Source organism: Oreochromis aureus, linkage group 3 (genome assembly GCF_013358895.1).
Source record: "Oreochromis aureus strain Israel breed Guangdong linkage group 3, ZZ_aureus, whole genome shotgun sequence".
Taxonomy (NCBI): Eukaryota; Metazoa; Chordata; class Actinopteri; order Cichliformes; family Cichlidae; genus Oreochromis; species Oreochromis aureus.
In genome coordinates this window covers 108,296,420-108,411,823 of record NC_052944.1, presented here as the reverse complement: position 1 = coordinate 108,411,823, position 115,404 = coordinate 108,296,420, and the positions used below count along the sequence as shown (strand labels likewise).

General features: G+C 42.6%; 3 protein-coding genes across 4 annotated transcripts in view; 1 reads left to right on the top strand and 2 right to left on the bottom strand.

Annotated features, from left to right (window-relative positions):
• Nucleotides 1–1,857: 1,857 nt before the first annotated feature.
• Nucleotides 1,858–10,674, top strand: LOC116329878 (sodium/potassium-transporting ATPase subunit beta-2-like). Of its 2 annotated transcripts, XM_039609219.1 has the most exons (9): nucleotides 1,858–2,063; nucleotides 7,589–7,717; nucleotides 7,813–7,917; nucleotides 8,014–8,093; nucleotides 8,293–8,418; nucleotides 8,601–8,660; nucleotides 8,747–8,773; nucleotides 8,930–9,025; nucleotides 9,120–10,674. In XM_039609219.1, the coding sequence occupies exons 1-9, from the start codon at nucleotides 1,958–1,960 to the stop codon at nucleotides 9,282–9,284; spliced, it is 894 nt and encodes a 297-aa protein (XP_039465153.1). In that variant the 5' UTR covers nucleotides 1,858–1,957; the 3' UTR covers nucleotides 9,285–10,674. The 2 variants fall into 2 exon arrangements, with proteins under 2 accessions (XP_039465153.1, XP_031607856.1); XM_031751996.2 differs by lacking the exon at nucleotides 8,747–8,773.
• Nucleotides 10,675–33,937: 23,263 nt separating this feature from the next.
• On the bottom strand, nucleotides 33,938–82,011 carry LOC116328930 (alpha-2-macroglobulin-like). Its single transcript, XM_039609206.1, has 36 exons — nucleotides 81,864–82,011; nucleotides 81,604–81,784; nucleotides 81,351–81,504; nucleotides 79,551–79,603; nucleotides 79,427–79,447; nucleotides 78,585–78,750; nucleotides 78,425–78,509; nucleotides 78,175–78,325; nucleotides 69,891–70,008; nucleotides 69,696–69,805; nucleotides 69,432–69,599; nucleotides 68,966–69,193; nucleotides 66,288–66,351; nucleotides 66,048–66,193; nucleotides 64,750–64,899; nucleotides 63,741–63,884; nucleotides 63,538–63,634; nucleotides 63,294–63,441; nucleotides 62,749–62,974; nucleotides 62,183–62,309; nucleotides 58,118–58,239; nucleotides 57,969–58,020; nucleotides 57,627–57,710; nucleotides 46,391–46,567; nucleotides 46,075–46,150; nucleotides 45,177–45,333; nucleotides 44,522–44,596; nucleotides 36,592–36,754; nucleotides 36,334–36,521; nucleotides 35,615–35,827; nucleotides 34,995–35,119; nucleotides 34,796–34,886; nucleotides 34,641–34,709; nucleotides 34,455–34,560; nucleotides 34,264–34,308; nucleotides 33,938–34,004 (listed from the first exon to the last, which is right to left on the bottom strand). The coding sequence occupies exons 1-35, from the start codon at nucleotides 81,941–81,943 to the stop codon at nucleotides 34,271–34,273; spliced, it is 4,353 nt and encodes a 1,450-aa protein (XP_039465140.1). The 5' UTR covers nucleotides 81,944–82,011; the 3' UTR covers nucleotides 33,938–34,004; nucleotides 34,264–34,270.
• Nucleotides 82,012–111,604: 29,593 nt separating this feature from the next.
• LOC120434957 (murinoglobulin-1-like) overlaps nucleotides 111,605–115,404 on the bottom strand; it is a gene marked incomplete at its 5' end in the record, with an annotated part of 12,634 nt that continues 8,834 nt past the window's right edge. Inside the window, 10 exon segments of the mRNA XM_039603642.1 lie at nucleotides 111,605–111,671; nucleotides 111,784–111,828; nucleotides 111,976–112,081; nucleotides 112,162–112,230; nucleotides 112,316–112,406; nucleotides 113,775–113,899; nucleotides 114,393–114,604; nucleotides 115,117–115,206; nucleotides 115,209–115,304; nucleotides 115,375–115,404. The exon segment at nucleotides 115,375–115,404 is cut by the window's right edge and continues 133 nt beyond it. Of these exon segments, the coding sequence (XP_039459576.1) occupies nucleotides 111,791–111,828; nucleotides 111,976–112,081; nucleotides 112,162–112,230; nucleotides 112,316–112,406; nucleotides 113,775–113,899; nucleotides 114,393–114,604; nucleotides 115,117–115,206; nucleotides 115,209–115,304; nucleotides 115,375–115,404 (857 nt within the window).

Sequence of the window (115,404 nt, the reverse complement as noted above, 5' to 3'; positions counted from 1 at the left end):
GCACATGTTTCTGGTTTGTGATTGGCTGAGCGGTCGACAGCCGTCGTGTTTAAACAGACTCGGGCTGTCTGGACTCAGACTTCCATCATCCTCTCAGCTGTCACACTGTTTAAAGCTAGTGCACTACTTCTGTACACATTTTAATGATCACTCAATAACTGGGACTTTTAACTTTCCACAGTAACTAGTTAACACAACAAAACACACCTTTCAGCTTTTATTTTGAAAGGTTTTTTTGGAGTCCACGAATGTTCCTGTCTCTGAAAGGCTTTGGTTCAGCTTCTGTTGTTCAAATGTGCTGTAGGCTGTTAATATACACATTTAACACATTTCACTGGTCTTCGTGCTGAACTTTGAGGATAGAAACAAAGTATCAACTGTATTGCAGTGGTATTGATCCGACACTAATACCAGCGTGGTATCAATGCTATGGATATGTGGATCGATCTGCTTGCTCTATTAAAACCAGCATGTTTCATAAACACTCAGGCTGTGTCCTCAGACATACTCTGTTTCAGCTCTGTCATGTTTACTGAGCAGAGTGCATGATGGGATACAGCACTCAGGTGGCTGTGAGCTTTCAAACTGTACAGACTACTGTGATACTGGCGGAGGCTGAAGGCTCTGCAGTCATTGGGAGAAGGAGATCCAGCTGTTTTATCAGTCACATGATGACATGTTTGCTTTAAAGATAAAGCTTTCGTCCTGCAGCTACATGCCATCCCACATCTAGACTGGACTGCTGCAGTTCTCTCTGGTTGGGCCTTCAACACCCGTCTCTCCATCGCTTCCAGTCAGTCCAAAATGCTGCTGCACGTCTTTTAACGGGTACTAAAATACCGCTGCAGTTTGGCTATTTATGTTTAGGATTTGTTTTTACCTTTTTAAATGTTAAATATATTGTGTTTGCTTCAAATACATCAAAGTTACATTTTGGTCCCATAGCTGGCGTACTGCACTGGGTCACACTGTAAGAACTGTTACTCAGATACAACTTTAAAGAAATAAGACAACATTTTAAAAACACTATTTGTAAGTTTAGGGAACTAATTGGTATTGTGAGTGGGGAAAACTTAATAATTTTTTGACTGTAAGCTAAACACTGAATACAGTCTATGGCAAACATCTACAAAGTGAGTAAAGCCAGTGTCAAAATGTAACTACATTAAATACATCACACTTCAGTAAAGTCGTAGTATTTAAAAGAAAAACTACAATTTTCGTTTGGATGAATCTGGGTTTATTAATTCTGACGAAATCAGCTGCTCTATGATTTATAAGTACAAACAAAGATGTAGTCAGCATCATCATAACTAACACATACATGTATTTATGAACCTGTAGTATTTGTACACACAGTTTGTGTAAAATATCTGTGGGTAATATATCAGTATAATTATATATAATATATAATATATATATATATATATATATATATATGTATATACGTATATATATATATATATATATATATATATATATATATATATATATATATATATATATATATATATATATATATATATATATATATAGTATAACCTGTGGTATTTGTAGTATTTGTACTGTATCTGTTACTGTGACACGTCATTTCCTCAGGGATTACTAAAATATTCTGATTACAGTCCTCAGGTGTTTCTAATAAATTGGCCGTGCGTGATGACGTCTGCTCAGTCGATCAGCTGCTGGTTATGGTACACGTGAGTGACGTCACGGTCACGTTCCCCCTCACGGTCCGGTCTATGACGTCACGGTCTGTCCAGGCAGAGGGCGGGGTCTCCTTGCGCCGCGATTGGCGAGCCGGACGGTGACGTCAGCGAGCGCTGAAGGGGAGGAGTTTATCCCAGAGAGCGAGTGTCCGCGCGCTCCGTCAGCCGCATCCTCGTCACCAGGGACTTGGAGAGCCTCCATCATCACCTCGTCTTTCATCACCTCCATCACCTCCGTCAGCTCCATCATGTCCGGCTCTAAGGAGGACGACCGGAAGGGCTCGAGCGAGTGGCGGGAATTCTTCTGGAACCCGAGGACCCACGAGCTGCTGGGCCGGACCGCCGCCAGCTGGGGTCAGTATCACGGTGTCCGTGCGCGTGTCCGCGGATCGGTTTCGTGTGTTCGCGGTATCTGGGCAGGCGCACATCTGATTATTGATTACTGACTCGGTGATCACACGGATCGATCCTGCTAACAGTACGTTTATCAGCCACACTCTGATTATTGATTATCGGAGCAGAGGGCAGCCGGTTAATCGATAACTAAAGCGTGTGGTTTTCCAAACTGCGTGGGACCCTCGGGGCAGACATGATGATGTTTTAGCTCTGAACTGATGTGTTGTGTTGATTATAATCAATGAGTATTGGAGCTTTGTTAGCAGAGGGTTTACCTGTGAACACCTGCTGAGGACGGGACTAACACACCTGAGCTCCTGATGTCAGCAGGGTGCTCCCACCTGTCCAGGTGTACCTGCCTGTCAGAGGTGACGTGGGTTGTTAGATTTTTCCTATTGTCTGCTCCTGGTCTCACTCACAGCAGAGATCACACACAGAGTACACAGAGTACTTTATTTTTCTGATATGTGATATTGTTTAAGATGAGACCGTTTATGTTTATAGCACCACAGAAATCTGCACCTCGCCTCCCTTTGTCTTTCCACACGTGGGGAGGAGGTGCTGTGAATCTCATTGTTTACACTGCCTGAGCGTCTGCTTACCTGGATGCATCCAGGTGATCATCCCAGGCTGTTTCTGATTGGATGAAAGCTCTGTTGGTCTGCACCTCGGCTGTCTTACATGTTTAAATCTGGTTTGTCTCAGACTGAGTCAGCTGCACCTGAAGAGGTGTGTTTGAGGTCAGAAACAGCTGTTTCCAGGTGTGTCTGTGAGCTCAGAGCTCCATCCTCAGGTGATTTGTTCCACGGTCCAATCAGCTCGCTGTGTCACAGGTGGACTCAGAGATCAATACAGTCACAGACTTCAGTTACTGATAATCGATGTGATCAAACATCAGGAGGAACGTCTGTCTAATTCTGTTACAGTGAAGGCTGATAACTGACCACAGCTGATCAATAACCCTGATCAGCTCTGATCAGCAGACTCTCATGACAACCAATACTGAAGCAGTGATGTTGGCAGCACTGCCTCTCTCTCTCTGAGTGAGAGTGATGCTCGCTCGCCCTCTGACAGCCATGTCCTGTATGAAGGTCACTCTTTAGTGTGTGTGTGTCTGTGTGTGTGTGTGTGTGTGTTCAGATTACCATCCAATCAAACTCGTCTGTTTAATCCAGATTAAGACACACTCACACTCTCTCTCACACACACACACAAACATACTCACACACGGGCAGATATGTTGGCTTTAGTGTGCTCCTGAGGACTCTTAAAGGGACACTACAACATGTCACTGACTCAGATGGAGGTTGTAGTCACTCTACTGGTCACATGACCATAGTGGGTGGAGACAAAACATCCAGAATCAGGCAGTTAGACCACAGTGAGGTCGCGGTTCTTCAGGAGGGAGCTTGGGAGACTTCAGAAGGTCGCTGGAGACGTTCTTGTTAAAATGATCTTCAGGTGGTCCTTGAGGGGGTACCAGTGTTATAGAAGGTTCTAGATTGTTCTGAAGAGGAACAAGGTGTGTTTGGACAGAAAAGATGGAGTTTCTGTGGAAGGTCTGTAGGAAGGACAGAGGGGTGGTAGTGCTCTGGGTGGAACCCAGCGTGAGGACCAGTCACCTCAGCTTTATTCACACAGTACCGGTTCACAGCAGTGAGACAGTGTTTCTCTGAGCTCCTGTCAGAGGTCAGAGGTCATAGTGAAGAAACACGTCTGCAAGACGTACACACACAGCTCTGCTATCACTTCCAACATAAATGAAGACAGAAAACTAAACAGCAGTGATGTTTGTAGGGTTACTGAAGTTGGACTGGCTGGTATATAAAACTTCCCTTCATGTCTAAAATTTTAGACATGAAGGGAAGTTTAGAAATCAGCCTTTAATTTGAAAGAGCGTTGGGGTCAGAGTTGCTTTTCTTGATAACTGGTTGCACAACTGCGTGTTTGAAGGCAGTTGGAACGCAGCCTGATGACAAGGAAGAGTTCATTAAAAGTAAGATACAGGGTCCAATAGTAGTCAGAGCTTCCTTAATAATGCGGGAACGAAGAATGTCATGCAGCGTATCGCAGCTTCTCAAATGATCAATTATTTCTTTTAAAGTCGAAAAAGATACAGGCTCAAAGTGTTGAAAAACCATAGAGCATTCAGACACTGGGGTTTGGTTAACTGCCGGCAGATATGGCGCCCTTAGTACTGAGATCTTATCTATAAAGCAATTTCAGAAGTTTCCACAGAGAGCTGGGGAGGCATCCCTCTGAGTAGCAGAGCAGGGATTAGAAGATTTTAAACAGCACATGTGACTGTTATTAGTAATCATTTCTGACAGAAATGAAGCTTTTGCAGTTTTGACAGTCTTCTGATATTTTGATCGGCAGTCATGCAGGATGTCCAGGGACACCTGATGTTTGTCTTTTTTCCATCTCCTCTCAGCTCGGCGACATTCCCGCCAGAGAGCGCGAGTGGATTCATTCAGCCATGGTTGGACTTCAAGCGTTTAATCCTTAATGGAGCCACAATGTCTGAAATCGAGGAGCATGTCGAACTAAAGGAGTTAGCAAGTTCATCAACCGATACAGCTGTATTACAGTAGATATCATATAAAGTAGAGTTAGTAAAGGCCGCAGAGAAGCTGGTGATAGTCTCAGGATTAATCGTGCGCACTTGGCATAGGAGGCCCTCACAGTTCAATTCCACATTACAAAGTTCAATATCAAAAATCTGTAATGCACACGTGCAGACTGTATGACAATACCAGATCAAGCGTGTGGCCTTTAATTGACACTAGAAGGCATGAGCACATCACCCCTGTCCTCGCTAACTTACACTGGCTTCCCGTCAAATATCGCATTGATTTCAGAATCCTTCTGCTCACTTTTAAAATTCTAACTAACGTGGCCCCTAGCTACCTAACTGATCTCCTTGATGTGTACAACCCAAAGAGAGCACTAAGATCCTAATGCAACCAAGGTCTCGTTTAAAAACCAGAGGTGACCGTGTTTTTGCCATTGCCGCTCCTAGACTCTGGAATAATTTCCCAGTCGAAATCCATACATCAGAATCAATTCAATCATTCAAATCACGCTTAAAACCGCACTTGTTTAACGTAGCTTTTGAAACAAATCAATCTGAATTTCATTCGGTCTGCACTACACCAACTAAATGCAATTTTAAGTATCATTGTACTATTTGTTTCTTGTTCTGGCCGCATTGCAGTTTTATTGTGAAGCACTTTGATGTACACTAGTCTTTTAAATGTGCTGTAGAAATAAATTTTGACTTGACTATATAATGATGTGCTTTTGATCGCTAGCGACACAGCTATGTTAGCATAACACAGTGAAGCTGGAGGATTAACGCTAACCTTTTTCCACTCAATAAAAGTTAGCAAGAGGGTTCTCAATGATTAGGGACAAATGCAATCGCATGGCAGGATGCTATAAACGGACCAAACTCCAGTCAGGAGAACAACTGAGATAATCCATCCACAATAGAAAGTTAGTCATTAATATACTGCAACAACATGGGAATAGAGCAGCTGCGAGAGAATTCAACATTAATGAATCAATGGTACAGGAGTGGAGGAAGCGCCGTTTTTGGCTTTCCTCATGTTCCGAAACGTGCTTTGTCTCTTTGCTTTTACTGTCGCCCGGCATAATTTGCAGATGATGTTGCTTGCAGCCGCTGCAATGCTTTCAACCAAACAGGTGCAGTTAGATGACACCATCAACATGCTCTATCGCGGTAGAGCAGTATAGTCAAAATCTACTGTTGGAAAGTTAGAGGCGTTGAAAGGCTGTCCCAACTTAACTTTTCTGTTTTGGAGGCAGTGAACACAGCGTACAGTCGAGTTTTAATAGCTTACTTAGAAGTGGGCTTGTATGGTACTCTGCACTGGCTGCAGTGGTTTCTTATTATATTTCAGAATCGCATTTATTGGTGTATGTGTAAACACATACAAGGAATTTGGTTCCGGTCGATGGTGTCTCTGAAGCACAACAATGTAAAACACAACAACATGTAAACGGCACCAACAAAATAATAATTCTATATACATAAAATACAGGATTACAGAAATGAATACCATAGAGTGTATATAAAGTACAATTGCAGTCTAGCAATGTGAAGCAGTGTGACAGGTCAACTGTGCCACTCATTCTCCCTGCAGCACAGATTACACTACCCATGAGGCTACATTCTTTAGCGCTATGCCTGTAAAACTCTGCTCATATTGCATCCATATTAAATCATTTTTTGAATAATCATTTTTAAAAATGTTTCTTCACGTCAATATGTGGGCCGGAAGTGGGCATGACATGGACTGCAGGTGACCTGGAGGCTGCAAGTTTGAGACCCCTGGCCTAAGAGAAGCATGTATAATGTAAACAGAATTGGTCCTAGCACTGAACCCTGTGGAACACCATAGTTGACCTTGTGTCTACAAGTCACCAATTTATCTAGACAAATATAACATGGACAGCACTACCTTCAATCTAACAAGGTAGTACAGAGCTCTTAATGAAACATTAGAAAGCTTATCAGACCAAAATAACTGCACAACCTGGCTCAAAGGAAGAGAGAGACCACACAAAGGCTTACTATGCTATAAGATATTTTAATGGAACAAAGTAAAGAAACCTAAAAACAGATTAAGTAGTGCGACATCCATGGCTGAATGCTCCATGTCAGGATAAAACCAAGTTCTCGATCACCCAGGGAAGCATAAGGAGCCAAGAAGGAGGCCTGGATGTTCAGTCAGAGTTTCTTTATAACACACTGGGGACTGGCCTACTGAGGTGTGCTGCATCTGAAACTGGGTCAGCTCCACCAACTAGATACCTGAAAGAGACAGGCGACAGGAAAGCAAGGCTAGCCCACTGGCTGTCACAGTGAACAGGTAAAACCTCTGTTGGAGTAGCGTTCAGGTAGCTGTACAGGGCGTTGAAGATGACAACAGTGGGTAGATTATATCCTTAAACTCAGCTACTGCACTTTCAGAAAGACATCTACTGTGATGAAATCAGTGATGGGGGACATACAGGACAGTGAGGACCTGTTTGTTCTCCACCAGCTCTCTGCCACTATAGCATCAGGGTCACCTGCAAGTGTTCCCAGGTGTGGGACGTTTGGTCTGATGAGGAAATGAAGGCTCTCAGTGAGCGTTTGATTCTCTCACCTCTTTGTTATCTTAGTGTTGGATGATGGCGGCGAGCCTCTGAGTCTGCCATAGATATTGTCATGTGACCATCAGAGCCCCTCTGAGGTCAGCTGGAATCAGACGATGGATGAAGAGGAACAGAGGCTGAGCAGATTACAGTACCTCCCCCTCCCCCTTACACCGATGACCTACTTCAGTATGAATGGAGGGGTGGGGGAGGGGCTAAGCACAAGAGGATTATGAAGATGACATTAGAGGAGGGGAGGGAATGGGGGGAGGGGCATGCTGTGCTCTGAGTAACCATGGTATCACCTCCCTCCACAGGGCTGATCCTGCTCTTCTACCTGATCTTCTACCTGTGTCTGGCGGGCATGTTCGCCTTCACCATGTATATCATGCTGCTCACGCTCGACGACTACAAGCCCACCTGGCAGGACCGGCTGGCCACTCCAGGTGAGGACACCACACCTACAACAGAGAGGGTGGGGTTTATCAACAGACTGAGGCTCAGCTGTGATTGGTTAGCGCTGACCTGCTTCCTGTTTCAGGGATGATGATTCGCCCAAAGGGAAACCAGCTGGAGATCACGTTCTCCACCTCAGACACCGAGAGCTGGGACGGCTTCGTCCACAATCTCAACTCCTTCTTGTCCCGTAAGAGCCCCCCCTCTTTAATCATTTATCAATATAACTGAAAGGTTACCTGCCCACTTACCTGTCACACCTGTGTCTGTACCTGTGTGTCTGCAGCGTACAATGACAGCTATCAGGTTCAGACCAACGATGAATGCACACCTGACGAGTACTTCATCCAAGAGGACAGCGGAGAGGTATGCCTGTCTGACCTACACCTGTCTGTTTGACCTACACCTGTCTGCCTCACCTACACCTGTCTGCCTCACCTACACCTGCCTACCTCACCTACACCTGTCTGCCTCACCTACACCTGTCTGACCCACACGTTGACTATCTCACCTACACCTGTCTGACCTACACCTGTTTGACCTGCACCTGGCTGTCTCTCTGCAGGTGAGGAACAATCCCAAACGTTCCTGTCAGTTCAATCGGACGATATTGGAGGAGTGTTCGGGGGTTTGGGATCGTTTCTATGGTTACGACAAAGGACAACCCTGCATCCTCATCAAACTGAACCGGGTATGACCTCTGACCCCCATGTTAAGCCCAGTTACACTCTAGTGTTACTGCAATGAAAATGATTTTGCCAGAGGAGGAAGTGCTTCCTGTCTGTAGGTTTCAGGAAGCGGCCAATCAAAAGAGACTTTTAACCTCAAACCCTCCAATGACATTCTCACGAGCTGTTCTTCTACCTGCTGCAGGTGATCGGGATGTTACCGGGGAAGGACAGACAGTCTCCTTATGTCACCTGTGCAGCAAAGGTCTGTAAACCTGTCTGTCTCTCATTAAACCTGTCTGTCTGTCTGTGAACCTGTCTTCATCTCACCTGTGTCGTCTCCATCCTCAGAGGTACAGAGTGGGTGAAAATGAGTGGGTAAGACCAGCAGACCAGGAAGTAGATCATGATAGAGTCCCTTAGTGCCTCCATCACAGAATCACAGCAGAGTTACGTGTTAGTAACCTCCAGTTACAGGTTATTGAAGCTTATTGACGACCAATCAGAAGTATTGATCAGTGTGTTTGTGTGCAGAGGGAGGACAGCGACAAGATCGGACTTCTGGCTTATTATCCTCCTAATGGGACCTTCAACCTCATGTACTACCCGTACTATGGCAAGAAGGCCCAGGTACTCACTCAGTACTCAGTACACACTAAGGTACATGCTCAGTACACACAGAGTACTGTGCTAATACTGACATGCGATGCGTTTACTGTCTCAGGTGAACTACACTCAGCCTCTAGTGGCCGTGAAGTTCCTGAACGCCTCTCTGAACACGGACATCAACGTGGAGTGTAAAGTGACCTCCAACACGCTCGCCGCCGGCAGTGACAGGGACAAGTTCGCCGGACGCGTCTCCTTCAAACTCCGAATCAACGACAAATAGACACACACACTGACACAGACACACACACAGAAACACACACAAACACGCGAAAGCTGCACTCATCCAGATGTTTCCACTTCCTGTCACAGCCTCACACTGACCAGCTGTATTTTATATTTTCATGTTGTGTTCACTGACCAAAGTCTTGATGCGTTTACTGACCATGATGATGATGCATTCAGTGACCATGATGATGATGATGATCGTGATGATGATCACTGACCAGGGTCATGATGCATTTACTGACCATGATGACAATGCGTTCACTGACTGTTTAAAGTGTCTGTTTCTCAGTGGCTTCCCTGGTAGTTGTAAACACACAGTTTCTTTCTCTAATAGGACCCCTCGGTGCAGCTTTAACTCAGACACACCCACCCTCAAACCGACCAATCAGCACGCACACATAGTCTGATGTCACTGCCACTGGAGGCCGGTGACAGGCCAGTGTTCACCTCCATGGTGGATCAGTCTGCATGAATCAAAGAGAGAATTATTGATCCCTTAATGTACACTTTATTGATTGTTTATTTATTTGTTTGTTTACGACGTGTTTGTTTACACTGACATTCTTTAACTAAAGTCAGAGATGAGACATGTGAACACAGAAACAATCAGACATCGACTCTGATTCCCTGTCTGATGTCACCTTCTTGATTTCACAGCTGTGTCATCAGAAAAAACAATCATGACCAATCACAGTAATTAATGACCTCATAGTCAGGTGACTGATCAATCAGCCAGTCTGGAGTCAGTTCTCAATTCTCTGATAATGAACCACATATTCTACATCATTCCCAGTCCAGAAACCACAAACCAGTTCACTAACTGGTTTGTCTTATCGGCCATGATAAATGTCTCCTCGTTTGTTGCCACGGAAACAGCTGAACTCACAGCCAATCGGAAGCTAGCTTTAGTTTCCATTCCCGCAGCTTTAGTGTGATGATGTCACCTCGTTTCTTCTTTTCCTTTTTGTGTGGCTGCAGCTGATTGGCTCCTTATTTAGAAAATCAATTAGTGCTCACCTGGGTGAGTTAGGTTAGTTAACGAGGTAGGAAGTCGTTAATTTTTGCTTTTGTTTGTTATTTATTTGTTTGTATGTGTGTTTCTGTTTCCACCATGGGGCTGAGCATGACAAAACACACACACACACACACACACACACACACAGTCAGTGTCCTCAGCTCCGTCGGGGAAACACCCCCACTTACCTGTACTCCTGTCCACCAATTGTCTTCCTTTAAAGAAAGGGCCTGACCAATCAGAGGTTCCTGCTGTATGATGTCATCTACTGTTACCTGCTTGTAACTGGTTGATTTCTCCTGCCTGAAAATGTCCTTGTGTTCAAACAGCGAATTTAAAAAAAAGCAAGAAATTAAACAACAAAAAATTATTTATGTGTATTTCATTGGGGGGGGGCTCTCCCGGTTTCACCTGTGCAGTGATGTGTTCCTGAGGATGTTGTCATGGAGACAAGCATCTTCCCAGAGGATGGATGAGTTTTCTGTCAGTGCTGAGACTGTTTCACGTGTTTTACATAAGAGCCTCAGTTATATAAGAGCATGAGTTATAGACAGAGGTGAGCCGTGAGCCCTCTGCTGGTCACAGCCATGCATCACAACCAGATGGCCCATAATAACTACATGTCACTGTGACCATTCAACACTGCCACCTGCTGACAACCCTGCAGTACTGCGTCTTCACAAACACTTTGATATAATGTTTTTAAGACAGTAGTGTATCCATGGTTACCATGACTGTGTAGCCAGGTACGATGTGAGTTAAACCTGAAGTTGACAGGGTAACCACACATCCTGTAGTCAAACAGGTTACATGAACAGCTACCTGTAGTGAGTTATTAAAGGTGAGCCAGAATTTGCTCACAGAGTCAGATCACAAAACAAGTTTGGGAGTCGAGCGATGATGCAAAGATACTCAGTAAACAAAACTATTTTAACAATCTCCATGGAGACGGGGACAGTGACGACTGGAGGAGTGAGGGTCCATCTCCACGACATCAGGACAGCTACAGTATCTGAAGCTTGGATCAAACACAGAATAACTCATCGAGCCGTTATCAACAAAACAACCTGATCGTTTACGAACAGTTTATTAAGTTCAACTTCACAAATCCAATAATTTTGACTTCCTTCTTTTCTGTTCAAATTTCTAAAACTACACGTACCATCTCTCTAGCTCTTGAATAAACCTTAAATACCTGCAGGACTCTGTTAAGGACATTCTATGACACTGTGGTAGCATCTGCAATTTTCTATGCAATGGCCTGCTGGGGGAGTGGATGCACAGACAGGGACAGGAGCAGGACTGACAAACTCGTGTGGAGGTCTAGCTCCATGATGGGATGTCCTCTGGAGTCTGTGGAGGTGGTTGGTGAGAGGAGGATGTTAGTAAAGCTGACATCCATCATGAACAACCCACATCACCCACTGCATGAGTCTGTGAGTGTGCTGAGCAGCTCCTTTAGTCAGAGACTGAAACACCCTCGCTGCAGGAAGGAGCGCTTTCACAGATCATTCATCCCAACAGCAGTTAGACTCTATAACTCCTCAATCACGATGTCATAAGTCACTGGACACTGTGAACATCCATGATCACCACTTCATGCATAATGGACCTTCTATCTGTATGGACGTGTGCAGGTATGTATATTTAGTGTGTACATGTCTATACATATGAATAGTAGTGGTACAATAGTTATGTTAAGCTATATAGTTTATGTCCTGCATATTTCCACAACCATATCCATAATCACATACTGTGTATGCTACCATTGTATATAGTGTATTATCTTACTTAGTTTTTATTTCTTTGTATTTTCTTTGTATTTTTTTTGTATTTTTTGTATTTTTCCTTCTGATACCTGTGCCTGAGCTGAGGTAACACAAAAATTCTGATACCAATCACTCAAACTGTACCTGTAATACAAATACAAGTAAGGGTAGTGGAACTCCTGGTTTCTATTACAAAAGTAATATAGAGAGAAACATGTTGATTCTGCATGTGAGACTGAACATTATTCATGGTTCTGGTATTAAAGGTATTAATATTAATGGGATTAATGGGATTACACAGCTTTAACTCAAATGACAGATGACTGTTTAAGAAGTACAGGTGGTTGGAGTGGTACTGATGGATGTAACTGATGACAATTTATTGTTAAAAAACATGTTAGAATCTTAGTTTTATATTCTCAGGTGCAATCAGTAGTTAAATGGACATTACACATATTTTGAATGTGTCTCACCCTCATATAACATTTGGTTCCAATTACACTGTGAATCTAGTTTTAAAGGTTTCTATTGAACGTGTGTTTGTTGGTCCATGAGACCAGGCTCCTGGGTGTAATCTTACACAGTAAATTATCCAGGACAGAACATATGATTATGACTAATACTAGAATGTACAATGATGTTGATGTGCAAAAGTTTGGACCTGAATGATATTGTAAGGTAAAGATCCAAAGAAAACAGAGAAAACTAAACAATCATATGACCGCCTATGAGCAAGTGCTTTGGAGACAGTGGGAAGGAAAAACTCCCTTTTAACAGGAAGAAACCTGCAGCAGAACCAGGCTCAGGGAGGGGCGGCCATAGTGAGCAGATGGTGGTTCCCACTTTGTGTGTTACAACACACAGTGGTGTTTTTTTGTAGCTTACCTGCATTTCAATTTAATTAAAAACTTACAGAGAACTTCTTATTTCGTCGTGTAATCCTCACATGCTTCATCCGACGCAAACCTGCTGTTTACTCACTTTATAATTATATTTATCTTAGTTTATCTTTATCTTTAATTATATTTAGCTTAGCTTTTAGCTGACATGTAGACTATTTGTAGCTCTGGAGGCCAGGATCACTGAACCGGAGACTCGGTTTTGCAGGCCTAAAAACCTGATAGCCAGGCCTGTGTAGCCCGTGCAGCCGAAGGCATAGGCCCTATTAGCTGTCCCCCAACAGACTGTCCCGAACACGGCTGTTTGATGGTGAGGAGCAACCATAGTCTTAAACAGAAGCCCCTGGTATACCACCAATCATTAACAAGCCCAGCATAGTACTGAGTCGTGATCTGGACATGAAGACAGCAGCAGCAGTTTTTTTTAACTTGGGCACAGAGCTGAGCTGATCTTATCAGCAGTTTCTCTTCTGCTTTCAATAGATCTGAGCTACAGAAGAAGACACAAACTGTGCAGACCACAACGTCATCTTTTTCGGGTATTTTTGGCTTTTTGCGGATGTGTGAAACAGCCAGAGAGCATCAGCCTGTCAGTGATGAAGTGTTTGATCCACTGACAGATCAGTAACTCTGGAGCTCCATCGGCTAGATTGAAAGGGTTAGCCAGAGCTGGATGAGTGTGTGTGGATGGCTGCAGAGTTAGCGTGTTCTCTCTGAGCTTCATGGAGCTGTGATGGACTGAGAGGGACAGCTGGGACACTTTAGGAAGGACCTCTGTGAGCCGGACACACAGCTGACGTGACAACAGGAAGTGATGTACATTAATGCCACTGTTTTGCACATACCTACCTCTGTATATTTTATATTTTATATATCTTATTTTATTGTTTACTCTATTTCATTTGTAAAACATGTATATACACACTCACACACACACACACACACACACACACGAAAAAAACATATATTTAGTACACACATTCAGTAATGTATATACCTTTATATATGGTACATATATTTATTACTTTTTAGATTAACCATTTTTATATTTTGCTTGTTGCACGTTATTGTATTTTGCACAACTCTGTTGCTTGTGAAGCTTGCACACAAGAATTTCACTCGCATGTACTGTACCAGTGTACCTGCACATGTGATGTGACAATAAAGGTGATTTGATTTGATTTGATTTGATGAAACCAAAGCCCGAGGCGTCTCTCTGCTGCTAAGACCGCACACCCTCAGTCGACATCCAGACGCCATGAAGACGGCTGCTCTGCTCCTCCTCCTCGGTGAGTCCTTCGCTCAATTATTGGATCAGAGTGTGAGACGAAACACAGCTGACCTCTAAGCAGGTCCTGTTGGAGGGTTTCAGTGGTCACTTTGTGTTACAGCACAGCTCACAGTAAACAATCCTTCATGTACTCTGATTCCATGGATGGAAACAGATTCTGTGACATGTGAAGATCTTGTGAGTCGTTGGCTGAGGTCTCTGTGTGTGTTTCACACAGTGCCGAGGCTTTCATCCTCCTTAATGAGCACAGTCTCCTTCCAATCCAACAACCTATTCTGAAGTGTGTCCCACTGAGGTGATCAGCCTCCCCTCACCTCCGTTCCAGGACTACTCTAAAAATGGTCACGTACAAGGACTCACATAGAAATGAGAGAAAGATCCATGGAGCATGTCCAAAGTAAAACCTGGAAAGATGATCATAAACAGAACTGTTGTTCAAGAACACTTTTAAAATTATACAAAAGTCCTGCTTCATTATATAAAAAAAAAAACTATAAAAATACGAGGGGTGGCTTTTGCACAATGCTGAAAATAAATAAATTAGTAACTGACATGAATTAACATCAACTAATCATTGAATATCAACTGTGAGATTTGTGATAATCAGACATCTTTTCACAAAACTGCCAGAGGCCGAGTACCAAAACTGAACCCACATGCAGAGAACCCTGTCTCAATAGAAGATAGAAGAATCAGGAAACAGTATTTCAGTACATGTGAGCGAAACAAGCGCTCCTCCACTCTGCAGCCTCGGCAACAAACACTGCTGGTTTTATATAGTCAGGGCTGGACCAGGTGACCCTGAATCCTCCCTTAGTTATGCTGCAATAGACGTAGGCTGCTGGGGATTCCCATGATGCATTGAGTTTTTCTTTTCCAGTCACCTCTCACTCACTATGTGTTAATAGACCTCTCTGCATCGAATCATATCTGTTATTAATCTCTGTCTCTCTTCCACAGCATGTCTTTATCCTGTTTTCCTTCTTTCACCCCAACCGGTCGCAGCAGATGGCCGCCTCCCCTGAGCCTGGTTCTGCCGGAGGTTTCTTCCTGTTAAAAGGGAGTTTTTCCTTCCCACTGTCGCCAAAGTGCTTGCTCATAGGGGGTCATATGATTGTTGGGTTTTTCTCTGTATCTATTGTACGATCTGCTGTACAATATAAAGCGCCTTGACTGTGACTGTTGTTGTGATTTGGCGCTGTATAAATAAAACTGAACAGATTAATTAAAGAGACACCACACCACTGTGACTGTTACAAACTGCTTAACCAAACATTTGGTTGTTCAGGAAACAGTTTGCCAGTCACAGGTTTTAACTGGTTCCATGACGTAAATTGTATCTGGAAATGTGTTAAATGGCACAAAGTAAGAAAAACCAGACAATGTGTTTGCGTGGACCCCACCTTTTACTAAATACCTGGCAGGTCCCCAGACAGCTGTTGCTATTGTCTATTTTGTCTGATTGATCACTTAAAGTGAAAATGTGGTTTAGATCCTTTTCCAGGTAATGCCTGATTTGTTTCAGTGCTGTAGAACAACCAGAAATTATGGTTCCCACGATGCATGTTCTGGTCATGTGTCCCTACAATGTAACAAAGACAAGGATGTGTGTTATAACGATGTGTATGTGTTACAGGTGTGTGTGTGCTGCTGCTGTCTGCACCGACTGTTTCTGCAGGTGAGTTGATGAAGTGAAAACAATCAGTGAGACTCCAACAAGAACACAAATACATTTACTCTGTGTGTGTGTGTGTGTGTGTGTGTGTGTGTCTGTCTGTCTGTCTGTGTGTGTGTGTGTGTGTGTGTGTGTCTGTCTGTCTGTCTGTGTGTGTGTGTGTGTGTGTGTGTGTGTGTCTGTGTGTGTGTGTGTGTGTGTGTGTGTGTGTCTGTCTGTGTGTGTGTGTGTGTGTGTGTGTCTGTCTGTCTGTGTGTGTGTGTGTGTGTGTGTGTGTGTCTGTCTGTCTGTGTGTGTGTGTGTGTGTGTGTGTGTGTGTGTGTGTGTCTGTCTGTGTGTGTGTGTGTGTGTGTGTGTGTGTGTGTGTGTGTGTGTGTCTGTCTGTCTGTCTGTGTGTGTGTGTGTGTGTGTGTCTGTCTGTCTGTGTGTGTGTGTGTGTGTGTTTGTGTGTGTGTGTGTGTGTGTGTTTGTGTGTGTGTGTGTGTGTGTGTGTGTGTCCTCCAGTGTCTCTGTCTGTCAGTCCAAACCTTAAGCAGTTCTTCACTGGATCTTCTTCGGTGTCTCTGAGTTGTGTTGATGATGGATGGACAGTGAGGAGGACCAGAGGAGGACTCACTGAGGACTGTGGAAACGTTGGTACAGACTTTGAGAAGGTCAACAGTTCCTTCTGTCGTCTGTATCTCTCCATCTCCTCTGATGAAAGTTACTTCTGTGAGGACTCATCTGGACAGCAGAGTGATGAAGTCTCCATCAGTGTTATAGGTACAGACAGATGGTCCAGCTGTGTCTCTGTTGGTGGAACTCTTTCTCTGTGTCACTCTGTTTGTGTCTCTGTTGGACAGACAAAGGTGTGATCCTGGAGATCCCTGCACTTCCTGTCATGACAGGAAGTGATGTCACTCTGTCTTGTAAACCCAGAGATGGTTCAAAAAGAAAATCCTATTTCTCCCGAGATGATGTTAGACTTGGATCTAGACCTGAAGGAGAGCTGGTTCTGTCTAAAGTCAAGCAGGCTGATGAAGGTCTCTATTCATGTACTACCGATCTTCATCCACACTCTCCTCAGAGCAGATTGAGGGTCAGAGGTCAGGAGACTGACATCACTTCCTGTTTAAAGACGTGCACATGAATACAAACTGATCACTGTGTGAATCATCTTTATGATCTCTCCCGCAGATCCTCCTCTTCCTCCCACCACGACAGCCTCTCCTCCTATTTCTCTCTCTACTCTCTCCTCTTCTTCTACTTCCTGTTGTACTCTCCCTCCCTCCTCTTCCTCTCCAGACTCCTTGTCCTCCTCCTCCCTTCCTCTTTATCTCCTGGTCTTCCCTGTAGTCCTGGTCCTGGCCCTTGTTGGATCTGTGGTTCTGTGGAGGAAACAGAGAGGTATGACTTACCTGGACTAACCAGCAGTAGCGGTTTTTGATATTGGAGACATGGGCGGTTGCCCAGGGCAGCATCGTGGTGGGGGGCGGCATCACGGGCATCGGCAAAAAAAAAAAGTTGCTTGTACTCATGCTGCCCCGACGTCATTCCAGCGCATTTTGGGGACGGCATAGGCACCAATCGGTTTTCTAGCCCATTTGCTGGGAGTAAGGGCGCTCTCTGTTTGCGAGGTGCACGTGCTGCTTGCGGCACAGGGAGGAGAGGGCGGGGCGGCGGGGGAGTTAATAGTTAATAACTAACTCGCAAAATAAAACAACATAAAAACAAACCAACAAACACGAGACATTATGATACAGACTTATAATTTGCACCGATGTTTTGTCGAAATTCTATAAAGTAAACGCGAGCGCCCTCGGTGCGCCTGCTGCTGTGCTGAAGTCAAAGTAAACTTTATTGTCATATCCGCTACATACAGTCCAGTATATAGAGAGACGAGACGACGAGGCTCCAGTTACAGCAGTGCAAGTAAACAAACAATAAATATAAGAAGAGTAAGAAAATAAATATACACTGTAGGACTCGGGGTAAAGGGATCAATAACAATTTAAAATTTATAATTTACAGTTTGATGATTTAAAGTTTCACACACAACCTGTCGAAAGGGGAGGGAGACCTGCTGCTTCCAGTTTTTTAACTCTCAGTGATGCCACAGTGATCGTTTGTCTTGTGGTGATCCTTGGGTTGGGGGATGGGTGTTCATACTGGAGTGCAAAATTAAAATCAATGGGAGACGGAGAAGAAAAGTTCAAAGCCATCAGGTGCAAAAGCTGCAGGTAAGAAGATGTATCACTGGGTAATGGAGGTCATGTCTCCTGAAACAATCAGAATACTTTATTACAGTGGTTCCCAAACTTTGCTTGGCCCCCCTTTGTTTTACAAGAAAAATCTTCTAAAGAAATAAACTACTAACTCTTTTATGCTACGTTCACACCTACACGGGTATTTATGAACAGGCAGCTGTTTCGTCAACACGTAAACGGCGTTTCGAATCACCGAAAACTGAGATTTTTTTAAAACTCCTTTTTTGCGTTTACGTGTGGACGAGGAATACAGAGTTCGTCATGCAACGTCAAAGGTATGTGCCTTCTTTCACGTCACGCTGTGCGCCACGTTATTGTTTACATGAGATGAATTGCAGAATGGCAGATAGAGACAAAATACTGTTAATCTATCTTCAGGTTTTACACGCTTACATATACACAGGCAGTTACTGTCCCTCCATTTAGAAAGGCAGAGGTTTGGGATACCCAACGCTGCTCCCGACGCAGGGAAAACCAATTCTGCAGGGAGACCTACCTCGGCACTTGTGCAGGTGAAGCCAAAGGGAAGATATGCTTCACCTTATTTTCTAGTCTTTGGCTTAGAATGAAGTTGGTTTGGAAACATATTCAGCGAGGCTTCATCTCCTGCTTTGCGTTTCTGTGGGCGCCCCGTGCTAGCAGTGTCCAAGTGTTTGCCCCCAGGGGGGCGGCCCCACACTTTGGGAAGGTCTGCTTTATTAATCCCAAAGGAAATTATGTGGGTTACAGTTGCTCCAAGAACAAATGGTAAAAATAGTAACAGTAACAGACTAAACTCCAAACAATACATTATGTTACAGATTTTACACATTTAAGAAATAACACTGATATATGCAGATCACTCAACAGCTCCTTCTGTGCTCATGAGGTGCGCCTCCTGTGCTGATGTTTCTCTGTGTGATGTAGGAGGTCGGGGAGCAGACCTGTGGAGCTGTGGAGGTGACGGCTGTCTGAGACGGAGCGTCTGCCTCTGCTGTGAGTCTCCTTCATGTTTCATGTATTATCTGTGTTTCCACCACTGGAGGGCGCTGTGGGTTATTGATGTGTGGGAACAGTAACCAATCACTGCAGTCTGAATGCTTCTCTTTGGTCATGTGACCATTTGATCTCTGATCAGTGTGTTCTTCAGTTTCAGGCCTGTTTCTGCTGACTGCTGCAGGTGAGCTGATGTTCCTACACCTGTCTGTCCTCATCATGACCTCTGACCTTTGGTGACCTTTAGTGACCTCTGTCCTGTTGCAGGTGTGTGTGTGCTGCTGCTGTCTGCTCTGACCGTTTCTACAGGTGAGTTGAAGGTAACAGGAACTCTGAGGTGATGTAGGTGCTCTGTGGTCGCTGCTCCATCATCATGTCTAACAATCCTCGGAGTATAGTCATGAGACCAGTTTTTCCGTGCTTCACTCGGTCAGCCGCTTTTTCTTCTCTCCTTTATCTGACTCACCGTTTAAAGCTGATAGGCTGGTAAATAAAGCTTCTCTGTTCCGTGTACTTGGATCAGCTGATCAGAGGAAGACACAAAATAATGTTCACTGCTCCAGCTACATTTCTCCTTTAACGTATTGATCAGATTTATATATGAATTATATCTTTGATTAGGAGTAAAGATGATTTATGACTAGCACATATAGAAAAAGCTGTTTTAGCACTCTGATCATCTTTAACAGAAAAGGATGGATGTTGGGATCTTCTCTAGTCACAGGCTGGAAATTTGTCCTGCATGATGAGTTTCCAGCAGCAGGGTCTGAAACTGCAATTAAAGTTCTGAGACTCCGCCCATAATGACCTAAAACCATGTGTGATTTAGATGCGACACAGCTATCCTTCAGTATCATCTCCTCGTTCACCTCTGGAGTTCTTCTGTCCTGCAGCTTCATTTCATTGCACTTGATCACACCTGCTTCATGTTTCTGTCCTCAGACTCCCAGCATGCCCCAGGGGTGGAGGTGTTTGAGAGGGCGGAGTCTGTCCTGCTGCCCTGTCAGGTACCAGCTGATGTTTCCAGGAGTGCCACATCAGCAGTGTGGGACCGTGATGAGTTCAAGGTCCCAACAGTCCACGTACGTCTGCAGAGCGGAGTAGATCTTAAAGATCAGAACCATCGTTACTTCAGTCGAACATCGATGAGAGTCGACGCTCTGCAGACTGGAGACCTCAGCCTCACTCTGAGAAACCCCACAGTCTCTGACAGTGGTAACTACACCTGCACCACCCGCAGGGCTGGAGACGATCTGAAGAAGATCCATGTACAGCTGAAGGTCAAAGGTCAGTGGGGAAGATCCAAATCCAATTTATTTATACAGCACATTTAAAAACAGAAAGTTTGCCCAAAGTGCTGTACAGAAACAAATGAGTTAAACACAAAGTAAAACCACTGACACTCACACATAAATATAATAACACACATAATAAACATATCAACTCACACCAAGCTGAACACTATCGAAAAAAGGTGTGTTTTCAAAAGCAACAGGAAATGAAGATGCCTGTCTAATATTTAAAGGCAGTGTATTCCAAAGTTTGGGGGCCATAACTGAAAAGGCTCGTTCTTTTTGGTCTAGATTAATGGTCAAGGTCAAGGTAACTTTATTTATACCCAAAGGCAAGGTAAATTTACATGGACAACCAAAAGCAGCTGGTCAGCTGATTTAAGGGTCCGCGAAGGAATATAAGGAAAGGTATGGAGGAGCAAGACCAATAAGGCATTTATAAATCAGCTTTAGCACTTTGAAATTGATTCTGTCATGAACAGGAAGCTAATGAAGAGAGAACAGGATAGATGTTACATGTTATTGCCTGTGGGTACCAGCCAAGAGGCGGGCAGCAGCATTTTGAGCTGAAGACGTGCAATAGATCCTTGGCTCACTACAACATAATAAAGTGCATTACAGTAGTCAAGCCGAGTTGAAATAAAGGCATGTATTACCTTCTCCATGCCAAAACTGACTTCAGCTTTGCTATTTGCCTCAACTGGAAAAAGCTTTTTTGCAACACAGAACTAATATGTTGTTCAATTTAAAATCTGAGTCCATAATGACTCCCAAATTTGTCACATGCTGTTTAACATAACATCACGTCACTCACAATTCCCAAGCAGGTTGCATGAAATATTATTAGGTCTAAATACAGTCACCTCAGTTTTACTCTCATTGAAACTCAAAAAGTAGGGTATTTTGTGTTTTCTAAAAACAGACCCCAAAGGGAGCAGGTATAATGAAAAAAGAAGAGGGCCAAGGATTGAGCCCTGGGACACCCCACAAGAAAGGAGGGCTGAGGTGGACTCAGAATTTTCAACTTCAACGCTAAACATTCTGCAACTCAAATATGAACCAAGCCAATCCAGTGCTGCACCTTTGATGCCAACCAGGTGTTACAAACAAGAGATAAGAATATTGTGGTTAACAGTATCAAACACTGCAGTAAGATGTAAAAGCACAAGGATCACAGGACTTGCACAATCATTTTCTAAAAAGATATAATTAAAAACACGTAAAAGTGCTGTTTCAGTGGAGTGTAGATGTTAAAAAACCAGACTGAAAAACCTCTATGACACCATTAGTATCTAAAAACTTATTCAGTTGGGTAAAAACTATTTTTTCCAATAACTTTGAAAGGAATGGAAGCTTTGAAATGGATCTAAATTTTGAGCAAACTGTAGGATCAAGGCCAGTTTTTTGTTTTGTTTTTTTAAATAAAGGGTTTACTGGCATGTTTAAAACCATCAGGAACCACACTGGAAGTAATACTGCTATTACTCTGAGCAATGACTCAAACGTCAGATTAGAGTCGACAAACATGAGAAACAAGCACAAACAGACAAAACAGACTGACTGATTCCTCCTCTGTGTCCTCCCCCTGGCTCCTCCTATGTATCCTTCTCCTGACTCCTCCTCTGTATCCTCCTCTTTCAGCTCCTCCTCCCTGTGAGTCTGTGCTGAGGCTCTTCTGCCATCTAGTGGTCTTCTGTCCGTACTGCATCTCCACTGGTCTGCTGCTGTCCATCTCTTGGAGCAGAAAACAACCAAACAAACCGTCCGTCTCCATGGAGATGAGCCAGCGTGATGGAGGAGGTCAGGGACTGGTTGAAGATGATGATGATGTCACTGCTGATGTCACCACTGAGCATGCCTTCTGAGCTGCAGACTGACCAGCATCTGCAGTATTTCTGTATCTTGGTTCCTCTTTTGCTATATTGGAGAAAAGTTCTAATGTTTACTGTCAGTATGGATTAGTTAGGTTTGAGTTTATCTCTTCATCCCTGTTTCCTGTGTAAGTCTGTCCTCTGTGTCTGTCTCCTCTGTCTGTATTGTGCCTCCTGTACATTCTCTCCAGTCCTTCATGTACGTCTCCTCCCGTTGTCTTCCAAGTCCATCTAGTTCTTCCCTCCTGTCTCCTGTGTCATGTTGTGTGAATTAATGTTTCCTGTTTTACTTTGACAGTGTCACGTCCTGTGTTCAGTGTGTGTAGTTTTGCTTCCTTTGTGTCGTCAGGTCCACCCTCCCTAATTACCTTGTTTTCTGTCTGTGTCTGTTTTCCTCTGTCAGGTTGTCTGTATTTCCACTGTGTCTCTCATGTCATGGTCCAGTTCCCTGGTCCCGGTCTCATGTTCCAGATTTCCTTGTTTTTTGCTTTAGTTTTCCCAGTTTAGTCAGTGAGTCTAGTCTTGGTTTCACATTTTATGTATGTCAACATTCCAGCCTCAATAAATGACTCTTTCTGTTCAACCTCACTCTCGCCTCAGTTGTCTACATTTGGCTCCTCCTCCTCTCTCCACATGATCTGTCGTTGCAGATCGTGACACAGTGGAGCTCTGATGTGTTTTTATCAGTCAGTAAGTTTACCTCGGCGTACGAGGTAAAAAACTAACTTCATCATCTTTAAATTTGTTACTGAGGTCTGGACAATGAAGATAAACCTGTAAACTCTCCCACTGATACTTCAGGATATTCTCTTACCCAATAGCATGGTCACTGCTTAATAAACACAGCTGTGTGTTGAACCAAAATCATACATGTTTCCATGTAAAAATGTCCTGATGCACGCTCAGTGATCCAGGTAAGGAGATCCCTAAAGGTTGACTGTAGAGCTGACCTGTGTGACCTCTGAGGCTCCATCACTGAGTGTATTCAGCAGATACAGACACAAACATTGTCCCTGTTCATGTCAGTGTGCAGTGCTGTTTACACAGCATCCACCTGACCGCTGAGACTGGGAGGAGTCACAGCTCCTGGGTGGGCCGGGTCAGGAAAGCTACCAGATTAAACCTGTGGACCCAGCTGCTGTGCATCCAGCTGCTGTGGAGCTCTCAGTGGGATATCCTGAGCAATAACTTCAGATTTGATTGAGGTTAGCTGCATTTGTGCTTCCTTCTTCTTCATACAAGGGTCAGAGTTCACAGGTCAGATGAATCACTCAGATCCAGGTTTGTCCAGAGACAACGACGGCTCCAGGACCTGAGCCAGAGAGACCAACAGGACTGAATCCACCCAACTGTACAAAAACACTGGACGCTGAAATATGTAAATAACAACTGAACATATTTAACTCATAATAGAAGAGAGAAAACATGTCAAATGTTAAAACTGAGAAAATGAACCATGTTAATAAAATGAGCTCCTTTTTAATTGGCTGGCATAGAAAGAGCATGTTAGAGAGGCAGACAGAGGCTCAGCAGCTGTAGAGTCATGTTCCTCACTGTGAACATCTCATCATCTACAGAACATGACCTCATCAGGAGACTCGGGGTTCAGTTAACCTTTGACCTTCAGCAGCGCTGCTTCAAAACACTCTGTGATGACATCAGAGCACGAGGCTCAGGAACATGTAGGCTCAGCGTGGAGTCCACACCTGCAGGTCACAGCTCCATCACACAGAAAAGAAGCTCCAGATGTGGCCACGATGGTGCAGCAGTTGTGTCAAAGACACAGCAGCTATCTAGTAAGACACACTGATTATTAAGATACTAACCCCAAGTTTCTCTGTGATGCAGCCATCAGAGTGTGAATGTTATGAATGCATGAATGACAGTGTTGGGTGTAACGCGTTACTGTAATTAAATTACTTTTCCACTGAAAAAATAGAGTAACTGATTACTGTTCATTTTTAGGTATTTTAATTACAGTTACTTACAATGTACTTGCGTTACATTGTAAAATAATTAAACTCGCTGAATATCATTATTTAATTTCAATAATTTATCTTCTAAAGGTAAAAGTAAACTCTGCCGCTTTAACATCGCTGTAGTGCAGCTGCACGTCATTTCGCGCCAGTTTGCTGCATAGTCGTATTCTACAGCGGAAGATGTCGGACTCGGCTGAAGCGTGTTGCTGTTTTATGACATGGACATATTCCCGTCTCTTCACTTTTCTAAAACAAGCAGACAAGAACATTACAGTAATATGTAAAAACTATTGGCTGCTGTTAATAGCACGAGTAATCTACTGAAGCGCCTGACACGAGAGCATAGACGAACACTTCTGAGTGATCCTTGTTCATCATCCATGGATAACACCGCGGCAACTCCTGCTAAGCAGCAAAACCTGATTTTACTTCAGCAGCACAGAAAGCGTCTGAAGGTGCACAGCAAAATCTCCAGTGTTAAATTAACACTACAGAGTGTCTATATGTGTCCACTCCTTTGAGTGTTAAATAAACACTTTTGACAGTGTTGTATTTTTAAAGGTAACCTAGTCAGTTTTCAAGATTTACAATGACCAACACTGAGCAGTGCTGATTTTCTAACACTGGAAAATAACTCAAAATGTTGGAAATATTCCAGTGTTAGAAAATTAGCAGCAAAAGGTTGGGGACCGCTGCTGTAGAGTCTCCGTCTTTAAAAAAATGTATTTATTATTTAAAGAGTTTAATTTCTATTGTTTGTCCACTCAAGGTTTATAGGGATTTTAAGAAGTATTTAGTTAAATTAGTTATTGAGTAATTAAGTTACTTTTCAGACACAGTAATTAGATAAGTATTTTAAATACAATATTGACTAAGTAATTATTAATTACTAATTAATTACTTTTTTAAAGTAACTTACCCAACACTGGTGAATGAGGCCAGTTGTGTGAGTCGAGTGCTCAGAGTAGAAGAACACTGTATAACAACCATCCATCCTTTAGCTGCTGAGCTCTCCTACAGGTAAGCTCCTGCCTCAGACCTCCTACTGGACTCGGATTAACTCTTCTGCTCTCTCACAGAGCTGTGACCTGTGTCAAACTCAGGACCTTCTTGCTGTGAGGGTGCCACATCTCGGCAGAAGGACTGCCCGGTCTACCTCAGCCATCATAGTACAGTAGCTTCATCACAGGGCAGTGAACCGCAGTTTGCTCTCACAGAGTTGACGAGGCCCTTCCCCAAACATGGGTTTGAATTTTTAGATTTTTAATCCTCTTCTCCTGCCATGACAGAAAATGTAATATTTTCTTTTTCTGATAAATATCTGGATTGTTCTAAATATGTGTTAGTTTACATGGAATAAGTGAATATTTAGTTTTTAATTCCCACCAGGCTGTCAGTAATAATGCTTCAAACTGGAGGTAATGAAAGGCAGGTTAGAGATTTTCACACTTTGGATCTTTACTATAACTCTTGTTGTAGGTTTTGTTTGTTTCTAATGAGTATCAGGTGTGGGAGTTTGTGCAGCTAATGAGACACTTAAGCTGTGTCCCAATTTAGGAAAAGTCGTCCTTCATTTACCTGAATTTGAAGGATGGGTCAAGTGTAAAGCTATTAAAGAAATCATTCTTAATGAAACATTAACACAGACAATAATAGCTCTCTAATTCCCAAACCTGGTAAAGATAAAAGACTAATCTACGACCAATTACACTGCTGAATACAGATTATGAAATCCTTGCCCATGTAATTGCGAACAGTTTAAAGGATGGATTAGAGCAAATTATTCGTGAATCACAATCGGGGTTTCTTAAGAATCGTTCTGTCCACAATAACATTAGACTGGTTTTAGATTTACTGGATTGTAGTCACTCAATCGAAGATGATGGTGTGATTCTTTTTTTAGACTTTTATAAGGCGTTTGATACGGTCGAGCATCCTTTCATTTTAAAAGCTCTAAACAATTTTGTTTTCATAAAAAGTTCTTACACTTAATTTCTTTATTATGGTGTGAATGTGAGTGTGATTGGTTGCCTCCTGTCTGTGTGTTAGCCCTGAGCCACACTCTAAAAAGTAATTCAGAGGCTTAGTAAATATCACTATAAATATAAGTTAGATGAGCCTGATAAAATCTATGAATATCCTTTTGGTAATTATTTGAGTTTGATAAGTTGAAATAAATGTCTAAAATGTTAACGTATGTGTTTGTGTTAAATTAAAGTATTTATTTACATTTATCTCAGACAAAAAATTCAGTATGTGGTTCACAGAAAACCTTCTCTGCATGTACTTAATATTTTTGTTTAAAATTGAATCAAAATATTTGAGAAATAGGTATCTATACTCATCAGTATCTTGTACTAAAATCATTAATTATTCAAATCAATATTATTTATTGCCATGTTTATGAAAATGACATTTTCATTTGGAAAAATGTTTAACATGTGGTCATTTTTCATACATTATGAAACACACAACTACATATTAGTTTGTTTGGTTTTTTAGACTTAGACTACCAGTGAAATACAGTAACATTCATGTTTGAACGTTAGGCAGCGATCGTGGCTCAACAGTTGGCAGTTCTTCTTGTAATCGGAAGGTTGCACGTTCGAGCCCCGGCACTGACAGTCTCGGTCACCTACTGGCCTACTCTGTCAGTGCGCCCCAGGGCAGCTGTGGCTGCAATGTAGCTTGCCATCACCACTGTGTGAATGGGTGGATGACTGAATGTAGTGTAAAGTGCTTTGGGGTCCATAGGGACTAAGTAAAGTGCTATACAAATACAGGTCATTTATCATATTTAATATTAATTAAAATTTTGATTATGTTAAGTTTACAATATTAAGTAAATGGAACAAAATTTTGGATTAACTGACCATCTATATTTCAGTTACATTGACCAAGCATGTCAGTGTTATTTAGTCAATTTTTTCATGTTTGTGTAACAACTACAATTATTCATTTCAACTTAATATATTTAAGCTTTAGTTTAAAAGTGTTGCTTCAAAAATTTTAAGTAAATCTCAGTTTTAGTTTATAGAGTGTAAGTGTAGAAGAAAGTCTTTAACTTCCCTTAAGTACAGTGTCAGTGGATGTGGTTTGGAGATGCAATGACGTTTGACTTGCAGATGACCATCTTCACTGACCACACCTTCTGTGATGAACGACTCATCTCTCCTGGTGTCCTGGAAGCAAACAATCATATATTTTAGAACACCAACTTATTTGCATTCATAAAACATTTTTTTCTGAATTTCCTATAGAACAGACCCCACTTTAGACTCTCAGGCTCCCTCCCCACTGGAGAGGTGACATTCAATGCCCCACTTGTCAGTCTGGATAGCCCTGACCACCACCCCACACACAATAATGCCATGAATGTCATGAAAGCATATTTTAAAAAGGGCTCTGCAAACATGGCCAATAACTTATCATTCTGGTGATCTGTAGAATAATTTGGCCACAAAACTAATTTCACTTTTCCAAAAACTTGCAGACTTCACTATATACAGTTCAGACAGTCTGGACCGTCTAAACTAAGTCTGTGAGCTTTGAATAAATGCAGACCAAACTGTTGTTGTTTGTTACTTACACAGCATGTCTGTAGGATTAACTGGAGTCATCAGCAACAGCACAGAGCAGTCACATCTCAGGTCTAATAACAGAAGACAGGAAACCAAAGCATAAAGGAAACAGCAAGTAAAACAGTTTGATCTAAAGTATGATTAAAGTTCAGCCTGATTAATATAAATGTGACAGCTACTAATATATTGTGGGAAGTAAACTGTAACCAAAATACTTCCCACTCAGCTGATGTCTTTCTGTCCAACAGCTCCTTTTCAAGACTTGTAAGAGTTTGATGTCATGTGTGGAGTGCTGATTCAGAGCCTCAAAGAGATGTGTGTTTAAAAAAAGAGACCACCTAATTTAAATGTCATCATTACATAGGGTGAGACGTTTGGCCATATGGGAGGGGCTCAGAGTAGAGCCAGGGGCAGACCCAGCACACGCTGGAGAGATTACATCTCTCAGCTCGCAGGCTTGGGAATGCCTTGGTGTTCCCCCGGACAAGCTAGAGGAGGTGGCTGAGGAGAGGGAGGCCTGGGCTTCTCTGCCTGGGCTGCTTTCCCCGTGACCCAGCCCTGGATAACCGGAAGAAGATGGATGGATGGATAAAACAGAAATGTTCATTAAATGTAAAAACAGTTTGCTTATGTTGCTAAAGAAAGACTAGATTTAACATTAATAGATGCCACAGATGTTCAAAACAACTATAAAGAATTAAAATAAATACAGATCTTAAGAATTTACAGGTCATGTTATAAAAGTGTATTAAAACAAGCCCCACCCCTAACGGCTGCACCTTCAGAAAAAGTTTTGTCTCGGCTCTTATCTAGTAGCTGCCCACTTTTCTATTTCAAACAATCAACAGAAAATTTCACTGAGAGATTTTATATAGGAAAACCAAAATAACAACACTGGTCCGGCCGGGTCAAGTCAAACGATGATTTTAATGAACACACGTGTGGGAGATGAACACTGTATGCAGACAGCATAAGATCTCAAAGTGGTGGAGCATTGCTCAAACTCTTATAGCCTTTAGTGGCCCCCACCTAGTCATAAAAACTTAAACATTCACATTCTTTCTCTCACACGGCGCCTAAGCTATGACCTTGGCTCCCTGTTTATCTGCTCCTGCTGGGATGGGGCAGAAAACCTCTCTGGTATGTTCTGCTCTCTTGTAATCAGACAAATAAGGCGATGACTTTCTGAGAACAGTATTCTTATAACGCAGCAGTATCATAAAACATCATAAAACAATCTCATTCATTCACAATAAATCAGCAGTCTAATGTAATGCAAATCAGTTTAACACAGTGGTTCCCAAACTTTTTTTGCCAGGCCCCCCTTTGTTTTACAAGAAAAATGTTCGCCCCCCCCCCCCCTATTTTGCTCCATTTGCTCCACTTTATTTCACACCTCAAAAATGTAGTAAACGATTAAGCAAATACAAGTAAACGGCAATAAATTACAGGTAGTAATAAAATATACTACTAACTCTTTTACGCTACGTCCACACCTACACGGGTATTTTTGAAAACTCAGCTGTTTCTATGCGTTTGGGCTTTTCGTCAACACGTAAACGGCGTTGCGATTCACCGAAAACGGAGATTATTTAAAACTCCTTTTTTCCGTTTACGTGTGGACGAGGAATACAGAGTTCGTCACGCAACGACAAAGGTATGTGCCTCTTTTCACGTCACGTTATTGTTTACATGAGATGAATTGCGGAATGGCAGATAGAGACAAAATACTGTTAATCTGACTATCTGCAGGTTTTACACGCTTACATATACACACGCAGTTACTGTCCCTCCATGTAGAAAGGCAGAGGCGTCACGGTGTAATTATTTTACATATAGTTGGGTTTTTTCCTGTGTAACAATGTTCAACATTGCTATCAATACATTTTTCAAAAAATGCCTCTCTGTGCAAAATGGGTTTAAACACATAAACAGCTGTGGGATGCTGTTTGTCCGTGATTTGAACCGGGGGAACAAATTACGGCAGGATCAGCCTGATATTATTTGTATCCCGCTGTAACTTTACTGCATAAAGAGCTAACATGTCCAAAATGTCAGGAGTAGTTAGGTATTACAAGAAGTGTTTGTGAACTAAAAATCAAGAATGTTGGATACTGTTTGTCCGTGATTTGAAGAGCCCAGCGCTGCTCCCGATGCAGGGGAGACCTACCTTGGCACTTGTGCAGGTGAAGCCGAATGTGACAGGTGAGACCTGAGTCTGGGAACCGCCCCTGGTGGGCGGAGCCGGTCTTTGCCCCTTTTATAAGCTCAGGTGTGGGCAATTAGGTATTCCTCTCTGCAAACCTGAAGCTGCAAGTGCTCAGTCCAAGTTGGGCAAGTTGGTGTTTGTAACTTCTTTCTATGAAAGTCTGATATGGGTTCTCTCCTAAACTTCTGTTAGAACGGTAGGTTACACAAAAATGTATCATTTGAGCTCTGGCTGTTGGCAGAGGTTTATAGTTATGTGCACCCTTGTAGGTGGGAAACATTGCTCCCGTGAGAACGGTATAGTGGACTTCATCGCCACTGACCCACAGTTATTAGGGTGTGACACGAACTTGTGGACAGGTAACAAAACAATTAAGTTGAGGAATATTCCTGTGTTTTATTGTCCAGCATAAGTGATCTCCTGCCTTTTATTCACAGAGTACTGTTTTTGTTCAGTTCAGATGCAAGAAAAACTATGATTACAACAACAGTAGTTACAGATGATTCCCCTCAATCCCCAGTTCTCCCACAGCTTTATTTTGGTGCTACCTTATACCCTTCAAACGTACTCGGACTAGAACCTCTGTCCGAGGAGCTTTTAGCCTTTATTTTATTGCTACAGGTGCGCTGAGCGGAGCATTTGAAGTGTCGAAATGTGAAAAGATAACAATGTCCCTCTCACCGGTAGGTGGTTGATACATTTTTTTCGGGGTTGTTATCTAAGATACCGTCATAAAGAAGCGGCACAACTAATGGGTCTATGCAAGCTAATTTGCAATGTGCACCGCTGGCCCGGCCATTTATTTTTTGATGCACCTTCTCAAATTAATTCACTGCGTGTCGTGCCCAGGGCTGGACTGGGACAAAAAATCGGCCCAAGCATTTTGACTAGAGACCGGCCCACCAGGTATTAAAGCCATAAAGCCTTTGAATGAAAACAAACACTGTTGTGACAGTGATGTACAGTCTTGTTGGTATATGTATGGTCTCTATACATTTTACATCAGATAAAAACTTTGGTTGTAAGATTCAGATAATTATTTTTTTAAAAGCTAGACATTTTAAATGAGAATAAGAAAGAAAAGTATTTCTTTGTGCCCCCCTTGCCCTATTAATGCACTACCTGGCAACACCTTGCTAGACCCGCCCCTGCACAGTTACCAGCTGTCAGCTACATAGAAAAGGATCCTGGTGTTATTTGTCTCTCAGAAACAGTTCATAACTTCCCTTCAACTCATCCATGTCACCTAAAAGGTAAACCTGTTTCTCCATCACCTGTTCAGCTCTGATGATTCAGTAAGGACATCTCCTGGTTTCATCTTCATGTTTCCCTCTCACCACATATACAAACCGATATCATGACCAGCAGCTTTACAGCTGTGGCTCCAGCAAACATCAGCTGATACTAGAAAGTAATATTAAATAAATTCTAACAACAGCTGATCAAGATTAAACGTGCTGCTGTTGTTTAACACGACATCCGCTGGTTTCCTCTTTCTGGCGCAAAGTGGGCGATAAACAAACAAGAGAGAAAAACCGATCAGCTGATCATTGATCAGTTTCGTGATTGAAGTAACAACAGGAGAGGAGAGAATGAGAGAAGAACAGGCAGCTGTGCAGCAAAAACACAGAATAACTCCAGCTTTGTCTTTTTTTCATTCCAGCTGAAGTACAGGACGAATCGCGTTCCTTTTCCTCTCAATACAAATGCATTGCAATTGGTGTAGCCTAGAGCTGATCATGACCAATCCACCACCTTTTATTGTTTATACCATTACAGACACAAACAAACAAACATAAAAATGAAAAATCACCATCAGCCACTGGTCAAATGCCCAGTATGCCCAATGGCCAGTCCAGCTATGCGGTCAGCTGGTGGCAGTGTTGGGGAGTAACGGAATACATGTACCGCCGTTACGTATTTAAAATACAAAATATGAGTAACTGTATTCCGTTACAGTTACCGTTTAAAAAGGTGGTATTCAGAATACAGTTACTTTGTTGAAATAAATGGAATACACGGCGGTACTTGCCTGTTTCATATTGTCGCGGGTCAGGACTGTTTGGGTTTGTTTGACAGCTATGTTCTGTTGTTCCAGGCGGCAGCGTTACGGTTGCCATGGTTACAGGGTGACGCGCTCTCTCTCTGCGTGTTTCCTGGGTGAGAGAGCGCCTTTTTGTTGTTGTTGTTGTGCTAAGCTAAAAGGCAGAATGCTACAGGCATAGCTCTAAAGAATGTAGCCTCATGGGCAGTGTAGTCCGTGCTGCCGGGAGAATGGACTGCCATACACGTTATGTGTCTGTGAGCGAGGGAGGGAGAGAAAGGAAAAGTCCGAGCTGTCACGGAGCAAAAACGGGAGCTGGAAGCATGTAAATATAATAATAACCACCGCAGCCAAGAAGAGTGCCTGACGAGCCCATTTGTAAGTAAGCTATTAAGACTCGACTGTACACTGTGTTCGTGTTTTCCTCCGGAAAAAATAAGTTCCGTTGGAGCAGCCTTTCAACGCCTCTCTCTGTCTCTGGCAAGCAAAGTTGACCCAGACAACAAAGTAAAGCTAGTTTTCGGCTACCAGCCCGACACGGAACCCACCGTATTAGCCAGAGGTCCCTTTACTACGGTTCGGAGCCGCGGACCTTCAGTAACAGTAATAAATCACAGCAATAGTACATTCACGTAGTTGTAAAAAGCATGATAATATATTAAGTAATCCAAAGTACTCAGAATACGTTACTCTCATTGAGTAACGTAACGGAATACGTTACAGAATACATTTTGGGGCATGTATTCAGTATTCTGTAATGGAATACATTTTAAAAGTAACCTTCCCAACACTGGCTGGTGGGTAACAGGCATCTCCGAAAACGTTAGAGCAACTTTGCAAATATGTGATGTCTTAATAAATCGAGCAGATATTTGAAGTGTACACAGCACCATTCTCGCATGAAAATATTTTAAAAGTTTATTTTTTGACCAGGAAAGAGTAATATTTCAAACTCCACCACTCTGTGTTCCTCCACCACTGCTTCGTTTGAGTTTTGGACGAAATGGATTCTGGGATATTGCATTTCGTCATTTCGAGCTGATTGGAGACCAAAACAGCCAGCCAGATGTTTTTTGCATCCAAGTCTGTGATTGGCTGGTTTTGTGGCACAAATATAACGGTGTAGAGAAAGAATTGAACACACATGGGCAGAAATGTTGAGAGCGTAAGCAACACATTGCGAGCGAGCGCAAATGCAAAAACTGAGCGAGAGGGGCTGCTGTTGTGTGTGTGTGTGTGTCTCTGTGTGTGTGTGTGTGTGTGTGTGTGTGTGTGGATAATAGCAAACACTGAAATACATTTTCTGGCACGCAGCAATGAATTTTGTTCACTCAAATTGAGCTTTTCTTCGCTCAAAATAAATTTCTCCTCAAAATGCAACGCTTGCACCTGCAAACTTTTTTTTGAAAAAAAGCAAAAGAGCCGCTGCTTTGTTGGATTACACACACACACTCTGTATGTTAAAGGCTCACACACACACACACACACACACACACACACACACACACACACACACACACACACACACACATGTTTCTTTCTTTTTTATTTCCGTGGACGTCACTTGCCAGCTGTCACTGAACGTCTCCCAAGAGCACGTTTTGCTTTTTTAATGTTCTGCCCACTTGCACCATTTTGTTTTTGCCTAAACCTGCACAAAGACAGAAATGTGGCATAAGGCCAGTCTCAGGGGTGCATTCACAGCACTATATTTTCCATTCTGCCTATTATTAATAATGAAGCATGTTATTAAAGAAGCATTAATAATACTGGAGCTGTTAACACACACGCATACACACATGTGAGCAGAAAAAGTATCTTTATTCAAATGCAGGTTGAAACCTCAGGACCAGCCACACCTTCTTCAAACTGTGAGATGAAGAATAAAAGTTAGTAAAAGCTCAAAGTGCTTGCTCATAGGGGGTCATATGATTGTTGGGTTTTTCTCTGTATTTATTATTGTGCTATCTACTGTACAATATAAAGCGCCTTGAGGCGACTTTTGTTGTGATTTGGCGCTATATAAATAAAATTGAATTGAATTGAATTGAAAGTTGGTCCTTTTCATTGATGCTGTGAACATGAATGTGTGTGAAAGGTGTACTTGTGTGTTATTCCAGCTTCTTACCTGCAGCTCACGAGACAAACATGTATTGGGTCTCAGCCTGGTCACCTGACAGAAACATGGTAGAAAACATGAAAGTGTCATTTCTCTGTGTCCCACTGATGGAAACATCAGCTTGTATGAACTGTTCAGTCTGATGAATCCTCTGAAGTGTGTCAGTGTGCTGTTGGAGTAAAGCTTAGCTAGACTTGGACCTGGTTGGTAGTAGTCATAGATCTTGACCACGGCTGGCTTCAGGTTGTCCACTGGGAGCTCCTGGATGATGTCTAAGCTGTGGTTGATGGGCGTGTCCTTTGGTAACTGGACGAGACAGAAACAATCGCAGACACAGTTTGTACCAAAGATCATCATCTGGTGTCCCCACAGTGACTTTCACTTACCTCCTCTAAGTACACCAGAACATGATCCTCCTTTTGTTCAACACGACTCACCAGGAGGCCATGTTTGAGCTGTGAGGAGATGACATCATTTTATTATTATCATCACAATTATCACATGAGACACACTCGTTGGTAGAATCTGTCTAATTACTCACACTCTTCAAAGACTCGGGGTCTGGGGAAAATCCAGAGAGCATTTTGATGTCCAGGATCACCATGTTTGTAGTTTTCTCCTTTCCACTGTACCTGTGTTTGAACAGTGTGATTATACTGACCTGTGTGCACACTTGCTTTTCATCTACCAGCAGTTCCTCCACACGGGTAAAGAGCACCTCTAACCTGTCACATACTTACAGCGATTGTGTTTGCACAGTGAATTTGGGTCTAGCAGATTCACTTGTGGTGGTGACCTCTAGTTGGACTTTCACACTGAGAGTGGTGACATCAGCAGGTGTTGGGATGTTGTAGGTGGCAGAAATCTGGGAAACACACTTGGGTCACGTGTGGAACAGAACTAATCACACCTCAGTGCACCCTGCTGTCACTGCTCTACACCATGACACATATTTGCACACATACTTTTATATTCATACCTATATGTCTATATTCATCTTAATATGAGTATCTCTGTTATATCTACACTCATTTTATACAAGTGCTTGATGTTTGTTGTATATTTGCTGCCATGACAACTCATTTTCCCTCTGGTATAAATAGTTTCCCTGATTCTGATACAGACAGAAAGTTCATTTATTTTTGCTCAGTTCTCTAATTTAGTTTAAAATAGCATTGTCCTCTCTACAGTTATTACTGCCAGGTCTGATGTCTTTATTCTGTATAAAAATAATGTTCAAGATGAGCTTCATTACATGTGAAAATGCTAATGCTCTCTAAAGTTTTATGAGTAAAAAGAAAAAGAAGAAAGCCTTTCTCTGACATCAACCAGGAGCTTGTCACATGATGCTGTCACTGACCTGCACTGAAGCACATGCAGTGCCCTTCACCTCCAGGCTGTATTTTCCTGACATGCCCTGCAGCGCCTCCTCCTGGTAGAGCAGTTTGTTGCTCTGATTTACATCAAATGTCAGCTGACTGCTGGGAGCCTGAACTGTCACTGTGCTCCAACCTTCAGGACTGAACACCAGAGTGGAGTAGAGAGCCAGAGCCTGAAGAGCCACCACCGTGTCCTACAGGATGGATTGTGGTTAACACACACAGCATATGTCTCCATATTACATGGACTTAAGTGGAATAGACATAAAGTTAAAACTGCCCGTGTCACTTTGAAACCCTCTCACAAAAGAGATCCTTAATCTCAAGTTTTCTAAATTTCACTTCCTGGTTAAATAAATATTAAACAGGTTAAAATATCTTTAACTGAGAATCATCAAAGTATAGAAATTACAGGTATAAACTTGCAGGTGATCTGTTATTTACAGGCTGTTACGTGTGGTTGGTGTACAGAAGTCTGAGGTAACATTGCTATTCTGTTAAAACAATGAATTTTTAGACAAAACTTAAATGTCATATTCTAACTAAAGAATAAAAACATCCCTGCCTGGCTAAAACAAATCTGTTTTACATATCTGATAGAAAACTGAAAGCTTCAGTATTATTTCTTCTGTCTCTGATTTTGTCTAAGACTGTATATTAACTCAAAGATGAGCTTCATGCTGTTCGGGTGGTGTAGTACCTGAGTGGAGGAGAAGCCTCCGTAATAGTTCTGCTGCCCAGTCAGCCACCTGATAATACCAGAGACATATCCCAGATCCTCAGCAGTCGGGGAGGCGCTGAGTTTGGCCAACAGCACATAAGAACTGATCTCCACTGACAGGGAGGCTGATGTTTCTGCTGCTGTCTGAGACCAGTAGAGGAAACCTCCTACAAACACAATAACAGTCACAGTTATGCTAATAAAGCCTGAATGATGTCCTGCTAAAGGATGACTGACCTTCCCTCACTGCAACTGTGTCTAAGTGCTGCAGAAGGTGAGCTCGGGTCTCCACGTCTCCTGCCAGAGTGAACACATAGGCCAGCAGAGCTGTAGTGTAGGTGTTGCTCAGGTCACTGAGAGACTCCTTGAGACAAGCCAGGCTCTTGTTCATCACAGGATCCTTTAAAAGATCAAAACAAAGAACTTCAATGGAAAAACGGAAATCTTCTTTCATTAAACCCAGTATGAGAAGAATAGGAGGCAGTTTTCCTGATTTAGTCACTCAAAACATCAGCGTGATAATAGAAAGTGGCAGATGATTAGAGGAAAGTACAGATCAAGCATAGAGCGTATTTGTAGTAGTATTTACAATATAAAGAACATATTGAAAAAACACTGTACAGGTTGGGTGGTGATACAAGTTCTTGCTGGTGAGAGTTCAGATATGTGGATGACACCTGGGTGAAAATCAAATCTCAGGACATACCACAATTCACGGATCACATTAACTCGGTGGACCGACACATCAAATTCACCAGGGAGGATATGAAAAGTGTGTGTGAGAGAGTGAGAGTGAGTGAGTGAGTGAGTGAGTGTGTACAGGTATATATATATATATATATATATGTATATATATATAAAAAACACCCATCTCGCCCCTGCGGGCGGTTTATCCTTCAAGCTCGGGTCCTCTACCGGAGGCCTGGGAGCTTGAGGGTCCTGCGCAGTATCTTAGCTGTTCCCAGGACTGCGCTCTTCTGGACAGAGATCTCCGATGTTGTTCCCGGGATCTGCTGGAGCCACTCGCCTAGCTTGGGAGTCACCGCACCTAGTGCTCCAATTACCACGGGGACCACCGTTACCTTCACCCTCCACATCCTCTCGAGCTCTTCTCTGAGCCCTTGGTATTTCTCCAGCTTCTCGTGTTCCTTCTTCCTGATATTGCTGTCATTCGGAACCGCTACATCGATCACTACAGCCGTCTTCTTCTGTTTGTCTACCACCACTATGTCCGGTTGGTTAGCCACCACCATTTTGTCCGTCTGCATCTGGAAGTCCCACAGGATCTTAGCTCGGTCATTCTCCATCACCCTTGGGGGCATCTCCCATTTTGACCTCGGGACTTCCAGGTTATACTTGGCACATTATCCTGTACACTATGCCGGCCACTTGGTTATGGCGTTCCATGTATGCCTTGCCTGCTAGCATCTGTTATGTGCTGGATTGTCTCTGGGGCATCTTTACAGAGCCTGCACCTGGGGTCTTGCCTGGTGTGATAGACCCCAGCCTCGGTCCAGCTTTGTACAGCCACTGGTAGGATTTCTGGATATCAGCCACCTCCTCTATCTGCCGGTGGTACATACCGTGCAGGGGCCTGTCCTTCCATGATGGTTCCTCGCCTTCCTCCTCTTTCTTGGGTTTCTGCTGCCTGAGGTATTCATTGAGCACGCTATCAGTTGGGGCCATCTTCGTGATGTATTTGTGGATGTTTCTTGTCTAATCCTGGACTGTGGTGCTGACACTAACCAGTCTCCGGCCCCCTTCCTTCCGCTTAGCGTACAGCCTCAGGCTGCGTTCACACCGAACGCGATAGAGGCGAGCGAAAACGCCCTAAACGCCCCTAATTTGACGCGTGCACATTCGCACCTCAACGCGTGTCCAAGAAAAACCCATCGCGCCTCAAAATTGCATCTTTCCACGCGCGTGGACCGGAAATGTGGGAGGAAGTTGTGCCAGATGTATTGTGCTGCAGATGTCCTCTGAATAAACACATTATCTTGTTAGCGGAAAGGTATTTGTACATCAGTGGGAAAATAGCGGGACAGTAGGCGGGCTTGCTAGCTTTTTCGCGCGGCTTTATCGGGTCAGTCTGAAAATTAAAAAGGAGAATGAATGAACTTACCAGGTTGCCCGATCTCCTCACTTCTGTGCCTCCAAGCTCGGTCCTTTTTATTCCTGTCTCGGTAGAAGTAGCAGCTGGCATCATACAGCTCTGGGTGATTAGCCACGGCAGTGATGAGTTTTTCCTCCATACTGAATGAAGAATGAAGGGCTTTGGTTTGATCTGCCCCTGTGACCTGGTTACAGCCACGCCACCGCCTCCTGATTGGTTGTCGGGCGCCGATTTGGCGCCGGAGTTCATATTTTCCAACTCCAGCGGCTGGCGCGGTACGGGCGTGTGCACAAAATGCAACACACAATCTGACACGCGTGGTTTTTTTGGCGAGTCAAACGCGCCCCCACACGGGTACACTGACGCGCGCCACGGGTTTTGGCGTTTTCGCGACACAAATCTGCTTCCGCATTTTCGCCGGATGCGCAATCGCGTGTCATCGCGCTCTTTCCATTGACTTTACATGTGAACCTGACGCTCTGGCCGCCTCTATCGCGTTCGGTGTGTGCGCACCGTCAGGGTGCTGGACTTGGGGTGAAACCCTCCATGCATGGTAAGGAGCTTTCTTGTCTTTATGTCAGTGGCTTTTATCTCCTCCTTTGGCCAGCCTATTACTCCAGCAGGGTACCTGATCACGGGCAGGGCGTAGGTGTTGATGGCCCGGATCTTGTTCTTAGCGTTCAGCTGACTCCTCAGGACTTGCCTGACCCTCTGCAGGTACTTGGTGGTTGCAGCTTTCCTAGCGGCCTGTTCATGGTTCCCATTCGCTTGCAGGATCCCCAGGTACTTGTAACTGTCCTCTATGTCTGCAATGTTGCCTTCTGGTAGTTCAGTCCCCTCAGTTCTGACTACCTTCCCTCTCTTTGTTACCATCCAACTACACTTCTCCAGTCCGAATGACATTCCAATGTCATTGCTGTATATCCTGGTAGTGTGTATCAGTGAATCAATGTCTCGTTCACTCTTAGCATACAGCTTGATGTCATCCATGTACAGGAGGTGGCTGACAACCGCTCCATTCTGTAGTCGGTATCCGTAGCCAGTCTTGTTAATGATCTCACTGAGGGGGTTCAGGCCTATGCAGAACAGCAGTGGGGACAGAGCATCTCCTTGGTAGATCCCACACTTGATGGTGACTTGTGCTATGGCCTCAGAGTTAGCCTCTAGTGTTGTATGCCACATCCCCATTGAGTTCCTGATGAAGGCTCTTAGGGTCCTGTTGATCTTGTACAATTCTAGGCATTCCAGTATCCAGCTGTGGGGCATTGAGTCATAGGCCTTCTTGTAATCAATCCAGGCTGTGCACAATGTTAGGGTTCAAAAATGTTGAGGAGGAATCTAAAAATAACCACAGATCCAGCCGGGTGCAAATTAGACGGCATTTTAATGAACACGTGTGAGTCCGACCGCTGTGCAGATTTCAGCGTCGAACTAAACTTACAATCGTCAAACAAAGGTCTTATAGGGTTGGCAGTCTTCCTGTTGCCAGGCAGACTCAAACAAAGCATACGTCACTCCAAAACCACAATGACTTTTAACATAGTTTAAAACAGAACATCATCTTCGCCTCGACGGCAGATGCTTCCTGTCTCCATCCTCGCTGTCGCTTATCTCTGGGACATCTGGTCCACGTTCTGCACAAAATGTCACTCATGCACAACTTTGCAGTCGCGAGCAAAACATGATTCACTCTTACCTACTAACTGAGTCTATCTAATTTGTGTGTGCGTGCACGTGCGGGGGCGCGTGCGTGCTGTGTACTGCGTACGTGTCATGACCTCTCCTGCACCCCAGCTCACCTCACACCTTTCGTCCTCGCCAGACATAAGGCCTGAGCTCATACACAGCTGAACTATGAGTGACTTCTAGACTAAATGTCACACTCAAATGATGCTACTCAAACCATGAAGGAAACTTACTTAAACTGAACATAAATGAACCTTAAAACTTACTTCAAAGGATCTAAGTGATAAATGATACAAACTTAAATCTTAGCTCTAAAGGATATAAGTAATAAAAGATAAAAATAACTCCAGGCATATGTCATGTAAGCAGGTGTGTTGCAATTCCTTTCAGAGCTCCTGTCCCCCTCACCTTGTATTGGCTGATCATAACGCCTGCCAAGAGTTTCTGACCTTCACTTGACCAGGAGCCACAGCTCTTTAATATGCTCAAATGCAATCATGTATAAAAGATTAAAATCATCTTCATAACACAGGTTTTTCCTTCTCAGATCTGCCAATATGTTTGCTCCTCCTAATATAGTCTAAAAGCAACCCCAAGCAAAACAATTTGAACTTTCCCCTATCAGTGATCCCTCTAACTAAGTGTGTGTGTGGTTACGTGTATGTCTATGTGCTAACCACAATCGCACCCCATTTCACCTGTCGAATATCTCCTGACCTCCCCCAGACAGAGAGACAGAAGCCGCTCTCGTATATGTAATAACCGAACCAAAACTATGTATGTGTACTCTACTGAATAAATGTTTTAATCAAAAGCCTCTACTAAAAGCTTAATACAGTTTCCTATCCTACTCACAGTACTTGCATTCAGAGTCTGCTTTCAGTTTCACTTCTGCAAAAGCATGCCTTGCAGACGTGTTTCCTGTCCCTGCTCTTTGAGTGCTTCACCCACTGAAGACTTCAGTATAAGAATATAAAAACATTCGAAAGCCTTTAAAATTATAGATTCAACTCAACAATTTGAAGTGGTTCTTACTGGACTTGTAATAAAGACTAATATAATACCAATATATTTGAACATCTGAATGCATCTGTGAAAGCAACATCACTATTAACAATGAAATGGTAATGATGATTATAGAGATAGCAGCAAATAATAGCAGTAAAATATTTCTCCTCCTGACAACAGGTTGGTCAGTCTGGTCTTGCAGTCTCGGCTGACTGTTCTGTCTACCAGTAGCTGGTGTTTTGCGCCTCTGGTATTCTTGCCAATCCCTTTCTGTGCCCCACTCATGTATTGACCCATTTGCCTGTTCATCTTAGCCGATATGATGCCTGACAGGAGCTTCCATGTAGTACTGAGGCAGGTTATTGGTCGGTAGTTGGATGGGACCGGTCCCTTCTTGGGGTCCTTGGGGATCAGGACCGTCCGACCTTCGGTTAGCAATTCCGTGTGTCTCTCGTTAACTAGCAGCTGGTTCATTTGTGCTGCCAGACGCTCGTGGAGTGCAGTCAGCTTCTTCAGCCAGTAGGTGTGAACCTTGTCGGGCCCTAGTGCTGTCTAACTCTTCATACTGGAGACCCTTTCTTGGATGTCTGCCACTGTGATGGTTACTGGACCCTGTTCAGGGAGGTCGCTATGGTCTGCCCTCAGATCCACTAGCCACTGAGCATTGCCGTTATGGGTTGCTTCCTTCTCCCATATGCTCTTCCAGTATTGCTCCGTCTCCAGCCTTGGTGGTGCTGTTCTGTTATTGTTCCCTTGCCACTGAGATACACCTTTGCTGGTTCTGTGGAGAACAGCTGGTTTATTCTCCTGCCTTCTATCTCTCTGGTGTACCTCCTCAAGCGGCTGGCCAAGGCTATGATCTTTGCTTTGCAGTTTCCAAGGCCTCAGGTATGGACAGCTTGCTGTATTTCTTATGCACCTTCTTTGTCGCGCCTTTCTGCAACTCCGTTAGTTGGCTAACCTCCCTCCGTGCTACTTTGATCTTGCCCTCTAACCTCCTTCTCCATGAAGGGTACTGCCCCTTGTGGCTGTTCAACTTGTAGCCAAGCATCTCACTGATCACTGCTGCCGTAGTGTAGATCAGCTTGTTAGTGTCGGTAATCGTGGTTGTAGGTATCATCCGTAGTGCTCCATTAACATCATCTAGCAGACCTTCTGAGGGTACTTCACGTAATCTTGGTAACCGACTAGGGGGGATCCAGGTTTCAAGCTTGGCCATGATCCTATCTTTCAGGTCAGTTCCTCTCGCACTCAACGATCCTTCTCCTATCACACTTGGGGCTATGTATCCAATCTCGTGTGGGGGTGATGATATCTCCCCCCTGACCTGGCGTCCTGACTTCTCCTTGCCATAGTATTTATGTTGTACCTCGTCAATCTCTAGCTGTGAGAGCAGTCCCTTCTTTCGAATGTTGGAACACTGAGCTACTAGTTGTTTTGCCGTCATTGTGGATGTTGGGTATCAAAGAATCCATAGGTCCCTCATCCTATTCATGTAACCCCTTCCGCCAGGGTTACTTGCGTAGTAGCATTCCAACATCGCCCTATTTCACAGAGAATCTTCGTAGCGCACTCGGTGCTTGCTTGGAAGTTTAGGGGTTTTTTTCGCTGTAAAAAGAAGTTTTCCTCCCATGCAGTGAACAGCGGACACTAATATTTTCATCACCTTTTACGGAATCAAACTCAAAGTAAGGTCAGTACTTCCACGCTTTAAACGCTGCACGCTCATACTCTCTCCCGCACTCGATATATTATCCATTGTTGATCTGCACATAGCTGTTGCCACGAACGCCGCACAGTTTTAGTAACGCAGTAACGCAGCGTTCTTACGGGAAAGTAATGGTAATCTAATTACCATTTTGGGAATAGTAATCCCTTAATTTACTCGTTACTTGAAAAAAGTAATCGGATTACTTACAAGTAACGCGTTACTGCCCATCTCTGGTAGTGAGACCTGCTTATGTGTAGGGACTGCTGGTTCAACCTAACTCCATGGATAAGCAGGACTAACTCTGATCTTAACTTCCACCATTAAAATGGGCATGGTTATCATTGTTGGAGATTTCAACATTCATGTGGATGACTCAACAAACAGTACCACTAAGGAGTTCCTGAGCATTATGGAATCTTTCAACTTTGTTCAGCATGTAGCAGGGCCTACTCATATGGTTGGGCACACTCTGGACTTGGTCTTCACCTATGGTGTTTCCTTTGACCACTTGAATTTAAATGAATTGTTTTTAGCGACCATAAGTCAGTCTCTTTTACTGTATCTGTTAATTCAGAGTACCATCCTCAAGGTTCTATCAGGCGCAGGCGCTTTATTGACGACTCTATAATTTCTGAGTTTTCCTCTCTTTTTAATTTTAAAAGTTCTTCTAATGAGGTTGAGCTTTTAACTAATTATTTTAATGAACACTGTCTTGCCATTCTAAATCACATTGCTCCTTTCAAAAGCAGTTATCGCTCTGTTAGTTCCCGCACACCATGGTTAAATAATCAGACTCGTGGTCTTTGATGCTCCTATCGAAAAGCAGAGTGTCTGTGGAAGTCCATTGGTCTGATTGTCCATCGTGAGCACTTTAAAGAACAGTACTGTTATCTATATAATGAGTCAGTCAAAGAGGCTAGATCCTCTTACTTCAATAATCTTATAAATCGTCACAAAAATAATTCAAGAATTCTATTTGATACCATCAACAGTACTGTTTCTCCTCCTACTGTAATTCCCTGTTTACTAGCTTGGATAAATCATCTCTCTCTCGCCTCCGGGCAATACAAAACGCAGCAGCCAGACTACTAACTCGTTCTACCAAGCGTGTTCACATCACTCCCATCTTATATTCTTTACATTGGCTCCCAATAAAGTTTAGAATTCGCTTTAAAATTCTTGTTTTAACATACAGAGCACCAAATGGCCAGGCTCCAGATTATTTATCCAAGCTTCTCATAAAATACACTGCTGCTCATCATCTCCGCTCACAGACTCAGAGTGTGTTAGTTGTTCCCCGTACACGACTGAAGACAAAAGGGGACAGAGCCATTGAGTCTGTTGCACCAAGGCTGTGGAACAGTTTACCACTACAGTTAAGTTTGCTTGACTCTGTGGATTGTTTTAAAAAACTTTTCTGTTCAAACAAGCCTTTTGTTGATGTACATATTTTATTTTTTTTTATACATTATTTACATTTGATCTTTTACATTGTGTATAATGTCTATTGATTTTGTTGTTTATTTTAATATTTGTGTACAGCGCTTTGTGACTGTCTGTGAAAAGCGCTTTATAAATAAATTTTACTTACTTACTTACTCTGTACTCATTTTTTGTTAAATACCTTGATATTCTTTGAGTCTACTCACATGTTGGGATGTATTCATTTCCAAGAAGGCAGCAGTAACGTACGCACTGAGAGTCACTTCATCAGATACACCACCCTGTCAACAGAAGACATCATAGACACTTATCATCAGTGCACCAACATTCAGGGATATGAAGTCATGAAAATGATTTTTAGCTGCATGTGGTTTTAGTATCATGAATGTCTTGATGCATGTTCAAACATCCAGCTAAAGAGATGAACAGGAAGTTGATTTTGTTCATCTGGATATTGTATTTCCAGTGAGATGGATGGATTCACCTCGGGTTTCCCCAACTATATAAACAGTTTGTGTAGTCATCTACTAATCGGAAGGCTGATGGTTTGATTCCCCGCTGCTCCAGCCTGCATGCGAAATATTTATGGGCAAGATACTAATCCCAAGTTGGTCTCTAGTGCATACTTTGTATTTTGTATAAATATGTGTGAATGCTACATAGAAGGCAGTGCTGGTGTGAATGGAGCAAGATGTATGGAAATTATTTCTTAAATAAAATAATAGAATGTACTGGTGTGAGCTATTACAGTATTTAATACAGTGTTTTCCATGTATGCATGACATTATTAATAAAATTTGTTAAAGTTCGTCCACACTGGAGGCTGTTTCCACAGTCTAACAGCGAAGAACTGCAGGTTACCTTCATTCTGTTGTTGAAGAGTTTCCCAGACTTTTCAAAACAGCCATTTTCTTGTTGTTTATGTTGCAGCCAGGACTTAGACTCTTCGATCTTTCTGGGATCAATATAGACGAAAGACTGAGCTTTGGCAAAACTTCTTACCACAAACGCAGTCAGCCTGACAAAAAGAAAACAACACTTACACGTCTTACAACGATGGAAATGTTTGGCTGTGAGGTCACATTAAGAGAAAGAAATACTGATCATTTTGAAAATAAAGTTGAAATTTCAAGATTTTTGAAAATTTGAAAATGTATTTTGAGAAAAAAGCCAAAATGTGGGCAAGTTGTTTCAGGACAAACTGCCACGGTTGCTTTACCCTCTGAATTAGTGAAATCGTACTTCAGACTCAGTTTTAGTAACAAGGAAGGAACTGATGTCACTTGTAGCAAATGAAAACCGTGTGGCAGTAAGTATAAGTACACTGAAAAGCAGAAAGTGGTGCAGAAATCTGCATGTGGTTAGATTTGTATAAAAGGAAATGGCTGCTAATGTACAGACGCAAGGGTTAGGGTTTTTCACAAAACAGTATTAAGACTTTATTATTGAAATAGTATTTAGACTTTTTTAAGTAGAATTACAACTTTAATCTTAAAAATCTGACTTTATTCCAATAATGATCAATAACATTTTTTATGTGACTAATGCTCCTTCCTACTTACTAAATTACACAGTATTAACCAAAAGTTTTTAGCTTATTCAAATGATTAAATGTAGAATTATTTTAAGTATTAGAGGTAGACATGTTTATGTTATTAATGGTAGTCAAACTTCAAGAAACTTCTTCTGTTTGGTGGGATATTTAAAAACTAGTGTAACCTCTCTGGTTTATGACATGTTTGATCAGTGATGTTCTTACCAAGTGTTTCCTGGTCCTGTTCCAAATGTGGTGTAAGCACCATCAGCACTTTTGTAGTTGAGCTGTCTTTGGTATCCTGTAACAACAGGGACACAATGATCGAGACATTGTTGCTATGGTGATGATTGGACTCCATTTGTTTATGGATCTGCATGTGTACATCAAGATTTGGGAAATTCTATGACAGATGAGGAAAATGACACATTTGAGCAAAAACTGTGGCTAATGTTCTGCCTCATGTCGGCTTGTTTCTTGAACCGTGTGTGTTGAAGTGATTCAAATGATTTCCTTCTTAGAGGAAACAATAAAAACTTGCCACTGGTGAGGAAGTTAGTAGCTTTTTCCATGATGGCTGTGGTGAGCTGCTGTGTGCCTTTCAGGTAGTGGAGGATGTAGATGTTGGGGGCCAGGAGAGCCATGTTCTGCTCCCCACATCCATACGGCATCTGCAGCAATCCATCCAGGTTCTTCAGAGCCCGGCCGAGGATGTCACCTGATCAAAAACACTGATTCAATAAAACTAACAAAACTAGCGTGAAACAACTTTGTATTATTGGGCAAAGATAACCTGAATAATTTCAATATGCAATTTTAAATGATGATTTCATTTGCTGAGCGAAAAAACATCCTGAAACTGAAAATCGTAGATTGACTGTGATTAACCAAATATTTCTGAGAAGACTGAGTTTCATTTCACCAACCAGACCCAGACCTGATTAAGGCCAGACCTGCTGGATCAAGAAATCACTCAAGTAAATTTTGTTTGACAAAGGGAAGCAGGCTAAAAGAAACACGTCATTGCCATAATTTAAAGAAATTCAAAAATAGGCGAGAAGTCTTGACATCTCTCAGTTTGGACAGGGTTAAAAAAAGTTTCTACAGGTTTGGAGCGCCAGTGCACCATGTTGGAACCCATTATCCACAAACTGAGAAAACTAGAAAAGATGTGGCCGAAATTACTCCATCGCACATCGACGACTCACCGAAAAAGTCAAATAAATCCCAACAACACCCAGAACTGAAGGTCTTGCCTTCCTCTGTAAAGGTCATAGTTTACGATTCAACAATACAAAGGAGACGGGGCAAAAACAGCATTCATGGACAAAACCACTGCTGACCAAAAAGAACACAAAAGCTTATCTTGTGGCGGACAACCAGGTGGCTCCACTCACACCCAAGTTGAAAGGAAGTGCTGAGGTGGAGATTTTGGCGCTTACTGTATGGAAGTTGGAGAGAGTCAGTTAATAAAGTTGGAGTGAGACACTGAGACCTCTCCTGTCGTTATTACATACCTCCACATTGTTGACCCCTGTGGCGAACATGCTAAGGCTCGAAGACGAAGCCAGCTCCGGCCTGGAAGCATCGGCTGCCACCGGACTTCCACCTCCGCCGATGGGTGCGTTTGCTGTGGCGCTTAAATTGCCGGATTTTTGGCTTCACGACCCTCCTTCATGGTTCGTGCACGTAGAAGCACAGTTTGCTCTTCGTGGAGTTTCAGCCGACGGCACTAAATACCACCATGTGGTGGCCTCACTTGACCCGCTGTCAACCCGCCGCGTGATGACTCTCCTCCGGGACCCCCCAGCCCAAGGCAAGTACACCGCCCTCAAGGCTCTGCTGCTGCGGCGTTACTCCCTCTCTGATGCTGAGCGGGCCAAGAAACTCCTTTCCCTCGCGGGCTTGGGTGACAGCACAGCTCTCGAGCTCATGGAGAGCTCTTCACCCACCTCTTTCTCCGACAGCTGCCGGCTCCAGTGCACGCTGGCCTTGCCAACTCCCCCCTATTGGCCACGAAACATTACTGCTCCCTTGCGGAAGAAGCGGACCGCATCCTCCTGGCTACCAGATGTTTCGGCGTCCAGGCGATTGTCCCGGATTCACCAGCGGTTTCCCCCGCCCCCTCACCGATGCTCCAGGGGCCCTCCGACTCGTCCACGGTGGCTGGAATCGCTGCACGGCGGCACCATGGAAAAGGGCTCTGTTTTTATCACCAGCGTTTTGGGGCGAAGGCACGGCGCTGTCTCCCGCCTTGCAGTTTCCAGACCCAGTGAAACGGGCACGCCAGCGCTCTGTAGCAGCCGCAACCGCTGGCAACAAGGAAAGGCTGCTTTTCATAGAGGACTCACGCTCGGGGAGGCGTTTCCTGGTGGACTCTGGCTCACAGAGAGCCTTCTTCCCCCGGCTGGCTCGGAAAGGCTAGCTGAGGGCTGCGGGCCATTGCTAATTGCGGCTAATGGCTCCCCCATCAAAACCTTCGGTGAAAGGTTGGTGACTGTTTGCTTTCATGACCGTGACTTTCAGTGGAACTTTGTCGTTGCTGCTAGCACTGTGCCTATAATAGGCGCTGATTTTCTTTGTGCTCACGGACTGCTGGTTGATGTTGCTAACAGACGTTTAATTGATGCTGTGTCATTTTCCTCATTACCCTGTTTGACTCGGGGTGCCCAGCCCGTGGTGCATGCTAACTCAGTAGATTCGGGTGACGCTTTTCAGTGTTTGCTTTCTGAGTTTCCCTCACTCACTGTTCCCACTTTCTCGAGCACTGTGACGAAGCACGGGGTGGAGCATTACATAACTACAGTAGGGCTCCCGGTGTTTGCGCGCGCGCCGCTTCGACCCTGCCAAACTGGCTGTCGCTCGGGAAGAGTTTGCCACCATGGAGCGCCTGGGCATCGTGCAGCGTTCGAATAGTGCCTGGGCTTCCCCGTTACACATGGTGCCCAAATCTGACGGTCGGTGGCGACCTTGTGGGGATTTCCGCTGTCTCAATAACGTCACAGAGAACGGTCGTTATCCCATTCCCCACATCCAAGATTTATCCGCCCAGTTTGCGGGGACCTCGGTTTTTTCGAAGATCGATTTGGTACGGGGATATCACCAGGTTCCCGTGCGCACGGAGGATGTCCACGAAACCGCCGTCATTACACCTTTCGGCCTTTTCGAGTTTCTGCGCATGCCTTTTGGCCTGAAAGGTGCCGCCCAAACCTTCCAGCGGTTGATGGACTCGGTCTTGTGCGGGCTGCCCTTTGTTTTTGTATATCTTGATGATATACTGGTGGCCAGCGGCTCGGAGGAGCAACACATGTTCCATCTGCGTCAGGTTTTTCGGCGTTTGGCGGAGCATGGACTGATCATTAATCCGTCTAAATGCCAGTTTGGGTTGCCGGTTCTCGACTTCCTCGGGTACCGTATTTCCGCCCAGGGCGCGGTTCCGGTGCCTGACAAAGTCCGAGCTGTTTCAGATTTTCCGCGTCCCACGAATGTTAAGGCACTGCAGGAATTTTTGGGGATGGTGAATTTTTACAACCGTTTTCTCCCCAGAGCGGCGTATCTGCTGAAGCCCCTTTATGGGGCGTTAAAAGGTAAGAAGGCTAATGACTCCGGTGACTGGTTTCCGGAAAGCATCCAAGCGTTTTCTGATGCTAAGTCGGCGTTAGCTAATGCTGCCCTTCTGGCCCACCCATCCCCGTCGGCACCGATTGCGTTGACTACCGATGCGTCGGACATAGCGGTGGGTGCGGTGCTGGAACGGCGAATCTCGGGTGTCTGGCAACCGCTCGCCTTTTTCAGCCATACGCTACGTGACAGCGAGCGCAATTACAGCATTTTTGACAGGGAGCTACTGGCTCTCCACCTGGCGACTCGTCATTTCCTTTTTTATCTTGAGGGTCGTCACTTTACCGCATACGTGGACCACAAACCCTTGACGTTTGCCATGTCCAAGGTTTCTGATCCATGGAGTGCACGCCAGCAGCGCCAGTTGGCAGCCATTTCTGAGTTTACCACGGACATTCGGCACGTGGCTGGTAAATCCAATAATGTGGCTGACTGTTTGTCCCGTGCGCTGGTTTCTAACGTCTTTCTCGGCATAGACTACTCCGCCATGGCTGCCGATCAGAGCAGTGACCCAGACATCCTGGCGCTTAAGTCCACGCAGACGGGCCTCATACTGGAGGACAGACCCGTGCAGAACGGCGGTTCTCTCCTGGTCTGTGACGTTTCCACCGGCCGCCCTCGCCCGGTGGTTCCCGTTTCCTGGCGTCGTCAAGTTTTTGACTCGGTACATGCTCTCTCTCATAATTGGCAAACCTTCTGGAGGAAACCTGGTCCTGTTAGGAGAGACGGCATCCATCCCACTTTGAATGGAGCAGCTCTCATTTCTAGAAATATGGACCAATTTATTAAACCCCCCAAAATATGACTATCCAGAGTTGGGACCAGGAAGCAGAGTTGCAGTCTTACACGCCTCTCTGCAGCTTCTCTCCTCCTGCTACCCCCCCAAAAACCCATCTCCATTGAGACTGTGTCAGCTCCCAAACAGACAAAAAACAAACCAAAAACCAGCAATAAAAAACTTAAACATAAAAAATCAAAAAGAAAGAACAATACAGAATCCACATCTGAACCAAAGAGTAAAACAGTGAAATGTGAATTATTAAATATTAGGTCTCTCTCCTCCAAGTCTCTGTTAGTACATGACTTAATAATTGACCAACAAATCGATTTACTCTGCCTTACAGAAACCTGGTTGCAGCCAGATGATTATGTTAGTTTAAATGAATCAACACCCCCGAGTCATTCTAACTACCAGAAACCTCAAAGCACAGGCCGAGGGGGCGGTGTGGCAGCAATTTTCCACACCAGTCTATTAATTAACGAAAGACCAAGACAGACTTTTAATTCATTTGAAAGCCTGATGCTTAGCCTTGTCCAACCCAGCTGTAAAACTCAGAAACCAGTCTTACTTGTTATCATCTATCGTCCACCTGGGCCTTACACAGAGTTTCTCTCTGATTTCTCAGACTTTTTATCTGATTTAGTGCTCAGCTCTGATAAAATAATTATTGTGGGTGATTTTAACATCCATGTAGATGCTAAAAATGACAGCCTCAACATCGCATTTAATCTGTTATTAGACTCAATTGGCTTCTCTCAAAATGTAAAAGAACCCACCCACCACTTTAATCACACTCTAGATCTTGTTTTAACATATGGCATAGAAACTGAACATTTAACAGTGTTTCCTGAAAACCCTCTGCTGTCTGATCATTTCCTGATAACATTCACATTTACAATAATTGATTACACAGCAGTGGAGAGTAGACGTTATCAAAGTAGATGTCTTTCTGAAAGTGCTGTAACTAAGTTTAAGAATATAATCCACCCACTGTTATCATCTTCAATGCCCTGTACCAACATAGAGCAGGGCAGCTATCTGAACGCTACTCCAACAGAGGTCGATTATCTTGTTAATAATTTTACCTCCTCACTACGTGCGACTCTGGATACTGTAGCTCCTGTGAAAACTAAGGCCTCAAATCAGAAGTACCTGACTCCGTGGTATAATTCTCAAACACGTAGCCTAAAGCAGATAACTCGTAAGCTGGAGAGGAAATGGCGTGTCACAAATCTAGAGGATCATCATTTAGCCTGGAGAAATAGTTTGCTGCTTTATAAGAAAGCCCTCCACAAAGCCAGAACATCTTACTATTCGTCACTGATTGAAGAAAATAAGAACAACCCCAGGTTTCTCTTCAGCACTGTAGCCAGGCTGACAAAAAGTCAGAGCTCTACTGAGCCAACCATCCCTTTAACGTTAACTAGTAATGACTTCATGAACTTCTTCAGAAATAAAATTTTTATCATTAGAGAAAAATTACCAATAATCATCCCACAGATGTAATATTATCTACAGCTACTTTTAGTACCATTGATGTTAAGTTAGACTCTTTTCTCCAATTGATCATTCTGAGTTAACTTCAATAATTACTTCCTCCAAACCATCAACGTGTCTTTTAGACCCCATTCCTACAAAACTGCTCAAAGAAGTCCTGCCATTAATTAATTCTTCAATCTTAAATATGATCAACCTATCTCTAATAATCGGCTATGTACCACAGGCCTTCAAGGTGGCTGTAGTTAAACCTTTACTTAAAAAGCCATCTCTAGACCCAGCTGTCTTAGCTAATTATAGGCCAATCTCCAACCTTCCTTTCATATCAAAAATCCTTGAAAGAGTAGCTGTCAAACAGCTAACAGATCATCTGCAGAGGAATGGCTTATTTGAAGAGTTTCAGTCAGGTTTCAGAGCTCATCACAGCACAGAAACAGCTTCAGTGAAGGTTACAAATGATCTTCTTATGGCCTCTGACAGTGGACTCATCTCTGTGCTTGTCCTGCTAGACCTCAGTGCAGCGTTCGATACTGTTGATCATAATATCCTATTAGAGCGATTGGAACATGCTGTAGGTATTACAGGTACTGCGCTGCAGTGGTTTGTATCATATCTATCTAATAGACTCCAATTTGTTCAAGTAAATGAAGAGTCCTCTTCACACACTAAGGTCTATTATGGTGTTCCTCAGGGTTCAGTGCTAGGACCAATTCTGTTTACATTATACATGCTTCCCCTAGGCAGCATCATTAGAAGACATAGCATAAATTTTCACTGCTATGCAGATGATACGCAGCTCTATCTGTCCATGAAGCCAGGTAACACACACCAATTAGTTAAACTGCAGGAATGTCTTAAAGACATAAAGACCTGGATCGCCGCTAACTTTCTGCTTCTTAATTCAGATAAAACTGAGGTTATTGTACTCGGCCCTGAAAATCTTAGAAATATGGTATCTAAGCAGATCCTTACTCTGGATGGATTTACCTTGGCCTCCAGTAGTGCTGTGAGGAACCTTGGAGTCATTTTTGACCAGGACATGTCCTTCAACGCACATATTAAACAAATATGTAAGACTGCTTTCTTCCATTTGCGCAACATCTCTAAAATTAGAAATATCCTGTCTCAGAGTGATGCTGAAAAACTAGTTCATGCCTTCATTACTTCCAGGCTGGACTACTGTAATTCGTTATTATCAGGATGTCCTAAAAACTCGCTGAAAAGTCTTCAGCTAATCCAAGAGTACTGACAGGGACTAGGAAGAGAGAGCATATTTCTCCTGTTTTGGCTTCCCTTCATTGGCTTCCTGTTAAATCCAGAATTGAATTCAAAATCCTGCTCCTCACTTACAAGGTCTTAAATAATCAGGCCCCATCTTATCTTAATGACCTTGTAGTACCATATCACCCTATTAGAGCACTTCGCTCTCGCTCTGCAGGCCTACTTGTTGTCCCTAGGGTATTTAAAAGTAGAATGGGAGGGAGAGCCTTCAGTTTTCAGGCCCCTCTTCTGTGGAACCAGCTTCCAGTTTGGATTCGGGAGACAGAAACTATCTCTACTTTTAAGATTAGGCTTAAAACTTTCCTTTTTGCTAAAGCATATGGTTAGGGCTGGACCAGGTGACCCTGAATCCTCCCTTAGTTATGCTGCAATAGACGTAGGCTGCCGGGGATTCCCATGATGCATTGAGTTTTTCCTTTCCAGTCACCTTTCTCACTCACTATGTGTTAATAGACCTCTCTGCATCGAATCATATATGTTATTAATCTCTGTCTCTCTTCCACAGCATGTCTTTCATCCTGTTTTCCTTCTTTCACCCCAACCGGTCGCAGCAGATGGCCGCCCCTCCCTGAGCCTGGTTCTGCCGGAGGTTTCTTCCTGTTAAAAGGGAGTTTTTCCTTCCCACTGTTGCCAAAGTGCTTGCTCATAGGGGGTCATATGATATGATTGTTGGGTTTTTCTCTGTATTTATTATTGTGCGATCTACTGTACAATATAAAGCGCCTTGAGGCGACTTTTGTTGTGATTTGGCGCTATATAAATAAAATTGAATTGAATTGAATTGAATCCGGGGGTCCGGGCCTCTGTTAAACTGGTAAGCTCTAAATTTGTTTGGCCGGGCCTTCGCAAATCGGTTAAGGAATGGGCGGCGTGCATTTCCTTGCCAGCGTCATGAAGGTTCATAAACACACCAAGGCGCCCCTGGAGCAGTTCTTCATACTCGGCAAACGTTTCGATCATGTGCATGTCGATCTGGTGGGTCCTCTGCCGCAGTCACAAGGTTTTACGCACCTTTTGACTGTTGTCGACTGCACCACCCGCTGGCCGGAAGCGGTCCCCCTGGCGTCTACTACCGCAGCAGTGGTGGCCAAGGCGTTTTTGTCAACCTGGGTCTCGCGTTTCGGCCCCCCTGCGGACATTACCTCAGACAGAGGCCCCCAGTTCGTTTCCGAGCAATGGTCGGCCATGGCTGATGGACTGGGAGCCAAGGTCCACCGCACAACCGCATACAACCCGCAAGCTAATGGGATGTGTGAACGGTTCCACCGGTCGCTTAAGGCTGCTTTTCGCGCCTCCTTAAAGGATGGCAATTGGGTTGACCGCCTCCCGTGAGTTTCGCTTTGGGCTGCGCTCTGCGGTTAAGGAGGATCTCGGCGCTTCCCCAGCTGAGCTAGTGTTTGGTCAGCCCCTCCGCGTGCCTGGAGAATTCTTGCCCGAGAACCCTCCCCCCTGCTTCGATCCATCGGTGCTATCTCTCAACCCCCTTTTGCACTCGCTTCGGGTTCCTGGTCCGGTGCACCATTGCCTGCCTGACGCTTTTGTTCCAAAGACTTTAGATACTGCTAAGTTTGTTTTTGTCAGGCACGATGCCCACCGGACACCGCTGCGGCCGCTGTATGACGGCCCATTCAGGGTTATCGAACCGGGCCAGAAACATTTTGTTTTGGATTTTGGGGGTCGTAGGGAAACTGTGTGTGTTGACAGACTTAAGTCTGCACATGTTCTCCCGGACAGTCATGTAGTGCCGGCCCAGGCCCCTCGCCGTGGCCGCCCTCCTTCGATGGGGTTAACAGACTCTGGTTTTCCCCCCAGGACTACCCACCGCCCACCGGCGTTTGAGCCTCCTCCTGCCTTTCCTGCTCGCCTTCGCCAGCCTCGTTCACAGGATGGACCTTCCTCTGCCTGTTCTCTCCCTCCCAGGTTCAGTCGTTCGGGCCGTTTGCTTAGGCCAGGGGTCTGCAACCTTTTACACCCAAAGAGCCATTTGGACCCGGTTTCCACGCAAAAGAAAACACTGGGAGCCGCAAATACTTTTTGACATCTAAAATGAAGATAACACTGTATATATTGTTTTTTATCTTTGTGCTTTGTGTGAACAACTAAGGTGTGCTGCTTATGAAATCCATGAAGTGCTACAGAGAAAATTAAATTATATTTACGTAATCAACACATTTTGAACTCTTAAAGAAATATAACAAAAGGAAAGACACCAACCTGAACTAAAATGATCCATGTAGCAAACAAAAACTGTTGTCAGCCGCCACCCTTATATCGCCTTTGGGCTTTTGGAGCCTTGACCTGACTCTTAAAAATAATTGGAAAAAAGCACTATGCTGCTGAATAATGAAAAAAATAGATATTTGCAAAATTCTGCCTAAATATGTATTTTGCCTGGTTAATGCGCGTCTGCGGGGCGTGGTTTGCAGCGCCGCTGCAGGGGAGGCGGACGCACCTGAGCGACACCCGCAATCACGCCCGCTGCCTTTACGCCTGCGCTATCTGTGCTGTTGTGTTGTTGGTGGTGTATGTCGGGCTGTGAGCTGAAAAGCTACAGCCGGCTGTATGCGTACAGCAACCGTGTGTGAAAAGTGCTCAATAAAGAGATGCTCAAAAGCATGTTCATGGAAACATCGTTGGGTCTGCCGTGATTTGTTTACAATGGGACTTCTGCTCCTGAACCTCTGCACAGAGTCCGCAAATCGGGGCTATACGAAGTCAGTTTACTCACGGTGTTCGTCTTTAACATAGTTCACGGTGGAGAACAGCTGCTGACATAATGTGGATCCGAAGATCCATAATTGGCCTATCTGGGGTTGAAAGTCTCGATAAATGCACGGGGTTTCGGCGGGTATACCGGCTTCCGCGAGTGTGACTCTTATTTTGAGCGATGAAAAAATAATAGAATATAATTTTATTTTTATATTTCAATATCACAATAATCTTCCAATTTAGAACTACGAGTTAAAAAGAACTAACATAAATAAAATACACTTCAGCTAAATACTTCTAATTTATTTGCCCAAACCATGCGGAGCTGCAGTATAAGGACTAAAGAGCCGCATGCGGCTCCGGAGCCGCGGGTTGCCGACCCCTGGCTTAGGCCCAGGGTCCTGGACTGAATAGGGACCTAACTGTGTGTTCGGGGGGGGTATGTGTGGCGGACCACCAGGTGGCTCCACTCACACCCAAGTTGAAAGGAAGTGCTGGGGTGGAGATTTTGGTGCTTACTGTATGGAAGTTGGAGAGAGTCAGTTAATAAAGTTGGAGTGAGACACTGAGACCTCTCCTGTCGTTATTACATACCTCCACAATCTCACATTTGCCAAAAAAAAAACATCTCCATGCTCCACAAGATATTTGGGAGAATATTATATGTACTGAAGAGAAAAAGGTTTGAGTTTTGTTGCATTTGTTGCGTCATTTCATAGAAAGAACATCATACTAACTGTGGTGGTAGCAGTGTGATGCTCTGGGGCTATGAGGCGTAGGTTTGTCTGCAGCTCAGCTGCAGGGGAGGGGTGGGGCATTGGGTTCAGGTGGTTAGAGACGGAGGAGTCTGGTTAAGGCAGCTGGTGCCCAGTGTTTAATCATACCTTTGCTGTTTCAGTAGCACGCCACGTCCTGGAGGGAAGAACTCTCTACCAGGAGAATGTCCAGCTATCAGTTTGTGCCTTGAATCTCAAACTTGGGCAATTAACCCTCTGGGGTCAGGGTATAATTGGCGGTTTTTGACTACTCTTGATTTTACCTCTATATTTCACTCTTAAAAACTCTTTATCTTGCCTTGTTTGGTATCGTTACTTACAGCACAACTTCAAATATTTGAAATTTGAGTTATTTTTTTTACTATACCATACTATACTATACTATATTGGCACAATTGATTTAAGTTCAGACAAAAGTGTCAAAATCAGAGTAGAAAAAAGTTATATTTTTTACTGTAAAACCCACAAACATGTTTAACAAATTATTTTCATAACTTGAAATGCAAATAGAAATTGTACATTTCTAAAAATTATGCACAAGTTTTGCAAAGTTATATGATACTATTTGCCTAAAAATGCAGCCAAGGCCTCAGGTGTTTTTTATATAACCATTTGAATCTATTTACAGAACAATCAGGTGTTCTGCATCAAATAAGAAGGCACACAAATTATTTGTGCCAGTCCAAAAAATTGTTTGTGTTCAGTATAAGACAGAGGAGAACACCACAGGCCTAAACCCTGCAGGTCTGACAGCACAGCCCGTTCTCAGTCCCGAGGCGTAACATGACGTTTTGTCACATCCCGCGGCGTTCCTGAGGAACGCGAAAGGAGACCTTCAGCGTTCTTATGGTACGCGGCAGGTTATGGCTGAAATTCAGTGCAATGACGCTCCCGCGGTAATAGACGTTCCAGCCCTAAACTAATAAACTAATAAATGAAATCATCTTTTAAAAGTTTTAAAAGCTGAATACGGTTTTTACTTTTACTTGAACATGATGTCTCTTTTATTTTCTGTTGTTTTAGTAATTTGCTATTTGTCTTTTTAACAAAGCTTTAACTTGCCATATTTTTATTTGGCTGAATCAAAATGGAGATGAAATCATGAGGTTTACCCAGGACTGATACAGAAGTGCGGGCAGATCCTTCTATCACATTCTCAGGCAGATGTATCTCTGCTTCCTCTGTCAGCGGGCTTCCTGTGTACAGACACAACAAAAGTCCAATCAGGAAGTCAGGACTACAACAGAGTTACTGTTCAAAGTCACCAGGTGGCCTGATCTTCAGCACATATCGTTACATTCTGTGAAAGTAACAGGTGAAAATTTGGCACATTTATATTAACATTATTACTTTAAAAAATAACATTTTATTTACACAATGCACTCCACTGCTTATTTAGGTCATTTGTTTATTTACATTATTTAACTGGTGTTGCTGATGGACACCACACTGACCTTTTGGACAAAGAAGCCAGTTGTACGTCTTTGTCATCTCAGTTCCCTCAGCCTGAGGAAGAGGACGTGCAAAATTATCTTTAAAATGAGTAACAATTTAAATTTTATGAGTAAAAATGTTTTTCTGGTCTTGTATTTATGGTACTGACCTTCACTATGAGAGATTTGGTGACCACGTCGATGCGACCTCTGTCTGGTACGCTCACAATCTCATTATCACATGACACATGGGACGCTACGGCCTCAGCAGACACAGTCACATTCACAGCCCCTAAAAACAGCAGCACAGGTCACCTTCTTTATCCTTTAATATTTCTCCATTAAAATAAAAGTTTCTGAGGTTATTTTACAGATTTTCTAGAAACTAGAAGGAAATGTGTTGGGACAAAAGAAATCAGTTAACTGTGATTTAACTAGATCTGTAGATTTAATGTTGGTTGTAAATCAAAGATAACGTCTAACTGAAAATTTTACTGCATCAGGTGTGAGAAACATGAGCTAGAAAAAAAATAGTCCAAAATAATTTCAGGGTCCTGCTAGAGGCTGAAGTAATGTAAATCATAAAAAGTATCTCGTCAGAGACGATGCTTCTGACACTTTTAGGGCCACATACAATAACGTCAATTTGGCTGAATTTAGAAATAGAAAACTGCAGGCCATCCTTAACATGCCTGTAACCAAATTCAGTATTATTCATACTGCGCTATATCACAACAACATTCACCTCAAGGTGCTTTATATTGTAAGGTAGACCCTACAATAATACATAATATGTTGCGTCTGACTTCACTAACTGATTGAGATATAAATCACTTGGATGGCAATGAAACTGCAAGCAGTCTTTTGTATTATATATCATTATATATACTGTCCAAGGGAAGCATGATGAGAATTGAAAGGCAGGTTACAAAATTATTTATAATTAGTTAAGACAGCTGCATTGAGTAAACCATGAGGATGGAGGCAGCTTCTACCCTCAGACTGGAAGGATAGAAGTGGGAAAGACCCAATAGCTGTGTCCCAATTCAGGGGCCACATCCTCCTGAGGCCACATTTGAAGGCCGATTATGTCACAGCTACACGCTGAAGGCTGTCCAAATTCAAAGGCTGCTCCAAATGCGGCGAAAAATGTATCCTTCATTTCCCCAGATTTGAAGGATGGGTCGGGTGTGTCCTTCGTGGCCCACCGTATCCCAGAATTCATAGCACCACCCAACCAATTCCAGTTTCCAACAATGGCGGCTGCTACTACGTTTTTTTAAAATATTATTCTTATTACTCTTTCACAAAATAAACTTTTAACATATTTTCAGGCGAGAATGTAGCTGTGTAAACTTTAAATATCTGCTCTGTTTATCAAGATATCACATATTTGCAAAAGTGCTTCGACGTTTTTGGAGACGTCTGTTACCCACCCGCTCGATAGCTGACCGGGAGGTCGAGGCTCACTAGAGCCTGGTAAGAGATCACCGCGGTCTTTGGCTACTCAGGTTAAACATGATATACAAGTCACTTAGATAACTTAAAAATGTTATTGTTTGGCTTTTTTTAGTGTTTTATTTGTTCCTGAGTAAATCGGTTTGGCTCAGATTAAAGTTACAGTTTTCACACAGCTGAATAAGCGTCAGACAGAAAACTGATTAAACAGAAAAGTGAGATGGTCGAGAGTTTATTCCGGTGTCCTGTTATATTTTAAATAGCAAGGAGCACACGGCAGAGTATACAGTGGCTTGCAAAAGTATTTGGCCCCCTTGAACTTTTCCACATTTTGTCACATTACAGCCACAAACATGAATCAATTTTATTGGAATTCCACATGAAAGACCAATACAAAGTGGTGTACACGTGAGAAGTGGAACGAAAATCATACATGATTCCAAACATTTTTTACAAATAAATAACTGAAAAGTGGGGTGTGCGTAATTATTCAGCCCCCTGAGTCAATACTTTGTAGAACCACCTTTTGGTGCAATTCCAGCTGCCAGTCTTTTAGGGTATGTCTCTACCAGCTTTGCACATCTACAGACTGAAATCCTTGCTCATTCTTCTTTGCAAAACAGCTCCAGCTCAGTCAGATTAGATGGACAGCGTTTGTGAACAGCAGTTTTCAGATCTTGCCACAGATTCTCGATTGGATTTAGATCTGGACTTTGACTGGGCCATTCTAACACATGGATATGTTTTGTTTTAAACCATTCCATTGTTGCCCTGGCTTTATGTTTAGGGTCGTTGTCCTGCTGGAAGGTGAACCTCCGCCCCAGTCTCAAGTCTTTTGCAGACTCCAAGAGGTTTTTTTCCAAGATTGCCCTGTATTTGGCTCCATCCATCTTCCCATCAACTCTGACCAGCTTCCCTGTCCCTGATGAAGAGAAGCACCCCCAGAGCATGATGCTGCCACCATCATATTTGACAGTGGGGATGGTGTGTTCAGAGTGATGTGCAGTGTTAGTTTTCCACCACACATAGCGTTTTGCATTTTGGCCAAAAAGTTCCATTTTGGTCTCATCTGACCAGAGCACCTTCTTCCACATGTTTGCTGTGTCCCCCACATGGCTTGTGGCAAACTGCAAACAGGATTTCTTATGGTTTTCTGTTAACAATGGCTTTCTTCTTGCCACTCTTCCATAAAGGCCAACTTTGTGCAGTGCACGACTAATAGTGTCACGGCTGGGGCAGCAGCCGTGTGGAGAGTGGAGAAGGAGGACTCGAATGCAGCACTTACTTGAGATGCAGGGTGATTTATTTACAACAGACAGAACACAAGGTGTGGATGGCACAACAGAACTAAGGATAAACTAAACTGGGAGAACTAAGCTATAGAACGGCAAACCTGAAACACGAGAGGAGGACAGCAGGGAGAGCACATAGTGGAGACACAGAGAGGGAAACGGAGCAATGTAGGGTACGCAGGGTAACACGGAGGATGAACACAGACGACGCGACGCGGAACTGAGGGAAACACACACTATAAATACACAGAGGGACACTGGGCAATCACATACAGGTGGGAGACACAGCTGGACCTGATTAACCTGACGAGACAGGGGAACACTAACACCAGGGACCAACAGAGGGAGCACAAACCCAGAAACCCAGTATCTAAAATCCCAAAACACAAACCATCCCAAAACAGCCCACAAATAATAACAATAAACACACCAAACACAAAATCCCTGAGTCATGGACTCAGGATCATGACAAATAGTTGTCCTATGGACAGATTCCCCCACCTGAGCTGTAGATCTCTGCAGCTCGTCCAGAGTCACCATGGGCCTCTTGGCTGCATTTCTGATCAGCGCTCTCCTTGTTCGGCCTGTGAGTTTAGGTGGACGGCCTTGTCTTGGTAGGTTTACAGTTGTGCCATACTCCTTCCATTTCTGAATGATGGCTTGAACAGTGCTCCGTGGGATGTTCAAGGCTTGGGAAATCTTTTTGTAGCCTAAGCCTGCTTTAAATTTCTCAATAACTTTATCCCTGACCTGTCTGGTGTGTTCTTTGGACTTCATGGTGTTGTTGCTCCCAATATTCTCTTAGACAACCTCTGAGGCCGTCACAGGGCAGTTGTGGAGCTGTTTTGCAAAGAAGAATGGGCAAGAATTTCAGTCTCTAGATGTGCAAAGCTGGTAGAGACATACCCTAAAAGACTGGCAGCTGTAATTGCAGCAAAAGGTGGTTCTACAAAGTATTGACTCAGGGGGCTGAATAATTACGCACACCCCACTTTGCAGTTATTTATTTGTGAAAAATGTTTGGAATCATGTATGATTTTCGTTCCACTTCTCACGTGTACACCACTTTGTATTGATCTTTCACGTGGAATTCCAATAAAATTAATTCATGTTTGTGGCTGTAATGTGACAAAATGTGGAAAAGTTCAAGGGGGCCGAATACTTTTGCAAGCCACTGCACTCCACCGAGACGGCAGTGATGCGAATCTGAAGGCTAGACCGTCCAATTTCACAACCTCACACTTCCAGTCTACCCGACCTTTAAAAACATGGCCCACGTAGACCGCGAAGGTCGGGTCCTCCGAAGAATGCAGCCTAAGAATTGAGACAGCTAATAATTCTTTCTGCCCCACTCCCAACACAGGGGTTTATAGTCTTGCTTTACCTCGATTTTCAACTGTGCTCGCTGGCACACAAACAGGATGTGTACTCAGCCTGCCACACACGGTTTCCTGGCAGTGTGGAGGACCAAAGCCTGATTCTCACCTAAGGCTGTTGGGATCATGGTCCACCTGAGGGTCTTGCGCTCGTTGGCACACAAACAGGATGTGTACAGATCACCAGAGAGAGGAGTGAGGGTGTAATCTGAGGACGGCCCAGGAGTGACAGTAACCTGTACGAGGAACACAGACATTATATTTTTAAACTAGCTCAACAATCTCATGGCTACATTTAAAACTGAGTTCAAATGTGAAGACATTTTTTAAGCATCTAAATGAATGCACAAGTTTGCTTTTATGAACTCATGATCAAAGTAGACCTTCATTTTACTTGGATACTTTAATCACTCCCTTCCTAATCATTTCCCTCCATCTGTTTTCTTACAGCTTCCACACTAAACTCTGTTCTACAAGGTGCATGAGCGCACAAAGAAAAATAGAGGAGGGTTGGTTCAAGAACGGCCTGCATCCTGCATCGTTATATTGCCAAAGAAAAAAATATTTTCTATTATATTTTAATAACTATGACATAAATTTTGCTTAGACAGTAATGTTTAGGTATGGTTTTCCTTGGCTATGAACAGAAATTTAAACACTTTAATCATTCATTACCATGATGCAGCTGGTCAGGTAGTTAAAGACAGTCGCCTTCAGTTCAAAGTGCTCCCCCCGGATGATGGAGTAGGGCATGGTGAGTTCAAGGAAGAAAGGTTGGAAGACTTTCATTTCTTTACGAGGAGCCAAACCAAAACCCTGAGAGGACAAACAGAAAGCCTCCGTCTCCCAGGTGGTGATGGTGTCTGGGACAGTCAGGGACACGCCCCTTTTTCCATCGTCTCTGAAGTAGCAGATACACACAAACATATTCTATAACTGCAGTGTGAATTACTTGTATATGTTGCATTGACAAAGTAAAAGAGCTCCGCGTTGCTGAAGAAAGTGAAATTATATTTTTCAGAAAAACAAAGCACAACTTTAAATATGACAAAACATCAGCCTGAAGCATCAAAACATGCTTAAGAAAAAACTGACAATTATTCTATTTTCACGTTTTTTTATGTGTGCAAAGACATAGCAGGAAGTTCACATGGGTTTCTAAATGTGATTGTATAAACTTTTTGTAACATGCATCAGATCTCTTCACAAGAGATACTTACCCAACTTCCACCAGATCCCAGATCCAAGTCTCAGGGAAGAAAGAGCGAACTGTCTCTATTGGTGGAGCTTCAGGAGGAAGCTGCCCAGCAGATCCCAGACGAGGACTACTTAGTTGAACAGAATAATCTCCATCCCAGGGAACCATAGCTAAATAAAAAAAGAAAAATAATTACCTGTTTTCTTTTTGGTAAATACAAAGCAAAATGTATAGCCAGACAAAACACAAACAAGTGAATGATTCACCGGCGACACGAGGGCCTTCATGGTAGACTTTTCCTTTGAACTTGACGCATGAAGGCAATCGAAAAAGCAAGTTTGTTGCCATCTTCAGTCCGACTTTCTAGATATTTCAGCAACACACAAAGATCAGCAAAACCTGGTGCAACAACAAAATCTATTGCATTTACATTATGTTTGACTGACTCACAGGTATACATGTATTTTACCTGGAAAACTGCATAAGCGTCATTTTGCTCTTGACTGGGGTACGGCAAAACATATCTTTTTGGTCTCACATTAAGGCATTTTGCAGCATCTTGAACCTCATATGGGATACCTGAGGATTTCTTGAGTGGGAGCAAGTCAAATATCTGAAAAGAAAAGTACAGTTCAACAAAACATCCAAACATTTATTGCCTGCCTGGTAACATTTGATCCATTAACTCTTACGTGTAGTACTAGTGTAAATATGAGTACAAATTAGGCTCAAATGAATTGCTACATTATCTAAGAAGAATTCTTAAAAATAAATAAATAAAAAAGACCAAGTTAGCAGTAAGTGTCCGCAGATGTGAGGCATTATAGTTGAAGTATCTGTTTACCAAATCTTAAAGAAGGTCTACAATTTTACTATAAACACCACATCGTTCTTTGTGACTTTATATGGCTACAGTAAGTGTTCTCCATTTGAAGCTGTCTCTGTAGCTTCTTTACCTCCTTTAAGTCTCACTTTTTCCAGGCTTTGCTGTATGTTTAACATCAACAAATACTCATGTATGTGAGCAGTTTTGATGCAAAGTTAAATTCTTCTCAAGTAAAGTAGACACTGACTGGCAGGTGATACACTTACAAATTGTTGCATGGTTGAATTATTTGCTCAAGTCAATATCCTGGATTTATCTCCATGCTGAAATATTAATTTGCCCAAAAGGAATTAATTTTTATAAGATTAAAATATTGTTGTCTGCAACGACATGAGCAACAAGCATGGTACTTACTTACTCGCTAGAAAGACTGCCATCACAGACACATGCATATGTAACCTTGTATTTTTTGATACCAGTTTGCTTTAAGACAAACTCAGCATTTGACTGTTTAAAACAGTTGAATGTACGCCTGCCCAAAGAATACTTATCAGTACCAGAGCGAAGGCGTGAGCTGTTGGTAACTTGTGACACTACGGGCTCTGGAAATAAGGGATGTGTCCATCTCACTGGTGTTAATATCAGCAGTTACCTTATCTGCATCCAGAGTCTTCCCAGGCTCCTTGATGAGAACGCTCTTGTCGATGGCGCTGACACCACACAGAGAACGTGGCAGGGCCGTCACCTGCATGTTGGTCTCTTCACCTGGGACGGCTGAAGACGGTGAAAACTCCACTGACACCTGACACACACAAAACACCCGTAGATGTTTAGTGACTGTGATAACTCCCCACTCACTGCTGGCTAAATGTGCTGCTTCACTGTGGTGAGTGACAAATCATGAGTCCCAGTGGGATGGCTGTAGCCCACGTTGGACACTCTATGAACACTGTGTCAGCGTTAGATAGGTAGGACTTGCATCATCATTGAAAAAGGTGCTTGTATAAATGGGAGTGAGCAGGTCATGAGGTCGTATAAAGAAGCACTTTGAGTCCTCAGGTAGAGTAGAAACAGCTGTGGAACAACCAGTCCATTTACCGATGCTATAAATCCTCAGGTGATTTAGCCAACTGAATTTGACTTTGATTTGAACACCAGGGCCGTTTCTCAATATGCGTACTTGTGCGTACTTGCGTTCTCGTGTACTCGTGATACGTCATCAGTCGGAGACCAAGTACTGTTCCAATTCGAAGTACGCATCAAGCCGAGAACGCAAAAAAGTCCCGGATGTGTTCTCGCTCCGCCTGTTTTATCGAGCATGCATCGGTGTGGACTTGGTACAGCTAAATATGCCAGAATGCATTTCGTCCAAAACTCAACAGCTGACTACGGGCACATCGTTTCCAACCCCCCCCCCCCGCGGTCTTGTCACTACTCAGGTTAAAGAAACTCCAGCAGCTGTCTATAGTATTGAGTGTCCACTAAAATATAAAATAAAAGCGTTCTAACATCTCACCTGCTTGTTTTTATTAAGGTATGTACACGTATGTACATGTACACTATTTTTATTAATAGAGGTTTCACTACTGAGGTTAACAATGATATATAAGTTACTTAGATCACTTCTAAATGTTAATGTTTGGTTTATTTCAGTGTTTTATTTGTTCCTGAGTAAACCGGTTTGGCTGTGATTAAAGTTAAGTTTCATAACATGTTGCTCACAGTTAAATTAGGAGGGGACGGCAGTGAAAACTCCGGACCTGTGACATCATCACGTACGCTGGTGTTCCAATTGTACATATCGCGATTCCGTGCTCGCGTTCTCGGCGGGTACGTACTCACCGAGAACGCGAGTCCGTACTCGCGTACTTGAGAATTGAGAAACGGCCCAGAGCATGACTGCAGAGAAATGACACCAAGCACACAGCACACCTCTAGAATTACACTCACCTTGTTGCTGAAGCATTTGTCAGTAGAGAAGTCAGCACTGTGGGCAATTACATCCTCACTTGGCAGGACGGCATAAGCCACAACCTGGAACTCTGGAGCCATCTCAGGAGACACTCTGACTTTAAAGGACACCTGGCCCTCATTCACTGAAACACAGGTCCAAACATACATCCACAGATCAACAAAACAGACCAACGTCAATGCTTGGCTGTGGCATATGTGGAAATATGGGAATTTTACCCGATCTGTCTTGCACTTCAACCTGTTTTTGTCCTTGCATGGTGACAGCTCCTCTGGACAACACCTGGAAGACAGACATCATTTAAAAACAAGAATGAACTAGCACTGATATCTGTGGACATCACTACCAGTGAAAAGTTTTGACACACCTTCTCATTCAGTGTTTTTTAAAATTTTTATTTTAATACTTTCTACAATGTAGACGCACACTGAAGCAAAGAAAAATATATAAATAACTCTAAATATGTTTTATGTTTTAGAGTCCTCAGAGTAGCAGCCCTTTGCTTTGTTGACAGCGCTGCAAACCCTCGGCCTTCTCTCAGTGAGCTTCATGATGTAGTCACCTGACATGGTTTCACCTCACAGGTGAACCTTATCAGTGTCAATTGGTGGAACCTCCTGCCTTCCTAATGGTGTTGGGACCATCAGTTGTGTTGTGCAGCAGTCAGGTTGGTACACAGCTGACAGCCCTGTTTGACAACTGTTAGAACTCATATTTGAATGTGTCCCCAGGCGCAGTCACGAAAACCATCAAGCACTGCGATGAAACTGGATCACATGAGGACCACGGAGGAAAGGAAGGCCAAGAGTCACCTCTGCTGAGGATAAATTCATACAAGTCACCAGCCTCAGAAATCACAAGTTAACAGCAGCTCAGATTAGAGTCCAGATAAATGCCACACAGAGGTCCAGTAGCAGACACATCTCTACAGGTTCAAAGGAGACTGTGTGAATCAGGCCTTTATGGTTAAATAGCTGCTAAGAAACCCTGACTAAGGAAAAGCAACAAGCAGAAGAGATTTGTTTGGGCCAAGAAACACAAAGAATGGACATTAGACCATCTGTGCTTTGGTCTGATGAGTCCAAATTTGAGATCTTTGGTTCCACCTATGCCAGTCACCTGACTTAAACTCAAAGGAGATGGTTTGGGATGAGATGGACCACAAAAAAGGCCAACAAGTGCTCAGCATTGTTCACCAAATGATTAAATATATATTCATTCATAGTTTTGATGCCTTCAGTGAGAATCGATCGAAATAATTCAATTCAATTTATTTATACAGCGCAAAATAAAATAAAAAACTGTCACCTCAAGGTGCTTTATATTGTAAGGTAGACCCTACAATAAGATTAATAACAGATATGATTCGATGCAGAGAGGTCGTTTAACACATAGTGAGTGAGAAAGGTGACTGGAAAGGAAAAACTCAATGCATCATGGGAATCCCCGGCAGCCTACGTCTATTGCAGCATAACTAAGGGAGGATTCAGGGTCACCTGGTCCAGCCCTAACTATATGCTTTAGCAAAAAATAAAAATAAAAAGTAGTCACGAAAATATGGAAAAACCATAAAATAAGTAGGTGTCCAAACTTTTGACTGTAAATTGGTACAGTTTTGTGGCTGAAATTCTGATATCTTATGAATTTTAAAAGTTGCTCGTAGAAAATTGTCTTCAGACCTTAAAAGCATCCTGGGGTCTAAAGGATAAAATCAGCCAATGAAAAGGAGTGAAATAACAGCTCTTAGTAATTAAACTGTTTAAAGACAAGTTACAAGCCCAATTTTTATAGCTGTTCCAAGGGTTTTGAAAAGTATTTTGGTATTTTGGGAAACTAACTTAACAATGTTAAGTTAGCTTACTCCACCCATCCCCTAATAATACAGTTAAATTACAATGCAAAATAACCAAAAGGTCTTTTCTTAACATGCAGTTTGTCTCATATGTTTTTAAAAGATCCTGCGGGTGCCCACAACTTACACCAACGTTATTATTTTTTTCTACTTTTTTCATTTTTAATTTCCTGTGATTATATGCTAAAAATCTGAAAAAAATTATGTTGAGTCCTGGAAAAATGTTATTATCAAATGCTACATATCATCGCTTCTTGCTGCATGGTTATTTATTGAACATGCCAATCTTGTTTGTTATCTTGACTAACTTGGGTGTGACCACTATCTGGTAATTGAACATTTGGAATTCTACCAACGACAGAACGATGTACTATAAATCTGTTTATCCATGTTGTATTATTGCCGCCTACTGGAGGAGCTGAGTATTGTGCTTTGGACGGATGTTCAATCAAGGCGCACATGTATGGGCTCAAATTTTGGTCATTATTTTGTACTTGTAAATCAGTTTTGTATGTGTAAAAAGAATTTGTATGTTTGTAAAAAAGATTTGTATATTTGTAAATTTCACACGTATTTATAACCAAAAAATACATGTGAAACTCTGCACTCAAGTTTCAAGGTCCAAGTATGAATTTTGACCCAATTTTTCTTCCTTTCAGCCGATTGGTCAATGTCATGTCAGTCACAAATTTAAATATCTATATCCAAATATACAATACACAGAACAGAGAGAAAACACCTGTGGAACAGAGGAACCAGACATGAAGTCGGTGAAACCAGCTTCCAGTTTGGATTCAGGAGACAGACGCCCTCCCTAGTTTCACGTTTAGGCTTTTTACCTTTTTGATAAAGCATATAGTTTGGGCTGGATCAGGTATTTATGCTGAAATAGATCCAGGCTCCTGGATTCTCATGATGGACTGAGAGTGTCTTCTTCAGTCTTGATGGGCGTTACAACAGTACTTTTTAGCAAACACACAAAAGGTCTGGCCATGGTGAACTTTGTAGTTATGCCATAAAGTGACAAGCTGAGCGATAACTCACCAGATAAATGACATCCACAGACCCTGGAGACTCTCCCACTATAGTGTAGTTGACTGATATGTCTTCTTCTGCGTCACAGGCCACTGATTTATCCTTCTTCTGTACCTCTAGAGAGCTGATTGTTTTAATATAAGGAGAAGACGGCTGGGACATGGATAAGGTGTGAAATCCCCTGTCATAGTATGCAGTTTTGTGTTGTTGGTTGCCCAGTGTTGGTGTCAGGCTTGCCTAGTTGGGGATAGGAAACAACAATTTGAAAACTTTATCTAAAAATAACATTGGTCAATAAGGCCGTCTTTATAAGCAAGGCAAAGGTGGAGGAAGATGAGTCATAAACTATTTCAGTATTGCCACTTTTTACTGTGGGAGGTATTTGAACATTTGCAGCCTATCAGAAACCAATTGTGGCTTCAGGCTGCTGTGATGGCTGCATTAAATTACACATTGTTTCAGTGTGTCAGCTCACATGGAGTTGGATATCCTGGTCAAAGTTATCAGTGCTGAAAGAAAATGAGGCCACACCGTTGCTGTCAGTTGTTAGATTTTGTAGTGAGCGTGTTTGTCTCATTTGTCCCATGAACAGGTAGACTGGTGCGTCACAAACTGGTGTATTATTGTGGTACACTGCTCTGACCTGTTGAAACACACAATGCTCTATCAATGGAAAATACAAATAACATAAATGTGCTTTGTACGACAAACTGAGCTGAAAACAACATGTTAGGCTCACTTTTCCTTCCACATTAGATCCCCGTTCCCAAACCTTGGGCATGTTAATGAAAGACACTTTTCCAAGGACATAAGAAATCCTGATTCTCTTCTCTTGAGGGTGTGAAATACCTGAATGTAAAAACTTTCATGTTACAATCCTGTGAATGCCTTTTTGGTTAAAACACATTGATTTTAAAGGAATAACACAACTTGCCTGTTCCCTCTTCTTCCACTTTGGCGCTGATATTCAGAACATCATGAAGCATCCATTGGTACATTTTAGTAAAAATTGACATGTTGAAGGAAAAAGTTGTACAGCCAGTCTTGTCTGCCTGTAAAGAACAATAAAGAAAGAAAATGACTGCTGTGTGCGATACAATCTTACCAGAATAAACCAAAATTATAATCAAATCTCATTCACAATCGAATCTATAAAATATATCAAATGTTCAAACTATGATATTTTATAGAGTGATGAAAAACTTGAGCTCATTTTGAATTTGATGAATTCTACATGCAGGAAAGCTGGTGCAACAACAGGACCATAGGAGAGAATGCTTTACAGCAGGGGTCCCCAATCCCAGTCCATGAGGGCCGGTGTCCCTGCAGGTTTTAGATGTGTCCTTGATCCATCACAGATGATCTAAATGGATAAATTACCTCAACATGTCTTGAAGTTCTCCAGAGGCCTGGTAATGGACTAATGTGTGAATGTGAGAGTGAATGAATAGTGGCATTGTAAAGCGCTTTGGGTGCCTTGAAAAGCGCTATATGAAATCCAATCCATTATTATTATAATCATGTGATTCAGGTGTGTTGACCCAGGGTGAGACCTAAAACCTGCAGGGACACTGGCCCTCGAGGACTGGGATTGGGGACCCCTGCTTTACAGGGTGGGCCGTTTATATGGATACACCGTAATAAAATGGGAATGGTTGGTGATATTAAAGTCCTGTTTGTGGCACATTAGTATATGTGAGGGGGCAAACTCCTCAAGATGGGTGGTGACCATGGTGGCCATTTAGAAGTCAGCCATCTTGGATACAACTTTTGTTTTTTCAATAGGAAGAGGGCCATGTGACACATCAAACTTATTGGTAATGTCACAAGAAAAACAATGGTGTGCTTGGTTTCAACGTAACTTTATTCATAAAAAAATTTATTTATAAAATAATAGAATATAATTTTTTTTTATATATTTCAATATCACAATAGTCTTCCAATATAGAACTACAAGTTAAAAAAGAACTAACATAAATAAAATACACTCCAGCTAAATACTTCTAATTTATTTTCCCAAACCAGGCGGAGCTGCACTATAAGGACTAGAGAGCCGCATGTGGCCCCAGAGCCACAGGTTGCCGACCCCTGCTCTAGATCATGTTTGTTCAAACATCAAGCATGCATATAGAGATATACCCCTCCCCAACCTCGGCCAGTCTGACCACACTTTCTGGTTCCTTGGTGTCCTCATCTCTGCTGACATCTCCTGGACAGAGCGAGACTTTAGAGTGTAGTCAAGGCAGCACAGCCCTCTCCCCTCCCTGATGGACATTTATTCCTCCCACTGCTTCAGCAGAGCAGCAAACATCATCAAGGACAGTTCCCACCCTGGTTTCAACATGTTCAGCCTGTTTCCCTCAGGGAAGTTCTACAGGTGCATCAGCACAAAAACCCACAGACTGAAAAACAGTTTTCTCTCAAAGGCCATAACCACCCTACTTCCACGGTGGTGGAAACCCAAACAAACACGCATTACAAGGCTCTAATGGCTGGGTCTCAATCTCACAACGCATGTCACCCCTATTTGTGGCCCACATAATGACGTGAAGAATTTTTTTAAAATAATTATTATTCAAAAGATAATTTAATATGAAGTTAACAGGCAGAGTGTTAAAGGCATCGCCCTAAAGAATGTAGCCTCATGTGTAGTGTAGTCCGTGCCGCAGGGAGAATGGACTGCCGTACCCGTTATGTGATTGTGGAAAAGTGGAAAAGTACGAGAAATGAGAGACGGAAGCATGTAAATATAATAATAACCACAGCAGCCAAGAAGAGTGCCTGACGAGCCCAGTTGTAAGTAAGCTATTAAGACTCGACTGTACATTGTGTTCGTGTTTTCCTCTGAAACAATGAGCTCCGTTGGAGCAGCCTTTCAACGCCTCTCTCTGTCTCTCGCTAGCAAAGTTGACCCAGACAGCAAAATAAAGCTAGTTTTCAGCTACCAGCCCGACACTAGCCCGACGTATTAGCCAGAGGTCCCTTTACTACTATTCGGAGCCGCTGACCTGTTTTATATACGCACAGAATAGTTTTCTATACGAGATCGCTGCAAAAAGTGCAGCCTTACCTAATGTCCACCTACTGTTACTCATTTTATATTAAGATTTAAAAATCTAGTTTGTATTGGTATGACGAGTAGCCTTCAGTAATCACACAGCAATAGTACATTCGTGTAGTTGTAAAAAGCAGGATAATATATTAAGTAATCCAAAGTATTCCGTTACGTTACTCTCATTGAGTAACGTAACGGAATACGTTACAAAATACATTTTGAGGCATGTATTGTGTAATCTGTAGTGGAATACATTTTAAAAGTAACCTTCCCAACACTGGGCACATTGTTAACCTGTAGCTAAAACACATCCCTTATTCCCATTTTCTTCTTTGAATCTAAAACAAACACCAACAACAACAACTCATGAAATGCAGCCTGAGAGAGTTCAAGCTGCATTTCCATTTGTGTTCGCATGTTTCATTAAACCACTGTAGCTATTTCCCATGCACATGCAACATATAAACAAATGAGGAGTGGCTCAATATTTTTTAACTGTACCGCATTATGATGCCATAATGTGGCTTGCCAACTACTAAAATACTGTATATATAGCTGTATGTACCAGTAACTTAGTAAATCAGTCAAAATTGTTAAAACTTTTAACAGAAGCTGAATCTTTGGATATGTGCAATGTTCCCTCTAAGTTGCCAGCAGTGCGCACGGTCTCTGCGCACAGAAAATCTGTGTTGCGCACAAAGAAAACATCTAACCTGAATTGAAATTGAAATTCAAACTTTAACAATTCTGTTTTGCAGTGTTAGTCAGTGAGTGACTGGCTGCTCCTGTATGGGTTTAGAACGATGCCACCTTATCCCATAGTCCAGCCAATGATGCGATTCACATTCGTATATACGCAGCCAATCAACGTCGTTGACAGGCTATGACAGCGTCCTTATGTGCCGACACCGGTGTTTTAGCTAGCAAAGCGGCGTGGCTGATGTGGAGTGAAGCCACATTAATGACAACGTGTACAACCATTGGAGATGTGAGCAGGACAGACGGAACAACTGACGGAAAAAGTGTGGACTTTATACCAGTTTTTAAATTGTGTTGATAGACCACGTAAAACCAGAGTTATGATAAAAAAATATATTCAATGTTTGGTTTTCTTCCTGAATACTATCGTTGTTTATATTTACTGCGGGAAGAAACTGTAAAAATGGCGTTTTATAAGGAAAACGATCGAAAGCACTCTCCGCTTGTGAGCAAAGACAAAACCAAACCCCCCCGACCCTTTCCTATTGGTGGAAAAATGTACCATGTCGACCAATCAAAAAATGATATGGCAAGTTGTTAAGAGACGGGGGGAAGTTTTAGGAGTGACAGCGGTGTTTTGAGATGTGAGAGATTTGAGACGTTTAGCACAAATCTTGTAGTTAGTGTGTAGTTAGTGTGTAGTAATAATAATAATAATAATAATAATAATACATTTTATTTGAGGGCGCCTTTCAGAAACCCAAGGTCACCTTACAAAAAAACACAATTAATAAGGAACAGTAGTCATAAAATACATAAAATAAGTTAAAATTACAAAACAGAGCGTGACAACAGATAAAATCAACATTAAAGCGAATAAGCCAGTTTAAACAGATGTGTTTTGAGCTGTGTCTTAAATACGGAGAGGGAGTCAATATTTCTTAGTGCAGGGGGAAGAGAGTTCCAGAGCCGGGAGCAGAGCGACTGAAAGCTCTGTTTCCCATAGTAATAAGGTGTGAGGACGGAACAGTAAGATGAATAGCAGATGATGATCTGAGAGGGCGGGAAACAGTGGTGATATGGAGCAGGTCACACAAATATGAAGGAGCAGATTTATGGATACACTTGTATGTAAGAAGTAAGATTTTAAAGTTTATCCTGGCTTCTATGGGCAACCAGTGAAGCTGCTGAAGAACTGGGGTAATATGAGCACTTAACGGAGTATGAGTTATGATCCGAGCTGCAGAATTTTGAAGAAGTTGGAGTTTATGAAGGGACCTTTTAGGGAGACCAAATAGGAGGGAATTACAGTAATCAATACGGGATGTAATAAGACTATGGACAAGGATGGCAGCAGCATGAGGGGTAAGGAAGGGACGGAGTTGGTTAATATTACGTAAATGGAAGTAAGCAGACCGGGTTTTGTAATTAATGTGAGACTGGAATGAAAGAGTATTATCAAGTATGACACCCAAACTCTTAACCTGAGGGGAGGGAAGGGTAGGAGAATTTTCAATGTTAATGGAAAAACTGTGGGATTTGGTTAAGATAGATGGTGTACCAACAAGTAAAACTTCAGTTTTATTACTGTTAAGTTTGAGGAAATTGGAGGAGAACCAGGATCTAATCTCAATAAGACAGTTTGAGAGGGAGGTAGGTGGGAGGGATGAATTGGGTTTAGAAGAAAGGTAGAGCTGGGTGTCATCGGCATAGCAGTGGAAATTTATATTATATTTTCGGAATATATAACCAAGAGGAAGCATATAAATAATGAATAAAAGAGGCCCCAGTACTGAACCCTGGGGCACACCAGCAGAAACAGGAAAGAGAGTTGAAGAATGGGATTTACGTAAGTTGGATAAACTGAGTACGGTCTGAGAGATAGGAGGTAAACCAGGCAAGGGGGGTATGACTAATACCAATGGAAGCTAACCGGTTCAGGAGAATATTGTGAGAAATGGTATCAAACGCCGCACTAAGATCAAGAAGGATGAGAATGGATAGGAGACCAGAATCAGCTGCCATCAGAAGGTCATTGGTAATTCTTAACAAAGCAGTTTCTGTGCTATGATTGGGGCGGAAACCAGATTGAAATTGTTCATAGAGATTATGGTCATTAAGATGTAAATGAAGCTGGGCGGCGACAACTTTTTCAAGAATTTTTGAAATAAAGGGGAGATTTGATATAGGGCGAAGATTATCAAAGTTATTGGGGTCTGCACCAGGCTTTTTGAGAATTGGAATAACAGAAGCCTTTTTCAGTGCTTCAGGAACAATTCCAGTGTTCAGGGAGGAATGAATAATGCTGGTTATGAGAGGTGCTAACGAGGGAAGACAGGCTTTAACTAACAAAGTAGGGAGAGGGTCAAGTTGACAGGTGGATGACTTAGATTTTTTAATGAGAATAGATACGTCAGTTATGGAGGGAAGAGTAAAGCTTGAAAATAACTGACAGGAAGACAGTGGGGGAACCAGGAAGTCTACTTCAGAGTCAGGAGCTCCTAAAGAGTTAAGTTGACGGTGAATGTCTGAGATTTTACAAGTGAAAAAAGAGATGAGGGAGTTGCAAAAATCAACAGAATACATCTGGGAGGGGAATGTGTCTGGAGGTTTTGTAATTTTACTGAACAATGAATAGAGGGACCTGGAGTTACCTTCATTAGAACTAATTAAACCAGAGTAGTAAGCAGATTTGGCTGAGGCAATGCAGTCCTTATAGAACAAAACATGATCATTGTGTGCTCTTTATGTACAGTAAGTCCGGTTTTCTTGAATAGACGTTCGAGTTGGCGTCCTTTAGCTTTAAGGTGACGCAGGTCAGAGGTAATCCATGGAGCTGAACGGGAAAATGAGACAGTTCGATGTTTAAGGGGAGCAAATATGTTAAGAAGGTTATGAAGGTTGACATTATAATGACAAACGAGTTCATGAGGGGTTGAGGAGCTGTGGATAGATGGAAGATCATGGACAGCAGATGAAAAAACAGCTGGGTTGATATTGCTAATTTTCCTAAAAGTGATATTACGAGAGATACAGGTTTTGGAAGCGGTTATGTTTGCATCAAAAGAAATAAACATATGATCAGACTGGGGAAACAATGTGGCTTTACAATGGGTGGGGGTAATGCCAGAACAACAGACCAAATCCAGGATATGACCTTTAGAATGGGTAGGAAATTTTATGTACTGTAGAAGCCCAAAACTTTCCAGGCAGGAGGTAAAATCTCTGGAAAGAGGGGTTTTATTATTGTCCATATGAATACTGAAGTCACCAGCAATGACCAGATTTGGAGAAAGTACAGAGAAATGAGTGAGAAGAGCAGAAAATTCATTTAGAAACTCCTTGTTTGGCTTAGGTGGCCGATAAACAGTACATATGATGGTGGGGGTAGATCCAGGGAGTTTTAGTGCAGCATATTCAAATGAATGGGAGGGAGGGGCAGCGACAGGGAGTACTTTCCAGTGCTTCCGGTGAATTATCGCGAGACCTCCGCCCCTCCCCGAGATGCGAGGTTGACAGGTGTAAACAAACTCAGATGGAGTAGAGTCGTTGAGAGAAACAAAGTCATTAGGCTGTTGCCATGTTTCAGTCAAACAAAGAAAGTCCAACTTACGATCACAGAGGAGATCATGTACAAGATGTCCCTTACCAGTGAGAGAGCGGATGTTTAATAGACCAAACTTGATGCTGGAGTTACCGTGCCTCACAGTAGGCTTAGTTGATCTAGCCAGGTGGGCCAGCACACTGTGGTCAACAGCCCGGTCAGTCTTGCAGGGAGGACGACGAGTTTTTGACCAGATGGAAGATATTGAGTTAGTGTCACTGGTGTTGAACTTCCGCCGAAGCCCTCGGTGGATATACCTGTGGCGGGGCTGGAAGGCGATGTCCGGGTAGAAGTATAGAGCCACAGGTGGAGAGACAGCCAGGCAAAAACGAAGCCTCAAAAGATCCGTAGCAGAGTAGTGGAGAAGAGCTGTCGCCGGGTGATGAATGATGGATAAAAAAACCCAGGTGAGCACGAGCCACACCAACACCCTGTGGATACGCATCTTAATCAGGGCCGAGCACTGAACACAAACGGAGGGACCGAACAACCAGCTGACAGCTGCAGCGCAAGCAATAGAAGCCCGCAAATATTGCGAAAGCAAGTCAAAACAGGGTCACGCCTTAGATATTTGATTTAAATTGTCATCAGCAACTGAAAAAATATAATAAAAATATAATAAAAATAGGAACCGGTGAGCAGCGGCAGCCAAGCGCGCCAGCGTTCACTCGACCGGAAGTCAGCCATAGTGTAGTCAATAGTTTCGTTGTGTGTGTCAGAACAATGAGGCGACTGCTGAATGTTACAGGTGTTACAGGAGTGATACATCTCCTGTTGTCAGGCCTGCAGGTATCAGGCTGTTGTTCTCCTTTACCTCATAGTGGGCAGAAATTATTTTTTGGAGTGGCACAAATAATTTGTGTGGCATCAGATTTGATGCAGAACAGCTGATTGTTCTGTAAATAGTTTGAGATGTTTATTTAAAAATGCCTTGGCTGCAAGTTACTGAGTGTTTGCAACACTCAGTAACTTTTTTGAAGAAGTAACTATATAATTAATTGCCCAGCATTGGTCATTATATACTATATTTTGCAGACAGACAGTTGCAGGACTCTCTCCCAGAACAAAGACTCATAATACAAGTCAGAGCTTTATAAAAAAAAAAAAAAAAAAAAAAAAAAAAAGTTATGTTTTCAAAATTGGATTTCAAGTTATTTTTACTTCCAATATTGTTAACATACTACACAGGTCAATGACTACATTTTTGTTTTAAATCTTCAGTGTAAGTGGGCTAAAGCAGTTAATTAAAATTAGTCTAACATGAATGTAAATGCAGTAACTTGATTATCTTAATAGGCCATGTAACTTGGATGGATTCAATGCTGGCGTGACCACAGTGATCCAAGGGATCGCTCAGGGAGTTTGTGTGTTCAGTTAGACACATGAAAAATTAGAGGGAACATTGGATATGTGTATATTCATTCAGCTTGTTTAGGTGTCGCAGTCTGATCAGAGTATTTTTGAAGTTCTTAGATTTCTCACAGAAGTTGTAATCTTTTGTGTGACAGACATAATGAGACACACCACTTGCCTTAGCCCTACCAGTAATGCTAATCATCTAGCAGATATTAGAAACACCAACACAACCTATGCAGCCTTTTAGGCACAACAATAAACACTTCACTCCTTTGGAGCTGATACGTCCATCCAAGAAAGATGAGATATCACTAAAAATTCAAATCCGTGGATGAGACAAGTACGAGATGATGAAATGTAGGGAAAAACAGTGAAGAGAACATACGGCGCCAGTTCATCTGGGTAGAGCAGGCAACCTGTATGCTGTAATGCTAATGCAGTGGCCTAAATGTACCCAAAGTATCAGGGAAAAAAGGTTAGAGAGAAATAAAGCCATAACTGTACCTGCTTTGTCTCTGTGTGGCAGGAGCCACCCATTTGATATAGAGCCAAAGAATCCTTATCGTGCTCCTTTATAGCTAAACCGCTATACTTATTAATAGGTCTGCACACATTGACTGTAACACGTCCTGGTACAGGCTGTCCGTACGTGTACCTGTTTAAAGAAAAATAAGTAAACATTATGAGTCATTGGCTCTCCAAACTCCAGATTTTTCAATAATACGTCATTTGTCCTGAAAGAACTTTTCCTTACTTTGCACACACTTTAGCTTCAATGTCTTCCTGCCCAATACTCACTTCTTCAGATATATTTACTGTCACATCAAATTTGGGTAAAACTGGGGGAAAATATGAATGTCAGCATTTTCACTCCATTACAACAAAGAATTTAGAAATAAATAAGACTGACTTACCATACTTCTCCACTTTGAAGTTGTGAGATATTTTCCTCTCACCCATTGACACAATGATCTGGTACGGTCCCTCACGGGCCTCAGTGTCCAAGGAGTAAGAAAGCTGCAGTATTCTGCTATTGGATGTTTCATTTAGCCACTGTCCAATCCTGTTACTGTGAGGATCCTGTTAAATCAAATGACAGTGACAGCTAATTCAAGATTCCAGATTCAAGAGCTTTATTGTAAATACAGTAGTATACACAGTATACAGTGGTGATGAGACCCATCACTGTTGTGTCATCTGCAAACTTGATGATGTGGTTTGAGCTGGTATGGCTCAGTACAGTCATGTGTTAGCAGGGTGAACAGCAGTGGGCTAAGCACACAGCCCTGCGGTGATCCTGTGCTCAGTCTGATGACTTTGGAGATTTTATTTCCTATGAACACAGACTGGGGCCTATCAGGAAGTCCAAGATCCAATTGCAGAGGGAGGTGTTTATTTCTTGTTTATTTCTAGTGAGTCCAACTTCTTTACCAGCTCCTGGGGAATGACTGTATTGAATGCTGAGTTGAAGTCAATAAACAGCATTCTCACTATGTGTCCTTTTTGTCGAATACACAGTGTGTAAATACTGTACCAAGTAGATTCTTTTCTTTTTCAACATTTTTGGATACTTGACCCACCTCTGTATATATGCAACCAAATTTGTTCAGTTTTTAAACTGTCAGTGACTTGGAGTAATACTGCAGAAGCAGTGTGTATGTAAGCAGGAAACAATCAAGTCTGACTCCATGTGTTCAGCATTGTGTTGATATATTTACAGCAGAAGTAAAAACCTTTTCTGGAGATATTCACTTACCTGAAGTTCAATGACATCATACTGAAAGAAAGAACCAAAGACAGGTGGAGTTAAGACGTTGTTTTGTAAATCACTGCATCCCAATTCGAAACAGCATCATTAATAACAATGTTCAAAAACTCACCAGCTGATTGGCCGGTCGCATGTTATTATCCATCGCAACGACTCTGAAATTCACTGTGAGAAAAAGTTTAAAGAGATCATCTCTCTGTTTCTTTCTTTATACTTTAAAATAAAGGTCTATTAGGGTTGGGCCATGATTGCTAAAATTAACTAAATAAACACATAATTACATAACTAATTAAAATTAAAATAATTAATTAAATATCTAAACAATTTTATTATTAATTATGTATGTTTTTCAATTTTTAATTAAATATTTCATGGTTGCTGTGCTGCAGTGCATCGTGATCTGTCACTGCAGCTTATCAACAAACACAACATCGGATTTTTATCCTACACAGCAAGTCAATGCAGATCTCAGATAATGGACTGATATGAATTGGTGGTTATGTGGACAGACCGACCAAATGCTTGAAGGTTGCACTACAGGCTGTGTGCATTAAGCAGGGCACACTAAATAAACAGACACCAGGCCAAAGCAATACTTTGGACTTTCCCTAAATTGTCTCCGTCCCTGAGCTTAATGGGTGACAGATAAAACTGATTAATGAACACTGAAGAAGAGGAATCACAAAATAATTAATTAAATTAATAACCAATAATTGGACAGTGAAATAACTAAATATCCTTGTAAATAATCAAAATGAGAAATAATGAATTGAATATATAACGAGGTCATTAAATATGTGTTGGAAACTGGAAATCAGAAATAAAAACCTAAATATGTGTTGGTGCACGGTCAATCATCCAGGTAATTAAATCTCCAAAAGTTGATTCTGTTCATCTGGACGTTTTCAGTGGATAAATGTTGCGTCACTGATCCAAGTGACTTCTTCAGTCTCAGCTTTCCCCAATCTTATAAACAGTACATTTGCATAATGACTGAAACCAGCACCACTGAAGGAACAATGTGCCGTTCACTACATGGAAGAAGTGCAAAGCAGAGCTCTGGTATTGTACCCTGGCTGGAACAAAACAAAGTCACTGGTTCAAGGTTTCCCCACTGAAAACAACCAGATGAACAGAAACTTTTTCAGATTATTCAAATAATTTATTAAATTTTTTAAATGAAATCACTGATATTTAATTAATGTGTATTGTATGTATATATCTATATATATATATATAGATATATATAACATTTATTTAAATTTAATTGATATCACTAATTTATATTTTAATTAACAAGACATTTAATAATGTGTTTCATATATTTTGGCACCCGTGGCCCTCCATATCCTTCCCTCATGATTTTTGATGCTTTGAATTCCATGTTTGAACATAATTTAATTGTGAACAATAAAACTATTATAAGATAAAACCATTAAACTTTCACATAAAATGAATTTGACTGTAATCAGGGACAGATGGTACAAAAAATAAATCATGTCTGAGTAATATAATATGGCCTTTGTCCTTTGGGGGGAGTTGTGCACTTTAAGAATTCTGCATGTTTTATTTTGCATTACTGTGAATTTTTAAATTAGTTATATTCAAAGATGGACTCAGATTTCAAAGTGCGAACAAACATCTCGGTTGATGGACCGTATGAAATATCTTGAAAAGTGTTTGCTAAATGAAGCACAACTTTCACATCAATCACTGTATGTGTGTCCAAATTTTGGACCATAAACCTTGTTACACAAATTGGAGATCAGAATCAGAATACTTTATTGATCCCTAGGGGAAATTATTATTAGTATTATTATTTTTAGGTGGTGGTGATGGTGGAGCAGCTGGCTCATGACGATAGAATTTGAATGAACTACATGTCATATATAACTTAACAACACATTGTTACCTTTTTGTCCAGGGAGGTAGATGGGTTTGTCTGTTTGGATGAATGTGAAGGGATCAGACGCTCGGATCATCACTTTTCTGACTTGTTTGGAGTAAAATGTGTCTCCTCGTACCTCCACCTTAAAATGTTGCACCTCCTTTTGTACCAAAGGAGCCTGGGACAGTGGGATATTGTAGATAGTCGTTAAAGCCAATAATGCTTACGTTAAAAAACTAACAAACACACTTTGTGGGTGAAAGTGCTGGTTGCGGACCTTAAACTGAACACAGGTTTGAAAGGCCTCATTTGACGTATGCGTGAATAAGGTCGTGTTCTTCTCTCGGGACTTCAAAGTGACAGTCATGACCAGAGTCCCACTGGGCTGTCGGAGAGTTGCACAGAATTTGGCCTCAGCTCCAGCTTCAATAACTGCAGGAATGGCCACCAGGTACTGGCTGCATACAGCATTGCACATACAGCAGTTACTGCAGTGAACAACTCACACAGACAAAAACACGCTGAAGACAAACTCACGGTTCAGCCACCGCTTGATCCACATGCATCCAGCTCAGAAGGACACACAGAGTGCAGCTCAGGATCCAGAGACGGTCCATGACTGGTTGTGATAATTCTCAGTGTCACCTCCTGCTAAATATCGGCTGATCGTCCCCACCCACATACACTGTTACAGCCACGTGTTTGAAACGCACTCATGTACTCTGATCTCCACAAAGTCAATAACTTACACATTTACAAAATCCCAATCCTGCTTTCAGCACTGAACACTAAACTATAGACAACAGTAAAGTTTGTCGTTCAGTGTAAAACATTACAGTAACATACAGTGCTCCGAGGTGATGTTTCTAAATCAGCTCCAAGTTTAATGCAGCTGTTACAAAAAGTTATTTCTGTTCTGAATGTTCCCATGTTTGACTTAACATCAGTGCTGGGATACACCGCTGTAGTCTGTAACTACTGATATTTTCTAAAATCACTGAGAGCTACAGTAGGTGTAACTCCCTTTACCCAGTGAGGGATGTCTGACTGTGCCATGTTTTTGACCTTATTTTTCAGGAAAGACTAAACAAACGTTTGTGTAGTGATAACAGGCTCAAAAAGAACTGGTGGATTCATCAGTGATGTCACAGACTGCTGTACACACTTTAAAGACAAAAATCACAATGTTTTTGTCCGAATTAAAAATGAATCATGTTAAACAGCTTTTGTTGCTCTTTGGTAAACAACACAGATCAAACCTCAGCCACTGAAATAACTGCAGTGACAGTCACACTGCTGAGTGTGGATGGAGATCTAGTCTGGTTTTTAAACCCCAACATTGCTGAGAATGAGTCATTATCTCTGACCCTCTGGACCCAGCAGTATTACCCCATGTGATTCTATTTGCCTTGTTTGATTTGCCTTTATGGGAAAAGGATTTTTGTTTGTTCTGTCTCACTAAGGGGCTGTTGTTGGGGGGGGGCATGTTTAAACACATACAGATGTGTTAATCCATGAAGGTTAATACAGTTTGTTAATACTTGTTAACAAATGCAGAAAATAAAGTTTGTTCAAAAACAGTTAACAGCACTGAACCCATGAAAGACTGAAGTCTGTACTAATATAATGAATATTTGCTGCTGTTATGATATTATTAGATATTTATTATGATACATTTATTTATGACATGAGCTCACTCATGGTTAAAGCGCTGGAACGTGTGACCATGGACCCTAAACAGCTCATTTCAATCGTGACGATCTTCATCTTCATACATCTGGGTGAAGCATTCAGTTGGATTGTCTCCAATTCTAACAGCTCAACAATGTTCTCTTATAAATTTTACTACACTAAAGAATTCTGTAATGAAGTCATTTGTGCCAAATTAAGTCAAATACTTTTATGAAATCAATTTTAAAACAATAAATACCACGTTTTATTTTGTGCATGTTAGTTAATGAAAACACGAAGGGTGTTGCTAGGTAGAAGAGCAGCTCCAGCACCCACATTACTGACATCCACCTGTATTACCTCACTTATATGAGGAGCTGGAGCATCTCTTAGGAACAAATGCATAACCTTATATGAGTAACTCTGGATTAAAACAATGACATACTTAGGTGCAGAGATAGGCAGTAACGTGTTACAAGTAATCCGATTACTTTTTTCAAGTAACGAGTAATGTAAGGGATCGCTGTTACAAAAAAGTAATTAGATTACTGTTACTTTCCCATAAGCACGCTGCGTTACTGCGTTACTAAACCGTGTTTGTTTTTGAGAGTGTCTCATGACAATGACGTACAAGTGTGACGTCCATGGTAACAGACGTGCAGATCAACAACGGATAATATATCAAGTGGGAGAGAGTACGACCATGCAGCATTTAGAGATTGTAAGTACTCACATTACTTTGAGTTTGATTCTATAAAAAGTGACAAAACATTGGAGTCCACTGTACACTCAAGAAAACTTCTTTCTACAGCGAAAAAGTAAATTTCAATTTGAGCGAGCACGGAGCACGCTGCCAGAGGAATGTGACATTCACAGAGAAACCCCTGGATCCTCCCACTGACATGACTGCAACACTGGGCAAACCTCCACCGGCCCCACTCCTGCTAAACAGGTGAAAATACATTTAAGCACATTAATTAATGCATCCATTTAAAAGAGTGAGTGTAGTAGTCAAAGACAGCTGCATATACTTTAATTTTTGCTTGATGCAATGTGCATAAAGTCAAAAGATTAAAACTAATACAACAAGTTTTTTTGTGTTTGAATCTTTTGAATTCTTAAACTTAGACCATTCAAGATGGCGCCTGTGTGTTCGGCACGCCGTCTATCGCTCTCCTTTATTTGTTTTGTTTTATTGTTTTTAGTTAACTTTGCGTTACATTTGTGTTGCACTTTTTCCTATGATCGCCAGACATTATTGGAGATAGGTTTATCCATCCGGATGTCTGACCGGCCTGAATATGACAACCAAGGCTTTTTTCCTCCCTATCTGGAACCAATACCACCTTACTGGCGTTCCCTACCACCGTCACCGGATCTGCGGAAGCGACACAGGAGACGGGGTAACCGTGGAGGTCGTCTTGTGAAGCTGAAATCCTGGATTTCTAATTTTCCCCATGAGCTCCGCTGCATCCGCCGTTTTTGTCCACGACTCATGGTGCCATTGCGTGCCTTGGATCCGGTGGACACCTGGCTGGTTTCTGTTGTTGGGTCTTTCGAAAATGGTCCTGCAAAACTCTCTCCTCTACGACATATGCGCTGGCGCGGAGTTGACAAGAAAAATCTTCGACCTGTGGATCTGGTTGCTAATGCCTCTGAAGTTTTGGACCCAGTTTCTCTCAGGCTGGGTCTAATAAATACCAGGTCGGTGGCAAACAAGACCTTAATATTAAAGGATTTTTTTCTTTCTCGTGTTCTGGATTTGCTCTTCCTGACTGAAACCTGGATTTCTCCCGGTGAGTTAAGCGCTTTCATTGAACTAGTACCCGCTGACTGTACCTTTTTTAATGTTCAGAGAGCTTCGGGTCGCGGAGGAGGGCTTGCTGCTGTTTTTAAGGCTCACTTGGACTTGAAGCAGCTTTTCCCTTCGTCTCACTACACCAGTTTTGAACTCTGTTTATGTAAACTGGGCCACTCGCCTTCGTTGTTATGTGCGATTGTTTATCGCCCACCGAAATATAACAAGGTGTTCTTATCAGAGTTCTCAGAGTTTCTTGCTGATTGTGCATCACGGTATGACCAGATACTCCTGCTTGGTGATTTTAACATACACGTTTGCTGTCCGGGGAAGCCCCTGGCCAAGGACTTCCTTGCTTTAGGGAACTCTGTTAATTTTGTCCAATCTGTTAGTGGTGCCACTCAAGAATGTGGTCACACACTGGACTTAGTTTTATCTCATGGTTTATCTGTTTGCAATGTTTGTGTTGAAGATGCAGTATTCTCTGATCATATGCCTATCTGATTTGATATTGCTCCTTCTAACGCTTTTGCAAATCAGGCTGCACCTGTTCGATGTTATCGTGCCTTTGGCTCTGATTCTGCCGAACGGTTTTCTATACTGTTTGACAAATTAATGTCTTATGCCCCTGAGTTGCCCACTGCAGATGACCTACTTTTATATTTTGACTTTGCTTGGAAATCTGTGCTTGATGTTGTTGCCCCTTTGAGACTGAGAAAATTAAATCTAAGACTAGTCCATGGTTAACAGATCGTACCCGAGCTATTTGAAGACAATGTAGGAATTGTGAAAGACAGTGGAAAAAACATAGATTGCATGTCTCCCTGGAAGCCCTAAAGATTAGTTGGAAAACTTATCAGTGGGCAGTTAAGGCCGATAAACACTTCTACTTTTCTCAACTTATTTCGGCCAACTCTCATAACCCTCGTGTTTTATACAATACGATAAATTCTGTACTTAACTTGGAGGGTTACGACCTTTTGCCGTCCTCTGAGGCTATGTGCAATAAGTTTATTACCTTTTTTGTGGACAAGATTGCTAGCCTGAGGCCTCTAATCCCACCTATTGTTGATCCGGCCATGCATGCTCCTTGCTCAAGCCTATTCTCTGCTTTTGCACCGATTTCACTGCATGATGTAGAGGAGTTGGTGCTACATGCTAAGCCCTGTGGCTCCCAGAATGATGTTGTTACTCCCCGCTTTCTCCAAAAAGTATTTCCGATCATTGGACCTTATATCTTGAAAATTATCAATGGTAAATGGTCTGTATTTATATAGCGCTTTTCTAGTCCCTAAGGACCCCAAAGCGCTTTACATATCCAGTCATTCACCCATTCACACACACATTCACACACTGGTGATGGCAAGCTACATTGTAGCCACAGCCACCCTGGAGCACACTGACAGAGGCGAGGCTGCCGGACACTGGCGCCACCAGGCCCTCTGACCACCACCAGTAGTGTCTTGCCCAAGGACACAACATTGGACATGACAGCTGCATTTGACACAGTGGACCACGACCTGCTGATCTCCCGCTTACACCACTGTGTGGGAATTTCTAATTTGGCATTGTCATGGATAAAATCATATCTTTCCGAAAGGAGTTTTTGTGTCAAGGTGGGACTGGCTGCTTCCTCTGTGGCCCCTCTGCTTTGGGGTGTGCCCCAGGGATCTATCCTTGGGCCATTATTTTTCTCACTGTACTTACTCCCCCTTGGTGCGATTTTTCGTAAACACAGAGTGTCATTTCATTTGTATGCCGATGACTGTCAGCTTTATTTACCTTTTAGTCATTTGGATACCTACCCATGTCAATCACTGCTTGACTGTCTTAGCGATATTAAATTATGGATGGCAAGTAATTTTTTGAATTTTAATGGTCGCAAAACGGAAGCAATTTCATATGGCTGCATTGTTCTACTGATACCCCAGATGTTGATTTTGGTGATTTGACCTCTCATCTAAAAAGTTCAATCACTAATCTTGGTGTTAAACTTGATTCCGCGCTTACTTTTGAAGGTCATGTAAATGCGCTGGTAAAACCAGCTTTTTATCACCTCAGACGCCTGTCGAAGGTTAAGCCTTTCCTTTCCAAACCCAATTTGGAAACTCTTATTCATGCTTTTATCACCTCACGTCTGGACTATTGTAATTCCCTTTTAATAGGGGTCGGGTCGGGCACCTTGTCACGCCTGCAGTTAGTGCAAAATGCGGCGGCACGATTTTTAACCGGTAGTAGGAAATTCGATCACATCACTCCGGTTCTGGCTTCCTTGCATTGGCTTCCCATTGAATTTAGGGTTCGTTTTAAAGTCCTTTTATTGGTTTTTAAATCTTTAAATGGTCTAGCTCCTGTCTACTTATCTGATTTGCTGAAGCCACATGTTCCTCCTCGGTCGCTCCGTTCAGCTGAGCAGCTGTTGCTGTCGGTCCCTAAGTCGCGGCTGAAATGCAGAGGAGACCGAGCTTTTTCAATTGTGGCTCCGATGCTCTGGAATAACCTTCCCCTCCAAATTAGACAAGCGTCATCAGTGCAGGTCTTTAAGTCCAGATTGAAAACCTATTTTTATTCCCTGGCTTTTAACTCTGTAGGAAACTGACACCTTCTTATTTATTTTATTGTTTGTAATGATTTTATCGTATTTTTAATTTGGTAGTTGTTTTGATCTGTGTTGTTCAGCACTTTGGTCTGCCTGGTGTGTTCTTAAAGTGCTATACAAATAAACAATGATGATGATGATGATGATGATGAAGTTTTAAAAAGAGACTTTTTCATTTGATTACATTTTATATGATGGATTATGCAGAAAAAACAGAATTGGGCTGAAAGGTCTATTGCTTTATTACGTATTCAGGTTGTGTATCATGTTTTTAAAAAGTAACTAACTAATTAATTTGAAAAATAAGTAATCAGTAAAGTAATTGGATTACTTCTTGGACAAGTAATCAGTACTTAGTAGCTAATTACCATTAGTAACTTGACCAACACTGCTTATGTGTATCTGACAGTTGTGGAGCTTAATAAGTACAAGTCCACTGTCCAATCTAGCTGTAATTTTGCAATAAAATTTAAATTCAGTGGCAGCACGGTGGCACGGTGGTTAGCACTGTTGCCGCACAGCAAGAAGGTCCTGAGTTCAATTCCACCATCAAGCCGGGGGTTCCCTCCAGGTACTCCGGTTTCCTCCCACCGTCCAAAGACATGCAGTTTGTGGGGATAGGTTAATTGGATAATCCAAATTGCCACTAGGTGTAAATGTGCGAGTATCCAGTCTTTAAGTAATGACGTACGAACTCTGCTTCCGGTTCCGAATGACTCAACGTTTATTAATGCCGTTGTGTTTTTAACATGTTTTAATTAGAGATGGCACAATACCACTTTTTTATGTCCGATACCGATATCATAAATTTGGATATCTGCTGATACCGATATTGTTATGATTTAATGTTGTCAGTGTGTTGTTTTATGTTATGTTTAAGGATTTGTTCTCGTTTCCTGTTTTATTGTGAAGGTCTGCGTCTCATGTGAGTGTGTTCAGTTTTACCTCTGTCTCGTCTTGTTGATTATTCCCAGCTGTGTTCCCCACCTGTGTGTAATCTCCCTGTGTTTCCCTGTGTGTATTTAAGTCGCGTCCTTTGTCTTTGTGTTTTTTTTTTTTTTTTTGGGCTGGTCCGTCTGTGTATCCACCATGTCTCATCTGTGTGTTTCCCTGCTGCCCAACCGTCATCTGTTTTCTGCTCGCTGTTATTCGTGTTCAGGTTTGTGTTTCTGTTCAGGGTCAGTAGTTTAGTTTTCCCAGTATAGTTTAGTTCTCCGTTCACCATTTTGTCCATCTCTTTTGTTGTGTTTGCCTTAGCGGCACCAGCCATTTTTAGCCAACCTGGTTGTCCATTTTTAAGATAAAGCCTCTTCTCATCCCACAATCTGGTATTCATCTTCTTTTATGTTGCGGCTATGAGCCGGGTCGTAACGAATCCGATATAGTGTGTTTTTTAATGAATAAAACAGTTTTTTTAATATCTTGCTGCATTTTGTATAAGTTCATACTCAAGTTTAAATAAACAACAACACTAAAGCTATTCTGTTATACCTGTATGTAAAAAATACAGTGCACCCAAAATATTTCATAGTTCAGCAACACTGATCAATCTAATAAACTTAAATCTACTCCATCCTCCCTATTCTGGTATTTTAAAGAGTACTTAGCAGAAATATTAAGCAACCTAACTAATAGGGTTGCAAACTCCCAGCAAAAAAAAAATAGGGAACCACCCCCCACCCTCCACCTCATGATGCTTAATCGACGTAATCAACTTTAATTTGATGCAGTGTGAAAAGAAAATGCACAGAAATAAATTATTTTTCAAGAATAATTAAATAGATTCAACATCTTTCTTCAACAGAATTGCAGAATTCACAGATGGTACCTTCCCAAAGGAAAAAGTACTATAGCTTACTAGGGTATATTAGACTTAACAGTTACTATATACAGTAATGGACTTCTATACATTTTACATCAGATTAAAACTTTGGGTGTAAGATTCAGATTCAATTATTTATTAAAAGCTAGACATTTTAAATGAGAATAAGAAAGGAAAGTATGTCTTTGTGCCCCCTTTTCCCTGTTAATGCCCTATCGGCCCCCCTGGCTAAACTTTGCTAGATCCGCCCCTGCACAGTTAGCTACGTCAGCTGCGTAGAAAAGGATCCTGGTCTAGAAAGTAATATTAAATAAATTCTAACAACAGCTTATCAAGCTTAAAGGTGCTGCTGTTGTTCAGCCGCTGGTTTCCTCTTTCTGGTGCAAAGTGGACCAAAAACAAAGAAGAGAGACGGACTCACGACAGAAAAGCCAATCAGCTGATCATTAAGCAGTTTCACAATTGAAGTAGCAGTGGGAAGGGAGGGAGAGAGAGAGAAGAGGCAGTCACTCCATATATCGGTTGTTAAGCTTAACGCTGGAACGCTTTACAAACATTCAGAGATGAACTTACACACTTGCTTTACTTCTCTCTGGGATAACTTCCTCGGAGATGAAATGCTGGTTTGGTAGCGAGGCTACAAATACACACAGCCGCTCTATCACGTGACGCATACTGCTCCAACGTGCTACGGTTATGAGCCGAGTTACGCCGTGTTGCAAGTTTTGAGGTGCTTTTTTGATATTTAATGGATCGGATTACATTTTTTATTTCACTCCGATATCCGATCCAGTAATTTATGTCAGTATCGGACAGATACCGATACGTAATATCGGATCGGTCGATCTTTAGTTTTAATGCTTTGTGTCTTGTTCTATTTAAACTCAACAATCCCCTAAAAACAGTCAGTGATCACTGTCAGCCTCTCTTGGTTTTTATTACCATTGTTCATTTTAAACCTCAGTTTTTAAACCTTACGATGTAACTACAGCCCAGCCCATGCAGCAGTATATTCACTAGCTGCTCCCACGTCCTGATTTTGGGTTTGGCAGCGTTTAAGTACATAAAGGTGAATGTCTTGGATGTGAACTGAGCTGTGGTTTGGGGAAGGCCTTGAAGGGGACTGGCAGATCCTCAATGAAGGCATCCCCTAGAAGCAGTAATAACTGTGTGTTACAAAGATCGAAAACCTCTGCGGTAATAATTCGATTTTTAATTCAACTTATTTGTACAGCGCCAAATCACAGCGACAGTCGCATCAAGACCCGGCAATAATACCTATAGGAAAAACCCAACAATTGTTTGACCACCTATGAGCAACCTCTTTGGCAACAGTGGGAAGGAAAAAATTCTTTATAACAGGAAGAAACCTCCGGCAGAACCAGGCTCAAGGGGGGCGGGGCCATCTGCCGCGACCGTTTGGGGTGAGAGGAGGAAAACAGGACAAAGACAAGTGCAAAAAGAGAAAACGCCAAGTGACATTGCCACCTAAAGGAGAGGAAAATAACTGGTGGCTAGCAAAGGTGAACAGCCCTCCGTAAGGTAGTCAAGGATTCCATAATGTGGAGTGCATGGGCTCGGACAATTAGGAAGTAATGGCGGGAGAAGAGATCACAGGAAATTGCGAACACCTGAAATCGATCAGGTAGCGAGTCGTGGCTCAACTTTGAACTGAAGCACTCACAGAGATGTACGCCGATTTTAAGATTTGAGCAAATGGCTTGACGGCTTGTAAAAGTTTGAGCTTGTCTTTGAGTAGAAGATGGAAAGACATCCTTTTTGTTTTCAGAATAGCATTGAGGAAAATAACTGGGAATTGGCCTGACACCCCTCTATTTCCGACCCCACTGTAACTACAGGGGTCCAACAAAGAATGGCCACGCATCATACTGATGTCTTCGGAAATTTATTTTTCTCTCTCACACACTCTTATTACTCTTCAGACACCATGAAAACTGAAGAAACACAAAGTTTACAACATAAATGTTTTGAGCTTGTCAGTCTCTCATATCAGTGTCCATAAACAGTCTTGTGCAAGCAGAACAGAAAAAATGCAAAATAATGGATATGTCACGGCTGCTGAGGTGAGCCGTGTGGTGTTGGAGGAAGGAGGACCCAAGATGCAAGCAGTGGATGAAAATGCTGGTGAAGTTTATTTACAGGGTGGAGTAGTGGCCAACAAGCAGTGGAGTATGACAAATAACTGATGACACCTAAACTGGGAGAACTAACATAACAGACCTGGGAACATACGAAAAAGGGATGAGAGGCAGAGAGACGCAGACGACGAACAGGAACCATGGAACACAGAGCAACGCAGACTGACGCAGAGTAACACAGACAAACCGGCAACAGGCAGGAGAACACACAGGGCTTAAATACACACACCAGTAATCAGGGAATGGGCAACAAGAGGGAGACACAGCTGGGAGAAATGAGGCTAACGAGACAGGGGGAACAAAGCTGCACACACTAACATGAAGCACACGCCTTCAAAACAAAACAGGAAACCATAAACCACTAAACAAGGACGCAGACTGAGAGGCAGAATATGACACATAAGACTACTATTCCTAAAACACGAATAAACAGAAACATGAAACTCAAATAATCATCATCATTATCATCACCACCATCAACACAAGCACTACAAGAGAATAAGAAAACAATCCATAATGCAAAATTAAACCAAAATATAAGAAACTCAAAATGCTGGGTCAACACTGACCCAGAACCGTGACAGTACCCCCCCTCCAAGGGCTGGCTCCCGACAGCCCCAAACGGAAAAAAACAGAACAAAACCAGAGCACCAAGCCAGGGCGGGCGGAGGGGGCCCAGGACGGAGGGACAGAAACCAAACAAAAAACAAGGAGCAAGATAGTCCGAACAGTCCAAAAAAAACACAAGAAGACCGTTCAAAAACACAGGAAAACACATCAAAAAACAAAACCAAAGCTCAACAAGAGTCCATGAAAAGTTCAGGGGGTCGACCCGGAGGTCGACAGCGCAGGAGGCCGAAACAGTTCAGTTCCGGAGGCCGACCATGCGAAAGGCAGCGGCAGTGGGGCAGGTCCGGAGACCGGCCACGCAGTAGGCAATGGCGTGGAAACAGTTCTGGGGGCCGACCGTGTGGACGGCAACGGTGTAGAAACAGTTCTGGGGGCCGACCGTGCTGGCGGCAACGGCGGAGAGGTAAACGAAGGCAGTCTGGAGGCCGGCCACGCGGGAGGCAGTGGCGGCGATGCCCAATCATCGGCCCGGAAGGGGGCCGTCCACGACGGCAAGGACGTCCAGTCATTGGCCTGGAAAGCGGCCGGACCGGACGAGCAGGACGGACAGGACGAGCAGGACGAGCAGGAGACGTTGAAGCTGAAGCGGAGGCTGGACCAGGCGAGGACGAAGCCGTAGCTGAAGCTGGTGCTGGTGCTGGCGACGCTGGAGCTGGCGACGAGGAGGCTGCTGCTGCAGGCGACGCTGGAGCTGATGCTGAATCTGGGCCAGGCGAAGCTGGAGGCTCGGAGGCTGGACCAGACGAGAATGGCGCTGCAGGCGACGGCGTGGAAGCCGGAGATGGTGGCGCTGCAGGCGACGGCGTGGAAGCCGGAGATGGTGGCGCTGCAGGCGACGGCGTGGAAGCCGGAGATGGTGGCGCTGCAGGCGACGGCGTGGAAGCCGGAGATGGTGGCGCTGCAGGCGACGGCGTGGAAGCTGGAGATGGTGGCGCTGCAGATGAGGACGAGGCTGCAGCTGGATCAGGTGATGGCGAAGCAAACGATGAGGCTGGACCAGGCGAGGCGGAAGACTCGGAGGCTGGACCAGGCGAGGCGGAAGACTCGGAGGCTGGACCAGGCGAGGCGGAAGACTCGGAGGCTGGACCAGGCGAGGCGGAAGACTCGGAGGCTGGACCAGGCGAGGCGGAAGACTCGGAGGCTGGACCAGGCGAGGCGGAAGACTCGGAGGCTGGACCAGGCGAGGCGGAAGACTCGGAGGCTGGACCAGGCGAGGCGGAAGCTGAAGCTGAAGCAGAGGCTGGACCAGACGAGGCAGAGGCTTCTGAAGCAGAGGCTGACCCAGACGAGGCAGAGGCTTCTGAAGCAGAGGCTGGACCAGACGAGGCAGAGGCTTCTGAAGCAGAGGCTGGACCAGACGAAGGCGAAGCGGATGCAGAGGCTGCGGCTGCTGCAGGCGTGGATGAAGCTGCGGCTGCTGCAGGCGACACGGGCGAAGCTGAAGCTGGACCAGGCGACGCGGATGAAGCTGAAACTGGACCAGGCGACGGCGTGGGTGATGCAGCTGATGAGGAGGCTGCAGCTGGCGAGGATGAAGACTCTGAGGCTGCAGCTGGTGGCGGCGTGGAAGCCGGAGACGGAGGCGCTGCAGCAGGTGACGCCGATGTGGCTGCTGCTGCTGGCGGCGCTGAAGCAGATGAGGAGGCTTCTGCAGGCGGTGCGGATGAGGCTGCTGCCGCTGGCGGCGCTGTAGCAGATGAGGATGAGGCTGCAGCTGGCGCCGCAGGCGACGCTGATGAAGCTGGCGCTGCAGCTGGCGAGGGTGATGAGGCTGCAGCTGGCGAGGGTGTTGAGGCTGCAGCTGGCGAGGGTGTTGAGGCTGCAGCTGGCGAGGGTGATGAGGCTGCAGCTGGCGAGGGTGATGAGGCTGCAGCTGGCGGCTGGGCGGGCTCTCGGACCCTCCAGCTGACGAGGCAGGAGGCTGGCTGGGCCTCGGGCCCTCCAGCTGACGAAGCAGAAGGCTGGGCGGGCTCTCGGGCCCTCCAGCTGACGAGGCCGGAAGCTGGACGGGCTCCTCGGGCCCCCCAGCTAAAACAGTCTCAGAACCAGTGGGCACCGGGGCCCCTGGCAAACACAGAGCTGAACCAGCAGGCGCACGGGCCTCTGGCAGGGACGGGACAGGACCAGCAGGCACACGGGCCTCTGGCAGGGACGGAACAGGACCAGCAGGCACACGGGCCTCTGGCAGGGACGGAACAGGACCAGCAGGCACACGGGCCTCTGGCAGGGACAAAACAGAACCAGCAGGCACACGGGCCTCTGGCAAACACACAGCAGACTGCAGCTGCACAGAGCATTGACTCTGCTCAGGCAGCGGCGGCCGGGTGCAGTCCTCTGCTGGCTTCTTAACCTCCAGGGGTCCAGAGTCTGCTGGGGGCTGAAACCCAGCCTCTGGGGAGGCCCTGGAGTGTATCTCAGTCTCAGAACTGGCCAGCTCTTGAGGAATGTCTACAGGATTGTTTGGTTTTTCTCTCTGCCTGGAACGAATGGGTGAACAACGGTTTCTCTCGGGTTGAATCAACCTAGCTTGCTGTACAGGAGGAGTCAGTGAAGATGATGGCTGAACAGGTGGCTGAGCTGAGGGCGACTGAAGTAAAGGTTGAGACAATAATGGTGGAGAAGTTGGGGACTGAACGGATGACAAGGCTAATGATTCTTCTGCCAACCGGGCTACTGACTGGGCTAGGGATTGTAACATGGTTTGTAATACGTCTGGCTGTGGCTGTAATTGAGCCATGGATTGTGAGGCTGAATGTGGTGGAGGTGGCGACTGGACTTTTGGCCGGGCGACTAACTGAGCCTCTGGCTGGGCGGCTAACTGAGTCTCTGGCCGGGCGGCTAACTGAGCTTGAGGTGATAAACAGTCATTGTCCTTTGCCGTACAGCACATTACCCCGGAGTAAACAGGCCCGCAGTTCAGACCAATAATATTGTCCTGTCCACTCACCACAGCCGGCCGCTCAGAAATCCCTAGGTACGACTGTGGCGAGGAGCGTCGGCAGGGTGAGCGCCGTTTCCCTCTTGAAGGCTGGGTTGACGGGCCGGGCAGAACATCCTCCGTCGGACCAGACAGGGAAGCGTGAGTTGCAGGGTGGGTGGTAGCAGTCGGGGGGTGAAGACAGAGCTCGTTCAGAATGAAACCCTGTGCGAGCGGGTGAAGTGAGCTGAGCAGCCAGGGGAGACCGGAAACCAAGCGCTGTAGCCGATTAGCTATGGCTTGGCGAACTTCCCTCCCCTCGTGCTCCAGCCAAACGTTAATTAATCTGTCCACAGAGTAAACTATATCCTCCCGGAGTTCCTTGGGCGGGTTGAATGCTGCTGGGTCCATTGTGGCCGGTTCGTACTGTCACGGCTGCTGAGGCGAGCCGTGTGGTGTTGGAGGAAGGAGGACCCAAGATGCAAGCAGTGGATGAAAATGCTGGTGAAGTTTATTTACAGGGTGGAGTAGTGGCCAACAAGCAGTGGAGTATGACAAATAACTGATGACACCTAAACTGGGAGAACTAACATAACAGACCTGGGAACATACGAAAAAGGGATGAGAGGCAGAGAGACGCAGACGACGAACAGGAACCATGGAACACAGAGCAACGCAGACTGACGCAGAGTAACACAGACAAACCGGCAACAGGCAGGAGAACACACAGGGCTTAAATACACACACCAGTAATCAGGGAATGGGCAACAAGAGGGAGACACAGCTGGGAGAAATGAGGCTAACGAGACAGGGGGAACAAAGCTGCACACACTAACATGAAGCACACGCCTTCAAAACAAAACAGGAAACCATAAACCACTAAACAAGGACGCAGACTGAGAGGCAGAATATGACACACAAGACTACTATTCCTAAAACACGAATAAACAGAAACATGAAACTCAAATAATCATCATCATTATCATCACCACCATCAACACAAGCACTACAAGAGAATAAGAAAACAATCCATAATGCAAAATTAAACCAAAATATAAGAAACTCAAAATGCTGGGTCAACACTGACCCAGAACCGTGACAGGATATCACTAAAATGTCCTTTCATTACCAGTGTAGAACACGTATGCAACATTATACAAACAATATAAATGAAACCATACCGTGTGCGCCTCTTGGACCACATGCAGAATGACATTAACGTTGAGGCTGTAGATGCATCTGTAGCCATGTATCCATGCTAGCTCCACCATGCCATGGTTGTGCTCTCAACCAAACTCTGGTCATGTGACAATTACAAACTCCACCTCATACGAACTTTACAGCACTTTACATATTCAACAAACCCATATTTTGTAATCACACATTTTAGACATGTTTCCTAATCAATGTTACACTTTTATCATCTTATCTTATAAATAAATGAACTAAATTAAGCATGAATCTATCACAGAAACATGAAATAAACAACTTTATTTTAACTGTCTCAGGGACAGTTACACCCACCATTGCATATACGAGTTTTGAAAATGTGCGACCAGGTCAGGGTCATCATCTGGAATGTAAAAGAGGGAGTGGCTAAACCACTCATTGCAGAGTACAATAAGCTGGCAGCCATCACTGATGGGGAGATGATAATAAAAATAACAATATTTGAGGAGTTCTCCTCAGAAGTCCATGAGGGGGTGTCAATTGTGATGAGGGGGCATGAAGTGAGCTCCACCTTATGTCATAAATGTGACTGCAAGGACCCAGTTTTTTAGGGCACCTGTCCTTCCAGTTGCAGAAAATCTTTTTGCAGAAGTGGAGGAAAAAATAATATTCTGTTGTTTTTTTTAAAATCTTACTATGCAATATTGCTCTCTTACCGAGAGCGAGGATCACAAACAGCCAGTGATAGGAATAACGGCGTTACAAGTAACGGTGTTACTAACGCCGTTACTTTTTTCAGTAACGAGTAATCTAACTAATTACTATTCCTATCGTTACAACGCTGTTACAGTTACTAACAAGAAAATGCGGTCCGTCACTATTTTTCAACAAACAGACGGTTGAATCTGTGTACCCCCGCGGACGGTAATCACAATCACTGTCTAAGGACACCGCAGCAAGACCTCTCTGCTTATGAGCAAAAAAAAACAAAACAAAAACAGCCCTTTTTGTTGGGTGGAAAAATGCACCATGTCGACCAATCAAAAAAATGATATGGCGACATGACATTTGGTTGTTTAGAAAGAGCGGGAATTTTAGGAGTGACGGCAAGAGAGAGAGAGAGAGAGAGAGAGTTTTGAGATGTGAGAGATTTGTGACGTTTAGCATGTTTGGAGTGTGTAGTTAATGTGCTGTCTTGTGTAGTTAATGTGTTGTCTTGTGTAGTTAGTGTGTAGTGTTGTGGATAGTTTTGTGTTGTGTGTCAGAACAATGAGGCGACTGCTGTCTCCAGGTAGAAACAGCAGTGATACACCTGCTGCTGTCAGACCTGCAGGTATCAGGCTGTGATGTTCTCCTTTATAGTGGACAGAAATGATTTTTTTGGAGTGGCACAAATAATTTGTGTGACATCTTATTGAATGCAGAACAGCTCATTCTCCAAAAGTTGATTCTGTTCATCTGGACGTAGCGTTTTGTGGAGAAATGTTTCATCAGTCATGCAAATGACTTCTTCAGTCTCAGACTGAAGAAGCGTTTCTCCCACAAAATGCTACGTCCAGATGAACATAGTTTGAAATGTTTATTGAAAAATCAATCAATCAATCAATCTTTATGTATAAAGCACTTTTCATACAAAAAAAACTGTAGCACAAAGTGCTTTACATGGTTAAAAGCAGCCCACCCCACCCTCCCACTCATTCCCCACACTCTCATTAACAGAAACGGTCATGGATACACACATTCTCTCCACCCCCCCCCACACACACACACACACACACACACACACACACACACACACACTTAAAGAGTAAAATTGGGCTGGGTACGCATTAGCCAAGTGAGGAAACACTATCACAGGGAGCCGTCTGCACTGAGAGCTGGTCACAGACCGCAGCCTCCGGGCTGGGCACACAGCAGGAAGGAGGCAAAGAAGCCCCCAGCCAGGCTGAGAGGACCCACAGAGCCCCAGCAGCCACGGTCGATCACAGCCCCGGTGCAGAGAGCCCCTCCGAGGAAACACTGGAGATATGACCTAATAAGAATATAAACAGGATAAAAGATAAAATAAATAAGAATGGGATACAATATAAATATAAGTATAAACAGAGTAAGAAGATAAAAAATGAATAAGAATACAATAGAGAGTGATATTATACCCCTTATGTCAAACTGAGTGATTTATGCCCCCCCAATACAATATTCATGAGCTCAGGAAGTAATAAAGTAATAAAGGAAGTAATAAAAATATGATATTCATAAAAATATGATATTCATAAAAAAATATGATTTTCATAAAATTATGATATTCATAAAAAATATGCTAGTTCATAGGTCATTGCTTTTCTTCCCCAAAACCTACTAACTGATTATTTAGAAAGATTTTTTTTTATATCAACTAGCATTCTTTTATTTTTAAGCTATTAAAAAGTAAAAACTTTTTATGCTTAAAAACGCCATCTGGTGGTGGGTCAGCACGTGAGCGCCACCACCGTGCGCGCCCCCCCGCCTCCTGTGTTCTAGGCGCCCCATGAGCGCGCCTGTGTCTGGGACCGTGTTTATGGGTGAAAATGTGTTAAACCAGTGTAAATGTGCTTAGTTAAACTTGTGCTTTTGTAACGTTCAGTATGGCTAGACATACAGGGTGCATGCCTTTGGGGAAAACTTTATTTCAATTTATATGCATTTGTTTAATCCGAACAAGGAGATTTAAAATCAAACTCAGAGTCGCAAAAAAAACACTCGCGATCCCCGCTCCCCACCCGATCCTTAGCTAAACTCCTTAAAACCCTCCGCGTTTTCTCCAAAACCCTAGAATAACTTGTTAGCTACCCTCTATTCCCAAAAGCTTATATTAACACGGAAATCCTGAAAAAAAAAAATCTCTTTTTTCTCAAACTAGCTCTTTCTCAAATTCAGCCCACACTCTAAGTTCTTACTCATGATCCCCGCTGCTCCCACCCGATCCTTAGGCAAATAACCAGGAAACCTCCTGAAAAAAACCCTCACGTTTTTCTCCAAAACCCTAGAATAACTTCTAGGAACCCCCGTATACCCAAAACCTTATATTCGAAAACAGGGAAATCCTGAAAAATCCTTAGTCTTTTTTCTTCAAACGATCCCCCTTACTAGCTCTTTCTCAAATTCAGCGCAAAACTCTAAGTTCTCCTTCGCCCGAGCCGCACCGCCCGCAATCGCAACCAGCGCACAATTTCTCCTTCTTGATTGCTCCCTTGCTCAGCAAGCGAATGCTCCATTGCCTAGTTTCAAAATTTGCGCCGGAGACCAACTCCGCCTCCCAGGTGTACCTAACTGCCCGCTGCCAATCACATAACAAACCGGCGGTTCCCTCGCACCCGGTTAGCCAATCGCACTCAGCTCGGATTTTTATGATCTCCCGCAGAGGTTAAGACTTGCTTTGGTCTCTCACAAGCCATCTGACTTTGGAAGCATGGACAGCTGGCTCTCACTCAGGTTAAATAATTTAACATTTAGGCCTAAATGTAACTCTTCTTTTCTACCGGAAAAAAAAAACCCCATGCAAGGGAGATTCCGATTTTGGGGCTATGCCTTCAGCCTAAGAGAGAGCAAAATCTTTTCTATCAGCTAAAAGCAGATGAAAGTTTTTGGTCCGCTCACACCGCTGGATCGCCTTTACTTTGTCTAATTGGGGTGTTTTGAGCCTCATCGCTACGCATGATTTTTTTTAAAAAAAAAACTTTTATTCTTATGCTTTTAAAACTATCTCAGATTATCATAAAACACTTATTTGTATCTTATAATGTTTTTCTTACACCATGTGTAATTGTTATAGACACCTTGTTCATTGTATCAATGTGTAATTATGTATCTTTGATAAATAAATAAAATATTTAATCTTGTATTTGTGTACTTTCTGGTGATTTAATAAAAAAATAGTCACATATCGCTCTGATAAACACAGATGGCTGAAAGAAATGTTTGATGGAACAAAGGAAACAAGTGTCTTGCTGCTAAACTTTTAAGTCACCATGGTTTAAATGAGAAAATGCCACTAGGAAACTAGCAGCCCTAAGTCTTTATGTAAAACATGAAAACTCCATATCAGTGATATCTACAAAGGTGTACTCATTTCTTTGTTATGGTACTTTACTGTTCCAATGAAACACAAAGAAAATCTTAAAATCTTAAAGTACATTTTTCAGCCATCCTGACCTATTTTCAGGGGCAACAATGTTGATGTTAGACTGTGTTTTAAATCAGGTGGTGATCTTAAACTAACTATCACAGCACTGATTTTACAGTAATGTGCAACAGTTGTAATGTCAATTAGAATCCCAAACTGGCTTTTCTCCGGTCAGCGTTATGGTGAAATTTAAACTTGTTCTTTTGTGTAATTGCACATGGCCCATCACAGGACCCCTTAGTCAGCTGTACAGCAATTCAATTCACGTTTTGTCAGAAACCTTCACAATAGCACAGCACAGTTTCTCCAAATGTGTGCTTCATTTTCATCACTCAGTGTGCTTTTAGAGCATCCACATTTGCTCATCAAATAAAACAACAATCAGTAAGTGTACTTTAACATTTCAGGTTCCAATAGAGTCTTAATTAGATAATCTCAACTATCTCACTGACCTCTTTTTTTTGTATTATTCATCAAACTTATGCAAATCTCTTGTAATTTATTTGAACGAATGTAGGGACAAGCAACTCCTTTTTAGCTTCTGTTATGCATTTACCTCTCGTTAAACTAAATGTTCGTGCTCTCAGAGTTAACATGTCTCATGTTACCATGTTGTATTTCTAATACCCAGCCTCAGTGTTCGCCCTGTAGACCCTCAAATCCAAACATCTATGATCTAGATATTCACAAAATTCGTCACGAGATTCTTAAGGTCTTAAGTTTTTGTTGTTTTAATGTTTTACACAAAAAACTTCACATTTTTATATTTTTAAATGAACGTGTCATGGAAATATATTTTTTCTTTAATGATTTTGCTGCCACATTCTCAAATAGTAACTATTCTGGGATTTTATGGTTAAACTATGTGATTTTCCAAGTGTGCGTGTGGAGTAAAATGACTCTTTTCTTATGTAAATGTTGTGACCAAGAATCATTCAGGATTAACAACACAGACTTTTTCGATAGGAGAAACAATCTGTTTTATAGTTCTCATATGTTACTGCTAGTTTTACAAACACATTGTTCTTTATGTGTCTTTTATGTCATTTTTAATAAACCGATTTTCAATAGTACAAGTAGCTTTGCTCTCCACCATATTGCAAGAGTTTGCAGGCTTTTTATTGAAACTCTCACAATGCAACACTCAATGCCTAAAACAGGGTTGATCCATGTTTCTATGAACACTGCTTCATATATCAACAGCTCTGAAAATATCTTCTTCTTTTTTTTTAAGCAATGCAGGACAGGATCTCTCACTCTGTGTGTCTCAAAAAAACCCAACCAAACTGGCAATCGCCACTAAACAAATGGAAGTAGTTTATGGCCTTTTTATCAGCTGCATTCACCATGTAACACTTGGATGGTAGATTCCTTTACCAGTCAGTGTTGTTAGCCCCCCAACCCCCCAGGCCCCAGGTGTCTGAGCTCTAACCCCGGCTGCCAAATGTGCCTCCAAGGCCCTTGTGCCTCTTACCACCAGACTAAGTTTGTAGACCTGTCTACTAATATTATTTTATTATAGCACAAGGTTCAGTTAGGTTACTATTTTGACTTTCTTACTTTGAGCACATTTTGTCAACCGATACTTCGTCAAACTTTTACTCAAGTGTTTTTGTGTCACGGACCCGGCTCGGGAGGTCTCGGTTGTCCGTGAGCAGTAGTGATTATTATTATTATTATTATTTGCAGATCGTGTGTGTGCGCGGGGTCAGTGTTTAACGGCTGCTTCTGTTATTGTCCTGCAGGTGGAACGAGGGACCACAAGGGCAGCACGCACAGGGTGTGCAGAAACACACCAGGCCAGGTCTCCCTTGAAAAAGAGGTTTTTAATCTCAATGGGATCTTCCTGGTTAAATAAAGGTTAATAAATAAATAATAAATAAAACACAACTGCCGGAGCACGAGCACGGACGTCGGAGGAGAACACACACACAGGAGTCTAGGGAGTGAGAAGGGATATTTTACTGTTATTTTATCATTACATCAGAATCATATAATAAGCATTGCATTAAAAGCATTTATTGAAGCTATTGACATTACATTAACGTTTGTATTACAGTGATTGTTATAACCTCATGTTAATCTTCTATTTACAGGTGTTGGTATAATCATATAATCTTTCATTACAGGTGTAACCATGATCATCTTTATACATATTGCCGCTTGGTGCTTATTATGGAGTTGTGCTCATGTCAGTAAGGGTTAAAAGCTACAGTCAGCGGGATGTCTGGCTGATCTATTGAGGGAAGTGACGTAGAGCGTAGAAGGCTGCACATGCTTACAAAACACATATATCATGTTATTCATCATTATCCTTTATTCATTTATATTCTTTTTATTAAGCTTTGAGTAGTGGCATTTGATTAGAACATTTATTACATGTATGGTTTCAGTTAGGTTATTGCACACATGCAGAGTTGGCCTCTGTCCTTATAGACAGAGTGAATGCTGAGGTCGAGTCACACACGCACACATACAAGCAGCAGTTAAACTCATGTAGAGGGGAGAGTTCAAACATTTAAATAACAATCTGCAAAGCCTTGTAGCTGTTTGATTATGCTTGCAGGAGAGACTGTTTGTTCCAGGGGATCAGCAGAGTTAGAAGATTACTGGGAAGGATCTGGCCTCGGGAAGAAGATGTTCTTTTAATGTGTTAAAAGTTGTCAACATTGATTGTATTGTACCTACTTTACGCATGAGGGGGCGTTCCAATACCCTGATGTTCATAAAAACTATTGTTGTGTGGTTTTCGGAGAGAGATCGATGCTGTCTGCGCACAGTGTCCCATCTCCCACACGTGTGCATTAAAATCATCGTTTGACTTGACCCGGCCGGACCAGTGTTGTTATTTTGGTTTTCCTCCTGTATCCATCCCCAATATTTTGAACTTGTGACAGGAGCAAAGGGGATTTATTGTGCATCTGTTACCTCACTGTAAATAAACGCACTGTCTACACAGAGCTCCGCGCCTGGGTCCTCCTTTTCCCCATACCCCCCACGGTCTGCCAGCCAGACCGTGACATTTTGACACTAGTAGCTGTACTTCTACTTAAGTAAAAAATTGCCTGCACTTTTGCCACATCAGTTGCCACATTTTCTGGAGTTTGTACAATTTTTACTTTCACATTTTCAAGGGTTTATGTGTTATCCTTGATCACAGTTCTAAACAAGTTAACTTTCTTGACATAAAAGTAGCCCAAAAAAGACAAATATATGTCCAGTTCTTTTTTACTCCAAACCTACTGATCAGAAAACTTTATGTGATGCTGGAAGTTTTCATCCTCTCCACCTCAAAAACCAGTTTACCTGTAAGCCAACACATTAGACTTAAACAAATCTGTGAAATTCCTGAACAATATGCGTTGTGCAGTAGCAGTAGTACAAGAACTAGTACTAGTAGTCCTAGTATTTTGCAGTAACCAGGCTTCAAGAGTGATCACTCTTCTGGCTTGCAAATGGTGAAAACATGTCACAGTCTTAGCTGCAAATCAGAAATGTTGGTAAATTTAAAAAAAGGAGTTTAAACATCAGCTTTTGACATAGACACAGACTTTCTTAATGCCACACTTGGGAAATTCACATTACACATGATTTAGCTCACCTGCTAAATCCCCAGAGCAATAACCCCATCAGCATCATTAGCCTGAGTGTTGATCCTCCAGGTGAGTGAGTGGAGTTGAGTGTGTGTGATCAGAGGTGAAGCTGCTTTCTACAACGTCTCATCAAGAACATCTTTAGAAACAAACATCAACAACCAGGAAGAGTCTAAACGCACTGAATATGAAACAGCCCATTTACCAAACCCAACACTGAGCTCCTGCACAGTCAGATGGAGGGAAACATAATGTCCCAGTAATGTTCTGTTGGGTTTAGAAGGTGAGCGTTGTTGCCAGTCAAAACCTTTTTGGAAAGTCTTTACAAGTATCAATGTAATTATTGGTTTTACAAACAAATGTATTGGTTTGTTTACTTGAAATAAAACATTTGGAAACCTGTTATATCAAATAAAACTTTCTTGGAAAAGGATTGCAAGAATCAATCTCATTATTTGTTTTACCCCGTCCAACCCAATTGAAACATTTTATGGTTTTGCTGTCTGCACCTTTCCTGGACTACAGATTTAAAAGCCTTGGATTCTGTGACTCCACAAACGCTGACCATGTAAAAGCTCAACTTAAAACTGAAATGCAGCCCTGGAGTCAGATGTCAGCACATTCATCATCTGCCACCAGCTCTGTCCCCACTCCTGAAACTACCTCATGCTCATCTGGAGGGGCTGCTTCATCCCCACCTGTAGGTGGAATATGGGAAGAATTTGACTCTAAATTGCGAGCATCTCAGCAGCATCAGACAACTGGCAACTCAACCCATCGAAAAGGTCTTAGCAGATTTGGCAGGCTATGCCTACCTGTTATTGTGGTGCATGGTAAGTGAAACATTTAAGATTTGTGTATGACATCATGTGACAAACCACTGGTTTGTATTTATGGGAGGGGGTGTTACAGCCCTAGCAGGGCTTCCTGAAACTACAATTGTGTGGGTGTGGTGTTCTCTCTCTGCCTTCTCCTCTCTTGCTCCATGCCTCTGTCTCTCTCTCTCTCTTCTCTCTCTCAGGACACAGCTGCTGTTCATTTGCTTCATTTACCACCTGGGGCCAGTCAGCAATCACCTCTCTGAGGTGATATAAGCTGGAGAGGAATTGGTTGTGAGAGGGTGGTTTTTCTCTGGTGTCTCCGTGTTGTGTTTTAGGTATGTGATTGTCCTGCCTAACGTGTGGAAGCAGTGTGTAGTGTAGCTAGTGATGGTGAGATGAAGCCTCATGATGAACTGAAGCTTTCCACCCAATTGGTCGACTCATGGTTCGAAGCATTGTGATGATTCATTTGCTCTACTGCGCCATCAAGTGGACAATTCAAGTGAAGCGGGCTCTTTGATTATAATGATGTGTAAACCTCTAAACTGAACAAATAAATTGTTTTCATGGTTATTTATCCCGAATATTGTCTGATACAAAAGAGAAAGTGGAAACTATCAGGACAGAGTTTTGGTATGATTGTGTAACTGTTAGCCTCAGTCAGTCAATAGTATAATTCAGATCATAGATCAGTACATTTGCATATTTTTATAACTACAAAAAGAAAGCTGCCACTTTCGAGACTTTATCTAATGTGTAAGCATCACAGCAGATGCCTTTGGGTCAACGTAGCTGAGGCTAAAACAGAAAAACGATTTTATAAAAATATTCAGCAGTAGATCAAAAACGAAAGAAAACCATTAATCAACACATGAACATTACCTGATGCTGCTGAATTGAAGCAGAGCAAATTGCAGAGGTTTTATTAGAGACACACCTTAGCGTTTTGCAATTTTGCATAATGTTAAAAAGTTTAAATTTGTTTAGTAGCCTATTGAACGGCAGAAATTAGGTTTTCTTTTCGGAAGTATTAAAAAGGGAAAAAACAGCGGCTGACAACGTTGTAAACAACAATAGTCGTATGCCTAACAAACAAGCGAATAATGCAGAAAACAGATTTTTAGACGGGAAACTGTTCTTGAAGTATAGTGCGTGTGTGTGTGTGTGAGAGCAAAAGAGAGAGAGAGAGAGAGAGAGAGAGAGTGAGTGTGTGTGTGAGAGAGAGCTGTGCATGAAGTGTAATTTTATCCTGTAGAAAGCAAAACAGCAAAAGTCAGAGGAAATTAATGACGATGAATTCATGACGATCTTTATGTGAAGCGTAGTTTGGATCTTCTTTTGCTGCTGGTTCGGTCAATATTGTTTGAAGATAAAACCTGCAGCTTCAGAATCAGCGCAAAAAAGGCGTAAACATGAAGCTCGGACCCGCCGACGGATCAGAATCAGCGAGCTGTCGGCTTTCAGCCCCGACCGTGTCCGTGCCGTCTGGTGAGAAAGCTGACATCTCACCGATTCTGATGCGTCAGCGGGTCCGCGCTTTGTAATTACGTCTTTGTGCAGAATCGGTGTACCTGCTCTCATTTACTGTTTTAGCTGGTAGGTGATTGTTGAAATGTAGTAGTATTTATATTAAAAATCGATTCAGGATTTTAATGAATCCATATCACGTTATCCAAGCTAGAATCGATTTTAATCGATAATCAAAACCCGCTCCTAGTAACTGTGTAATCATGCTTATGTACATCTGGATAATGACACAAACTAGTGTTTGGTGCTTCACTTTTTAATAAACTAAGAGACAGAAATCAGATTATAGGATCTGTAGTGTTGTTTATTTATATTATGGTGCTTATCATTTGTGATATTTATTACTGTGTCCATACTTTATTAGGAGAGACGAAATAAAAAAAAATCTCTTCCTTGCTGGTTCCATCGAAGAAGAAATGCTCAAGTAACACGTACATAATTCAGTTCCACAACACAGTGTGATGGGAACTCAGCTGTGTTTTGCTGCCCATTTTATTTCGAATCTGGCGCGAACCGGTGAACCAGTCCCTGAATCAGTCACGTGGTACGTACTGCCCGCGAGGCCTCGAACGTCACTGCATATGTAATCAAAGCAAGCCTCGATACGCGCTTCACAAAAAAAAACCCCGAGATTACCCGACACACAATTCGAAGCTTCGACACACAGGACACATCACTAAGTGTAGCTGCTTCATGTGAGGAATGTGGGCTTGTGGGCCTCGGCAGCAGTAAAGCTAGCTGCTGCTAGTGACATGGTGAGCTTGTGGGCCCCTAGAAAGATCCTCTGTGTGGTGTGGAGTTTTTTGTTCAGTTGTTGTGTTCTTTGTTGTGCAACCTTTTTCTTTTTCTAGTGTTGTTGGAAAAATGGCGTTGCTGGCTCTTTATGTTAAGGTTCTCTATAATAAAAACTATTTTATGTACTAAACACCTCTGTCTGTTCTCCTTTCATTCTGTTCTGGACCCATTTGTTACCAGTCCCCACGCACACCCCTAGACCTTCATCGTGGGGACGTAACAACATTAAAACTCCAAAACACACAAAACTCAGAAGCACAAACAAATTCAAGCACGTAAAACCTTTTTTACCTATTAGCTACACAAGCCAGGAAGTACCAACGACTGGATTTGGTGTGTGAAACTAACTGTTACGGCTTGGGCAGCAGTCGTGTGGTGGAGAGAATGAGGACCCAAGTTGCAGACGGTGGTGGAGATGCGAGAGAGAGTTTTATTTACAACAGATAAACCAAGGTGAAGGCAGAACTGAACATAAACCTAAACTGGGAGAACTAATACAAAAGGAGGACACGGGGCGAGGAGCAGAGAGACACAGAGAAACAAGGAATAATGCTTAGTAACACAGAAGATTCACAGAGAAACACAGACGACGCGACGAGGAGCACAGGCAGACACACCCTATAAATACACAAAAGGTAATGAGAGAATGTCACAAAGGAGGGGAGCACAGCTGAACCTAATTCACCAGACGAGACACAAACCTTCAAAGTAAAACAGGAAACAGACTGTTTTACAACACAAACACGGGGACACGAACAGAGCACAGAGGACAGACACGGGTAAGGCTGATAAAACACTAAACTCCAGGTACAACCCTAAACTAATACAAAATCAGAATTAACACAAAACACAAGATGAAATCAAAAGGAAACAAAAAAACGCTGGGTCAAAGTGACCCAGGATCATGACAGTAACAGGTAAATGGACATTATTTAAATATATGTAAAAAATACACAATACTCAAACAATACACATATGCTTTCAATTGTGTAATTTAAGTGATCTGGGTAGCTCTGTTTTGGAAGGTCAGTTAACGTTAGCAATGTGTGGAGTTTGCAAATGCTTTTTGGAGTTTGTACGTTCTTTGTCTCTAGGGGCCACTGTACATATTTATATATAAACATATATAAATAAAACCATATTTTTTTTACATTAGTAAGCAGTGTTGGGCAAGTTACTTTGAAAAAATAATTCAATTATAGTTACTAGTTACTTCTTTAAAAAGTAACTGAGTTAGTAACTGAGTTACAGTATTCTAAAAGTAATTAATTACTTGAAAAGTAACTATTGCATTACTTTAAAAAACATTTAACCCTCTGGGGTCCAAGGTATAATTGTCCATTTTTTACTACTTTTGATTTTCCCCACATTTTACCTTTAAAAACTATTTGCTTTGCCTTGTTTGGTATAATTCTTTTCAGCACAACCTCACGTGTCTGAATTTACAGTTATGTTTTCATTCTGACATACTGTATTAACACAATTAATCTAAAATCAGACAAAACCATAAAATCAGAGTAGAAAAAGCTATATTTTACAGTAACAACCACAAACATGTTTAATGAATCATATTTCATAACTTTAAATGCAAATATTAATTGTCAATTTTAAAATCATATACACAAGTTTTGCAAACAACAAAGTTTTTTGCATCCATTTACCTTTACCTTGATATTTTTAAATAACCATTTCAAACTATTTTCAGAACAACCAGCTGTTCTGCATTCAATAAGATGCCACACAAATTATTTGTCCCACTCCAAAAACATAATTTCTGTCCACTATAAAGGAGAACATCACAGCTGATACCTGCAGGCCTGACAGCAGGTGTATCACTCCTTTTTCTACCTGGAGACAGCAGTCGCCTCATTGTTCTGACACACAACACAAAACTAGCCACAACACTACACGCTAACTACACTGTAAAAAATGGTAGTGAAATTGACATAAAAACCATGTAAAATCCCTACAGAAATGTATAGTAAACCCCAAAACACAAGTTTTCTGTTTCAATCACAGTGAACTTTTGTAAACTATTAAACAGAATGTTTTTGTTATATTTATAACATCAATGTGTGATTATAATCAAATTTATTTGTTAAAACTACAAATATTGGGAACAAAAACAGTGAAATACTTTAATACTCATAACAAAGCAATTATGTTAATTTGACATGCAAATATTGTAAAAATTATGGTTTTAGTCAGTTGTTTTAAAAATACATGAATTATATGTAAGTCACTTTACAAGTTTATAATGTAGGCCTGTAACGGACCTACTTTTAACATGATTCATGAAATTATGCAAATTCAGGTATAGGGCTAATAAAATGTTTTCACAGAAAATGTCATTGTGAACCTGAGAGGTTACTTCTCTATTTTTATGCTATATAAAGATATACAATTATAATGACATTGTCGGTTTTTTAATCATTCAGGCTATTTGCAGCCTATTGTAGAGTAACCAATAAGAAATTATTATTATCGATAGCCTAAGTAACACTTCTGTTCAGTCATAATCTTTGTATTCTTTATGTTTATTTTAATTGTAATGTGATACTTAGACTAGACTACTGTTTTTGGGTTAGGTCAGCAATGTATCATATCACAGGCTAAACAACCTAACAGTGCCTCCCATAGGATGTCTATGGTGCCTCCTCTCCACAGAGCTGTAGCCTACTGTAGCCTGCACTGAGTGCACCTAATTTTGAATGTGCATCTGTAGCTCGTCTCTGATTGGATAATGACGTGAGGGCGGGAGGAGCGGGAGAAGAGCCGCTAGTTCACAGCTACAGTGAACGAACCAGCAGCACGCACCATCTGCAAAATGAAGAGAGAAAACGTCGAGCTTTTACCAAGGACGTTTTTAGGACAAATCACAATTATACGATTTTGATTGGTTTTTTTGAGGATCTGTGGTTGTTCATCTGAAAGTTTGCACGGTAAGTTTAACATCTAGGCTACTTTTATCGAGACCAAAACATCACTAGCACCAGTTGATATTTAGACTAATACTTGATAACTTAGCGCTAGCATGCTAGTTCAGCTGAAAAGCACGGACAAACTTTTCCAAACAGCAGCACTCATGCGATTGTTTTGCCCCCTTAGCTCCAGGTGTTGTGCTAGACAGTGATCGTGATTACCGTCCGCGGGAGCGCGCAGCTGCTTAAAGCTGTACTTACATAGTCAGCTACTTCCGTGCAGCTGATATAAGATGCTGTAAACTGAACACAGCTTCAACCGTCTGTTTGTTGAAAAATAGTAACGGACCGCATTTTCTTGTTAGTAACTGTAACGGTGTTGTAACGATAGGAATGGTAATTAGTTAGATTACTTGTTACTGAAAAAAGTAACGCCGTTACTAACAGTGATGGGAATAACGGCGTTACTAAGTCCTTTTGTGAATAATTCTATATTGTTGTAGCACTCGCCACATGTCACTGGAGAGTGGCATTAGTCGAACATCTCTTCGGTGGATATTAGCTACTCACAAATGGCACCCTTACAAACTCCAGCTACTGCAGCATCTCAACGGAAGTGGATTGGTCATCGTGGGCCAGTTGAAGGTCAAGGTCTCCCGATCTGACCCCCCTAGACTTTTATCTTTGGGGTCATCTGAAGGCAATTGTCTATGGTGTGAAGATACGAGATGTGCAGCACCTGAAATATCCTGTCTCAGAGTGACGCTGAAAAACTAGTTGATGCATTTATTACTCCCAGGCTGGACTATTGTAATTCATTATTATCAGGATGTCCTAAAACTCGCTGAAAAGTCTTCAGCTGATCCAAAATGCTGCAGCAAGAGTACTGACAGGGACTAGAAAGAGAGAGCAGATTTCTCCTGTTTTGGCTTCCCCTCATTGGCTTCCTGTTAAATCCAGAATTGAATTCAAAATCCTGCTCCTCACACACAAGGTCTTAAATAATCAGGCCCCATCTTATCTTAATGACCTTGTAGTACCATATCACCCTATTAGAGCTCTCGCTCTGCAGGCCTACTTGCTGTCCCTAGAGTATTTAAAAGTAGAATGGGAGGCAGAGCCTTCAGTTTTCAGGCCCCTCTTCTGTGGAACCAGCTTCCAGTTTGGATTCGGGAGACAGACACTATCTCTACTTTCAAGATTAGGCTTAAAACTTTCCTTTTTGCTAAAGCATATAGTTAGGGCTGGACCAGGTGACCCTGAATCCACCCTTAGTTATGCTGCAATAGACGTAGGCTGCCGGGGATTCCCATGATGCATTGAGTTTTTCCTTTCCAGTCACCTTTCTCACTCACTATGTGTTAATAGACCTCTCTGCATCGAATCATATCTGTTATTAACCTCTGTCTCTCTTCCACAGCTGTCTCTCTTTCTTTTATTTCCGTGGACGTCACTTGCCAGCTGTCACTGAACGTCTCCCAAGAGCACGTTTTGCTTTTTTAATGTTTTGCCCACTTGCACCATTTTGTTTTTGCCTAAACCTGCACAAAGACAGAAATGTGGCATAAGGCCAGTCTCAGGGGTGCATTCACAGCACTATATTTTCCATTCTGCCTATTATTTAAAAATAAAGCATGTTATTAAAGAAGCATTAATAATACTGGAGCTGTTAACACACACGCACACACACATGTGAGCAGAAAAAGTATCTTTATTCAAATGCAGGTTGAAACCTCAGGACCAGCCACACCTTCTTCAAACTGTGAAACGAAGAATAAAAGTTAGTAAAAGCTCAAAGTTGGTCCTTTTCATTGATGCTGTGAACATGAATGTGTGTGAAAGGTGTACTTGTGTGTTATTACAGCTTCTTACCTGCAGCTCACGAGACAAACATGTATTGGGTCTCAGCCTGGTCACCTGACAGAAACATGGTAGAAAAACATGAAAGTGTCATTTCTCTGTGTCCCACTGATGGAAACATCAGCTTGTATGAACTGTTCAGTCTGATGGATCCTCTGAAGTGTGTCAGTGAGCTGTTGGAGTAAAGCTTAGCTAGACTTGGACCTGGTTGGTAGTAGTCATAGATCTTGACCACGGCTGGCTTCAGGTTGTCCACTGGGAGCTCCTGGATGATGTCTAAGCTGTGGTTGATGGGCGTGTCCTTTGGTAACTGGACGAGACAGAAACAATCGCAGACACAGTTTGTACCAAAGATCATCATCTGGTGTCCCCACGGTGACTTTCACTTACCTCCTCTAAGTACACCAGAACATGATCCTCCTTTTGTTCAACACGACTCACCAGGAGGCCATGTTTGAGCTGTGAGGAGATGACATCATTTTTATTATTATCATCACAATTATCACATGATACACTCGTTGGTAGAATCTGTCTAATTACTCACACTCTTCAAAGACTCGGGGTCTGGGGAAAATCCAGAGAGCATTTTGATGTCCAGGATCACCATGTTTGTAGTTTTCTCCTTTCCACTGTACCTGTGTTTGAACAGTGTGATTATACTGACCTGTGTGCACACTTGCTTTTCATCTACCAGCAGTTCCTCCACACGGGTAAAGAGCACTCCTCTAACCTGTCACATTGTGGCACACCCAAAATGCGTGGCCACTTTTGTGTTAATCATCTAATTTAATTTATTTAATTTGTTTATTTGTTATTTTCTGTGACTATGAATATTCAAAATGACTTTGGTAACATGACCAATTTATGCAGTATATTATTTTGTCACATGGACTGTACAGAAGGAGAGAAAAAAAATGGAGCAACACCTCAGGTGGAACTATTATTTCAAGGCAGGTGCACCCCAGTTGCTTTAGGGGGATGGACTTCCGCCCACTATTCAGATGCAATCTGAGAGGCAAACCGAGTGCGCTGTGTCTTCATTGCTCCTGAACTTTACCTGTATTTGCAGGTTAGTACTCGGTAAAAAATACTACCACTGTTTGTTACATAGCAATGTTTCATCTCCATGCTAAGTTGTAAAGAAGTAAGACAGTACCTGTAACACTTATGGGCACAGCCGCGCGCGTGACCCGCATCAGTGTGAGACAGCGGGGTCAGGCTGCGCGGGCGCTAGCAGAAACGTCGCGGTAATGTTTTTGTATTGTGGGTCGTAGCGCCCAGAGCATTGTCTTGCAGGAAGGTCATGCATATAGATTTATTTTCTTTTCATTATGAAGGTTGGTACTCCCGCACACTTTACTATTTTATATAAAGTTTATGATACAAAGATGTTTTATTGCTTAAGTGTCATTGATGTTTGAAAAGTATAAAGCTGTTTGATGTGTGAGTGTTAATGACATGTGAAGTAGAAGGAAGTTGCCCATGTTATGCAAAAGTGAGTTTCATCTTCAGTGTGCTGTAAATGATGTGTTTATTTTTGCTCAATTCCAGTATTCAGAACCGGTACAGTTGTCCACTTTAATTTCAACCAGATAAGAGTGTGGTTTGCTTTAGATACAGTTGAATATTGCTGTAAATTCACTGTAGATTACAGTGGCTTTTAATCGCTTAAGCTAGAGCGTGTGTGAACTTTTGTTTTGCTTTCACTGAGCGATCCTATGAAGTACATGTAAAATAGTGGAAAGTGTAGAGTGTGAATGCATTTATTTTTCTACTTGTGACTTTGGGAAATGGACAGATATGGACACTGGGGCTGAAAAAGTCATGCACACATGGATGTTGTTAATGTTGTTCATGTTTGTTGAAACTTGAATAAGAGATGCAATCTGAGAGGCAAACCGAGTGCGCTGTGTCTTCATTGCTCCTGAACTTTACCTGTATTTGCAGGGATTTCTTCTTTGTTATTGTGGCACCATTCCTGGGGCCCGTAACAACATACTTACAGCGATTGTATTTGCACAGTGAATTTGGGTCTAGCAGATTCACTGGTGGTGTTGACCTCTAGTTGGACTTTCACACTGAGAGTGGTGACATCAGCAGGTGTTGGGATGTTGTAGGTGGCAGAAATCTGGGAAACACACTTGGGTCACGTGTGGAACAGAACTAATCACACCTCAGTGCACCCTGCTGTCACTGCTCTACACCATGACACATATTTGCACACATACTTTTATATTCATACCTATATGTCTATATTCATCTTAATATGAGTATCTCTGTTATATCTACACTCATTTTATACGAGTGCTTCATGTTTGTTGTATATTTGCTGCTATGACAACTCATTTTCCCTCTGGTATAAATAGTTTCCCTGATTCTGATACAGACAGAAAGTTCATTTATTTTTGCTCAGTTCTCTAATTTAGTTTAAAAATAGCATTGTACTCTCTACAGTTATTACTGCCAGGTCTAATGTCTTTATTGTGTATGAAAATAATGTTCAAGATGAGCTTTACATGTGAAAATGCTAATGCTCTCTAAAGTTTTATAAGTAAAAAGTAAAAGAAGAAACCCTTTCTCTGACATCAACCAGGAGCTTGTCACATGATGCTGTCACTGACCTGCACTGAAGCACATGCAGTGCCCTTCACCTCCAGGCTGTATTTTCCTGACACGTCCTGCAGCGCCTCCTCCTGGTAGAGAAGTTTGTTGCTCTGATTTACATCAAATGTCAGCTGACTGCTGGGAGCCTGAACTGTCACTGTGCTCCAACCTTCAGGACTGAACACCAGAGTGGAGTAGAGAGCCAGAGCCTGAAGAGCCACCACCGTGTGTCCTACAGGATGGATGCATTGTGGTTAACACACACAGCATATGTCTCCATATTACATGGACTTAAGTGGAATAGACATTAAGTTAAAACTGCCCGTGTCACTTTGAAACCCTCTCACAAAAGAGATCCTTAATCTCAACTATTCTAAATTTCACTTCCTGGTTAAATAAACGTTAAACAGGTTAAAATATCTTTAACGGAGAATTATCAAAGTATAGAAATTACAGGTATAAACTTGCAGGTGATCTGTTATTTACAGGCTGTTACGTGTAGTTGGTGTACAGAAGTCTGAGGTAACATTGCTATTCTGTTAAAACAATGAATTTTTAGACAAAACTTAAATGTCATATTCTAACTAAAGAATAAAAACATCCCTGCCTGGCTAAAACAAATCTGTTTTACATATCTGATAGAAAAATGAAAGCTTCAGTATTATTTCTTCTGTCTCTGATTTTGTCTAAGACTGTATATGAACTCAAAGATGAGCTTCATGCTGTTCGGGTGGTGTAGTACCTGAGTGGAGGAGAAGCCTCCGTAATAGTTCTGCTGCCCAGTCAGCCACCTGATAATACCAGAGGCATATCCCAGATCCTCAGCAGTCGGGAGGCGCTGAGTTTGGCCAACAGCACATAAGAACTGATCTCCACTGACAGGGAGGCTGATGTTTCTGCTGCTGTCTGAGACCAGTAGAGGAAACCTCCTACAAACACAATAACAGTCACAGTGATGCTAATAAAGCCTGAATGATGTCCTGCTAAAGGATGACTGACCTTCCCTCACTGCAACTGTGTCTAAGTGCT

Bases quoted from the DNA above. Each gene is read 5' to 3' on its own strand.
- LOC116328930 (XM_039609206.1), bottom strand. From the start codon at position 81,943: ATGGACCGTCTCTGGATCCTGAGCTGCACTCTGTGTGTCCTTCTGAGC. The intron at 81,785-81,863 runs GTGAGTTTGTCT...TGCTGTATGCAG, and splicing joins GATCAAGCGGTGGCTGAACC to CCAGTACCTGGTGGCCATTC. The intron at 64,900-66,047 runs GTGAGTGTAATT...TGTGTGTGTCAG, and splicing joins ACAAATGCTTCAGCAACAAG to GTGTCAGTGGAGTTTTCACC.
- LOC116329878 (XM_039609219.1), top strand. From the start codon at position 1,958: ATGTCCGGCTCTAAGGAGGACGACCGGAAGGGCTCGAGCGAGTGGCGG. The intron at 2,064-7,588 runs GTCAGTATCACG...CTCCCTCCACAG, and splicing joins CCGGACCGCCGCCAGCTGGG to GGCTGATCCTGCTCTTCTAC. The intron at 8,661-8,746 runs GTCTGTAAACCT...CTCCATCCTCAG, and splicing joins ATGTCACCTGTGCAGCAAAG to AGGTACAGAGTGGGTGAAAA.